This window comes from Corvus moneduloides, chromosome 13 (assembly GCF_009650955.1).
Source record: "Corvus moneduloides isolate bCorMon1 chromosome 13, bCorMon1.pri, whole genome shotgun sequence".
NCBI lineage: Eukaryota > Metazoa > Chordata > Aves > Passeriformes > Corvidae > Corvus > Corvus moneduloides.
Window position 1 is genome coordinate 11,956,519 of NC_045488.1, and position 137,880 is coordinate 12,094,398.

Sequence of the window (137,880 nt, forward strand, 5' to 3'; positions counted from 1 at the left end):
GGATTTGGGTTGGACATCAGGAGGAATTTCTCCATGGAAAGGGTGGCCAGGCCTTGGCAGGGGCTGCCCAGGGAGGTTTGGAGTTCCCGTGCCTGGAGGTGTCTTAGGAAGGCCTCACGTGGTACTCAGTGCTCTGGGCTGGTGACAAGGTGGGGATTGACACATTTTGGACTCAATGGCCTTGGAGGTCTTTTCCAACCTCAGTGATCGTGCAGTGGAAATGCGGATTAAAAGCTGAGGCGGTGACACGTGCGGCCTAGCAGTTGTCTGTGTTACTGTGTTTTATTGCTCGCTGTGGCGCTTGGGGACAGGCTCGGCGATGTCCTGGCGGTGCTGCCTTGGCCTCCATGCTCTGGAGCGCTTTTCCAGCCTCGTTATTTTTGGGATCCCGTCACCGCGAGCGCCGGAACGGCCGCGCTCGGCCGCTGTTGCCGGGCGGCCCCGTTGTGGGGGCGCGGCGCTGCGGAGCGGTTCCGGGGCGGAGCGCGGCGGTGCCGGCCGGGCCCGCGCTCCGGGCGGGGGGGGCCGCGCCTTCTGCCGGGCCGCGGCTGCGCTCCCGCCGGGGCCGGCGCGGCGCGGGGGGCGGCTGGCCCCGGGGCGGCCGCATGTGCGCCCCGCGGGGCGCCGCGCCAGGACGGAGCGGGCCGGGGCAGAGCCGGGCCGGCCCGAGCGGGGCCGTTGCGGGCGGCGGGGCCGCGCGGAGGCGGAGGCGGCCATGGAGGGGCTGGCGGGGTACGTGTACAAGGCGGCCAGCGAGGGCCGCGTGCTCACCTTGGCCGCGCTGCTGCTGAACCGCTCCGAGAGCGACATCAAGTACCTGCTGGGCTACGTGAGCCAGCACGGCGGGCAGCGCTCCACGCCGCTCATCATCGCCGCCCGCAACGGGCACGCCAAGGTGGTGCGGCTGCTGCTCGAGCACTACCGCGTCCACACGCAGCAGACCGGCACCGTCCGCTTCGACGGGTACGTGCGGCCCGGCCGGGACAGCCCCGGGCGCGGCCACGGCGGGGCGGGCAGGGCCTGGGCTGAGGGGAGCCCGCTCCGGGAGAGCGGGGCTGGGAGGGCCGTGCGGGCCTCTTGCGGCTCGCGCTGCTCTGGGGCTTGGTGCGGCTTGGGAGCCCTCTCCAGCTCCACGGAGTATTCCGTGACCTGGTGGTCCTTGCGGGGTCCTTCCAGCTCAGCGTTCTGGGACTTGGTGGTGCTTGTGTCCCTCTTTCAACTCGGGCTCTTCTGTGACTTGGTGGACCTTGTGCATCTCTTCCAACTCGGACTATTCCCTGACTTGATGGACCCTTGTGCGTTCTTCCCAACTCAGAGTATTCCGTGACCTGATGGTCCTTGTGGGTCCCTTCCAGCTCTGTATTCTGTGACTGGATGGTCTTTGTGGGTCCCTTCCAACCCCGGCTATTCCGTGATCTGTGACCACTTCCCTGCCCTCCCTGGGCCTCAGCAGATTTCCAGGAGGATCTGTTCCCTGATTTTCCCAGGCGCAGAGGGGAGGCCCTCCTTTCTGCTGTTTTTAGAAGTGAATTCGTTACATCCACACCTGAACATCATGTGGGTGTTGGAGACCATAATGAGGTCACAGTTTGGTGATTTTGTGATAAAAATGCCCATGTGGTTGGAGATCCCACCCGATGCTTTACGAGCCTTTTCCATTTAGGAATTCCCCACCTGAAGCTGTGGACAGGATAATATTCACCACAGCCCAGAGAGGCTCTGCTGGGCCAGAGTGGCTTTTCTGGGACGTTTTTGCTGCTGCAGGTGACAGTGGCATCGGGGAGGGGTTCTCACACATTTTTACATGCAGAACCCCTTCCCTGCGTGGTTTGATTTTTATTCCTTCCTTTTCCCTCCCAGCTGTTAATTTTTTTCCCGAGCAGAAGCGGGTTGAGAATTCCTGGGGTGAGCTTTGCCCTGAATGCAGCTGGAGGAAAGGCAGCACATGCTCTGCCGCTGGATTTTTGCCTGGCTGGGGTGGGGATGTGTTTTCCAGAGGCCGTGCCTGGCACAGATGAAAGGAGGAGTTGTCTGAGGCACAATGGATGCACTGGAGAGGAGGAGAGGAGAGCCCGTATGATCCCCAGGGATGGTTGTGCCTCAGATAAGGTGGCTCAGCAGCTCCTCACCTTTGGGCTTTTCGCTTGGAACCTCAGCACGCCAACGAATCACCTCATGCTCGTTAACAAATCCTCTCTCCTGACTTCCCGCTGCTTTAATACGGAAATATTGTAGTGGGATCATTTACAAAAATCAGGAACTTCTTACTGAGAGTTCTCTCCGCAATCTTAAAGAGCCTCTGGAGGTGCTGGATTTGCAAACAGCCACGGCTGTTGCTGATTTGGTACAAGAACTTCACCAATTGATTAAAAACCACTGTGAAAGTGAAATTTAAGGTGAACTTTTATGATATTTTAACTCTGGGGAATGTGGCTGTTTGGGCACATGGAAATATTTGTCCTTCCTGTGTGTTTGGGGCGTGCCTTGAGGGTGTATGACCACTGCCTGTTTCTTCATAAAATCCTTCAAAAAACAGGGAATGGGAAGGACAAATCCTTTATTTTGTGCACTGGGTTGGGGAATGAAATCAGCTGAAAAGGAGGGATCTGTCCCCTCATTTCCCCGTTGTCTGCGAGGCCGCCGTGTGACACAGATCTGTGGAACAGCCAGCTCTGAACTTCTGCTTTTCTAGGGTTTCTTTTCTTCCTGAGGTTCTGTTTGTGTCACCAGGCTGCCGGGCCGGTGCCCGGTGTGGGATCTCGAACACGTAAGCGCTGGCGGATCTGCAGCTCAGGGAGAGGGAACAGGGGAGGTGATCAGAAATTTTGAAGCCAGTTTTGCTGCCAGGGCTGTTGCTGGTGTCTAAATCTGGGGGTTTTTTGGTGTCAAAATACCCATTTTAAGCTTTCTGTTGGCCTTTAACATGTCACTTTGTGGCATTGAAGTGATAATTTTAGAACTCTTCTTCCCAGGCCTCCCTAAGCTGAGGCTGGAGTTTGTAAATGGGATCTTCAAGGTGGCCAAACCCTTTGGCTGCTTTGAAGCTCCAACTTCCAGCGCTCCTTCCCTCGGGAGCTCCGTGTGCTCCATCAGCCTCATTCCTTGGCCGTGCCGATCCCGGCGAGTTCCTTGAAATCCAGGAATGGGCAGGCTGTAAAATACCTGTTGGTGGCTGGGTGTGGGATGCTTTTGGAAGAGCAAAATTCCCTAATTCCCTGTCCTTGTTCTCCTGTTCCCAGCTTCGTCATCGACGGGGCCACCGCGCTGTGGTGCGCGGCCGGGGCCGGCCACTTCGAGGTGGTCAAGCTGCTGGTGAGCCATGGCGCCAACGTCAACCACACCACGGTGACCAACTCGACGCCGCTGCGGGCGGCCTGCTTCGATGGCCGGCTGGACATCGTGAAGTACCTGGTGGAGAACAACGCCAACATCAGCATCGCCAACAAGTACGACAACACCTGCCTGATGATCGCGGCCTACAAGGGCCACACGGACGTGGTGCGCTACCTCCTGGAGCAGCACGCCGACCCCAACGCCAAGGCCCACTGCGGGGCCACCGCCCTGCACTTTGCCGCCGAGGCCGGCCACCTGGAGATCGTCAGGGAGCTGGTCAAGTGGAAGGCGGCCATGATGGTCAACGGGCACGGCATGACGCCGCTCAAAGTGGCCGCCGAGAGCTGCAAGGCCGATGTGGTGGAGCTGCTGCTGGCTCACGCCGACTGCGACAGGAGGAGCAGGATCGAAGCTCTGGAGCTTCTGGGGGCCTCGTTTGCCAACGACAGGGAGAACTATGACATACTGAAGACTTACCACTATTTATATTTAGCCATGCTGGAGAGGTACCGCGACAGTGAGAACGTCATCGAGAAGGAGGTGCTTCCCCAGATCGAAGCTTACGGGAACAGGTCGGAGTGCAGGACCCCTCAGGAATTAGAGTCCATTAGGCAGGACAGGGATGCCCTTCACATGGAAGGCCTCATAGTGCGGGAGAGAATCCTGGGCTCGGACAATATCGACGTCTCCCACCCCATCATTTACCGCGGCGCGGTCTACGCGGACAACATGGAGTTCGAGCAGTGCATCAAGCTCTGGCTCCATGCGCTGCACCTGCGGCAGAAAGGCAACAGGAACACCCACAAGGACCTGCTGAGGTTCGCTCAGGTCTTCTCCCAGATGATCCACCTGAACGAGCCTGTGAAAGCCAAGGACATCGAGAGCGTCCTGCGCTGCAGCGTGCTGGAGATCGAGCAGGGCATGGCCCGCCTCAAAACCACCCCGGACGCCGACATCCACACGGCCACAGACAACTACGAGTGCAACATCTTCACCTTCCTCTACCTGGTGTGCATCTCCACCAAGACGCAGTGCAGCGAGGAGGACCAGTCGCGCATCAACAAGCAGATCTACAACCTGATCCACCTGGACCCGCGCACGCGCGACGGCTCCAGCCTGCTGCACCACGCCGTCAACTCTGGCACACCCGTGGACGACTTCCACACCAACGACGTGTGCAGCTTCCCCAACGCCCTGGTCACCAAGCTCCTGCTGGATTGCGGCGCCGACGTCAACGCCGTGGACAACGAGGGCAACAGCCCCCTGCACATCATCGTGCAGTATCACCGGCCCATCAGCGACTTCTTGACGTTGCACTCCATCATCATCAGCCTGGTGGAGGCCGGTGCCCACACGGACATGACCAACAAGCAGAAGAAGACCCCCCTGGATAAAAGTACCACCGGGGTGTCCGAAATCCTCCTTAAAACTCAAATGAAGCTGAGTCTCAAGTGCCTGGCTGCCCGCGCCGTGCGGATCTACAACATTAGCTACCAAAACCAGATCCCCAGGACTCTGGAAGAGTTTGTCCAGTTCCACTAGGCCGTGTCCAACCTTTTGTGGTGGTGCTATCCCGGGACGACAGCAGAATACACCCGTGTCCATGAAGTTGTTTTTCTCCATTCCTTTGGTTTTGGGTTCCTCTGGATTCCGTCTGCGGCCGCGGTTCTCGGGTGGAGATGGTGGAGGGCGGGGGCGGCAAAAGCCACGTCGTTGTCCTGTCGTTGAATCCGGTGTTTGAGATTCTGGTCCTTTCTTTTTCCGATTAAAAGAATTGCTTTTTAGCTCTTGGTTTTCTAAACAACACAAAAAGAATCCCCCAGGTAACTCCTGTCGAATGTTTCGTGTCCGATACTCACGAGTCGCAGATTGGATTGAAACTCCTCGCGGTGAGGTGGGGGAAAAAAAAAAATTGGGAATTCTGTGGGAGTTGGTTAAAAGTGGAGTTGTCCACACCCAGAACAGTGCGTTGCTCTCGTACCTCACCGTGCTTTTATGCCTTTCAGTTCGTGCTGAAGATGTTGGTAACGTTTTAAAAGTTGTGTTTGGATTCGGAATTCCCTTTTTGAGCAGCAGTTATCAGCAGCTACGGACGCGAGGGACGCTCCGTTAGGAAATGCAGGTGGAGATGCAGCTCTGAGGGGCTGAATTCAGTTCTTACCAAGCTCTTCACTGACACTGCTCCAGTAAGTATTGAATAGCCTATGGACAAAAAACTTCCACGCTGACCGAAAATAACCGGAATCATCGTTTGTTTTTCCGTAGCTCCGTCGCTCCTATCCACACATCATGCATGATCCCTAGAAACTGGGTAGGGAGTTGGTGTTTGTGTGTGTCCCAACATTTCAAACTGCTTTTAACTTGGGTTTTTTCTGTTGTTTCAACGCTCAACACGCACCTTTCTTTGACTCAAAGTCTGTCCAACTGCACTCTTGGATTCCAGATGCTGGATCTTCCTAACGGAGCAGTCTGTCGCCAAAGAGAGTCTTCCTTGAACCTGGCTTTTCCAAGAAGCATTGGAATCTGTGCCTCCCTGAATTGGACTCGAGGATTTTTCATGGTTTTTACTCCTTCCAGTAGGAAAATCTCTTCTTAAAACTGATTTTTATGAAATTCTCCTCTCATCAACCTCTTTGCTGATGAGCGAGTGATTGTACAGGAACGTTGTTGCTTGAGAACTTTGGGAGAAGTGGCAGATGCTCCGAGAGGAAAATGTCACTTGTTGGGACAGGCTCCTGAAACCTCTGTTCCTTTCCCACGCAGCTTTTTAACCGTCAGGATGAACGAATGTTCCGTAGGGGTTTTTTAAAAACAATCCGGGTAGAACTTTCAGGCGAGATTTGGGCACACGTTTCTGTTTGTATGACAAAGAAATAAACATTGAATGTGGAATTTGCTTGGAGTTCCTGATTCTTGTGCAGGGCTGAGCGCTGGGTGCTGTCTCCTTCGAGGGAAAAGCTTTAGGATCAGGTTTAGGATCAGGTTCTCCAGAGAAGCTGTGGCTGCCACATCCCTGGAGTTGTCCAGGGCCAGGTCGGAGCAGTTTGGGAGAGTGGGAGGTGTCATTTTCCTGAGGAGAGGATTCCAAAGCAGCTGTGAAATTCCTGGCAGTTGATTCCCAAGCACTTCCAAGAGGAAGTGCTGTGGGTGGAGCAGCTGATGGGAAAGGTGTGTCCCTCGTTGTTATCTGCTTCCCAATGAATTCCTGCTGCCTGGTGTCATGGAATGCTGTCCTGCCACCTTCCCTGTGCCACCAAAAGCTCTTGGCAAAAGAGAGGGAATACCTGTGGATGCAGCAAAGTCCATCCCAGCCTTTGGAATCCCAGGACCTTCTCCATGATCTGGAATTTTCTTTTCAAGCATTGGAGGTTGCCCTTGCTCACTGTTACTTAAAGCTCCTGATGAAATTCCTTGGAGCCTCCAGGTGCTGTTTTCCCTGGGAAAAGCAAGGAGCGAGGTCCCCGTGCCGGGAGGAGCCGGGTGGTGCCCGGGGTTGGGATGTTGTTGATGGAGTGGGATCAGTGCTGGGAGAGCTCCGGGAGAGGCAGAAATAAACCCGGCCCAGCTGAGCCCAGGCTGGGCTGGGAGCTGAGCCAGGCCTTGGAATCCCGATCCCGCTGTCCCGAGGGATCCAGAGGGGCAGAGCCACCCGGGGGCTGGGGACAGCCGTGCTCAAACCCCACCCTCGCTGCTGCCAGGACTCCCAAGGTCCTGAGGTGCCTGGAAATCCGGCATTCCCACTGCTTCCTTGGGAATATCTGAGCAGGCCAACGGGAGGTGGGGCAGCTGCATCCTGAGCTCCACAGAAATGTGGGAATTGTGTCCTGCAGTGATCCCAGGGATCCGTAGGGAGAGGTGCGGCCTCAGCATGGCGCGGGATGGGCGCCGGGCACTGGGAATGGGCAAGGAGGGTGGGAATTAAATATAGAAATCCATTTGTGTTCTATTATATATCACAGTATATACATTTATATTTAATATTTACATATAAAAATTATATATATATACATATATATTAAAAATACATAAAAGATATATATTTATGTATATATATACGCACACGTATTTTATATATATACACATATATGAGAGATATATATAAATGCATATATATACACATATAAAAATATAGAAATAAAATACAGAAAGATTTTATATTTTTATATTTTATATAAAATTTTACATAAAATATATATTATATAGATTTTATATAATATTTATATAATATATAATTTATAGAATATATGTATATTTATATAATATACATAATATATATATTATGTATAATATATATAATATATGTATTTTCTATATATAAATTTAGAAATATAAAATCTATATAAAATGTATATGCATATATGTGTGGGTGTAGACATATGTATATAAATATATACATATAAAATACATCTATGTGTGTGCACATATATATAAAACAGCTACAATTATATTTATTACAGGGAGTTATATATATATCACGTATATATAAAATATATATATATACACACACACATATATAAAAATACACAGAGTGCTCTCAGCACAGCATCTGCTGTGATCACTGGAAGGCTTGAAATGCTGGCTTTGACTCATATAAATATACATATACATAAAATATCTATAAATGTATATAAATATCTAAAAATATACATAAACGTATGTGTGCACATGTAGCACATTCACACACAAGCATATAGGCGCTCCACAAACCGTGTAATTGATATATATATAGATATATATTATAATTTTATAGGTATGTAAGAATTTTATGTGTATATATATATGTAGACACATGCATGTACTCACAACCTAATGCGTCATCTGATAAATGTATATATACACATATACACATAATATATACACAGATATATATATATATATATGTATGTAGTGTATCCATATATAAACACATGAATACACACCACATGTATAGAAAGCATATATAAATATATATTGTTGATATACATATATAGTACAAAATATATATATACATTTGTATCGTACATAAACATGTATATACACCAGTTATATATAGAACTATATGCTCTATATACTTATATATCTATATATGTGCACGAGATAGTGTATATAGGACTATATACTCTATCTATATCTCTATGTCTATATCTCTGTATCTATATATCTATATCTATATATCTATATACATCTTTATCTCTCTATATACTATATCTATAATATACTCGGTATAATATATAGAATATGTTATATACAGCACATAAATATACCTCTGTGTGTATATATGGTTATATATATGGATGTATATGCATGTATTTTTATATACAATATATAGTACAAAAATATATATGTACATTTATATCCTACATATATATATCTATATATATATATAGAACTCTGTATACTCTATATATTTATATATATGCACATGAGATGGTATATATAGGACTATATACTCCATGTATCTATAGATCTGCACACGAGATAGCACATATAGAACTGTGTGCTCTATGTATAGGTCTATATATCGATACCTATATCTATATATCTATATATCTATATATCTGTATATCTATATCTATACATATCTCACGATATACCGTAATATACTCTGTGTAATATATATAGAATATATTCTATAGAGCACATAAATATACCTCTGTGTGTATATGTGTTTATATGTATGGATGTAAATGCATATAGTTTTATATCTAATATATATAAAGATGTCATTATTAGTCTATTTCTTACCTGTATATGTATACATATACTCATATTTGTATATTTATGTGGTTTTATATATATTCTATATATATACATACAGTATGGGGTATTTGTTCTCTATATAGCATACAGTAGTAGTATCTATATTAAATATTATATATATTAAATATTTCCTATAGATAATATAAAGAAATAGGCATATAATTTAAATAAATAGATTACATCTATTATATTACAGATAATAGATACATAAACGATAATATATATAATATTTATTATATATTATAGATAATGTCGTGTGCATGTACATATAAAAATAAATATATATGTGTGTAAATATGCATGAAATATAAAGAATTATATATGAAATATAAAGATTCTATATATCTTAAAATATATATTCATAGATATATAACTCGTATATAAATATGAATATATATTTTGGTAAAAATATATGTTTAGTTATATCATATATAAAAATATATATAAAAAATAAATAAATAAATATATAATAGAATAGATAATACATATTTTATGTATAATATTATATTATATATTATATATATAATATATAAATATATAAGAATATATATTTATATATAATATGTATATCATATGTATATTATATGTGTATTTTATTATATGTATATTTTATTATATATATTATATATAGTATATAATATATATCCTATATATGTAGCATATATTATATATGTTATGTATAATATATATTTATATAAATATATATAAATATATAAAAATACATAACCACATATATTAAATATATATAAATATATATATTTATATATTTTAAGATATATAATATGTATATAATATATATTAAAAAAGATAATTTTTACATGTAAATGCACATCCATTAGAAAAGATCTATTTTTATGTACACATGTATTTAGGATTTCCCGGAGCATCCTGCCCATTCCTGGCTGCTCTCCAGCTCTTTCCCTCCATTGCAGGGATCCAAATCCTGGGAATGCAGGAAGGCAGGAGGGACGCTGTGCGATCCGCCAGGGCTGAGCTGGCACAGGAATCCCAGGATTTGGGCTCTCCGGGGTATCCCTGCACCCCAGCCGGACCCCTGAGCTCCCGATCCATCAGAAACTCGGACATGCAGAATTCCCACTCTGGCTGAGGATGGAAATCTGATTTTGGGAGGTTTTTCCCCACATTTTATACCAAGTTTGGGGCTCCCAAAGGCTTCATCCGACTTCTCATCACACCTGAGAGCATCCCTTCAAAACAGCCTGGAAAAGCTGCCCATGCCACAGAAATAAAGGATGGGAAAAGTCTGGGATCCATCCTCCTCCCCTGATCCCAGAGGGATGGGAGCAGCCCCGCCTCATACCCGTGGAAGGAAGGGAACAGACACCAGGAATTTTTAAAATACCGTATTTTTAATCCTTAAAAAATACCAGGACAGTATTTCCCGAACCTTATCCCGCATCCAGAAACATCTGCTTCCCTTTCCTCCATAAAATTAATATTAGCATAAATAATTCTGCTATGCCAGGGACACATTCCTGCCCTTAGATTCCCATGATTTCCATGGCTCCAGCTATGTACAGGTATGATACAGGTGGGGGCCCTCGCTGGCCACCAGCTCCCCAAACTGCTCTGCCGGGGCGAAACTCATCAAACTGCTTTTAATTAATTAATTAATTTTTTTCTAAACGATTTTTAATTTTTTTTTTCCCAGGAATTTTCTTGCCCCCCCCCCCCCCCCACCTCCTTTCCTTCCTATTTTTGGAATAATTATGTACAGCTGGACACCGGAGATTTGCATTAAGGTGCTTGAAATCCCAACAATTTCATTCAGTGCATTCAGACTAATTAAAGCCTCCTCTTAATTACTCCGCTTAACGAAGGCAGTTTGAGAGCCGTGGCCAGCAGAGCCCGGGATTTGCTGTGGCTGCGCCACGGGAAGGAGCAATCCATGGGGGTTTTTTTGGGATATTATTATTATTATTGTCAGGAGTTTTCCAGCCCCGCATCAGGGACGCCTCACGTCGGTGTCCCCTCGTCCCCGCTGCTGCCACCTCCGTGGAATCCCACTTGGAAGCTCCGAGGAGGAGATTTTGGGGAATTTCCCGTTGGTTTGAGGGGGTTTTGATGGCTTTTAGGTGCTGTCCCACAAGGGGTGTTTGCTCATCCCGCTGCAAAGCCAAGCTCAGCCCCCAAATCCCTCGGGATCCCGAGAATCCCGGGCTCCGGAGCTGGGAAGGGGCTCCTGGCCCCGGCAGTGTCACTCCATGCCTTGGGAATTCTGCTCCCGCTCCGCCTCTCGCCGGCGGCTCCCGCTCTTGAAAAACCCGAGCTGTGGGGAGGGAAGAGAAACACAACCCTGCTGTTATCCCAGGAGCTTGCCTTCAGTGGGAGAGCAGCTGGGAGTTGACCCTGGATATAATTGATATGGAAAAGGAGATTTCAGAGGAGTTTTGGGGGGCTTTGAGGGGCTCGTGAGGTGCTGGACATGGAGCTGGAGGGTCCCTCCAGGCATGGAGTCTCCAAAACTCCCCCAAAAGGTGCGGCCTAAGGGCTGCTCACCTTCCAGAGCGCCAGGACGAGCAGGGCCAGGAGCAGGAGACCTCCGAAGGTGCTTCCCAGGATGATCCAGATGGGAATCTGCGACTCCTCGGCCTTGGAGATCTCAAAAGTGATCTGAAGGAGAGAAAAAAGCACTGCAGATTCCAGGCAGGGATGGAGGGGAAAAGGGGACGGTGGGAATGCTGAGCACCCCTTCCTTTGGGAATGCTGCACCGAGGATTTGGCTCAGTTTTCCCTGCAGAATCCGGTGATTCCAGGATTGGAGCTCGGCTCTGGCCACGGCTGCCCCGCGTTTCTCCAGACCTTGATGCTCAGCCTGGGTCACTCCAGCCCTTCTGCTATCCACAGGGATTTTCCCAGTGGGATCAGGGCAGGGTGTGGCAGCATCCCAAAGCTCCGGATCCCACAGTCCGGGACTCACCTGGCGGCTGGGATCCTCCTCTCGGAAAATGAAGGGGCTCCGGAAGTGCCGCTGGAGAGCGGCGTTCATGGTGAGCTTCAGTGCCTTGAACTTCAGCTGCATGGAGAGGGCCAGGATGAGCATCCCACATGGAAACGGAGCCCCCATTCCCAATGGGATCCATCCCAATGACAGCAAAAAGGAGGTTTTAAATTAATTAAATTGGCATGGATTAATTAGTTACGGAATGCGATAATCCACGTCGAGGTGCTGTGTGGGATGCTGGATGCACAATCCCACACGTGGGATAAGTGGCTTTGGGAACAAAATCACCCCCCACACGCCTGGGCTTCCTGGGGGAGGGAAAATCCCCACACTTCCGGGGTGTGGGGGGGATTTCTCCTCCAAATCCCCGTTTTTTGTGGGAGCACTCACTGCTTTCAGAGACTTCATCCACAGATTTCCACGCAAGTGCAAGTTCAGCTCCTCGTTGGGCGCCAATTCCACGTCACAGTCGATGGAAACCACGTCGGAGTTGCTGTGGTTCTGCAGAGGGAAATGTGGGATCATTGCTGGAAAAGGAGGGAGAATCCCGCCGGGATCCATCCCTGGCACACACCGAGTGGGGGAGAATCCCACGTTCCCGTCCTCCTGCGTGGCCAAATCCCCACGTTCTTTAAAACTTTTTAAAACCTTTTTCAGCCCAAGCTTCCCAGACTTGCTGGGTTTTGTGCTGTTCTTTTCCTCCAAGCTTTCCCTTGGAAAAGAACGATCCCAATCTTTGGGAGCTGGAGGATCCCCTCGCTCCCCATCAACCCCGAGTATTAATGGGGTTTTATTTGCAGTGGCTGAGAGGAGAAATAAAAATCAAATCATGGAAGGGTTTCAAAATCCCCTAAAAAATTCCAGCATCCACCTGCCCCTCCCATGTCCATGGGCCATCCCTGTTCCAGGTTTTTCCCTGGTTTGGGATATCCTGGAGCCAGGACCAGCCCCGTGGGGGTGAATACCAGGTGTGGGGTGCGGGACAGGTCCTCCTCCGCCGGGGTTCTCCGGTAGTCAGTGGTGTTCCCCCAGATGCTGCAGGTTGTGTTTTCCTGTGGGAGAAGCTGATGGAATTCCAGCATGGACACAGGGATCATGGTGACCGCTTCCCTGTGCTCCCATCCCAATGGAATTGGGGATCCCCAGCATCCCCCAGGCTTTGCTGGGGCTGGGATTGAGCTGGGCTCGCTGTGGGATGTGGCTGGAGGAAGTCCTGGAATCCTACTTGAGATAATTCCTGAGTTTTGTGCCTCTTCCCAGCAAAACTCAGCCTGGCAGGGAGCCCCATCCCAGATTCCAGCCAGGTGTGCCAGGGTGGCACCGGTGACACGGGGACTCTGCCAGAGCTGCAGCAGAAACATTCCCAGCTGAGGCCAAACCCATCCATAAAAACCTCGTCCATAAAAATCCCATCCATAAAAATTCCAGGCTCCTTCCATGGGCTTGGGAAGCCCCGGGATCTGCTCCCAGCCCTCACAGTGCAGGCCCAAGCCTGGAGTTCATCCCAGGCCCAGCCGCTGCCTCCCAGACCCTCAGGAATTCACTGCACACTGGAGAGCGGTCGGGATTGGGGAATTCCTTGGACTAAACCATTTGGCCTCGGGGTTTTCCATGTTCCCAGCCAAGAGAATGCTGAAGGATCTCCAGGCACGAGCCAGGTGTGAGCACAGCAGTGTTCCCAAAAGATGGAGGGACATTCCATGGAATTCCTCCATTCCCATCCCTGTGCAGGAGGGATCAATCCATCCAAACCATGCTGGAATCCCATCCTAAAATGGGCTGGAATCCCATCCCAAACCATGCTGGAATCCCATCCCAAACCAGGCCAGAATCCCATCCCATACCCAAAACTGGGCTGGAATCCTGTCCTAAACCATGCTGGAATCCCATCCCAAACCATGCTGGAATCCCATCCTAAACAAAACCAGGCTGGAATCCCATCCCAAATCAGGCCGGAATCCCGTCCTACCTGGTCTGCCCGGAATTCCGTGGGCAGCAGGAGCCGGTTGCCCACGCGGGTGGCCACGGGCACGGTGAGCTTTAGGGTCACCCCTCGCACTGGGAAGAATCCCAGGTTCTGCAGCTGCCGGGAAAGAGCACTGGGATGTGCCGGGATCGCGGCATGGGGATCCTGGCTCCCAGGGCAGATCCCAAATCCCGGCAAATCCCTCAGGGATCCAATTCCTGCTCACCGTGAAGGTGCCGTGGAAGGGGGGCCCAGTGGGGTTGGATCCATCCAGGGAATTGTTGGATCGGATCTCGAAATAGTCCAGGCTCGACGTCCTGTGGGACAAGGGGTGACAAAAGGGTTTGTAGGGTTCTCCCCTCTCTTTCCAGGATTTTCTCTTTCTTTGTAGGATTTCCCCTTTCGTTGCAGGATTTCCCCTTCCTTTCCAGAATTCTCCCCTTTCTTCGTAGGATTTTCCCCTTCTTTGCAGGATTTTCCCTTTTGTTGCAGGATTTCCCCTTTCTTTGCAGGATTTTCCCCTTCTTTGCAGGATTTTCCCTTTCGTTGCAGGATTTCCCCTTTCTTTGCAGGATTTTCCCCTTTCTTTATAGGATTTTCCCCTTTCTTTGCAGGATTTTCCCCTTTCTTTATAGGATTTTCCCCTTTCTTTGCAGGATTTTCCCCTTTCTTTATAGGATTTTCCCCTTTCTTTGCAGGATTTTCCCTTTCTTTATAGGCTTTTCCCCTTTCTTTGCAGGATTTTCCCTTTCTTTGCAGGCTTTTCTCGCCTCTTTAATAAAGCAGAGCCACCCAAGGCCCTGGCTGAGGTTTGGATGTCACAGGAGGTAAATCAATCCCTTTCTTTGCAGCTGGAAAGGCGGGAAAAGAGCCAGGAATATCCTGTGGGAATCCATTCGGGAGCACCTGCGATGGCCTCAAATCCCCACATTCTTTAAAATTATCTCCCTCCTTTTGCACCCCAAAGTTCCCAAATTTGATATCTTCTGTGCTCTTCTTTCCCTCTGAGTTTTCCCTTCGTTCTGACCCAGAGAATCCCCCGGCTCCCCGTAAATCCCGAACATTAAAGGCGTTTTATTTGCAGTGTCGGAGTGAAAAATAGAAAATGGCCCAAGGGCTGAAAAACCTCCGAAAAATTCCAGCGAGCACTGCCAGGGAATGTGCTTTGGGATCCCTGATTTTCCCATCAGCACGTTCCTGAATCATCTCTGCCTTCATCCCTGGCTCTCCCAGACTCGAATTCCCGCTGCTTCCACGCTCAGCCCGCAGCTGAGCTTCCCTCCGATGCTTTTGTGGGATGGCAAGCGGCCCAGACACTGGGAGCACCTGTTAGGGCCATTACTACCTCCAAGAAATCCCTTTTTTTCCCATAAAAACTCGCCCTCACACCTCCTTAATAACTCTGTGCCTTTAAACATCTGGAGAATCCAGCTCTCCACAGCTCGGGAATTTTAGCAAAAGCTCTCCCTGATTTTATGGTTCCTCCAGCTCCTGCTTTCTCAAAAAATTCCCGAATGAAAGCTCTGTTTGAAGGCTGCTCCCGGCTGCTTTTCCCAAGGGATATTCCCCAATCCGTGACCTCCCCAGAGCCGCATCCCATTCCAAACCTCACCTGGTGAAGAGCAGGTCGGCCTCATACTTCAGCTGGAAGTCGAGGTGGACAAAGTTGTCCTCCTTGGTGCTCTCCTTCTCCTCGCTGTCACTGCAACAGCAGCAGGGCCCAGGGGTCAGGCAGGAGCCAAATCCCCTCAGAATTTTTTGGGGGAAGACTGGACTTTTTTTGCTTTTTGGTCAAAACAGGGTTTTATTCGGGGATTTTTATGAATCTCCCTGAAATGGTTCGGAGGGAGGCGTCACCAGCTTAAAGTGGTGCAGGGGAATCCTCCCCTGCTCTAACAATTAGAATTAAATTATTAGAATTTTTTTTTTAGATTAAAAATTAAAAAATTAAGATTAAAAAAATTAAAATTAAAAAAAACCTTTAAAAATAATAATCAATTAAAGAAACTTCGCTTCCCTGTGGGAAATCTCTACTGTGCAGGAATTGGGAGTAAGGAGAGTTTTGCAAAATTATCAGGAGATATTTTTCCCGGGAATTTTTTGCAGTGGGAATATGGATGGGAAAGCACCAGTGGCTGGAGATCCAGCTTCCACAGGCATGGAAAAATCATGGATCTAAATCCCCAGATAAATAAAAGCAGCCAGGTTTGGCAGCGCAGGGCTGGGATAACCCACAGCAACTGGCTCCCCATGGGGTTATTCCACAGAAAGCCTCTGGCTCTGGAGGAGGGAATCCCAAGGGAAGCTGGCAGCATGCCAGGGTGCCCAGAGAAGCTGTGGCTGCCCCATGATCCCTGGAAGTGCCCGAGGTTGGACAGCTTGGGATAGGGGAAGGTGTGGGAAAGGGCTGGGACTGGATGGCCCATAAGGTCCTTTCCAGCCTAACCCATTCCATGATTCTGTGATTCCAGAGGGAGAAAGCATCCCCACACCTGCTGGCAACCATGTAGATCTCCATGCTCTGCAGGAACACGGACTTGCTGAATTCAAAATCCAGGCGGAAAGCGACCTGTGGAGAAGGGAAAAATATCGGGAAAAACATCAGCGGGAATAAAACCCCGAGTGCTGAGCAGGGACCGTGCGGGACCCTGCGGGTGACACCGTTCCCGATCCCACCAGAGCCTTTCCAGGCAGAGAGGAGATTTGCAGGAATTGTTCTTCCCTGCCATCGGAGCAGCAGCGGCTCCCTTTGGAAGCAGATCCCTGCAGAGGCCCCAGATCGGCGGGAAGGGGAGGCAGCTGGAGAGAGCCAACAGCAATAAAATGGGATCAATGTGATAAATGTCACATCTGCGGTGACCTCAAACCGTCTGGGCCGCCACAGCTGACTGGAATATCAAAGCTCCCGCTGCTCCGGGGCCAAAATTCCATTTCCAGCTGGTCTTTGTCTTGGCAGGCCCAGCAGTACCTGATGGCCCAGGATGCATTCCCGGCCCCCGTAGGTCATGGGGAGCCGCGCTCCGCGTGCAGCCACAGGCATCCCGCTGGGATTTTTTGGGAGCTTTAAAGCCGAGCCTGCTGCCTGAGGCTCATCCATCATTATCCAGGAAAGGTTTCAGACGGATACGGGAGCTGGGGAGATTTTATCTGCGGATCCTGCTGGTGTTGGTCCCTTTTCCCATGGGAGTATGGGGTGGGGAGGGGGAATTCCATGTGGATCCTCAGTGGCTGCATCTCCCCATTTTTCCTTCCCCACTTTATCCCTGAATTTGATGTGTTCCAAGGGTTTATGGCTTATAAAAATGATAAACTGGATCTGGGCTCATCCCAAATACTGGGAACACCGGTTTGGAGGATGCCACCACCCAGGGGGGTTTGGACAGGCTCCCAGCAGGATCCAGAGGCACCTCAGAGCAAGGAAAACCTCTCAGGCAAGGAAGGAGCCTCATCCTGCAGGGAGCGAGCTCAGGGAAGTTCCCATCAGTGGTTTGAAGCCAACATTAAATTTTTCCAAAGGGCTGGAGGCAAATCCTGTCACCTGGAGGAGCTGGGTTGGATTTTGGGGCTCTCCCAAGCACCAGGGCAGGATCCCAAGCATCCCAGCTTCCCTAAGATGCCTTTCAGACTCCAAAAGGGAAGAAACCAAATGTTTATATTTAAAATCCTGTTCGGCGTCACCCAGCTGTGGCAGATGTGACCCCGGGGGCAGAGGGTCCGTGTCCCGTGGGTGAAGGAGCAGTCGGAAGCCAGGAATGTCCTACCTTGGCCTTGGCGCGGAAGAAGGGGTAGCTGACGTTGCACACCCTCCGCGTGGGGTGTCTGTTGTCACTGGCACAGTCGATGTTGATGTCTGTGTCGTCCTGAAACGAGACATGGAGTGTCCAGGACATCGGGAATGAGCACCGGGAGCCGGCGCTTCGGGAAACGGGAAACACCCAAGGGGCTCAACATGGGCCTTGGCTTTGGGGAGACAACCAACCAATGACCAACCAGTGACCAACCAACCAATGACCAACCAACCAATGACCAACCAATGACCAACCAACCAATGACCAACCAACCAACAACCAATGACCAACCAATGACCAACCAACCAACGACCAACCAACCGATGGCCAACCAATGACCAGCCAATGACCAACCAATGACCAACCAACCAACAACCAATGACCAACCAATGACCAACCAACCAACGACCAACCAACCGATGGCCAACCAATGACCAGCCAATGACCAACCAATGACCAACCAACCAACAACCAATGACCAACCAATGACCAACCAACCAACTGATGGCCAACCAATGACCAACCAATGACCAACCAATGACCAACCAATGACCAACCAACCAATGACCAACCAACTAATGACCAACCAACCAACAACCAATGAACAACCAACAACCAACCAACCAGTGGCCAACCAATGACCAACCAATGACCAATGACCAACCAACCAATGACCAACCAATGACCAACCAACCAACAACCAATGACCAGCCAATGACCAACCGATGACCAACCAACCAACAACCAACCAACGACCAACCAATGACCAACCAATGACCAACCAACCAATGACCAACCAACAACCAAAACCCAACCAATGGACCATCCAACCAATCAGCCTGCTCGCTGCAGCTGGGAATCCTTCCCATGCATTCACCGATGTTCCTGGAAAGGGGCATCTCTACCAAGCCATTTCCAGCTTCCTGGTTTAAATCCTCTTTCTGAATCTACAGCAGTGAATGGATTTAACTGCAGTGAAGGAATGAACCTGATTATTCCTGGCATTCCTGATTTTTCTGCTATGAGGAGTCTTTGGGAAGCACCGAAGGCCATTATCCTGCATGGCCACCAGCTAAGCCGGAACTCCCTCACCTCAACACCAACATTCCTGCTGCTGGAAAACTTTCCATCTCTCTAGCCAGGCTGGAGAAACTCCTGCCCATCGCAAAGCCCTGGTGAGATGGGATGGGATGGGATGGGATAGGATGGGATGGGATGGGATGGGATGGGATGGGAAGAGACACCAACCCTACTCTGCCTCCTCCACAGCCCTACCAGAGGTTGTAGCCTGGTTGTAAGCGGGTGTCCACCTCACCATGAGCTATTCCAGCTTTTATCCCTGTGTCAGACCTCACAAGAGTCTCAGTTTGCACCACCGCCTCCGGAAAAGTCCTACCCAGGAGCTGGAATATCCCAGCACCAGCCACCAGCAACAGCCTGGAGCTTCTCCCACTCATCTGCTGAAATTATGGACTTTTTGGGGCCCCCGCAACTTTTAATTTGTATGGCACCGATATCCATCCCCTCTGGATGTTCCTTTATAAGGAGCAGCAGCCAGGAGCCCGTTATCCGTGACTCTTCCAAAAGCAGCTGCAAATATTCCCTGCAGCCACTGCTGCCCAGCGCTTTCTGTTCCCCACCACATGGGGGATTTTCCCTGCTCCCCTCACTTCGTTTGGAATAATCTCCAAAAAATGCATTTTTCTTATTTTGTGGGCAACGAGCCCCACAATTTTCCCTTGGCATGGCTCGGAGGAAAACAAAGGAGATGGGATCTGCGGGCGGGGATGAAGTCATGGCGGGGTGAGGGAATGCTCAGCAGTATCAGCACATTCCCAAACCTCACTGGGAATAGGGAGGAGTTGCTCCAAGATCGAGTGAGCGTGGGGGGTGAAATTTTCAGGAGCAGATGGGACACTCTAGGATCATCCAGGGAAAGCCATGGAGAGGTGGCATCGCCCGGCTCAGTGCTGAGCTGTGGCCACATTCCCATGATCAGCCCCTACTTCCAGGAGTTATTTCTCAGCTGCAAAAACTCATTCCTGACAGGAACTTGGCCATGTGCAGGGAGCATTTTTAAACGACTGGAGGAGAAAAATAGAGGGAAATAATTTCCTCTGGGTTTGACCTTCGCTCAGGCTCTTAAAACTCAAACGTTTTTGTATTTCCAAAATAAAGAGCTGGAAGTGCTTAGAAACGGAGCCCATAAACAGCTCTGATTTATGAGGGATGGAGCCAGATTTGGGCTCTGCTCTAGGCTGCAGCTTTCTCATCGGGCTGGGATTAGCAGCTCCTCTGGAAAGGCCTGGATCTCCCCTGGGAGCCTCACCTTGGGGATCAGGCTGGCGAACTGGAGGTTCCTGGAGAAGGAGATGTTGAGGACGGTGCTGTAGGCGTTCTCGCCGCGGTTTTCCAGCGTCGCTTCCACAGCCACCCTTCTCCTGCTGCTCTCGATGACGAAGACGGAGGCGTCGAAGGAGAGGCTGAAGGCTGAGCAGTCCCCCCTCCGCAGCGCCCTCCGGCAGAATTCCCTGCAAGAAGGGGCATTCCCAGGATTTTACGTCCCTGGGTAGTGCATGGAAATCCCTGCTCTCCCTCTGTCCTGCCGTGCTGAAAGAGGAATTACAAATTCTTCCCATTGTCTATAATTTTGGGATTTTTGGCCAACGGTGTGAAGCTTTCTCAAACATTATTGGGAATGCTTGGGACAGCTGGGATGTAGGGAAAAAACAGATCCCATGCCATTAGCAAAGGTGGCTCCAAGCCCTGTCCAACCTGGCCTGGGACACTTCCAGGGATCCAGGGGCAGCCACAGCTGCTCCGGGAATTCTATCCCAGCCCCTCACACCCTCTCAGGGAACAATTCCTTCCCAATATCCCATCCATCCCTCTTTCAGCTTAAAGCCATTCCCTGTGTCCTGTCCCTCCATGCCTTGTCCCCAGTCCCTCTCCAGCTCTCCTGGAGCCCCTTTAGGCCCTGGAAGGGGCTCTGAGCTCTCCCTGGAGCCTTCTCTTCTCCAGGTGAACATTCCCAGCTCTCCCAGCCTGGCTCCAGGGGGGCTCCACCCTCAGAGCAGCTCTGGGGCCTCCTCTGGATTCAGGGACAACCTTTAATAGCTCCTTAACCACGGAGCTGCAGTGTGAAATTATTTCCATGAGTCAAGGCTGTAATTGCCAGGTGGGTAATGCCAGCCTTGCAGTTATTCCCTGTTATTTCCTGATTTGTATCCCTGGATCTCATCACCATGGCACCAAATATTAGTTGGTTTGTGGATTCCCTGAAAAACCACAGATTCATTCCAGACATGGAGAGGAAGAGGCTCAGAATGCCAAGGAGCACCTCATGGAGGGCTTGGATGAACCTTGTGGTGATGCTGGATGAACGACCGGTGATGACAGAATTTATGGAGCATGGATTGGGGCTGGATTTTGGAGCCTCCCCCAGCTGGTGACACTCTTGGAGGATCCTCTGGGTCACCCACTCACATGGCACTGGGAATGTCACTCCTGGCATCCAGCACCAGATCGGGGACACAGTGCTCATCCTCATTGCAGCCGTTCCAGAAAGGGACCTGAGGGGACAGCGAGAGCAGCTCGGTGACGATTCCCCCGGAGATAAATCTGCCCTGGTGCTCTGGGAGGTGGCACCTGGGAGGTGGCACCTGGGAGATGGCACCTGGGAGGTGGCACTTTGGGAGATGGCACTGTGGGAGATGGCACCTGGGAGGTGACACTTTGGGAGATGGCACCTGGGAGGTGGCACTGTGGGAGATGGCACCTGGGAGGTGACACTTTGGGAGGTGGCACCTGGGAGGTGGTCCTGTGGGAGATGGCACCTGGGAGGTGACACTTTGGGAGGTGGCACTGTGGGAGGTGGCACTGTGGGAGATGGCACCTGGGAGGTGACACTTTGGGAGGTGGCACCTGGGAGGTGACACTTTGGGAGGTGGCGCCTGGGAGGTGGCACTGTGGGAGATGACACTTTGGGAGGTGACACTTTGGGAGGTGGCAGCTGCTACCTACAGAGACCCTGAGCGAGGTGGGCCACCCATCATCCAGCATCGGGCCGTGCTCGGGATGCTCCAGCTCGTAGTCGATGGAGAACGTCACCGGCTTCACGTAGTCGGCTGTGTCCTGTGGCACATGGAAAACGTCGGAGAGGAGCCCAGGGCTGCTGCCTGGGGTGGGCAGCACCGCGGGGTGTCCCCCAAAGGTCACAGATCTGTCCTGCAGCCCCACCCTGGGCTGGCATGTAAGGACAAAACAGATCCCGTGCTCCAAGATTGCTCCGAGCCCCGTCCAGCCTGGCTTTGGACACTTCCAGGGATCCACAGCTTCTCTGGGAATTCCTGTGCCAGGGCCTCAGCACACTCCCAGCCAGGAATTCCTTCCCAATATCCCATCCATCCCTCCCCTCCGGAAGCCCCTAGGAGCTCTTCCTTTGCTTCGCAGAGGGATGCTCTGAAGGGAGATGTTTTTTAGGCTAAATCACGAGCTCGAGCTCCAGCTCCAGCTCCAACCTCAAATTTCCCAAAAGTTCATGGCAGTTCAGGCTGGGGCTTGGGGCTGGGCCAGTCTGGCAGCTCGGGCCTGCCTGGCCTGCTCAAGGCTCTCCTCATTCCCTGGGAATGTTTGGGTTTGGCCAGCTTTGTTCATCAGCTGTTCCCTGCGAGCGAGGGATTCACCAGCACTGCACCCAGGGGTGGGGCCCTGCTGGCTTAGAGGGGCACAGGGGGACACCACCAGGGACTGGCATGGGGACACTCGATTCCCCATGGAAAAAATGGGCATTCCTGGTTTTGGAGCAGGAAAAGCCACCTGAGCCCAGGATCGGGAGCGCACGCCCTGCCCAAGGACACAGCCCGTGGAACGGAGCACGTGGAAGCTGGGCCTGCGATGATGTCACTGCTTGGGGACCCAGCAGCCGCCCGTGCTGGCAGCTCCGTCCCTGACCACACCAAAGCAGCGGGAAGGAATCCAGCGGGAAGGAATCCAGCGGGATGAGGCTCATTCCCACCCCAGGAAGCCACCAAGGGATGCATCTCGGGGCTGGCTGAGGAGGACATGGCAGCCTCGTCCTGCTCCACACTCACCAGGACGTGGAAGGGGAGGGTGTGGCAGAGCTCCCGCCCGGCCGGCAGCTCCAGCGCCCTCTGTGCCGTCCTGTCCCCGCTGTCGTCCAGGTGTGCCCGGGGCGAGTAGCGGCGCTCGTCGATGGTCGTGTTGTACCTGAGCCCTGCGAGGACAGGCCCAGCTCAGGCCTTGGGGCCACACAGCCCAGTCCCAGGGCAAAGAGTGGCCCCAGTGCCCGTTCCCTGCTGAGGGGAATCCAGGGAAATCAGGTTATAGCCTGCTGCTGACAGCCCGTTCTGGGAAGAGCTTCCCCTCTCCAAACGAGGAGCTTAAGAGAGGAGTTATTTCAAGACCCTGTGGAAAATCTGTGCAGAGATGGAATTTTTTGCCTCTCATACGTTCACGTGCTGCTCTGGAGGTGTCAGAGCACACCTGGATGATTTATGGAGATCCTTTGCTTCCTGCACTTCTGTTGGAAAGAAACTGGAGATTCCCAGCCCAGCACCAAGCAGGGATTTCAGAGAACCACAGAATCCCAGAGTGGTTTGTTTTGGACACACCTTAAATCCCATCTCATTCCAGCCCCTGCCATGGGCAGGGACACCTTCCCCTATCCCAGCCTGCTCCAAGCCCTGTCCAGCCTGGCCTGGGACATTCCAGGGATCCAGGGGCAGCCACAGCTCCTCTGGGAATTCCAGCCCAGCCCCTCCCCACCTTCCCAGCCAGGAATTCCTTTCCAATATCCCATCCATCCCTGCCCTCTGGCAGTGGGAAGCCATTCCCTGTGTCCTGTCCCTCCATGCCTTGTCCCCAGTCCCTCTCCAGCTCTCCTGGAGCCCCTTTAGGTCCTGGAAGGGGCTCTGAGCTCTCCTTGGAGCCTTCTCTTTTCCTGCCTGGACACCCTCAGCTCTCCCAGCCTGGCTCCAGAGCCGAGGGGCTCATCCAGGGGGTGACTCTTCCAAGTGGAAAGAAAGGTAAAATCAAATAAATAAGGAAATCCCACTCAGTTTTTATCCCACAGGGACAGCAGGAGGGAGAAAAACACTGGATTTGACAGCACAAAACAAAACTCTTGTGCTGGGGGATGGGAATTTTCCCTTTGGCTTTGGATCCCAATTTTCCTTTGCCAGCGTTTCCTGCCGGACCGCAGGAGCTGAGCCACTATTGCTTCCCTTCGCTCTGCTGAGTCCCAGGAATCTGCCGGGTGGACTTGGGGTCACGGCACCATCCAAGGGTTTAACAGGAGAACCGGCCAGCTCCACAGAATCCCTGCGATATTAGGGCAACATGCACATCTGGCCAGCAGATGTGTCCCGCTGCTGCGGTGGGAGGGATGGATGAGCCCTGCGGAACGCGGGCCGGCCACGTTCCCTCCTGTCCCGCTGGGGTGACATTCCCGTCACATGGAGCACAGGAAGGGAAATCCTGGGAGAGCTCAGCCCAGGGAATAGGTGAGGGATGAGGTAGGATTTATCCCGGGGGTGTTTCTTTCGGCACAAAAGTCACCAGAACCCAGAGACTCGGCCGGGATAGGGACAAACGTGGGTGACACCAGAGGGATGTGGCAGAGAGACACGTGCGCTCCACCAAGCTCCGGGATGGTTTCCATCCCAAAAGCTCGGTGTTCCCACGGGGCTGGAGACCTGAGCAAGGCAGGAATTGGGATTTTGTCCTTACCCACGGTGGCAGTCTGGAAGTGGGCGGAGAGGAAGAGGGCGGTGAAGCAGACGAAGGCCCTCATGCAGGTGGCCTCCTTCCCGTTGCGCTTGCAGTCCTTGGTGAAGATGTTGATCTTGGAGGGCTCGAAGCGGAGGCTGGCGTTGATCTGCACCACACTGCGGGACCTGCGGGGTGGGGAGAGGGCATGAGATGGGATCCAGCATGGGATGGGACATCCCGGAGTCTCCCACAGCTCCAGGTTTGCCCTTTTCCCTCCTTTTCCCTCCTTTTCCCTCCTTTTCCCTCCTTTTCCCTCCTTTTCCCTCCTTTTCCCAGGAGGCTGAGGAAGACCAAAGGCCCTCTCCAAGCAGAGCCCAGGGTGACCCATCTCAGCTGGGCACAGCCACCCTCCGTCCCAACAGCTTCAAGGGACTCTCCAAACGTTAATTAATATTGGAAAATATTGCTCTAATTAAATCAGACCAGAGGGATCCCGGGCAAATCCCCACAAATCAGTTTGGAACTTCTGGAGAACTATGGATGAAACTCAACGGAAAACCAGCTCTGGCATCTTTTTAGGGCCCGAGGGCATTGAGATCCCACAGCCCCGCTGGACAAGGGGTGGTTATTCAGGAAAGATTGTTGGGAGATCAGTATTTCTGGAAAGACAGATTGGACTGCTGAGAGACCAGTTTTCCCTGGAAAAACGTCGGCATGATTTGGGCAGAGGAAATCAGGAGAGGGCACAAAGGATCCCTGGCTCACCACAGCACCACGGCGTTCCCCAGGGAGCCCACGGCCAAGTCCACGAGTCCATCCTCGTTCAGATCCAGCTGCCCGTGGATGCTGCATCCAAAATACATCAGGCCCGGAGCAAGGTCAGCGGCCGCGATCCGCTGGAAAGGAATGGGAACAATCCAGGCTGGATTCCAGCAGGAGCATCCGTGCCTGCCAAGGGTTTGCCAGGCTGACTCCACCTCACCGCTGAAAATTCCCCATTCCAAGTGGTTGTACTAAACATGATCTTCCAGGGAATGAGAGCAGTTTCCCTTTCGAGACACCATCCAAGATTTCTATTGGATTTACCCTGCGTATTTAATACTTATCAAAAGTGTAATAAATAAACAAATGATTTCTTTATTTATAATTAATTAATTAATTAATCTGTAGCGATCCCTTGCAATGCTAAACATTGCCTCAAATTCCAAGCCTTTTGCCTGCTATTCCATGGAATAATTTAAGTTGGAAAAGCCATCCAAGGCTGTTGAGTCCAACCATCCCCCGGCGCTGCCAAGGCCACCACAAATGTCCCCAAGTGCCACATCCACACATCTTAAATCCCAGCAGGGATGGGGACTCCACCACTGCTGTTCCAGTGCTTGAATTCCAACGTTTTGTCTTGGATGTCTCAAAAGAGGGAATATTCCATCCTGGGTGTGGATTTGTCCTGCTCCATCCCTCCTTAAAATGGGGACAAATTACATTTATTCCCATGAAGGCTGAGGAAAACTGAACACAGGGCAGCCCCACCTGCTTGTACTTCTTCAGGATGGTCTCCTGGAACCCAAGGAAAATGTAAATGGCTCCTTGGTGCTCGTCCTCCAGAGGGGCCCCGACCACCAGGTCATTGTAGGAGTCCTGGTTGAGGTCGGGAACGGCGGCGATGCAGGAGCCGAAACGGGAATTCTGGTAACTCTGGAGATCCGTGAGGGCTCCGCTGGGAACGAAGAGGTTCTGCCAGGGGAAAGGGAAAGAGAAAAGAAAGAAAAACAATTCCCAAAGCATCAGCAGCAAGACTGGAAAGAGGAGAAACCCTTATGCAAATGTGCAGTGATGTGGGAGGGGTTCTCCAAGGAAGGGGGTGGGAGCGCTCCCAGGGATGTGGGATTTTGGAGCCCCCAGCCAGCCCCACATCTGCTTTGCACCCTATGGAAGAAATTCCATGACTAATAAACAATCTTGCTTTAGGTGCAGGATTCCACGCTCCTGGCAGGCCCTACATCCTTGGATGTAGAGCACGACCTTCCCACGTGCCCCTGGATCCCGATGGATTTGGCTCAGGAGCTGCATTTTGAGCCAGATTTGGGGGTGGCCCAGCAGGAAAGCTGGGACAGGACAGGGGACAGGGGTGGCACATGCCCCATTCCCATGGTGGAGGGAGGGCACTTGCTGTCCCCAGAGCCCCGTGAGTGGCCAGCCCTCCCAGGGAACAATTCCTTCCCCATATCCCATCCATCCCTGCCCTCTGGCAGTGGGAAGCCATCCCCTGTGTCCTGTCTCTCCATGCCTTGTCCCCAGTCCCTCTCCAGCTCTCCTGGAGCCCCTTTAGGCCCTGGAAGGGGCTCTGAGCTCTCCCTGGAGGGAGCGAGTTTGGAGGAGGCCACGCGCCTGGAGATGGTTTCTCCAGAGGGACATCCGTGCTCCCACGCGGCAAAGATCCCATTGCGCACCTCCCCGGGAGCTGGGCGTGCCAGAGCCCGCAAGGGGACGCAGCTGCCACGGCAGCGCCCGAACGTCCCCGCCGTGTTCCCGGGCGCCACTCACCCCCTGCAGGGCGTACACGTAGACCTTGCCCCGCTCCCTGCCCTCGCTGAAGAACATGGGTGCTCCCACCAGCAGGACGTCGGTGACCCCGTCGCCGTTCACATCCAGGGAGTTGATCTCGCTGCCGTAGTAGGAGCCGATCTGCAGGAGACCGGATGGGATGGGAATGATGCCACCATTCCCTGGGATCCATAGGGATATTCCAAGCCCTCTCCCTGCTACAGCCACGCTGTGGATGCAGCGGCCACCAGGACATCCACGGCCGCGCGACGCTGCCGAGCCATTCCAACTTTGGAAAATCGAGGGAGAGGGTTGATTTTTCCGTGGGGGGAAATCAGCACAGCATTCCCGGCTGGAATTACCTGCTCTCCCTTGAGGGCCTGGTGGATGGTGAGGTTCCTGTTGCTGTGCATGTTGAACAGGATGACTTTGCCGGTGTGGTTGAACCGCGGCGCTCCCGCCACGTAAATGCGCTCGTGCTTGGTGGAGATGATGGAGGAGACGGTGTAACCTGGAAAGGGATGGACACGGAGTGAGAATTCCCTGCCTGCTCCCAGGATCTGCTTTCCATTAGCCCCTGGCTGCTGACACAGCTCTGGCCACTTCCCAGAGAGGGAAGCTAAAAATCCCAGATTTTTCCAAAGGTAGAGTCACTCAGATGGACCCCGGTGCCTCCGAGCCGCTGCTCTGGTGCTGCCACAGCTGGAGCTGTGCCGGGAGTTTTGGCACTGCTGGATTTGCACTTCCTGTGCAAATCCTTCTTTAATCGAAGGTGAATCCGATTCCTGCAATTCCCAGGCTTCCGAGCGTTTTATTTCATTCCTCACATCAAGTCGGACAAACACTCGTGAGGTGCTGAGTGCTGGGAAGTTGCAGCTCCCGCTGCTCCGCTCCTCCGGGAACACCGGGCAGGAAAAGCTTTGCCGGCGCTTGATGTCAACATTCCCAGTCCAATAGGAGCCATGAATCCATCAAAACCATTCCCCCTTCTGGAAATAATGCTGCCTAAGCGTAAGAGCAATCCCTCTTTCCTACTGGGATCACTCCCTGGGCTGCGGCACTTCCATGGCTGCAGACAGGATTTTGTAGGAATATAAAGCTGGGGCTCCTAAATCCCAGTTTTCAACACCAGGTCCAGGATCCTGAACCTTCAGGCTCAGGTTTAAATTCCACTTAAATTCTTAGAAGTGGAACAGGGTGCTCAGAGAAGCTGTGGCTGCTCCATCCCTGGAATGTTCCAGGCCAGGTTGGATGGGGCTTGGAGAAACCTGTGATAGGGGAAGGTGGAATGGGATGAGCTTTAAGGTCCCTTCCAACCCAAACCATTCCAGGATTCTGGGATTCTGTGAAACTCAAAGTTTAGCCAACCATGAAACTGAATCTCATTCCCTGGAAGCACATCCAGTTAAATGTTGAGTTTCTCCAGGGATTTTCAGACCCCTTTCCCTGCTCACCAGACTTACCTGGGCTCCCTCTTTCCCTAAAAATGCCCCCTCTGGAGGGATATTCCTAAACCAAGCGCCATCCCTGAGCCCCCCGGCTGCTGCTCAGCAGGATACACCAGCATTCCTCAATATTCCTGGATTTCTCACTCCAGGCAGTGGGAAAGAGAGCCCGGCTGAGCTCCCACACGGATTCCCGTGGGAGAGCCACAGCCATCCCTGCTCCGGGGACTCCCAGCCTGGGGAACACTCTGCTGTCACCCCAAGGATGAACCACGTATCCAGGGGCTCTCCACATTCCCGGGAAAGAGCCTGGACGTGCTGATCCCACAGAATCCCACCTCTCTCCCTGCCACATCTCCAAGGAGAGGCTCCATTTCACGATCCAGGCTGCTATTTTTATTTCAGAACTTCAGTGGCTGCACATGGAATGGATTAACCCAGCAGGTATTTCCTGCCTAGGCATGAAATTCCATCAGCGCTTTGAAACCATTCCAAGGAAAGCTGCGGATGACCCGCTGGCTCAGCCGCTCCTGAATTTAAATCCCGTTTGTGCTGCGCTCCGGGGTCGGAGCCGGGCTCTTCCCAGGTGAGGATGCTCCTGTGCTGCATCCCACAGGTCTCCCATGATCCCACTCCCACTGAGGAATATCCCGTGCTTCCTATTATTACGGATAAAATCCCAAACTCCCCTGTGGTCTCGTTCAGCTTTCCCACCTAAATACGCTCCGTGATTTTTCAGCTCCTCCGGGAATTCCTGCAGGTAAGATTCCCGCAAAGGAATGACCTTCCCGCTGCTGGTTTCCTTCAGGACGGCTCCATTCCAGTCGTAGGCTCCCACTGCTCCCAGCAGGATCCCATCCTGTGGGAAAATAGGAGGGGTTTGACGGGATTTCTTCCCCAGTGGAGGTGATTCCATCCCTCCGATCCCATACAGACCAGGAAACTGTTCTTCCAAGCACACCTGGAATGCTGGAGGGTTTTAAAAATGCTGGAATGACACTTGCACCCTATTCTTGTCTTCTCAGTGTGCTTTTCCTCCCCAGGAAATTCCCAAATGCTTTTTCCATGGATATCCCAGCTCGTCCTTCCCAAGGGGCTGTGGCATCAGGAGGAGCTGCTGCAGATCCCAAGGAATGCTCGGGTCTCCCAACACCTCCCCTTCCCATGGGATAATCCAGCAGCATTTCCTTGTCCTCACATCAGTGATTTAACTCCATAACTAATAACGTATCCCAAATCCCGATCTCCCACCTGGAGTGGGGTGTGATAAATAGGACAAGGCAAGGAGGAATAAAATCCCACATTTCCTCTCTTACTTCCACAACGTGGGATGAAAATCCAGTCTGGGACATTTCCAGTCCAAAGGAGATCTCGTTCTTGTTGGTTCCTTAAAAAAAAAAAAAAGAGGGAATTTGTGTTTAACGGAGTTTTGTTTTCCTGGAGGGGCTGAGCAGTGCCTTGGTGGGTTCCCATCCCATTCCAGCCCTTCCAAGGACAGAGACACCTTTCCCTATCCCAGGGTGCTCCAAGCCCCGCCAGCCTGGCCCTGGACACTTCCAGGGATCCAGGGACAGCCACAGCTTCTCCAGGAATTCCAGCCCAGCCCCTCCCCACCCTCTCAGGGAACAATTCCTTCCCAATATCCATCTAAATATCCCCTTTCCCAGTGGGAAGCCATTCCCTGTGTCCTGGCCCTCCATGCCTTGTCCCCAGTCCCTCTCCAGCTCTCCTGGAGCCCCTTTAGGCCCTGCAAGGGGCTCTGAGCTCTCCCTGGATCCTTCTCTTCTCCAGGTGAACATTCCCAGCTCTCCCAGGCTGGCTCCAGAGGGGCTCCAGCCCTCGGAGCAGCTCTGGGGCCTCCTCTGGAATTGCTCCGGCAGCTCCAGGTCCTGCCGATGATCCCATTTCTCCCTAAATCCCTCCTGTTCCACAACCTCATGCTGTTAACAGGTCTGGGAGCTGTGCTGGGGTGCAGCTCCTCCCCTTTCAGAGCTGCGGGATCACCAAAAACGGAGCTTCGGAAATTGCTCCTTCGTAATTCCAACTGTGGGAATCTCCTCATCCAGGGCAACTTCCACATGGAAGAGCCAGGCTGGATGGAGAAAACTGGGAACCTTGTGAGGAGTTTGCGAGCTGCTTTGAGCAAAAATGCCCCAAATCCAGGATGTTTAATTCCCAGCGCGAGCCCTCCATCTTCTGTTCCAATTGTTCATTCCAGGCTGCATTTTTCCTCTGAAATTCGGATAAATTTAGTTTGGGAGACGGACAAAGTTGTCACAAGAGCTGACATTTAAGACAGAAATATTTCCTGATATTTCACTTCAGCCAATAAAGCCAAAATTCCAACATTATTTCCATAATCTCCTGATGTCTGGCACCCCTGTGTGTGGGTTTTCCTGTTTGTAACCCTGGAATTTTGATGGATGAGGAAGACACTGGCACCCAAATTCCCCCCATACCAGATTTCCAAGGTTTTCTATAAAAAGAAAAATCAAAGCCACCAGAATTCCGGTGGCCGGAATGAGGTGTGTCCTTTGGAAAAGGCATCTCTGCTCCCGATATCCAAGGGATGCAACCACTCCAAATAAAGACATTTCCTCAAACCTGAAGATCTTCCAAGTGGGATTTTAGGCTCAGGACGGAAGCCACGTCCAAGTTGGGCAAACAAAGGATCAGCAGCGCATTCCCAGCCTGGGATGTGCCGGGTAGGAGCATCCCTCACCTTCCAGGCTGAAAATCCTTTCTCCCAGAGCATCCACGATGTCCTTGAGCGCCGCCTCGTCGGTGACGTTGAAGAAGTGTTTGTCGTCGGGGTCGCTGGCGATGAACTTGATCTCGTTCAGAAAGGCCTCAGGGTTGATTCCTCTCCTGTTGTAATAACCCAAGACCTGGTTGGGAGTAAAACACAAGGCTCAGGGGTTTTCATGGAATTAGAATTCCCAGATGGCTTGGGTAGGAAAGGAGCTTAAAGCTCATCCCATTCCATGGGCAGGGACACCTTCCTCTCTCCCAGGGTGCTCCAAGCCCTGTCCAACCTGGCCTTGGACACTTCCAGGGATGAGGGGTCAACAACTTCTCTGGGCAGTTCTTCCATGATGGATAAAACCATCCCAAAGCCTTTTGGGGTGTCCATATGGGAGAAGCCCCATCCTTGGATCTGCCCCCGCTTTGTGGGAACAAACAGAGGAACTGCTGCGATTTCTCCAGGCTGGACAATCCTTGTGGAATTTGGGGTCCTGCCTGTTCCTGGTCCCAGCACCTGCTCCGGCAGCCAAATCCCGAGCTGAGCATCCCAAAAGCAGCACCAGGCACAAGGAGCTCTTGGAATGCTCCAGGAGCAGTGGGGATGGGCTGTCCTGGTGTTTTGGGATTCCTGGAGCACCACCAAGCTCTGCAGGACTTCTTCCACCGCCCAGAGGTCCCCTCACTCACCGCCACGGCGTATCTGGTGACGTTGTCCCTCTCGCTGTCCTCGATCACCTTCTCCAGGTCTGGGCTGTCGTGGGATTCTCCATCTGTGATGACAATCATTACTCTCTTTGCCCCTTTCCGGCCACCTTTCCGAAACGCTTCCGAGCTGCAAGTGAAGAGATGCCCTGGGCTGCTCCGTGGGGGCTCCGCTGCCCCACCGAGCCCGCCCCGAGGGGTCTTTGGGGCTGCTGCCCCTTGGGGAGGTGCAGGAACCCTCGGGAAATGCTTGCGGATGTGGATGTTCCCACTTTTTGCAGGAAAGAGGCCCTAATTCTGCAAAATTGGACAAGGGAATGGATCTGGAGTTGGCCAGCGGAGTTTTGGCCGTGGCCTGTGGGCTCTTCCCCCGTGAGGGAAAACTTCTTCACCCAATCGTCCAAAATCCCACTATTTTGACAAAACATGGAGCCAAATTCCAGCATATTTATGGAAAAGGGACATTGAGCAGGGTCGGGGGACTCTGTGTGACACAAATCATCCAGGACCTTGCTTGGATCCAGCCAGGACCCATCTAAAACTTTCCCAAGCTGCCCACTAGGGCAGGGCTGGAATCCCCATTCCTGGAGGGATTTAAAAACCATATGGATGCAGCCCTTGGGGACACAGTCAGTGGTGGCCTTGGCGGTGCTGGAGTCGATCTTAGACCTCTTTTCCAACCTAAATGATTCCATGATCTGCAGCAGGAATATTGGTTGGGATGAAGGAGAAGTGCAGGAGCAGGGATTTGTCCTTGGAAAGGGAGGAGATGGAGCTGGACCTGTCCTGAGTTCCCGGGGACCCTCCAGGGATTTCCAGGAGAGCTCCAGTGCCTGGAGTGGAATTTGGGGGCTGGGAGCTCATCCCTGAGGGCTTCCGGGAAAAGGACACAATTCCAGAGTCTGCTCCAGCCGCAACCGAGGACGGAGAACTTTGGGAAGCACCATTTGCAAAGCTTCCCACAAACGGAAGTTTTCCCAAACCTTGGTGGTTCCCCCATTTTTAAGCAGCCGGGAAAACAAACGGAGAGGGAAGGAAGGGCAAAAAACCAGGGATTTGAAGGTTTTCCTGGGACTAGGACCAGGAATGGGAGGGGTTTTACCGAGCAAACTCAATGCCGTAGGCAGTCCTGGTCTCGGTGCCCCCTCGCTGCTCGATGTGGCTGGCGGCCGCCACCACGTCCTGCACGGACCTGTAGTCGTTCAGATGGAACTCATGGACCACGTCCTCTCCGTACTGGACAACTCCCACCTGGGAACGACAGGAATGTCACCAAAAATGCCAATGAAACGAGGTCCTGTCCGCAAGGAGCTTTGTCAACCACGGGAAGCACCAGCCACCAGGAAAATTTCATCTCTCATGGAATTTTCCTCCAGTTTTCCCTCCACCGCATCATTAATAATTCCCAATTTTACAGCTCTCCCCCCTGCCCTGCTCCCAAGTTTTGGGGTGATCCAGATGTGTCCCAGTTTGGACCCACAGCATCTCCAGGTGGGACCAAACTGGATTATATGGGAAAATTGGGGATATTCCTGCCCAAATCCCTGCCCAAATTCCTGCCTAAATCCAGCCATGATCTCTCGGAGCGAGAGGATGGAGAGCTCCTCACAGCTGCCTGTCTTTCCATAGGGTTTCATCCTCCCTGTTCCCACTGGGATGTGGGGTGTGCTCCCTCCATGGCTCACTTAGGGACATTAATGGCAGTGTTTTTTCCACGGAATGAGTTAAAAATCCCAATATTTGGACAAATTCCAGCAGATTGAGAGAAAAGGGATGTTGGGAATGGCCCCGGGATGACACAAACAGTTCAGCGCCTTACCTGGATCTGTCCGGGACCGATGTAAAACTTTTTCAGGATATTTATCAGGAAGTGCTGGACTTCAACCCATGGATAAATGCTGTTGGATCCATCCAGGACGATGATGATGTCCATGTAGGTCTGGCATCCTGTGGAAAATCCAGGGATTTAGTCAAAGTCCTCTTGCAAAGGGGCAGGTTTGTGGCTTCACTCCCAGCCAGCTACTTCCTCTTAGGATTTATCGGGAAAACAATGGGATTTCAATCATTTGGGGAAGAACTTTGGGCTCCAGCAAGGTGGGGAGAAGCCACAGGAATCCGCTCCGCTGAGAGAAGATGGGATCACTTCCTAGGAATAACACTCTGTGGCATCATTTGGGATTCAGCTTTGGAATCTGATCCCATCTGATACCATTCCACACTTCAAAGAGGAGCAGGATCCGGCTCTGTTCCTCCCGCAGAGCCGTTCCTGATCCCTGAGTCATTCCCAGCCCTGCCATGGAACACAAGGCGGGCATTTCCTCCCTTCCCATGAAATCCTCAGCTCCGAGGCAGCCAAAAACCCCAGAGGGGACCCCAGGGCTCGGCTCTGCAGCCGGAGCAGGAGGGATTTCAGGAGCTGCCTTTTTCCAGTGCGGAAAATTGCTCAGGATCGTCTCAGTCTGCTGATGTTTTATAACATTCCTTGGAAAAGTCATGGATGATCGTGGATTTCAGGGATTTACCAGCTGCTCTTCCATCCTCTAGGTCTTTATGGATCAAAGAATCCATGGACTGGAGTCACTCCTGGATCACTGGGATCCTCTGTGTGCCTCCATCTCCATCCCATCCTGGGAATCAGGGAGAGCAGCTGACCCTGCATCCCACTAAACGAACACTTCCTAAAATTCCCTAAAATCCCAAATGTCCTTTGCAGGAAGGGCTGGAACATAACGAGGGAAGCGACACTGGGAATTTGGTGATGCCTTTCCTGCCTTGATCCTGAAAATCCCATTTTCCCAAGGCCCTCCTTATGCCCTGGGAATTTGGTGATGGGCCCTGCCTTTCCTGCCTCAATCCCCCCAAAATCCCATTTTTCCAAGCCCATCTCTCTGCCCTGGGAATTAACCAACACCAGAGGGGTGCTGGAGCTGGGGAATCACATGCCATGGGATGAGGAGCTTCCAGGAGCAGGACAGGCTTCTGGCAATCCTTTCCAGCTCCAGGAAATCCAGGAAACTTCATTTAAACCCTCCAGAATAAAATCCTGGCTCCAAATTCCCAAATTCCAAGGTATTTAACTTGCAGTAAGTGAGGGCTTTGTTTCGTGCAGCCAAGCTCGGAATTCTTTCCCTATTTCCCTCCTTAGCTCTGCTGATAAAATATTCGGGATGTTGGATTCCAGGCTCGGGAAGAAGAAGGTGTTTTTGTCTTCCCGAGGTGTCAATCACAAGGAAAATCATTCCCAGATGTGTGGAACCCTTTGGAATCGCTTCCTCTGAGCACTGACAGCGCTTTGTGTTCTCCCTGGGGTTGGGAACAGAGATTCCCTCTGATTCCAGAGGTGGGATGGGAGCTGGGATCGGAGCTGGGATTGGAGCTGGGATTGGAGCAGGGATCTGAGCTGGGATTGGAGTCAGGATTGGAGCAGGGATCTGAGCTGGGATTGGAGTCAGGATTGGAGCTGGGATTGGAGCTGGGATTGGAGCTGGGATCTGAGCCGGGATTGGAGCAGGGATTGGAGCTGGGATTGGAGCTGGGATTGGAGCTGGGATCGGAGCCAGGATTGGAGCTGGGATTGGAGCAGGGACTGGAGCTGGGATTGGAGCAGGGATCGGAGCTGGGATTGGAGCTGGGATTGGAGCAGGGACTGGAGCTGGGATTGGAGCTGGGATCGGAGCAGGGATTGGAGCCGGGATTGGAGCTGGGATTGGAGCTGGGATCGGAGCAGGGATCGCAGCCAGGATTGGAGCAGGGATCGGAGCAGGGATCGCAGCCGGGATTGGAGCAGGGATCGGAGCTGGGATCGCAGCCGGGATTGGAGCAGGGATCGGAGCCAGGACTGGAGCTGGGATTGGAGCAGGGATTGCAGCCGGGATTGGAGTCAGGATTGGAGCAGGGATCAGAGTTGGGATTGGAGGCAGGATTGGAGCAGGGATCGGAGCCGGGGTTGGAGCTGGGATTGGAGCCGGGATTGGAGCTGGGATTGGAGCAGGGATTGGAGCCAGGATCGGAGCAGGGATCAGAGTCGGGATTGGAGCAGGGATTGGAGCTGGGATCAGAGTCGGGATTGGAGCCAGGATTGGAGCTGGGATTGGAGCAGGGATCAGAGTCGGGATTGGAGCCGGGATTGGAGCCGGCATCGGAGCTGGGATTGGAGCAGGGATCGCAGCCGGGATCGGAGCTGGGATCGGAGCCGGGATTGGAGCCGGGATGGGAGCAGGGATCAGAGTTGGGATTGGAGCTAGGATTGGAGCAGGGATCGGAGCTGGGATCGGAGCTGGGATTGGAGCAGGGATAGGAGCCGGGATTGGAGCCGGGATTGGAGCTGGGATTGGAGCTGGGATTGGAGCTGGGATTGGAGCTGGGATCGGAGCAGGGATCGCAGCCAGGATTGGAGCAGGGATCGGAGCAGGGATCGCAGCCGGGATTGGAGCAGGGATTGGAGCCAGGACTGGAGCTGGGATTGGAGCAGGGATTGCAGCCGGGATTGGAGTCAGGATTGGAGCAGGGATCAGAGTTGGGATTGGAGGCAGGATTGGAGCAGGGATCGGAGCCGGGGTTGGAGCTGGGATTGGAGCCGGGATTGGAGCTGGGATCGCAGCCAGGACTGGAGCCGGGATTGGAGCAGGGATTGCAGCCGGGATTGGAGCAGGGATCGGAGCCGGGGTTGGAGCTGGGATTGGAGCCGGGATTGGAGCTGGGATCGCAGCCAGGATTGGAGCTGGGATTGGAGCCAGGACTGGAGCCGGGATTGGAGCAGGGATTGCAGCCGGGATTGGAGCAGGGATCGCAGCCGGGATTGGAGCAGGGATCGGAGCTGGGATCATCGGTCCTCACTCTGCAGAGCCGGAGCCACGGTCCTGGAGAAGCGGAAGTTGGAGTTGACTCGGGAGCACATTCCCGTGGTGTAGTAGGAGCTGCCGCACTCGTGGGACCACAGGGGGCTGCAGGCCTGGCGGGGACGGGAAAAAGCAGGAATGGGATAAAACGACCCCTTTTCCATGGATGTGTTGGCAGCTTTTCCCCACGGAACGCGTGAGGCGGTGCGTGAAACAGGGAATCATGGAATTATGGAACGGGTTGGGTTGGAATGGAGCTGGAAGAACGCGTTCCAGCCCTGGCCAAGCGCAGGCAAACACTGCAGAGGTCGGGGTGTTCCGAGGGTCGCCCAAGCTGGTGCTGGACACTTCCAGGGATGGAGACTCCCCAGCAAACGAGCGACTGAGGGAATAAACGAGAAATGCTGTGCAAAGAAACGAAGGAAGGGCAAACGAGGCACTGCGAGGGGGTGTCCGTAATTCCCGGCGTTCCGACAGAGCCGGAGCCAGCCAGGAGCTGCTCCCGTAAGGGCTGCGATCGAGGAGCGCAGGGCGGCACCCATCGTGTGCTCTTGGAATCAGTGAAATCCATGTAATGGAAATATAACGAGGGAATCACCAATTGTCCTGAGCTGGAAAGGACCGACAGGATCATCAAAGCCCGACTTTTCTTTAATTTAATTTAATTTAATTTTATTTTATTTTATTTTATTTTATTTTCAATTTATTTTATTGTATTTTTTCTAATTTTTATTTGTATTTTATATTTATTTTATTTTATGTTTTTATTTTTTTATTTTCTATTTATTTTATTTTATTTATGTTTTATTTTAATTAATTGAATTTAATTTATTTTTATTTTCTTTTATATTTATTTTCTTTTATTCTACTTTCTATTTTATTTTATTTGATTTTACTTTAATTAATTTAACTTAATTTAATTTAATTTTTATTTTCTTTTTATTTTATTTTACATTTTCTTTTATTCTACTTTCTTTTTTATTTATTTTATTTTATTTTGCTTTATTTTACATTATTTTATTTTATTTCATTTCATTTTTTATTTTATTTCATTTCATTTGACTTTATTTTATTTTATTTTAATTTTTATTTATTTAATTTCATTTTACTTTACTTTATTTTATTTCATTTTACTTTATTTTATTTTATTTCGTTTTATGTAATTTTATTTCATTTTACTTTAGTTCATTTTACTTTATGTAATTTTACATAATTTTATTTCCTTTTACTTTATTCCATTCCATTCCATTCCATTCCATTCCATTCCATTTTTAATTTATTTTGGTTCTTTTACATTCTTTTACTTTATTTTTACTTCAGTTCATTTCGTCATAACTTACTCGATTTTATCGTGCCTCACCCTTAAATCCGCATCGATCTCCCTCCATCACACAAACAAAACCCCCAGAGAGGAGCCTCTCACCCCTTGACGTCCCGCTGCCCATTCCCGCTGCGCATTCCCACATTCCTGCTCCACATTCCCACATTCCCACATTCCCACATTCCCGCCCCGCATTCCCGCTGCTCACCAGGAAGCTGCTGTCCCGGGGGTTCGTGGCCAGGCTCAGGCCCAGGCGCATGTTGTCCTTGCGCTCCGAGACGTTGGACAGCGTCACCCGCCCTTGGGAGAGAGGGTGGCATCGGGCACAGCTCCCGGCAGATCGGGAGCGCTCCCTGGCATCTCCGGAGCGACCGGGAGTTGTGCCAGAGGAGCCTCTGCCGGTGGAACTCCGGGTTTGGGGCATTTTTGGAAGTGGTTGGTGAGGTGAGGATTGGGTTTTTTCCTAGATGAACAACTAAGGAAGGAAAATTGTTTGGGGAATGAGGCTGGGAGAGGAGGAAATCCCTTGGAGGGCTCAGCGCCTCATCCCGTATTCCCGGGCCGGTGGCTGATCCATCCCTGTGCATCCCTGTTTTCTCCGTGGCCCAGCCCAGAAAGCAGAAACAGCCCCCAGGGCAGCCCTGTCAATCCTAAATGTCACTGAGCCGCATCCCAAATCCCTGATCCGACCATTTCTCTGGGGAAAGCAGCTCCCCGTGAGCCAGAGCTCCCCCTTTGCTGTCTGCCTGGGAAGCAAACTGGGAATCATGGAATGATTTGGGATGGAAGGAACTCTAAAGCCCATCCCACCCCATTCCATGGGCAGGGACCCCTTCCACCATCCCAGGCTGCTCCAGCGTGGCCTTGGACACTTCCAGGGGCGGCCACAGCTTCTCTGGGAATTCCATTTGTCCTTCCCCACCCTCGCAGGGAGGAATTCCTTCCCGATACCCCATCCAGCACTTCCAGGGATCATTTGGGATTTGGGAAGGGGCCGTACCCAGGTTGAGCTTGGTGCAGTTGCTGTGGCCGTCACTCGGCACCGGACACTTGTAGACGTCTCCCGTCTTCTGCTGCCCATTGGATTCATACGGAGCTCCCACCACCAGCCTGCGGAAAACACGGATCCGTCAGCGCCTGGAGAACGGGAATCCCCCTGGGAAAAAGGATTCCTCGGCCCCAATTCCCTGCTTGTGGTTGGGAGTGGCAGGAGAGTGTCCCAACCTCAGTCATGGTCCCAAGGACAACTTCTCCTTCCCTTCCCGCTGGAGCAGCAAAAAGCTGGGAATGTGACTCCCTGCCGCCGGGAATTATGGAATTGGTGCCCATCAGCTGCAAGGAACAGATTCCTGGCAGGGAGGGAGGGCTCCGAGCCCGTCCGGAAGCACAGGGAGGAGCAGGGCACCAGCTCCAGGATGGCACCAAATCCCTCGGAATCAGCTGCGGTGCCCATGGATTGGCCCTTCTTCCGGCTGCCTGTGGAGGAGCCTTTCCATAGGATCATGGAATGGTTTGGGATGGAAGGGGCCTTAAGAATCATCTCATCCCAACCCCTTCCATGGGCACCTCCCACTTCATTCCGAGAGCGTCTCCAGGACATGGATGTGGATGCAGGGATCCAGCAGAACCAGAAGGAAAAGCAAGGAGCTGGTAGAGCACTTCCAGCAAATCCCCCTGGGATCCACAAGGAATTTTGCCCACCAAAAGCCTGGAAAAGGGCATTTGCTCCAACCTGGGATTGCTGTGAACAGCTCTGAGCCGAACATCGGGATCTCCAGTGGTGGGTGAGGACGTTGGGAAGGAATTTTTCCCAGGAAAACCCTGGAAAAGGGAATTCTCTCCAAGCCGGGGCTGTTCCAAACACCGGGAGCCGAACCTTGGGATCTCTGATGGACATCGGGAATTTCCCTGCTCTCCAAAAGAAGGGAGCTGCGAAATCCCATTCCCCCAGCAAGGATTCCAGCTTCCAGCCGGATACTTCTGGGACATCCAAACATTTTTCCCACTTTTCCATGACCACAACACTTCGACCCAGCAACCCAAAGCAGGAAGAGCGCAGGACCGGAGGAATCCGGCTCTTCCTTCCAGGCTATCCCAAAAATCCTCAGCGCCACGAGTTGTTGGCAAGTCCCGCTCCCAAAAGAAACGGGATTCTTTTTTTGGTAGCTTCCCAAAAATCCTATGGATGCAACCGTCCGAGTCTGGATCTCCGGATAAACAGGAGCTCTTTTGTTCCACAGGGCCCTTCCCAGCAGCTGGAAAAGCCACCAGCACAGATGTTCCCGGTTAGACCGGGAATGGTCATCCCTTAAAAATGCTGCTCCTCCAAGGACAAACATCGCATTCTTTGATCCCAGCGCTCCCAAGCGGAACCGCTCACCCAAGGAAAAGCTCCCGAATCCAAGGATTCTCATGGAAACGCTTCTTGTCTTATGGCTCGAGTGTTAATGTGGGGATTTGGGATGGGAAAATCGTCCCCAGCTGGAGCTGTCCTCGACAGCATCCAGGAGCTCAGGGAAATCTGGGATTTTCTGGGAATTTGCTGGTTTTCCTGAGGCTCTCCCACACTGTCCGTGTGGATGTGGAGAGGAGGGAAAAGCTGGAAGATGGGGAAGGGGGATGGAAAAACCTTGAGGATGAGGAGGAATAAAGGTGGAGGCACCTGGGAAAACGAGGCTCTCCTGGCGTAATTCCCAATTCCCAAAGAATTTCGGATAAATGGAATGTAATGAACGTCTCGGAGCAGCTCCACCTGGATGCGCCCCCCCTCCTGCAGAAATCCTCTTGGAGACTTTTCCATTAATTGATATTCCCGTATTAACACGATCACACCACCCACTCCTAAATATTCCCAAAAAACCAGCGGATTGGGGGTCGGATCATTCCTTCGGGATGACGAGGCAAACCCAGCCATTCCCCAATTCCGGGAGCTCAAAGGAAACCCAAACATTCCCAGCTTTTGCCACGAATCCGAAGGGGCTGTGGAGCTCCCGGAGCTGAAATTCTTGTCTCCCAAAAAACAATGGAATTGTTTTCCCTTTTCAGTTAACTGGGAATGATTCATCAGCTGGAGCTGGCAAATCCTCATGGAAACTTGGCAGCTCGGGAAAAGGCTTTTCCAGCTGTTTGGAAGGTGTTTTTAGGGATGCTGCTCCACTCTTCCTTTCCTTGGAAACTGCAGCTTGAAACCCTGGATTTCTCCTTTAAAAAAAATCAGGGATTTGGGATGGGTTATCCCAAATCACCCAGAATATCCAAATAATCCCGATCATCCCAAACCAACTGGAGCATCCCGCCATAGAAGGGAGACATTCCCGGCTTTTTCCAAGCTTTCCCCCTCCGGACACCTTGGGATGATCCCAAATTTCCCTATTTTTCCCTGGATTCCCAAGAGGGAAAAAATGAGGCTTTGGAAGAAAATCGGAACCGAACCATTCCTGCCTTGCCTTCCTTTCCTTTCCCTGCTCCCGGCAAAGCAAAAGGGGAATAAAACAGGGATGAAGCAGGAAAAGCTCAGGCTGCCCCGAGCCGTCTGAGGATGGATCCTTAACTTGCATCCCCAAAAAAAAAATCAGGAGAGGAAAAGTGAGAATATCCCAGGAGCTCCAGCAAAGCCCAGTGCTGGGTCCTGATTCCCAGTTTTCTCTCCAGCCTGGGAATGGGATGGTTGTGTCCACATCTGCAGGCTGGGAAAGGCTCAAATCCTACAAAATCAGGGAATTATGGAATGGTTTGGGTGGGAAAGACCTTAAAGCTCATCCCATTCCAGGCCTAGATCCTGGACTTGAGCCTTGTCCCGATCCCTGTCCTGATCCCTGTCCCGATCCCAATCCCTGTCCCTTGTCCCCATCCCAATCCCTGTCCCTGTCCCGATCCCTGTCCCAATCCCTTTCCCAATCCCTGTCCCTGTCCCCGTCTCTTTCCCGATCCCTGTCCCTGTCCCTGTCCCGATCCCTGTTCTGATCCCAATCCCGATCCCGATCCCTGTCCTGATCCCAATCCCTTCCTCAATCCCTGTCCCGATCCCTGTCCCAATCCCAATCCTGATCCCTATCCCAGTCTCTGTCCCGATCCCTGTCCCAATCCCGATCCCTATCCCGATCCCTATCCTGATCCCTGTCCCGATCCCTGTCCCCTCCTGCCATTCCCGTGCCCCAATCCCCCGGATCACCCCCGCTGTTGTTTTTCCAAGCCTTCCCAGGGTTTTCCCCTCTTCCCTTGAAAAACCAAACCTAAACGCTCCCAGCCTTTTCCAGCTGCTCCTCATCCAGCCGGGAATGGTTATTCTCAATTTCCTGGGCTATGAGGCCAGGCGGCGCTGCTGCAGCTCCAGCAGTGACAAATCCATGACCGGACCCCAAATCCATGGAAACAGCGGATTCTGGGAGCAAAGGCAGCCCGAGGAACCCTGGAATACCGTGGGCAGCAGGAATGCCACATTCCTGTTTTTCCCGGCGTCATTTTTTCCTGGTTTTCGGGATGTTAAAGAGGTGTTTACAGGTGACGCCTGCCCATGGTTCTTGGATCAGCCAGAATTTTCCATGGAGCCGTTCGGGATCCGCACGTATCCATAAGCTCTCGTGAGATCTCCAGCTCCCCTCTGGAGATTCCCAAGAAAACTGTGATCCCAGTTTTCTCCAGGCGACTCTTCCCGGTTTTCCATTTCCATCCCAAACAAACCCTTCCCTTTTGGAAGCACCATAGATTCCCAGATTTCTTGCCACCCCATCCCTGGAATGTTCAAATCCAGCTCGGAGCAACCTCTGGAAGCAGGGCTGGAATGACCCAAACCAAGCCAGGATTTTCTTGAAAACGAGGCCAAAAAGAGGGAAAATCCCCCAAAAAACCAGGGATAGGGTGGGATCCTGCACCCAGGGCTGGGAGGGAGAGCTGGGAGCAGACATTATGGAATTCTCTGCACTTCCTACCCTTCCACCCGAATATTCCGAGCGCTCGGGCGGCGGCCAAGCCACGGAGAATTCCAGCCAAGAAATCTCTGGCGGGAGTCGGGAGCAGCGATCCCTGGAAGTGTTTTTCCAGATCAGCACAACTCTGGCTTTCAATCCAGCCGCAGGATTTCTCCCTCTTTTTTTTCCCCTCTTTTTATTCCCCTCTCCAGCCGGGCTCCGACTGGGAATGTCACGTCTGTGCCCGGAGCAGCCGCGGGAATGGGGCTCTGGGTGCCCCTCGCCAGGATTCCTTGGAAAAGGAGTTTTGGGATCAGAACTTCCCTTTGGGATACGAGCTTGGGATAGGGAAAGAACTCCCCAGGAGCATCCAGCATCCCAAAAAATCTGGGAATGGGGCTCTGGGTGCTTCTCGCCAGGATTTCTTGGAAAAGGAGCTCTGGGGTGCTCCCAGGGAGAAGTTTTGGGATATAAGCTTGGGATAGGGAAAGAACTTCCCAGAAACATCCAGCATCCCAAAAACTCTGGGAACGGGGCTCTGGGTGCCCCTCGCCAGGATTCCACAGCTCCTGGAATGACGGGAAGCAACCGGGACATGCACTTGGAAGGGGGAGGTGAAAGATGAAGGGAATTTTTTCCCTTTTTTCCCTGCTCTTGGACCTCTAGGAATGTTTTTCCCCAAATTCCATGAGATTCCAGGTTGTGTTGGCTGCCAACATCCAGGAGCTCCATGGGAAGAGCTCCTGTTCCCATGGGAGCTTCCATGTTTTTTAGGGATACGAATCCCACATTTGTGGGAATTCTTTGCTACTTTTTCCCAAATAAATCCATCCACAGCGTCTAACCTGCCTGGATTTGGGATTCAACCTTAAATCCCCCCAAATCCCCTCCGTCCTCCCAGGAATTCCCTCTCCTTATCCCAAAATTCCTTCCAGGTCATTTTATCCTAAACACAGCAATGCAGGGAATTCCCATTTTTCCCAAAAATCCCCAGCTTGGACACTGGGAATGCTCTGATCCCACAGTTCCAGGTCTCCCTTTCCCTGCCTGCTCTGGGAGTGCTCCAGGCCTGGGAAGCTGGAATTCCACAGAGCTCCGGTGGTTTTTGGGATGAATTCCAGGCACCTGTCATCATCTTTTCCATTCCCACCTGGAGGAGGCACCTCCAGCTCCATGGAAAAGAGGGAAAAAAGTGCAGAGAAGGAGGCCTGGAAACCCCTCACAAGTCAAATCCCACATGGAGGAGCTTTTCCAGCCTTAAAAATTCACGTGGAATTTCCCCCCCACCCCCCCGGAGTTGAATAACCTGAATTCTTCCCTCATGGATTTGCTCCCGGATTTTCCGCTGCTCTCTGGGATGCAATTCCAGCCCCCACCTGTGAGGCTGGCTGGTTCCTTGAAAGGTTTGGAAAAGGGGGAACAATTCCCAGCTTTAAACAAACACCTGGAGAATCCGAACTGTTTGGATCCGCTCCAATATTCCTTTATAAATCTATGGAAAAAAATACCAACCCCACATCCTTGGAATCCATTCCCAAACAATTCCCAGCAGGCAAAAGCAGCACGGAAAGGCTCAGACTGAAGGAGAGGTGCCAAAATCCTGGGATTCCACGCTTGGAATTTGGCAGCTGGATCCCATCGCTGGGATTCTCAGAGAACCACGGAGTCTGCCGAATTCCAGTGGATTTGGGGGAATTCTTTGGGATGCAATTGGAAGATGCTCACCAGGAACTGGGGTCTCAAAACATTCCCGTTCCTTCCGTGTCCCGCCAGCTCCTGGAATTATTATCCAGCTCCGGGAATTGTTATCCAGCTCCTGGAATTATTATCCAGCTCCCTCTGCACATCCATGGTTTTTATTCCAGAGGTTTTGGTTGCTCCCACATTTCTCCTTTGAGTTGCTGCCTCCATTTTTTAGCTGCATCCGCGTTTTTCCTCGGAATTTTTTCCTGCTTAATCACAGATTCCAACGGCGCTGTCTGGAGTTTTTATGTCCGTGTCCATCCATAGGATCCCGCTGGAAAAATTCCATTTTTCCAAGCAGAGGGAACCAACAGAAGGACAAGCTAAAGGTGGATCCTGCGGATGGTGGTGGGAAAAGTTGGGAAAAGTTGGCGGGAAAAGTTGGGAAAATCAGCCAGAGTTGGTCTTTGCTCCAGTGTCTTGCTCAGGAAAGCAGGAAAAAATTCCCGTTTTCCAGGGAATCCAGCCCTTGGCCACCCCATCAGTAGTGAGGCATGGAAAAATGGGATAAGAGATCCCAAATATCCCAGGAATTGCAGCCCCTCTGCTGGGATGGAGCTGGGAACAGCTCCTAGGGATAAAACCGGGATGGGAATATTCCCAACATTGGGCTTTTCCAGTAGTTTCCCTCAGAGAGCTCGGAAATCCTGGGAAACACTGAATTCCCAACTTTTATGCAGAGCCGTTGATCCCAACGCATCACCCCTTGCATAGGATGCACAATTCCCGTTGGGAAAAAGCCCCGATCCTGGTGGAAAACAGGACTGGGAGCCATGGAAAGAGAGAACTCCCCAACTTCCATGGAACAGGAATGTCAGCTTTGGGATACGGCATGGGACCCCCAGCAGGGCGGAAAAGGTCGGATTCCGGAATTCCGGGAGTATCCATTGCGTTCATTATGGGATTAAGCCGGGCTTTGTCCCCCTGGGGGGCAGATCCGGAATTCCAGGGAATTCCAGGGGCTTTGGAGCATCCGGATGTGCTCCTGGAATGCACCAAAGGTCTTGGCCAACATCTGGGCAGGATTCCCTGGGATCAGCCCTGGGATCCCCTGGGATCAGCTCTGGGATCCCCCTGGGATCAGCTCTGGGATCAGCCCTGGGATCAGCCCTGGGATCAGCCCTGGGATCCCCCTGGGATCAGCTCTGGGATCAGCCCTGGGATCAGCCCTGGGATCAGCCCTGGGATCCCCCTGGGATCAGCTCTGGGATCAGCCCTGGGATCAGCCTCGGGATCAGCCCTGGGATCAGCTCTGGGATCCCCCAGGGATCAGCCTCGGGATCAGCCCTGGGATCAGCCCTGGGATCCCCCTGGGATCAGCTCTGGGATCAGCCCTGGGATCAGCCTCGGGATCAGCCCTGGGATCCCCTGGGATCAGCTCTGGGATCCCCCTGGGATCCCCCAGGGATCAGCCTCGGGATCAGCCCTGGGATCAGCCCTGGGATCAGCCCTGGGATCAGCTCTGGGATCAGCCTCGGGATCAGCCTCGGGATCAGCCCTGGGATCCCCTGGGATCAGCCAAACGCATCAAATCCCAGACCAGAGCCAATCCCAGGCTCATCCCACATTCCCCATGGATATTCCCCATGGATATTCCCCATGGATATTCCCCATGGAGCACTTCCCCAGGTCCCAGCTCCTCCACGGAAACTCTAAAAAACGGGATGGTCCCACCCAAATTCCAGATGGAATTGCAGCTCTTGCGGAGCCTGAGAGCTTCCAAGGAATCCTGATCCCGCCTGGAGCAGCCGCCAGGACACCCTGTCCATACCCGCCCTTCCCAAATTCCCAATATTCCATTCTCCCACCGGCAATTCCTCTTTTTGGAAGGAAAACCTTTCCATGCAGCACGTCCAAGATCAGCCTCATCCTGGCACAGCAATTCCCACCCCAAACTGGGAATTTTCTTGGAGATTGTCAGGTTTGGGGTGGATCTGTGCAATTCCTGCTGAAATTCCCATCAAAATTCCCGGTTTTCCGGAGCCCACTCACCATTTCTTCCCGCCGATGTCGTGCTGCTGCACCGTGTATCCAAAGAAAGCTTCCCTGGATCCCGGGATAATCTGGGGCCTCTTGGTGTCAATGTTGAAGGAATGCCCGAATCCTGGGAAAAAAGGCAAGGATTTGGCTGGAAACCCCAAATTCCACGTGGCCAGAGGATAAACCGGGAATGCAAGAACTTGGGAAGGCTCCAGCCATGGAATGATTCCAACCGCAGCCCCACTCCCGCTGCTCCCGCTTGGGGTCGGATTTGGAGATTCCAGAGGCGCTTCCAAGCTCGCCCATCCTGGGAAAGCTGCTCCCAGAATTGCTCCAGGAGCATCCGACATGGAGCAGGGATGGTTTGATCCCATTCCCACCCCAGCCAGGATGGAAATTCCAAAGTATTCCAGCCCCACCTCACCTGCAGCCTCCCAAAATTCCACTCTCCATCCCGGAATTCCTGAGGCTTTTCCCAAGGAGCTTTTCCCAAGGATGCAAAGCCTCCCAGCCCGGCCATTCCTGAGGCTTTTCCCAAGGATCCAAAGCCTCCCAGCCCGGCCATTCCCGAGGCTTTTTCCATGGATCCAAAGCCTCCCAGCCCAGCCATTCCCGAGGCTTTTTCCATGGATCCAAAGCCTCCCAGCCCGGCCATTCCCGAGGCTTTTTCCATGGATCCAAAGCCTCCCAGCCCGGCCATTCCCGAGGCTTTTTCCACGGATCCAAAGCCTTCCAGCCCGGAATTCCTGAGGCTTTTCCTTAGGATCCAAAGCCTCCCAGCCCGGAATTCCTGAGGCTTTTCCCAAGGATCCAAAGCTCCTCAGCCCAGCCATTCCTGAGGCTTTTCCTAAGGATCCAAAGCCTCCCAGCCCGGCCATTCCCGAGGCTTTTCCCACAGATCCAAAGCTGAGATTCCCATTCGCTGTTGGAGCAGGAGCTGAGGAGAGGCAGCTCCAGAAGGGGATCTCCCTAAGGATGGAATTCCAGCTGGGACAGGGCCATTTTTGGGCTTAGGACCGTAAGGATCCTGTGGAAAATTCCCATTCCCACAGAATTCCCTGCCCATGGCATCCTAATCCCGGGATCCTGGTGCTCACGTGGGACAAATTCCCGAGAAATTTCCTGGCCCTGGAGCAAATTTTGGGGAATTTTCTGGCAGCTCCTCCCTCTGCCTGGAAGCAGATCCAGGTGGGAAATTGGGAGATCAGGAATTCCTCAAGGATTGGATTTGAGAATGCTGTAGACGCCCCTTTGCTATCCATGGGAAGATCCAAATCCCAGGAGAGAGCGGCAGGATGGACACGGATAACCAGGATATCCCGGATTCGATTCCCTGCATCCTGCTGGATGCGTCATTCCAAGAAAAACCTTGGAATCCTCCTCCAGGGCAGGGACAAGAGGCTCGTGTTGGAATTTCTAGGGATAGAAAGGAGGAATTTACAGGGATCCGTCAGTAGGAAAGGTCGGCACCGCGGAAAAATCCAGGCTGGGAATGTTTGGATAGACGGGAATGCCCGAGCTAACGGGAACGTTCGCAGTGCTGGCAGCGGGGAATGGCGGAATCCGACCACAGAATCCAAGGTGAAGGAACTTCCGAGTGCTCCAAGAAGCAACGCAGGGAAGCAGGGATAAAAAAACCCTGGAGCAGGGAGGAGAGCCGAGAAGTTCTGCGGAGCGTTGACCTCGTTTCACATTCCCAAAGGAATGAAAAGCTTCTCCCGGTTCCCGGCTGCAGAGAGGGAAGCTGGGATTGGCTTGGAATGATGGGAAAGGGAAAGCAGGAAGGGCATGGAGAGCAGCCTGGAATCGGCGGGAATTTCGGGAAAGGGATTTGGTTTTCCCAACAATGAATTCCAAGATCTGGAAGTGTCGGAGAGGATGGGATGAGTTTTCCTCTTAATTTGCCTGGATTTTGCACCCAGGCAGAGGATTTTTGGGAATGGGAATGCCGGATAAATTGGAGAATCCCAGTCCATGGCTCCTTGGTTTAGGAACTGCAGCTTCCGGATGAAAACTCTGGAAAAGGAACAGAAACTCTCCAATGATGGGAAATATTCCATGGAATGGGAAATCTCTGGGAAAACAGGGAGAAGAGCTGGGAGTGGCTCCTGCTGGAGCATCCCAATCCCAGGCAACGGACCCAGGGAAGTGAAAAAATCTGGGCGAGAAGATTCCGAGCAATGGATAGAACCTCAAAATTCCAATGGAAAGAATGGGAAAAAAGAAATATTGGGAATTTTCCAAAATATTGGGAATTTTCCAACCGGCTCCAGCTTCCATGGGAACCTCAGGAGAGGTTCTCCAGGAGATTTAGGAGCCTGAGAGGTTTTCCTGCCGGGAATGATGTCACTGTCCCAAAGAAGGGACTACAAGATCCAGGTTTTCCTTGGAATTCCAAGGGCAACTTCCTTGGAATTTCCTTGGAATTCCAAGCCTCAGATTCCTCCTTTCCTTTGGAGCTTCTGGAGCATCCAAACTTTTGATTCTTGTCAGGAAAAATCTCGGGAAAACGAGAAAAACTTTGGGAAAGAAGAATGGGAATGAAATCAAGCCAGGAGAAAAACCAGGATAAAAAGAACTCCTTGGAAGGGAAATCTCCAGGATGGGGAGGATTCCAAAGGCTCCGGCAGCAGGGGGGGAAACTGGGGGAAAGAGGGGAAAAACTGGGGAAAAAAGGGGGAAAATCCGGGAAAAAAGGGGGGAAATCCGGGAAAAAAGGGGGGGAAATCTGGGAAAAAAGAAAGGAAAACTGGCGGAAAAAAAGGGGGAAAACTGGGGGGGGAAGGGGGAAAATCCGGGAAAAAAGGGGGGGAAAAACTTCCCTGCCTGAACCCTTTGGGATTCCCAGCTGGAAAAAGGAACTCTGGGAATGTTCCTGGCAGCTTTCCTGTGATTCCCAAGCCTGGCTCTACTTCCATGAAGATTTGGGGCTGGATTTTGCTACTTTTGCTCCAAAGTTTTCTGATTCCGGGAGCTGCCGGAAGAATATCCCAGTTTTTATTGGATTGGCAGGAAAATCCAGCTTTTTTCCTTGGGCTCTGGCACTGCCAGAGCTCGGGATGGAATTCCTGGAGAGGGAATATTCAGCTGAACAAGGAAAACTTTATAAAGGATAAGAATATTTGGGAAAAAACTCTGGGAATGGGCAGGGTGGGCTCGAATTCCCGGGAATCCCGCTTTGCCAAGGGAATGCTGGCAGCTCCCGGTTGCTCTCCCATCTCCAAGCCAGAGTTTGGCATCAGTTATTAGGGAAAATCCTGGGATTTGGAGCCCGGGAATGCTGGGGATGAACGGAGGCTCAGGCATTCCAGGATAACGCCAAGCGGGAATTAATAACGACAGCACTTCCCAGGAAAATTCCAGGAAATCCAGAAGCTGGGGGGAAGTGGTTGCTCAGAATTCCAAGGACCTTGGGGGGGTTTTATGGGATCTTTCCCGGTGAAATCCTGGATGGAGAAAGCCCCACCCACTGTGCAGCCGCCCACAAGGAAGTCCCCAGCATTCCCAAGGATTCCCAAGGATCCTTGGGAATTCCCAATTCCAGATGTTCCCCACAACCATTCCACTCTTCAGAAAGGCAAGGAGCCAATTCCTTCCCTGGAAAACCAACCCGGGAATTTATGGAATCTCAGCGCATCCTCCTGGAATTCCCAGATTTCCTGGGAAACGTCGGTGATCCCAGGGCCACCCATTCCCATGGGAAATGTTGATGGACAAGAGAGGCTCAGAATTCCTTGGATGGCCTCTCCCACTTTGGCTCCAGAGCCTCGGAGCTGCTCTGAAATTTCGGGATACCTTGGAACATCCCGGGATGGGATTTATGCTGGGAATGTCACTGGAAGGGGACAATCGCCAGGGACACCACGGAATTCCCAGCCCGTGCAACAATGGAAAAGCAGGAACAGAGCCCTGGAGGTTCTCCCGGGGCTATGGAGAGAGCCAGGAGCGGGATTTCCTTGGGAAAAGCAGCCAGGACAGGGAGCAGAGAGATCTTCCCATGGATTCACATCCCATCCCAACACCCTGAGCTCATCCCGGAGATCTGGGAGATCCCAAACATCCGCAAATTGCTGGGATCCAGATGGAAAACAGCAGGAAAAAGGAATCCACCAGGAGCTGAACACGTCCCGGTCCGGAGGCACCGCGGAGTGCCGGGAATGGGAACCATTCCCACCGGGATACGGCTCATTCCGGACACCCCACAGGCACAAAGCCCTGGGGGCAGAAATCCCTGGATACCGGGAAACCTGGATACCCCGGGAAACGTGGATACCCCGGGAAACGTGGATACCCCGGGACGCAGCCCGGGCAGGAAGATCCAGGGGCAGAAATGTTCCGGGGTGGGAATGGAAATTCCCATGGGGAGAAAGATCCAGGGGCAGAAACTGCCGGGAATGGAAATGCCTGTGAGCACCAAATCCCGTGGGCAGAAACCTCTGGATACAGGAAATTCCAGGGGCAGAAACGCTTCAGGATGGGAATGGAAATTCCAAATGGAAATGGGGAGAAATATCCAGGGATGGAAACATCCACGGATAGAAAGCGCCGAGATGGGAATTTCTGTGGGCATAAATCCCGGGATACAGAAACTTCCAGGGGCAAAAATGTTCCGGAATGGGAATGGGGATCCTTGTGGATAAAAAAATCCAGGGGCAGAAACATCCATGGATAGAAACTCTCGAGGATGGAAATCCCTGTGCGAACATCCATGGACAGAAATATCCATGGATAGAAACCCCCATGGATGGAAATCCCTGTGGACACAAATCCCGGGATACAGAAACTTCCAGGGGCAGAAAATCTTGGCTACAGGAAACACCGTGGGCAGAAATATCCAGGGACAGAAACTTCCAGAGGCAGAAACAGTCGGGAATGGGAATGGAAATTCCCATGGATAGAAATATCCATGGATGGAAATCCCTGGGGACACAAATCCTGGGATACAGAAACTTCCAGGGCCAGAACCGTTTGGGAATGGGAATGGAAATCCCTGGGGATAAAAACATCCACGGACAAAAACATCCATGGATGGAAGCCCCCGAGGCTGGAAATCGCTGGATACAGAAATATCCAGGGTCAGAAACTCTTGGGAATGAGAATCCCCACGGACAGAACCATCCACGGACAGACCCCTCGCAGGGATCATCCCACCCATCCCAATTCCCGCTGCGCCACATTCCCAAATCCCGCCACATTCCCAAATCCCGCCACATTCCCAAATCCCGCCACATTCCCAAATCCTCCTGCCACAATCCCCCCATTACGGACCAGCAGCGCGTCCATGGGGGAATTCCCCGGGGCTCCGCCGGCTCCCAGGATTTTTCCAGCATCCCATTCCAGAGCCGCGGCCACGCCGGCAGCCCCAATCCCTCCATCCCGGCACACATGTTCCCAATTAGCCCAGGAAAAGCAGCTCGGCCGCGGCTCCCTTGAAAGGATCCCCCAGCAGAAAGGGAAAAAATTCCCTAAAAGCGGCCAGAAAAACCCCAACCGTCCTGGCGCGTTTTCCAGCAGGAAGTTTGGGAATGTTTGCAGCTGGAGCAGGCGCGAGCCGGCGGCCGCGCTGCCGCGGCTGGGGAAAAGCTCTTTTTCCCCGTTTTTTTTCCCGGTTCCCCCCCTCCACTTTGGTGGCTCCCAGCGCGGGTCGATTCCAGCTGGGATTGAAACGGGAATGAGCGCTGCTGGGGAGGCTCGTTTTCCAAGGAAAAGCCCGAGCGAGCCGGGAAAAATCCTAAAAATCCATCCCAGCCCCCCCGGAGCAGAAGGGGAAAAGCCGCAGGCTCAGCTCCTGGAATTAAACTCCGCCTAAAGCCGCTCCTAACTCCTTTAACCCCGAGCATTCCCATTTTTCCAACGGGACAAACCTCAGAAAAGCTGGATTTAGGGAAAAGGGGATTTCATTTGGGGGGGGGGGTCTTCCCCCCCCCAACATCGGATCCTTCGGGAAAATCCCGATGCCGGGAATCCCATCCAAGATCTCCATCCTTTCCCAGCTCCCTCCCGCTCCCGGCAAAACTTTTCCAAAGAGCCGCATTAAGGTTTCTCCCTGGGCTTTTCCAAGCGATTCCCGCTTTTTGGGGATCGGGCTGAGCACTCACCGGGCAGGAGGCAGAGGGAACAGGCCAGGAGAATCCCGCTGGGAAAGGCCATGGAATCGCCGGCTGCCCCAATCCCCGCTCCCGAGCATCGGCGGGAGGCAGGACTGGCAGCTCCTATCCCAAATCCCTTCCCTTATCCCAAGCTTTTCCCGGCTCCCTGACAGCGGGCGAGCATTGGGAGGGAGTGGGAGGGACGAGGGAAACTGGGAGGAGGGACAGCGGGAAAGGTTGGGAATGGGAACAGCCTCCTCCGGCCGCGGCACCCTTTAGGGAGCGGCTTCCAGCCGGGAATTGCGACCGGGAATGCTGGGCCTCTCCCGGTGGGATCACACCTTGGTGGGGTTGGCTTCAAGGGGACACCGGTGGCACCGCCGGAGCTGGCACCTCCACCGGGATGGTGCCGCCCTCAGCTCGGGGCCACCTCTGCTGGGTGTCACCTCCACTGGGTGTCACCTCCACTGGGTGCCACCTCCACTGGGTGTCACCTCTCTTTGGGTGCCACCTCCACTGGGTGCCACCCCTGCCCAGGTGTCACCTCCATGTGGCTGCCAACCCCCAGCTTGGTGTCACCTCCACGTGGGTGCCACCACTTCCCAGGTGCCACCTCCCTGCAGTGCCATCTCCACTCGGATGCCACACCCAGCCAGGTGTCACCTCCTCTGGGTGCCACCTCTGCTTGGGTGTCACCCCCAGCTCGATGTCACCCCTGCCCAGGTGCCACCTCCTCTGGGTGTCACCGCTGATCTGGTGCCATCTCCACTTGGGTGCCGCCTCTGCTGCGTGCCACCTCCATGTGGCTGTCACCTCTCTTTGGGTGCCACCTCTCTTTGGGTGCCACCTCTCTTTGGGTGTCACCTCCATGTGGCTGTCACCTCTCTTTGGGTGCCACCTCTCTTTGGGTGCCACCTCTCTTTGGGTGTCACCTCTCTTTGGGTGTCACCTCCATGTGGCTGTCACCTCTCTTTGGGTGTCACCTCTCTTTGGGTGCCACCTCTCTTTGGGTGTCACCTCTCTTTGGGTGTCACCTCCATGTGGCTGTCACCTCTCTTTGGGTGTCACCTCTCTTTGGGTGTCACCTCTCTTTGGGTGTCACCTCCATGTGCCTGTCACCTCTCTTTGGGTGCCACCTCTCTTTGGGTGTCACCTCCATGTGCCTGTCACCTCTCTTTGGGTGCCACCTCTCTTTGGGTGCCACCTCTCTTTGGGTGTCACCTCTCTTTGGGTGTCACCTCTCTTTGGGTGCCACCTCCATGTGGCTGTCACCTCTCTTTGGGTGTCACCTCTCTTTGGGTGCCACCTCCATGTGGCTGTCACCTCTCTTTGGGTGTCACCTCTCTTTGGGTGTCACCTCCATGTGCCTGTCACCTCTCTGGGTGTCACCTCTCTTTGGGTGCCACCTCCATGTGGCTGTCACCTCTCTTTGGGTGCCACCTCTCTTTGGGTGCCACCTCTCTTTGGGTGCCACCTCTCTTTGGGTGTCACCTCTCTTTGGGTGCCACCTCCATGTGGCTGTCACCTCTCTTTGGGTGTCACCTCTCTTTGGGTGTCACCTCCATGTGGCTGTCACCTCTCTTTGGGTGCCACCTCTCTTTGGGTGCCACCTCCATGTGGCTGTCACCTCTCTTTGGGTGTCACCTCTCTTTGGGTGTCACCTCCATGTGGCTGTCACCTCTCTTTGGGTGCCACCTCTCTTTGGGTGCCACCTCTCTTTGGGTGTCACCTCTCTTTGGGTGCCACCTCTCTTTGGGTGTCACCTCCATGTGGCTGTCACCTCTCTTTGGGTGTCACCTCTCTTTGGGTGTCACCTCTCTTTGGGTGCCACCTCTCTCTGGGTGTCACCTCCATGTGGCTGTCACCTCTCTTTGGGTGTCACCTCTCTTTGGGTGCCACCTCTCTTTGGGTGCCACCTCTCTTTGGGTGTCACCTCCATGTGGCTGTCACCTCTCTTTGGGTGCCACCTCTCTTTGGGTGTCACCTCCATGTGGCTGTCACCTCTCTTTGGGTGTCACCTCTCTTTGGGTGTCACCTCTCTTTGGGTGCCACCTCCATGTGGCTGTCACCTCTCTTTGGGTGCCACCTCTCTTTGGGTGTCACCTCTCTTTGGGTGCCACCTCCATGTGGCTGTCACCTCTCTTTGGGTGTCACCTCTCTTTGGGTGCCACCTCCATGTGGCTGTCACCTCTCTTTGGGTGTCACCTCTCTTTGGGTGCCACCTCTCTTTGGGTGCCACCTCTCTTTGGGTGTCACCTCTCTTTGGGTGTCACCTCCATGTGGCTGTCACCTCTCTTTGGGTGTCACCTCTCTTTGGGTGCCACCTCTCTTTGGGTGCCACCTCTCTTTGGGTGTCACCTCCATGTGGCTGTCACCTCTCTTTGGGTGCCACCTCTCTTTGGGTGTCACCTCCATGTGGCTGTCACCTCTCTTTGGGTGCCACCTCTCTTTGGGTGCCACCTCCATGTGGCTGTCACCTCTCTTTGGGTGCCACCTCTCTTTGGGTGTCACCTCCATGTGGCTGTCACCTCTCTTTGGGTGTCACCTCTCTTTGGGTGTCACCTCTCTTTGGGTGCCACCTCCATGTGGCTGTCACCTCTCTTTGGGTGCCACCTCTCTTTGGGTGCCACCTCTCTTTGGGTGCCACCTCCATGTGGCTGTCACCTCTCTTTGGGTGTCACCTCTCTTTGGGTGCCACCTCCATGTGGCTGTCACCTCTCTTTGGGTGCCACCTCCATGTGGCTGTCACCTCTCTTTGGGTGCCACCTCTCTTTGGGTGCCACCTCCATGTGGCTGTCACCTCTCTTTGGGTGTCACCTCTCTTTGGGTGCCACCTCCATGTGGCTGTCACCTCCATGTGGCTGTCACCTCTCTTTGGGTGTCACCTCTCTTTGGGTGCCACCTCTCTTTGGGTGCCACCTCTCTTTGGGTGTCACCTCTCTTTGGGTGCCACCTCTCTTTGGGTGCCACCTCTCTTTGGGTGCCACCTCTCTTTGGGTGCCACCTCCATGTGGCTGTCACCTCTCTTTGGGTGTCACCTCTCTTTGGGTGCCACCTCCATGTGGCTGTCACCTCTCTTTGGGTGCCACCTCCATGTGGCTGTCACCTCTCTTTGGGTGCCACCTCTCTTTGGGTGCCACCTCCATGTGGCTGTCACCTCTCTTTGGGTGTCACCTCTCTTTGGGTGCCACCTCTCTTTGGGTGCCACCTCTCTTTGGGTGCCACCTCTCTTTGGGTGCCACCCCCCACTCGATGTCACCCCTGCCCAGGTGCCACCTCTGCTGGGAAACGAGGGGGAAAACGTGGGAGAGAGAGGGGAAAAACTGAGGGGGGGGGGGGGTGGAATCTGGGGGGAAAAGTGGGGAAAAAAAGGGGGAAAAACTGGGAAAAGAAGGGGGGAAAGATTGGGAAAAAAGGGGGAAAAACTGGGAAAAGAAGGGGGGAAAGATTGGGAAAAAAGGGGGGAAAAATCTCAGAGAGAGGGGGGTGAAAATCTGGCAGAGTGGGAGGGAAAACTGGGAATGTTTCATCCCAGGGAGCGAGTTCAGCTGGATGCGGATCTGGGAATTACATAAGCCATTCCCAAAGGGAAGATCCCGTGTCTTCCCCAAATGAAAATCCTTGAATGACTCCTGAAAAACCCTGGATAAGGAGGAGGCTGCTCTGGCCGTGCCCTCCCAGCTGGAGCGTGGCTGAGCCCTGGATCCAGGAAAAGCCCCTGATTGCCTGGAAAAACCTACGGATAACGGGAATTAGTCATGGAATCATGGAATGCTTTGGGCTGGGAGCTCATCCCATTCCAATCCCTCTCCATGGGCAGGAATGGCACCCACAAATCCCTGGATCCCAAGGCCAGCTCCTCCAAATCCCACAGGATTTTGTGCTTCCACCTCACCCCTTCCCGGCCTTCCTTCCCGACTTTTTGGGATCCATTCCCAGGAGGTTTTCCCACGTCCAGGCTCGGTTTTTCCAGGCTCCAGCTGCTCCCGCGGCAGCTCCTTGATCCTGACCTTTGGGAGGCGTCCGGCCTTGGATGCAGCTGCCTCGGGAGTTTGGGAAGAGCGAGGCTGGAAACCAGGAATGTAAACACAGGGCAGGAATGACAACAATTCCCGAATTCCCAGATTTCAGCGCAGGAAGAGCTGAGGGGGAGGGCAGGGATTTTATCCCGGTCTGGATGCTGCTCCCAGGGGGCTTTTCCAACTTTCCAGGGAAGGATGGATGCTCAGGAACACCAAAACCCACCCCAGACCTGGATTTGGGATTGGGATTTGTCCCTCTGGATACCAGGGAGCAGCTCCAAGCCAGAGCATGTGGATCCCTCATTCCCGATCCAGCGGCTCTGCTGAGCTCAGAGCTCCGGAGAACTGGTCCAAAAAAAAAGCTGGAAGCAGAATTCCAGCCTCTCCCACACTGGCAGCTCTTAAAGGAAAACTCACTGAACACAAGGAATTTCGGGATGAGTTTTCCATGGAATTCACTCCCTCACGTGACACCACAGGTGCCACCAGCAGGACAAACCTCCCCAGAATCCCACCTGGAATTCTCCACGGATCAGCCTGGATTGACTTTCCCCAGATGTAGAAAAATTCGGAGCTTTTCCAGGCTAAATTCCTGCTCCGGAGGATCTGTGGGATGCCCCAAATCCCTGGAACACCTGGGCCCACCTCCGACCCCTTTAATTAACGGCTCCTAATTAGCACTGGCAGCTTAATGAGCTCATTTGCATATGCAGCCACAGCTGCAGCTCCAAAGGGGCCCCAAAAACGGGGATGATCCCGAAAGATTCCTGGGAAAGGGATAGGGGGGAGCGGGAGGGGAGGAGGGGCCCGGGGGAACCCCTGGGATGGATCTTGGGTTCTGCTTCCCAAAATGTTGGGATGGATCTTGGGATCTGCTCTTGAAATTCTGAGATGGATCTTGGGATCTGGCCCAAAATTCTGGGATGAGTTCTGAGATCTGCTCCCAAAATTCGGGGATGGATCCTGGGATTATCCTCCCAAAATTCCGGGATGGATCCCAAATTCAGCCCCCCCCCAAATCTTCAGCGAGTTCTGGGATCAGCTCCCAAAATTCTGGGATGGATCTTGGGATCTGCCCCTAGAATTCTGGGACGGCTCCTGGCAGACAGGGGGTCCAAATTTTAGGAATACTGGCAGGGATGAGGAGCTCTGGGGGTCTCCCACCAGCTGCTCCTCCAACGCCCTTTCCAATCCCTGCTCCCACTCCTGGGAATCGTGGGAATCCTTGGCTCGCAGGGAGACACGGAGGCCACCTGGTGCCTCCGTCCCTGCTCCGTCACCCCACGGAAATCTGGGAATGCTCCTGGAGCGAGGGGAGAAGGAGCAGCCAGGCCAGAGGTGTCGGATTCCCCTTTAAAATTCCCGTTGGAGCCAAGTCCGAGCTCATCCATCAAACATCAGGGTCCAGGCATGGAAAACGCTCCTTCAATTCCCTGGGCTGGCTTCCCGCAGCCTGGGATTCCTGCCAGGAGCCCTTTTCCGTGCCCGACTCCCGCTGTTTTCCGAGCTGCCACCGGATCCCGCAGTTTCCAAACTCCGCTTTCCCCCGGCAGACGGGAATGGGGCAGCCGTAAATCCAGGCTCTGTTTCCATGGAATTCTAGATCCATCCCGGAGCCAGGCCAAGGAGGGATGGGGAACGAGCTTCCAGTGCAATTCCAGAGGCTCAGGTGGGATTCCTGCCGGATTCCAGCCCTCATTCCCGTTCCACTGGCCGCTGCTCCCTATGGGAGATTAATGATGGGATGGGAAAACTCTGGGAATTTCCTGGAAGCTCCCACAGCTCAGGGAGCTCATGGGATCCAAACGCTTGGGTTGGGAGCATCCCCTGTAACCCCGGATGTTGCCGCAGGGTTTTATCCCAAAATCCATCCCACTTTTCCCTCAATTCCTTGAGCTTTATCCATCAGCACTGGAAAGAGAGAGGAATTCGGCAGGAGAAATCCAGGCATCGCCATAACTCCGAGTCCGTGGAGGATGTTGGGAGAATTCTGGGAAAATGTTGGATTTGGGGAATGGCGATGGAGCAGAGCCACCCCCACGGGGAGATTCCCACCTCGGCCCACCTGCATCCCATGGGAATGCTGTAACCACCTTGGATTTTCCCGTTTATCCCTCATTTAAAGCTCTCCTGCCTGGCTTTCCCAGGATCCCACAGGCTCCTCCTCCGCCATCCCTCGGCTTTCCCACTTCACAATAAATCCGGATGGGCAGAAAAGAAGGAAGCTGGGATAGGCACCAAAACTTATGGAACCCTGGAATGCTTTGGTGGGAAGGGACCTTAAACCCATCCCATTCCATGGGCAGGGACAATTCCCACCATTCCAGGCTGTTCCAAGCCTCAGCCAGCCTGGTCTCTTCCCTGGCTCTCTTGCCTTGCTCCCTTCCCCCTCATCCTCTCCCAAGCTTTTCCCATCCGATGGAATCCACGCTTCATCCACGTCCCATTCCCAGGGATCCCCAATCCTGGTGCTCACCTGGGGATTGGAAGCCTCGGAGATGGGAGTTTCAGTTCCCATCTCTCTCTCTCCCAAGCCTTTGGAAGCGTTTTCCCATTGGGAAGACCTTTTCCCCCAAATCCCCACTTCCCAGGCATCCCAAATCCTGGTGGTCTCCTGGGGATTGGAAGCCAAGACACCACCTGGAGATGGGAATTTCAGCTCCCACTTCCATCTCCTGGGCCTTTGGAAGTGATTTTCCACTGGGAAAAGCTTCTCCCCCTGATCCACAGATTCCATTCCCAGGGATTCCCAATCCCGGTGGTCACCTGGGGATTGGAAGCCGAGGGCAGCAGCACTTGGAGATGGGAATTTCAGCTCCCAGCTCCCTCCCCCGAGCCTTTGGAAGTGCTTTCCCACCGGGAGGAGCTGCCTCATCCCGATCCCTTCTCCCGCCGGAATGTGCTCCACATTCACTTCATACTTGGAATGAGTAAAAGTGTCTCCGAATCCCCCTCCCTGCGAAAAGCGGGATCTTTTCCAGGGATAATGGGAAGCAGATGCCGGCGGCGGAGGGAAGCGGCAGCAGACGGAGCAGTTTGTTCCCGCTGCCGGCAGTTGGAAATGGAATCTTCTCCCTTTCAGTGCCGGGATTCGGGTTGTCCGTGCGCTCCCGGCGCCAGGTATTGTTATTCCAGAGGAGCTTTCATCCAAAGGGATGAACGCCCGGCCCTGACTTCTCCATAAATTATCCGCTCTGGAATCCAAACACGCTGCTCCCGGTAATTGGCGGCTGCGGCGGCTCCGGGATATTCCAGGACACTCCGGGTGCTGTATCCATGGCATTCCCGTTTCTCTGCAATTGTGGGCAGAGCCAGGGATGTGCCGGATTTGGCCACGCGGCTCCGGCAGCGACGGGAATGTCCCGGAACTGGAATCCCTGGCTGGGCCATGGCGGCAGCTCCAGGGGTTTTCCCTAAGGATCAGGTTTTGCCAAGGAGGATCGACAATCTGTAATTTCAGAGGGAATGCTGGCGCTGAGGAAAACCTGGAGCACCTGGAATGGTCCCACCTGTCCCTGGGGATTGGGATCGTGGGGGCTACGGGAACTCCACGAAAGATTGGGATCACCACGTCCGATGGAAAGATTGGGATCACCACGTCCAGTGGAAAGATTGGGATTGTATCTGAAAGACTGGGACAACCGTGTCCCATGGAAAGATTGGGAAAACTCTGTGTCATGGAAAGATTGGGATCACCATGTCCAACGGAAAGATTGGGATCACCACATCCAATGGCTGGGTGGGTCACGGTCAGTCCCTGCAGCGCTCCGGTGCTGACAGATCCCAGCCATTCCCAAACCTGGAGCATTCCCATCTCCCAGCCATTCCCAAACCTGGAGCGTTCCCATTCCCCAGCCATTCCCAAACCTGGAGCATTCCCATCTCCCAGCCATTCCCAAACCTGGAGCGTTCCCGCGTTCCCATCTCCCGGCCATTCCCAAACCTGGAGCGCTCCCATCTCCCGGCCATTCCCAAACCTGGAGCGTTCCCATTCCCCAGCCATTCCCAAACCTGGAGCGTTCCCATCTCCCAGCCAGTTTCCATCTCCCATCCATCTGGACACCCCTGGAGCCGGAGATTTGGGGCTGGAGCTGCATCCCTGGAGGGAATCCATCCCAGCCCTGCATCCCAGCTCCAGGATTTTCCAGGAATTCTGTGTCCCAGCAGCTTCTTCCATGTCCCCAAGCCCATCCCGGTGCCGTGGGTTGGGTCTTCCCAAGATTTTCATCCAAGGAAGCGTTAAGCTCATTCTTGGAGCTCGGGAAGCCAAGGAATGAGGAGGGAGCTGAGGAAGCCTCTCCATCCTTGGATTTGGGATGGGCTGGATGAGATTTTTCCCAGGAGATTTCCCTGAGCCGGGTGAAGTCCAGTGCTGATCCCAATCCCTGGCCGCGGCCGCTCCGCTCTTCCCGCATTTCCAGGCTCCAATTTCCCTATGATTTAATTGCTCGCATCCAGCCCGGCAGCGCCAGGAAAGGAAATTCCGGGATAAGCGCAGGGATGGGATGAGGAAGGATGGAAAATTGTCCACTCTGGGCTCCAGATGCGGCGATGGGGGGGGAGAACGGGAACCCCCAAAGCGGATTTTGGGAATGGTTTTGTTCCTTATCCCGGCTCAGATCCCTGATCCTGAATTTCCATGGAATTCCACTCACCCCAAGGGATGCGCGCTCTCCTCGTGCCACGCGCGCGCTCCCGTCACATTCCCATTCCCAAGGATTTCCGCAGCGATTCCCTCCCGGCAGAGCCAGGAGAGGGAGCCCGAGCTGCTGCCGCCTCCAGGAATTCTCCGCTCCAAGGATTCTCCGCTCCACGAGGCCGCATCCAGCGGGATCCGCTCTTCCCATATCCCGGGACACGCCGCGGGTGGGGAATTCCCACTCCTGGCAGCCGGGACTCTGCTCCACAGCTCTGGGAATGGGGCAGCCTGGGAATGGGGCAGCCTGGGAATGGGGCAGCCGGGATCCAGTCCCGCCGGAGCATTCCCGCCGGCCTTCCCGTGGGGATCGTCCTGGGCTGTGGGAGACACATTCCAGAGGGCACAGGGACCAATCCAGACCTCTGGTGCTGCTGGGAATTCCGGGATCTCTGATGCTGTGAGGGATGCAGGGATGCTGCTGGGAATTCAGGGATCTCTGGTGCTGCTGGGAATTCAGGGATGCTGCTGGGAATTCAGGGATGCTGTGGGCATTCAGGGATCTCTGGTGCTGCTGGGAATTCAGGGATCTCGGGTGCCGATGGAGAAGCAGCTCCAGCTGGAGGAGGCCGGGACACAGCTCCCGGATCCCGGTGCCAGCAGGAGATCGGAACTCTGGGAACTCTTTCCGGGTGCGGAGCACCCCATTTGCCGGGATCTGCAGCGGGATCATGGATGTTCTCCGTGCAGGTCTCCAACAAAGCTCTCTCCAGGAAAGCAAATCCAGTTGGGATCCCAGCAAAGATTCCAAGCTGAACCCGAGGCACAAAATCCCTGGGATCTGTCACTGCTTTCGTTTGGATCCCAAATGGAATCAAATCCTCCCCAGTCTTCCCAAAGCTGGGCTTTGGGATTGCTGGGCTGTCCTGGTGGAGCCAGAATTTTTTGAGGAATTCCCTCAGGGAAGGGAATTATCCCATGTTTGGCAGGACCAGCAGTGCTGCAAATTCCCCAAAATTCCGCAAAATTCCCACCCCATCCAGAGCTGAGCCCCCAGCATTCCTGCTTTTGGATGAGGGGCTCCCCCAGCTTTCCCCACTCCCAGCCCCTTTCCCAGCATTTCCAGGCTCCTCCTGAGCCGCACTTGGGATTTGGGAGATGCTGGGATTTACCACAGCACGGAAAATCCGGATCCAGCCATCAGCAGCGCCAGATTCTCGGGATCCTCCCAGCTCCAGGCACCTTCCCACAGCTTTCCCATCCAATCCCTACCTTTTCCAGCTCTCCCAGTTCAGCTCCCAGTGAGTTTTTCCAAGTTAATTGGGGCTAATTGATTCCAGCGGCTCCAGGAGGCTCCGGGCGCTGCCGCTTCCACCTCTGGAATGAGGCAGCTGGCACACGGAGATCCTCCAAGGCTTTGGAAAAACTGGGATTCTCCTCCTCCGGCTTATCCAGGCCTGGATATTCCCTGTCCTGAGTTCTGCTTCATTCCAGGCATCCTCTCGTTCCACACGGATCCTGCTGATCCAGCCCAGATCCCAGGAAAAGGGTTTTTTTTTCAGGAGAAGGTCACAGCTGGGTGGGCCGGGATTTAGAGCTTGGCTGATGTCATTAATTCCCGTTAATTGCATTAACCTTTCCCACATTTTCCAGCCCAGCCCACGTGGTTTATCCTTAAAAACAGTCGATTTTCATGGAATATCTGGGATTTTTATTCCCCTCATTCTCAGATCCATTGATTTTTTACAGGGAAGCTCGACCCTGGAATAAAACTCATCTTCCATCGGGTTCTTGGCTGGATAATCTCCTTAGGAAAAGGAAATCCTTGGTTTCTGGGCAGTGCTTTTCTTCCAGGAAAACTGGGAATGCCTTTGGAAGTGGCTTTGAAAGAAATAAAATTAACTGGGACAACACCTAATCCTGGAGAATTCCAGGCCTGGGCCGTATCCTGGTTTCATTCCCTGGAAACAAGGAGCTCAAAAGGTCTTTTTCCCCCCCTAAATATTTATTCCCTCATCTGCAATCCTGGGAATATTTCAATATGGGAGAAAATTCCTGGATTTGGGGCGTGGAGGTGATGCAGGGATAGGTGCCAGGGGCGCGCCTCAACTGATTTCATTCCTATTAGAATTCCCTAAATTACCTGGAATTGATTTGGAATCGGGGCCACCAGGAGCGGGATTTCCTTGGTGGGGAGACGGGAATCGGGATGCAATTCCCCAGGATTTATTCCGTTGCTGGCAGCTCTTTGGGGCCTGGATTTTGGGTTGTTTGGGAACACGAGGGGACATCGGCGTCCTAAATGACTCCGAGTGTCCCTTCCAGCTGGGCCTGGAGAACGGAGCTGCCAGCCCTGCCGGCGTCACCGTCGATAATAAAAAACAGGGAAAACATCTCCTTTTCCGTGCGGATGGATCCTTCTGGATGCTGGGATATACAGGAATATCTGAATATCGGCGGATTAGATCGATTTCTATGGAATATCCGTCCTCCTGGATCGCTGGAAGCGGCCGAGGCCGGCGCTGGGGCGGTGGAAGCGGCGCTGCCGTGGCAGGGGTGGGGTGGGATGGGCTTTAAGGTCCTTCCCAGCTCCGCATTCCAGGATTTTCTGGGAGCTATCGGGACATGTCACGACAGCGGAGAATCATTGCCGGCACCGCGCGTTCCTTTCTGGCGTTGCCGGCGGCAGAGCCGAGCCCTCCCCGCCCGGCCGCGCTGCGGGCCCGGGCTGCAAAGGGTTAAAGCGGCACCGGGACCGAACCGGGGCTGCAAAGGGTTAAAGCGGCACCGGGGCTGGAACCGAACCGGGGCTCTAAAGGGTTAAAGCGGCACCGGGGCCGGAACCGAACCGGGGCTCTAAAGGGTTAAAGCGGCACCGGGGCTGGAACCGAACCGGGGCTGCAAAGGGTTAAAGCGGCACCGGGGCTGGAACCGAACCGGGGCTCTAAAGGGTTAAAGCGGCACCGAGGCCGGAACCGAACCGGGGCTCTAAAGGGTTAAAGCGGCACCGGGGCTGGAACCGAACCGGGGCTCTAAAGGGTTAAAGCGGCACCGGGGCCGGAACCGAACCGGGGCTCTAAAGGGTTAAAGCGGCACCGGGGCCGGAACCGAACCGGGGCTCTAAAGGGTTAAAGCGGCCCGGGGAGCGGCCCGGGGCTCGCAAAGGGTTAAGGCCGCGGGCCGGGCCGGGCCGGGCCCCCCCGCGCGGGGCCGCTCCCCGGGGGCGGTGCGGGGCTGACATCACGGCCCCGCCGCGCCGAGCACCGGCCGAGCTGCGGGCAGCGCTCCCCGCTCGGCAGCGGGCACAGCCCGGCCTCCTCCTCCCTCTCCTCCGCCTCCTCCTCCTCCTCCTTCTCCTCCTCCTCTTCTGCTTCTCCTTCTCCTCCTTCTCCTTCTCCTCCTTCTCCTCCTTCTCCTTCTCCTTCTCCTTCTTTTCCGCCGCTCCGGTTCCAGCCCGCCCGCCGCCGCGCCAGCCGCATGACTGTCCCCAAGGTGAGGACCTGCCCTCCGCCGCCGCCGCCCCCACCCGGCCGCAGGTGCCGCGCAGCCCGGCCCGCCCCAGCCCTTCCCCGCTCCCGGCCGAGCCTCTCCCGCTTTTCCTCTCCCCGATTCCCGGGATTTGCTCGTGGCCGAGCCCCTCCCGCGGCCGCGGCCGCTCCGGCCCCGCAGCTCTGCTGCAGTTTTAACCCTTGGAGGGGGCGGCGGCGCGGGGGGAGCACCCGGGGGGGGAGTGGAGACCCCCTGACCCCAAATCGAGCGGCGCTGGGACCCCGAACCGCGCATCTCCCGAACCGCGCATCTCCCGAACCGCGCATCCCCCGGACCGCGCATCCCCCGGACCGCGCATCCCCCGGACCGCGCATCTCCCGAACCGCGCATCCCCCGGACCGAGCATCCCCCAAATCCCTCATCCCCCGGACCGCGCATCCCCCGGACCGAGCATCCCCCAAATCCCTCATCCCCCGGACCGCGCATTCCCCGGACCGCGCATCCCCCGGACCGCGCATCTCCCGAACCGCGCATCCCCCGGACCGCGCATCCCCCGGACCGCGCATCCCCCGGACCGCGCATCTCCCGGACCGCGCATCCCCCAAATCCCTCCTCCCCCGAACCGCGCATCTCCCGGGACCCCTCCCTGAGTCGCTTTCCAGCTTCCCGGACCTCCACAGGTGGCTGGAATGGCTTGGAAAACCTCGGGAATGGCGCTGGGGAGATTTGGGATTAAGGAGCCGAACGGGGGGAGCTCGGTGGGAGGGGGCGCGGGGGGTGCGGAGCCCCCAAATCCATCCGGGAGCATTCCCGGCACGGCTCTCCCGGATTCCTGTGGAGCAGGGAAGGTTGGGAAAAGGAAACCTGGGAAAAGCCTGGGTGGGGTCACCAACCTTTGGGATCGCTGGGGGTTGGGAACAGGGATAAGGAGCCGGTGGAATCTGGAAAGGGAAGATGCCTGTTCCAGTGCTGTTCCCATCCCGCGATCCCTCGGAGCTGATCCCGCTCTCCCATCCCACGGCCAAGGTTGTGCCCCTGGAGCCATCCAGAGGCTCCGGATCCTGCTGGATTTGGTGACGTGGAGCAAAGGGGGCGATTCCAGACCCTGGAGCTGTGGGATTTGGGAGCAGAGAGCTCCAAGCCTGGGCCAATTCCAGACAGGGAATCCATGGGATTTGGGAGCAGAGAGCTCCAAGCCTGTCCTATCCCGAGGGTGTGGCATAGCCACGGCTCTGGGGGTCACCAGACATTCCAGGGAAGCAGCCTTGGGAAAGGTCATGGAGCAGGGAAGGGTCTGGAATGGCCTCAGTGGGATCTGGGAATGATGATCCCGGGAAGCCCTGGGATGTGACAGGGATTGGGACAGGCCAGGATATTGGGAATAAGACTGGCTTGGGGCACTCGGAGTGGGAGCCAACGGGACTGGAGCTGATCCATCTCCAGATCCTGGAATGGGATGTAGGAATGTCCAGATAACCCCATGCTGGTGGCTCCCAGGGAAATCAGGGAGAATCCCTCTTTTCCCCATCTTTTTCCTTAAGGAAAAACTTGTGGGATGTGACCAGCGCTGCCTTGGGGGTTGGGTATTCCCAGAATTCCCAATCTGTGCCAGCATCCTGGGAAAAGTGTGTTCCCAGCAATTCCGGAGAGGGATGGATGAGCAGGCCGGGATTGGGATTATAAAAAACTGCAATTGGGATGAAATATTCCCAAATTCTCAGATATCCAGGGGCGTGGTTGGAAGCCAGGCTGGGAATTTGTAGCTCTCATTCCCAGGGTCTTTTTTGGAGCAGGAACGGACTTATCCAGGAAAAAGGCCCCAGGGAAAGCCCCTGCAGCAGGATGGGAATTCCTGGTTGATTTTCAGGGAAATCAAACGGAAAAGTTTTCCATCCTCTGTCCCAAAATTCCCTTGGTTAGATCCAAGCTCTCCCTCTGGATCTGATCTCCTGCAACCTGGATTGATGAAATCCAAAGAAATTCCACGTGCAGATTCCTGACCTGGCACAGCATCGATTCCAGGGCTTTTCCAGGCAAAACTGGGACATGGATCCCAGTGCCCCGACATTCCCAGGATGTGGAGAGGGCAAAGGGAAGCGGCACAAGGAGCTGGGGGAGAGGAGAGGCTTTTCCGGGAAGTGTTTGCCTCTCGGGAGTTTCTCAGGAAAAGCTGCTCCAAAGCTGTTGGAATGGTGGGATTTGGGGATGGGAATTGTTCCCACAGCCAGGCAGGAAAAGGGGGAGCCCCAGGGAATTCCGGGATCCGCATCCTGCCCCAGCTCCTGGCCTTATCCGGGACAGGCATTTGGGATTCTCCTCCCACGCTGGGGCCGCTTCCCAGGCAGAGCTGCAAATCATGGATAGGCTTTTCCAAACGTTGTAAATATTCCCGAGCAATTCATCCTTGGAGTAAAATCCAGCTGAAAATCGGGAGCAGGGAACGAAAGCCAGGCAAAAGCATCCCGAGGCACCGGAGAGGGAGCACAGAAAGCTTTTCCCGGGATGTGGGGGCTGGGAAAAGCCTTGGAGGGGGGCTGGAATATCTGCTGGATCCATCCCTTGTCCCAATCCACCCCCTCCCTTCCCACGGGAAGGAGCAGCCGGAGCCGCGGCTCGGCCCAGATCCCGCTCCTGGGGGAGTTTGGGAGCAGGGAATTAAAAATAGGATGGAGCTGGATCCATGGGAATGCTGGGAGAGCCCATGCCTCACCCAGAATTCTGGGATGGATCCTGGGATCTGCTCCCAAATTCTGGGATGGATCCTGGGATCTGCCGCCCAAATTCTGGGATGGATCCTGGGATCTGCTCCCCCAAAATGCTGCAGTGAGCTCTGGGAGCTGCCCGAATTCCCTGGAATCACGGCATGGATACCATGGCATGGCCACTCCAGCTTTTTTTCCCAGGGAAGATCTGTAGGAATCTGGGATAATTCATCCCTGCTGTGGAGTCCAGTTTGGTCTCTGTGCTTTGGGAAGGGAAACCATCCCAAATTTTGAGAATTCCTCCATGGAATTATCCCGGATAACTCTGCCGTGCCCCGGGAAGCAGCAGGAGCGGGAAGCTGATGGAAGCAGGATTTCAGGGAGAAGGGATGAGTCAGGATGGGGAACGGAAAGAGGGGAAAGAGATTCCTTTTGCCATGAAAATGGTACCGGGATTGTTGGGAATGTCCAAGTGGGAATGTCCAATGGGAATATCCAAGTGGGAATGTCTAAGTGGGAATTCTGCGGTCAGAGAGGGACCGGAGAATTCAACCTTGGGTTGGGGCAGGAGCCGTTGGTTCTCCCAACTTCCATTCCAAAGGCTGCTCCCAAATCCCAGAATAAATCAGTGGGATCTGGGGCTGCGGGAATTTTGGGAAGGGGGCTTTGAAATGAGTGGAATTTTTCCCGAAAAACGCTGTTGAAAGGAGGATTCCATGTGGGAATGATCCCACGGCTCCTCTGGCTTTAACTGGCAAAATCATGGAGCCGAAGGAACGGGAATGGCTCATCCTGGGAGCAGCAAGGAAACGGAGCCAACCCCAAATTCCAGAGAGGAAATTCCGACTATTCCCCGTTGGGATCAAACCAGTGCTGCCCCAAGGAAGTTCTCCACGGCTGGGAGGTCGGAACGCCGGGATATTCCCGGTGGGAAGTCCCGGTGTCCTCTGCCGCCTTGGAAGGGCAGATTTAGTGGCCGCAGCAAATGCTGATCCATGGAAAAGCTGATACCGGATCAATCCGTGGGAAGCTCGATGGAATCGCGGTGGTAGCAGGGAATTGGGAATTGGAGAACATGGATTGATTTCCTGGGAATGCAGGGGGAAAGCTTCTCCAGGGGGATGCTAAAAATGGATTTGATGGAGCAGCCTGGCCTTGAGAATTCCAGATATCCAAAGGGGCTCCAGGAGAGCTGGAGAGGGATGTGGGATAAGGGATGGAGGGATGGGAGCCAGGGAATGGCTTCCCACTGGGAAAGGGGAGATTCAGATGGATCTCGGGAAGGAATTCCTGGCTGGGCTGGAATTCCCAGAGAAGCTGTGGCTGCCCCTGGATCCCTGGCAGTGTCCAAGGCCAGGCTGGAGCAACCTGGGATAGTGATGGAGAGAATCCATGGAAAGTGGGAAGTGGGAATTTCCTGCCTCATTATCCCTTCCCTTCCCTTCCCTTCCCTTCCCTTCCCTTCCCTTCCCTTCCCTTCCCTTCCCTTCCCTTCCCTTCCCTTCCCTTCCCTTCCCTTCCCTTCCCTTCCCTTCCCTTCCCTTCCCTTCCCTTCCCTTCCCTTCCCTTCCCTTCCCTTCCCTTCCCTTCCCTTCCCTTCCCTCATTCCCAAATTGTCCATAAAGCCTGGGAAAAGCCCAGGTGGGATCGCTGAGGGTTGGAAACGGGGCTGTGGAGCCATTGGAGCCTGGAAAGGGAAGATCCCTGTTCCAAGGAATATTCCTCTCATCCAAGGCAACTCCGGCCCTCAGCTTTTTAATGAGTTTTAATTGGGATTCCGTGGAATTAATTGGCATTCAATGGAATTAATTGGGGTCGTTAATGGGGCCTGGCGGGATCTGTAACTCACACCCGGCCGGGCAGGCCCATTCATTCCCACCCCCCCCTTCCCGCTCCTTTCCATGGAATTTTATCCAATGATGAATAGTCCCATTCATCCCGCAGCTCTGAGGAGCCCAATCCCGGATTCCTATCTCCCGAGTCATTCCCTAAATCTGGCAGCGGAGGGGAGGGGGGGAAAGCTCCGGATGGAGGCAGCTGCTCTGGTGCCCCCCAAATCCACAGATCCCAGAGTTCCCGGAGCTGTGCCAAGCGCCGCTCCCAGAAATCCCGCGCTCCTTTGTTCATGGCAGAGCCGCTGGCAAAGGCTGCGGATCTCCGGCTGGAATGGGGCCGGGAGCCTCCGGCAGCGCCGAGAAAAGCTCCGGGAGTGGAACTCCTGGAAGAGGCCGTGCCAGGGAAGGGCTGGAAGCGGGCAAGGTGTTGTTGGAGCGGAAAAATCGGGATAAATCGGGATAAATAGAGATCAACCCTCAGGATCTGAGCCCAGATTGGGGCGTGGCCGCAGGAAATGCGGTTTGATGGGAAATGTGGGAATTCTGGGAATGGTACCAGCCCCATCCCTGCATCCATGAGGTTTTCCAGCTGGTTGCTCCAAGCTCACCTTAAAGGCAAGGAATTTCAGGATCGGGAATTTCAGGAGCTGTGCCTGCCCTCCCTACGGATATGGAATCATTCCCATGGATGAGCCCCTGGCTCGGTCGCGCTCATTCCGATGGGAAAAGCGACTTTTCCCCCTCTCTGACTTCCCGAAAACCCCCTCAAGTTGGGAGAAAGCCTGGAATATTCGTTCCCCTCAAGGAAACGTAATTCCGCGCAGCTCAGCCCCATCCTGACGGGATTCCCACCTGGAATTTCCCCTCTGGGAATGGTGGCTTCTCCCAGCAGCACCTGCCGTGCAAATCCCAGCAAACTGGGCCTTCTGGAAAAATCCTCCTGTCCCAAAATATTGGGAAGAGCCACACTCCAGCAAAATTCCCGAGAAGCTGCTGGGGACAGGGGTGGGGACAGGGACAGGGATCGTTGTCATGGAATTAATTCCGGTTGGATTTGGGAATGGGAATGGCCCCAAAGGCTGAGCCACATCCCTGGAATGTCCAAGGAAAGCTTGGATGGGGCTCGGAGCAGCCTGGGATAGTGGGAAGTGTCCCTGCCCATGGAATGGGAAGGGATTTAAGGTCCGTTCCCACCCAAAGCATTCCAGGATTCCAGAATTCCACGGTTTCCATGGATGCCGGTTGGTAAACCTGAACCATTGGGATGCCGGATGTGGATCCTTGTGGAGCCCAGCCCCTGGAATTCCGCTGGGGGCTGGAGTGAATCCCAACATCCTCCGGGTCATGATCCCTGTTCCCCGGTTTTGGTGACTCCGCAGTTCGGGATCGATCCCGGTTGGAAATCGGGACAGGCGGCAGCTCCCGTATCCAAAGGGTTTCCTTCTTTTCCAGGCTCCTGGAGCAGCCCCGATTCCCTGAGCTCCGTGTCCATCCCGGGGGATCCGGAGGCGCCGGAGCAGAGCAGGGCAGGTGAGGATTCCGAGGGACCCGGAGAGGGATGGGAACATTCCCGGGATGCGCTGCCGTGCCCAGGGTGGGAATCTCCCACCCGCAGCCTCTCCCATCCCGAATGTCTCTGCTGGGAGCTGGGAATGCGCTCCTGTGGCTGGAGGAGCGTTTTTGGTCCGTGCCTTTCCTCCCCGAATTTGACCCGTTATCCCAAAGAATCCCTGTGGATCAAATCCAGGGAACGCTCGGGAATGAGGGGGAAAGGAACGAATTACAGAAATGATCCAAAAGGCCTGGAAAAACTGATCAGGGATGAGCATTCCATGGCGGCTCATCCGAAGGGATCCCAGCTCCCGGTGGGATCACCCCGACCTCTGGAAAAGGGAATCGCTTGGGCCGCTCTGGTGTGAAGAGCGGAGAGCCCCGATTCCAGAGACATCCAAGGAAAACCTGGGAAAAAAGCGGCATTGGAGGCACATCCCGGGGCAGGGGAGGGACATCGCCGCCGCTGCTCCGGCAGCTCCTGGCTTTGCGCTGGAATAACAAGGAAAACAAGGATAACAGCAAGGAAAACAAGGAAAACAAGGAAAACAAGGCTCCCTTGCCTTTCTCCGGAGGGTTCCGCTCATCCCGGGAGTCGGAGCACAAGGAAAGGCTTGTCCAGGCTCGGATTCCCGAGGGTTGGGAAGGGGGGGTCGGTGCCTCCCGCATCCCGAGCCGGCCATCCCGTGACCTTCAGGCTCCTCCGGCGCTTCCCGGGAAACGGGAATGTGCAGCCTGGAATATTGACCGGATCCTGTTTGTTTTCCTTGCTCTTTTATTTCTGGATTTGGCCTTTCTTGTTCCGTCGCTTCTGCTGGAAAAGTTTCATCCCCAGCCGGGAGAAAGTTCCCGAGAAAAATCCTTGTGGTTTGGAAGGAGGCGGGATGGGAACGGAGCCGCCGGAGCTTCCTGTGGGATGCGGCACCGCGGGGTGCTCGTTGCCAGGAAGAGTTGGAATTTCGGAGGTGGAAAGGGAGAGCTGCTCCCTGGAGCGCTGGGCCCTGCTCTGGAAAAATCCCGGGATAAATAAATTCCCCTGGTTCGTGTCCCGTGCAAAGCTGGGGCTTGGGAAGGGATTTTTCCCAGGTTATCCCAGTGTTTCTGCTCCCGGTGGAGTTTTCCTGCAATTTTTTGATCCTCTCCCACCCAGCATCTCCTGAAGGAATTTTTTCTCCGTGGGATTCTTTTTCCCTGACAATTCCATCCCTTGAATTCCCTCTTTAACGTGGCTTTTCCCGCTTTTTCTGATCGAAAAGCTGACTTTGGGAAAGGTCGGATTGATGGGATCTTCCCACAGGATGCTTTTCCTTGGGATAGACCCGCCCTGCTTATCCTGCTCCGAACTGCTGGAAAATCCCGGCTGGAAAATCCCGTCGGATCCAAGGATCTGTCATGGGATGTGAAATCATTCCCACGGATGAGCCCCTGGCTCGGTTCCGCTCATTCCAATGGGAAAAGCGACTTTTCCCCCTCTCTGAATTCCCTAAAACCCCCTCGAGTTGGGAAAGAGCCTGGAATGTTCTTTTTCCTCAAGGAAATGCAATTCCAAGGAGCTGGAGGAGAGAAAATCCCGGGGGTGGTGCCCCGGGGCAGCTCCGGGGGCCGGGAATTCTTTGTGCTCCATCCAGAGCTTCCCGGGGTGGGAAGGACTCAGCAAACAGAGTGGGAGGAAAACTGGGCTCCTTTCCGGAATTTCTTCCAGAGGGGGAATTTTGGGATTGTTCCCGGCACGTGGGGTCTGGGAAAGCTTGGATTTCCTCCTCCAGGAGTTTTCCTGGAGGGAAAAGGATCCAAACTCGGCTCCCTGAGGGTGCCAGAGATGATTTCTGCCCCTTTCCAAGCATTCCATGATATCCGTGGGAATTCGGGAAGCAGCTCCATGGGTGGGGAGGGATGAGGATTCCTGGGAAGAGCTCAGCTCCGTCCGCCCTCACTTGGAGCTTTTTCCCAAAGTTTGAGGAGAGGAGAGGCCATTCCCAGGATTTCTAGGAAATGGAAATCCTTGGAAAGTCCAACTTCAGGGAAATCCCAGGCAATTCCAGGCTGGGAGAACCTCTGGGAATGTTCATCCGGCTTTGTGTTCATGGAATGAATCCTGAATATTTGGGCGGCCAATCTCCCGCTCTTTCCAAGCTGGAAAAACATGGATACCTCCTCCCTCTTCTTGTCCATACGGAAAAGTGGCTTTTCCCAAACCCCATCCATCCATTCCCAAACCCCATCCATCCATTCCCGCTGTCCCAGGCTGCTCTGAGCCACCCTTGGACATTCCAGGGATCCAGGGGCAGCCACAGCTGCTCCGGGAATTCCAGCCCAGCCCCTCCCCACCCTCCCAGTCAGGAATCCCTTCCCGATATCCCTGCTAAGGGAGCAGCTCGGCAGGAACCGGGATTGCTGGGATAACCAGAAAATCCTGGAATGCTTCGGGCTGGCATCTCCAAGCCGATCCCATTCCATGGGCAGGGACATTCCCGCTGTCCCGGGCTGCTCCGAATCCAAGTGAGGGAAACTCTTCCAGCTGCCCCCTCCCTGAATCCCAACCGAACCCAGATGGATTTGAAGGAATAACGAGGCCGGAGATGTCCCACGTCCCACATTCCATGGATTCCATGGATTCCGTCGCCATCCCAGGCTGCTCCAAGCCCCGTCCAACCTCACCTGGAACGTTCCAGGGATCCAGGGGCAGCTGCAGCTGCTCTGGGAATTCCAGCCCAGCCCCTCCCCCGCTTTCCTAGGGAGCAATTCCTTCCCAATATCCCATAATCCCACCTTTTCTTACCACAAATCCATGATTTTTATGGAATTACCTCGTCCTCTCGAAGAGCTTGAGCTGCCGCGTGGAATTATCCCAACCCTGGGAGGAGCAGACGGGCTCGGAGCCACCAAAAATTCCCTGCTGGGGGTCGGACCGCGGCCCTCGGGAACAGCAGGAAGGGAGCGGGGGTTTTCCCTGGAATTCCCGGGATTGTGAATGGAATGTTTTCCTTTCCCTCTCTGCACAGAGCTCTGGGCGAGTCCATGAGGGACCTGCACAAGTCTGAGGTGCTCGGGAGCAAGCGCAGCCTGGTGAGTGTCCCGAGCTGGGAATTCCCACACAGCCGGGACTAAATCCATGGAAAACACATCCCGAGCCAGCCCGGAGCCCCTGGCAGGGGCCAGCTCCGCTCTGGAGATCCCTCGGAAGGAAGGGAATTCGCGTCATTCCCACCGCTCATCCCGCGCTGCTTTGGGCTGGCCATCGGGGGGGCGAGGCGTCCATCCCGCGGCGAGGTTGGATCGGGAATTCTGGCCCCGTGGTGGGGATGGATCGGGAATTCCAGCCCCACAGTAAGGCTGGATTGGGAATTCCAGCCCCGCAGTGAGGTTGGATTGGGAATTCCAGCCTGTGGTGAGGATGGATCGGGAATTCTGGCCCCGTGGTGAGGTTGGATTGGGAATTCCTGCCTGTGGTGAGGATGGATTGGGAATTCCAACCCCATGGCCAGGCTGGATCAGGAATTCCAGCTCTGCAGTGAAGTTGGATTGGGAATTCCAGCCTGTGGTGAGGTTGGATCAGGAATTCCGGTCTGTGGTAAGGTTGGATCGGGAATTCCAGCCCTGCAGCCAGGCTGGATTGGGAATTCCAGCCCTGCAGTGAGGTTGGATTTGGAATTCCAGCCCTCCGGCCAGGCTGGACTGGGAATTCCAGCCTGTGGTGAGGATGGATTGGGAATTCCGGCCCCATGGTGAGGTTGGATTGGGAATTCCAGCCTGTGGTGAGGATGGATCGGGAATTCTGGCCCCACGGTGAGGCTGGATTGGGAATTCTGGTCTGTGGTGAGGTTTCCAGCCCTGTGGTGAGGTTGGATTGGGAATTCCAGCCTATGGTGAGGATGGATCAGGAATTCCAGTCTGTGGTGAGGTTGGGTCTGGAATTCCAACCCCATGGTGAGGTTGGATTGGGAATTCCAGCCTGTGGTGAGGATGGATCGGGAATTCTGGCCCCATGGTGAGGTTGGATTGGGAATTCTGGTCTGTGGTGAGGTTGTATCCGGAATTCCAGCCCTGCAGCCAGGCTGGATTGGGAATTCCAGCCCTGCAGTGAGGTTGGATTGGGAGTTCCGGCTGGCCAGGCTGGATTGGGAATTCCAACCTGTGGTGAGGATGGATCGGGAATTCCAGCCTGTGGTGAGGATGGATCGGGAATTCTGAGCCCACGGTGAGGCTGGATTGGGAATTCCAACCCCATGGCCAGGCTGGATTGGGAATTCCAGCCTACGGTGAGGTTGGATTGGGAATTCCAGCCTGTGGTGAGGTTGGATCAGGAATTCCACCCCTCTGGCCAGGCTGGATCAGGAATTCCAGCCTGTGGTGAGGCTGGATCAGGAATTCCACCCCTCTGGCCAGGCTGGATCAGGAATTCCAGCCTGTGGTGAGGATGGATCGGGAATTCCGGCCCCATGGTGAGGTTGGATTGGGAATTCCGGCCCCGCGGTGAGGTTGGATCGGGAATTCCGGCCCTGCTGCCAGGCTGGATCAGGAATTCCAGCCTGTGGTGAGGATGGATCGGGAATTCCGGCCCCATGGTGAGGTTGGATCGGGAATTCCGGCCCCGCTGCCAGGCTGGATCAGGAATTCCAGCCAGCTCCCGCTCCTGAGCTCTCCCCTCCCAATGGGAAGGATCCCTGCACTGGGATGCGGCTGCGGCTTTGCCGTCGCGTTCTGAGCCTTCCCAGCTGGATTTCGGCTCTGGATCTCAATCCCAAACCATCTCCTGCCTCCAGCTGGGCGGGATCTGGGATCAGCCCAAATCCATTCCCAAATGGACCAAATTCTCTGGGATTTGTTCCTTGAGGCTCCCAAATCCCCCAGTCCTGATGCTCCCAAGGTGCAGATTCCCTGCAGAATCCACCGGGAATTTGGGATCACGGCTCCATCCCGGGAATCCCCCCAGGAATGTGGCCCGACAGCGAGGCTGGGAGGGATTTTTCCCTCCAAAAAATCCCAAATTTCATATTTGTTCCCTGTTTTCTGCACCAGGGAACTGCGGGATCTCCGTGGGCTGGGATTGGGCAGCTCCAGCTCCTTCCCAGCGATTCCAGACCCTTGATTTTCCTCTGGAAAAGCGGCTCCCGTTTGTGCCCAGTTCACGAGCGATTGATGCTGGGAATGTCAAACTCCGGCGTTCCTGACCTTTCCCATGGAAAAGAACTTCCAGAGGCTCCCAGGGATGCGCAGGATCCCCACGGGGCTGCGATTGGCTTGGATTTGGGATTTCTCCCTCCAAAACTCAGCCTTGATTTGATCCGGAAAATCCCAGGCAGGGAATCCTTGTCGCAAGCTCGGAGGGAGGCAGGAAAATCGGGAATAATGGGATTTTGGAAAGCCTCAAAGCCTCCTCCTGAAAAGCCTGGAATTTTCAGCGTTGGATTCCCTTTTCCCAACGTGGTTTTCCAGGCAAATCCCTCTTTTTTTGTTTCCCGCCACTCAAGCGAATCCACGGAACAGCCAATCCCGAGGAAGGAGCCTTTTTTTCCCATGAAAAATCCATGGCAGATGGGATTTTTCCAAAAAGCGGGAAGGGCCCAATTCCAAGGAAAAAAAAACCACCAAAAAGATTGAGGGGCAGGAATTCTTCCTCCCAGAAATTCCAGGTTTTTTTTTTGTTCTCCGTGAGCTCCGACGCTCGGGGCGGGTTAACGGGAGCTATATTTAGGATATCCAGGTTTTTTCGGGATTAGGGCCGGGGCTCTGCCGTGTCCGGAGCTCCTTTCCCGAGCTTTCCCTTGCTCCCGCTGTTTCCAAGACTCCCGAGGGATGAAAGGATCCTTTGAAAAGCCAAACCCGCGGAGCCGAGAGCCGCTCCCGGGAAAGGCCGCGGCTGCCAGGAAAGCGGGAAAGCGTCCAAGCACGGCCGGGGGCTGCTCCTGGGATCTCTTCCCGGTTTTCCAGCATGGCTGTTCCCAAGGAATGAGGGCAGAGCTGCTGGGGGTCCTTCTCCCAGTTTTCCAGGCAGGGACATTCCCAGGGAATGAGGGCAGAGCTGCTGGGGGTCCTTTCCCAGTTTTCTGGGCAGGAATATTCCCAAGGAATGAGGGCAGAGCTGCTGGAATTTTGCTTTTCCCGGTTTTCCAGGCATTGCTGTTCCCAGGGAATGAGGGCAGAGCTGCTGGAATTTTGCTTTTCCCGGTTTTCCAGGCATTGCTGTTCCCAGGGAATGAGGGCAGAGCTGCTGGAATTTTGCTTTTCCTGGTTTTCCAGGCATTGCTGTTCCCAGGGAATGAGGGCAGAGCTGCTGGAATTTTGCTTTTCCCGGTTTTCCAGGAATTGCTGTTCCCAGGGAATGAGGGCAGAGCTGCCGGAATTTTGCTTTTCCCGGTTTTCCAGGAATTGCTGTTCCCAGGGAATGAGGGCAGAGCTGCTGGAATTTTGCTTTTCCCAGTTTTCCAGGAATTGCTGTTCCCAGGGAATGAGGGCAGAGCTGGCAGTTTGCTCCGGAGCCCCGGATTCCCTCCCCCCATTCCTGTTATCCGTGTCTTTGTTCCCGAGTAACGGATGCTCAGAGAGAGGAAAAAAATCAGGATAAAAACTGAGAGGTTCTGAGGCAACGAAATTTGGGAACAATTGGGTCAAATCATTGGGAAAGACCAAGGAAAGCGGGAAAAATATCCCAGGGGTTTGGAATGCTGCCGAGATGCTGGAAGGCAGTGGAAAGAGAGTTTAAATTCCAGCGGAAAATGGGGAATTCCATGTTTTCCTGAGGTTTTGGGAAGAGTTTTGTCCCCTTGGCCGGGTCACATCCAAAGCTTCCATGGGAAGTTCCCATTCCCAAAGCATTCCCGCCGGAGGAAGCTCCTGGCCAGTCCCGGTGTGGGGCCGCAGCTGCTCCCGTTCCCACCTTTTCCTCTCGCGCTTTGTCTCATTCCGTCGGGAAAGGAGCTCCATTCCTTCCCGCTGGGAATGTCAGCCCCGCCTGGAATGCTGCCGGTGCCGGAGCGGGATCCATCCCGCTGGAGAATCTCAAATCCATTGTCTCCGTCCAGGAAATCCATTGTTTTTCCAGCCCTGAATTCCAGGGATTCAAGAGCCCGGATGTGCGGAGGGGAAAGAAAGAAAGAAAGAAAGAAAGAAAGAAAGAAAGAAAGAAGGAAGGAAAGAAATTCCAAACCTTTTTCCTGCTTGGAATTCTCGCCTGGATTGTAAAAACTTTGGGATTTCCATCCTCTCCCCCGGCAAATTGGATTCTTTTCCCACAATTTTCCGCCGTAAATCCCAGAATCCTGGAATGCTTTGGATGGGAAGAGACCTTAAAGCCCATCCTGGGATTTCCATGGGCACTTCCCACTATTCCAGGCTGCTCCAAGTCCCATCCGAGCTCACATATTCCAGGGATTTGGCAGCCACAGCTTCTCTGTGCCAATGGAAAGTGGTGCTTGGGAATGCGGGGATCTTCCTGGGAAATATTCCCGAGTTTGCAGCGTCCCCCGTGGGATGCTGGAATTCCATTGGCTTTGCTCCCTGGCGTCCCTGGGGGGGCTTTGGCCACATCCTCTGGAAGCGGCTGCAGGGCGGGAAAATCTTTCCATGTGGGAGCCCTGGGATCCCTTTCCTTGGGATTTTTGGTTTGCCGGGATCACCCGGTGGATCCTTGCGATGCCTTTTCCACCAGGATCAGCTGATGGATCCTTAGGAAGCCTGAGCTTCCAGGATCAGGCAATGGATCCGTGGGATCCCTGATTCTTCAGGATCATCTCGTGGATCCTTGGGATCCCTCATCCACCAGGATCAGGCAATGGATCCTTGGGATCCCTGATTCTTCAGGATCATCTCGTGGATCCTTGGGATCCCTCATCCACCAGGATCAGGCAATGGATCCTTGGGATCCCTGATTCTTCAGGATCATCTCATGGATCCTTGGGATGCCTTTCCCACCAGGATCAGCTGATGGAGCCTTAGGATACCAGAGCTTCCAGGATCAGGCAATGGATCCTTGGGATCCCTGATTCTTCAGGATCATCTCGTGGATCCTTGGGATCCCTCATCCACCAGGATCAGCTGGTGGATCCTTAGGATACCAGAGCTTTCAGGATCTGCTGGTGGATCCTTGGGATCCCCGCTGGCTCCTGTGCTGCTCCGTGTGAAAAATGAACGTGGAATATTCCCGCTTCCCGACGCTCCCTAAGCGCTCCCATCCCGCTCCAATTCCCGCTCTCCCGCCATCCAGGCCAATCCATTTCCAAGCCGGCCCATTCCAAGCCCTAATTCCATTGTCGTGTGCAGCCGGCGCAGCCCAGCTGAGCATTCCCGCTCCAAAGGGGAGCAGCTGGAATTCTGCAGTGGCACCGAGGCTTTCGGAGCTTCTGGGAGCTGCTCCTCGCTCCAGGGGGATCCTTTAGATTTTCCAGGAATGTTCAGGGTGGGTCGGGGCCATCCCAACATTTCCATATCCCGCCAGGTTGAAATAGGAATGGGAGAGCAAGCAGGAATGGGTTTTTTGGGAATGCTGAGCCGTCTTTCCGAGCCTTTTGGGAGCCATTCCAGCACTGGGGGGCTGCTTAAATCCATCCGGAATGTTCCTGTTGGAATGGGGCCATCCCAACCCTTCCAGCAGCTAAAGACGGGAGAGCGGCCGGGCGCACGGCGTTTCCGTGGGAACGCTGATCCCTGCGCTTCCCCGCAGATGTCATGGCGGCCGCAGTACCGCAGCTCCAAGTTCCGGAATGTTTATGGGAAGGCGGCGAGCCGGGAGCACTGCTTCGACGGCGTTCCCATCACCAAGAACGTCCACGACAACCATTTCTGCGCCGTCAACGCGCGCTTCCTCGCCATCGTCACCGAGAGCGCCGGCGGCGGCTCCTTCCTCGTCATCCCGCTGGAGCAGGTGAGATTCCGGATGGGAATTCCCGCCCGGAGCCATCCCACGGTGTCCCAGTCCCTGCTGGTATTCCTGGGGTTTCCTCATCATCCCATGAGAGATTTGGGAAGGGAATTCCCAGCTGGAGCCATCCCAAAGTGTCCCAATCCCTGCTGCTTTTCCCGGGATTTTCTGTGGGGTGAATTGGTGAATTGGAGTTTTTTAGGAATTCTGGATTTGGGATAGGGCAGGGATGGATTTGGGATAGGATGGGGCGGGATTTGGGATGGGACAGGGATGGATTTGGGATGGGGAGGGATTTGGGATGGGATAAGGATGGGATTTGGGATAGGACGGGGCAGGATTTGGGATGGGGCGGGGCTGGATTTGGGATGGGACGGGGTGGGATTGGGGTGAATTGGGGTTTTTTAGGAAGAATTTAAGCATCCCATAAAAGCATTTTTGGAATCTCTCGGGGAGTTTTTCCGGCATTTCGGACACCGGGAATGTCTCCGCCCAGTCCCATCCCGGTGCCGCTCGGATCCCGGAATTCCGAGGACGCGGCTCCTTGTTGGAGCCTCTCATCCCTTTAGTTGGGCTTTCCACGAGCCGAGGGAACGGCTGGAGCCCTTCGGGATTTCAGGTTGGATATTTGGGAAAAATTCCTCATCCAGAGGGTGCTCGGGCACTGGAACAGCTCCTTTCCATGGGAAAAGCGGGATTGATCCCACTCATCCCTGATCCTGCCAGGATCTTCCTCCTTCTCCCGTTGTGCTTTTCCTTTTCCATCTCCATCCAAGATTCCCTTTGGCCTTTCCCAGGAATTCCCCCGGGATCTGCTCCATCTCAAGTTGAAATTCCCGTCAGTCCGGCGGCGGCGGCGACCTCGAGCCTGGAATTTACCTTGGATAGGGAAGGGGGAGGGTTTTGGCAGGAAGAGAATCCGTTAAAATCGGATCAAAGGAATTTTTCCAAGGAGGGAGGTGAGGCCCTGGCACAGATTCCCAGAGAATCCGTGCCTCCCCCATCCTTGGAATGTTCAAGGCCGGCTTGGAGCAAGCTGGGCCATTGGAATGGGATAAAATCCCTTCCCACCCGAATCCCAGGATTCTGGGATTCTTGGATTCTTTGCTTCGCTCCCAAAATTTGGGCACTGCCCTGGGATTCTCCTGCATTCCCAGCTGGAATGCACATCCCACCCTGGGCACCTGAAGGAGCTCCCAGGCTCATTCCCAGGAGGAATTTTGCCCTGGAAGAGCCGCATTCCCACGGAAGAGTGGCATTCCCTTCCCTACGGATGCACCGATCCCACATTCCATGAAGACACTCCACACATGGAGCGTCTCCCGTTCTCCCGGACACCAAATCCAGGGCCAAACCCAATTCCCAAATTCCCAAATCCCCAACTTCCAGCCGGGAAGGGAAGCTGGGAGAATGGAGGAGCTCTCCCTGTTTCTCCCCATCCCGTCATTCCTTTCCCTGTGCAGCATTCCCGCCTCTCCCGAATTCCTCTTTCATTCCGGGAGCCGCTCCAGATGGAAGGAATTCGAAGGAATTCCAATCAGGATTTAATTGCCGAGCACAGCTTGAGCCTCATTAATATTCCCAGAAAAAAATCCGCGGCAGCTTTGTCTGAGCACCCGGAGCGCTCCGGCTCCATCCCCATCCCTGCTCCTTCCGCACCCTCTGCATCCCGAATCCTGCGGAACGACCCCAAATTCCCAGCAAATCCCCATTTTCCCTGGCAAAATCCCAGTGGGATAAAAGCCGGGATGCCCTTTGCCACCTGTTCCAAAGGGATCCTTGGAAATCCTGGCATAGCCGGCCCATCAATCCCGGCTGGAGCGGCCCTGGATGCTCCGCGGCGAGAGGAGTTCATAAATTCTAGGGGGTTTTTATCTGGAGCCTGATTAGCTCATTAAGGAGAAACTCATTTTCCTTGGAATTCAGCAGCTCACGAATTAATTGGGATCCATAATTAGCAGCTAATGGAGGTAACCCGGATACCGGGCGCCACTCCGTGGATTTGCCGCCGTATTTTTGGATTCTTTCCCTGGATTTTGCCCTCAGTAAAGCTCCCGGGATCTGGGCCGGGCCAGCTGCTCCTCCCGCACATCCCGAATCCCAAATCCGGCTCCCGGCGTTTTCATGGAGCAATCCAAGGGGATGGGAGCCTTGGGAAGAGGGAGCTTGGCTCCTCCTTCTTCCCCCATTCCGGAGCCTTGGCCGTTGGGAATGAGGCTCTTCCCAGCTCCGGGGTGAAAATATCCCAAGGGAGCGGGGGAAGGAGAGCACCGGCATCGGGATCTGCGGGATTCGCTCCATAGTGATGGGAGAATCCCGGAATCCTGGAATGCTTTGAGTGGGAAAGGACCTGAAAGCTCATCCCATTGCATCCATGGACAGGGCGGGATTTGGGACAGGGCAGGGATGGATTTGGGATGGGGCAGGGAAGGATTTGGGATGGGGCAGGGATGGATTTGGGATAGGGCAGGGATGGATTTGGGATGGGGCAGGGAAGGATTTGGGATGGGGCAGGGAAGGATTTGGGATGGGACAGGGAAGGATTTGGGATAGGACAGGGATGGATTTGGGATGGGGCAGGGAAGGATTTGGGATGGGGCAGGGATGGATTTGGGATAGGACAGGGATGGATTTGGGATGGGGCAGGGAAGGATTTGGGATGGGGCAGGGATGGATTTGGGATGGGGCAGGGAAGGATTTGGGATGGGGCAGGGATGGATTTGGGATGGGAAAAAGGCTGGATTTGGGATGGGACAGCACATGGAATTCCCAAACTTCCCTGGATTCCCTTCCATGTTCTCTTCCCAAAGTTCCCGCCTTCCAAAGCAGCGGGAATTTTTCCTGCAGGAACAAAATCCAGGATTCTCTCCGGCCTCTGCTCCAATTCCCACGTCCTTGGAGCTTTTCCCCCTTAAACTCTGGATACGGGAGATTCCCTGAAGGAATTTCCTGGGATTTTCCTCTTCCTGTTTTAGTCTGTGGGAGAAAATTCCTTTAAACATCAGCAAAAGAATTCCTGAGGCTCCTAAAAAATCCCTGATTCTTCAGCATTGCTGCTCCAGCTGATATCCCAAAAATTCTCCGGGAATCCCAGCCCTGCCATCCGCCTGGCTTTAAACACCTGGATCGCTCCCAAGGGAAAAATCGGGATGAGATTTGAATGCTGGGAGCGGAGCAGAGCAGGAAAGGGTCGGGAATGAGGGATGTGGGACGGGAAATCGGGAATTCAGTCTGCGGCTAAGCCGGAGGTTGAGCCTAAGGAAGCGAGGTCGGGAATTGCGGCACTGTCCCAGCTTTTCCTGCCCCCTCTGCCGGCTGGAATCCACAGGAATCCCGGGAAAACAGGGCTGCTCATTCCTGAGATTTCTTTGGGATGTCCCTAATCCCATGGAATGGGAATTTATGGGGCTTTTTGGCTTTTTAATCAACAGCTTAAGCCCAGCTTTTCCTTTTCTGGGATAAACAAATCCTGGGAAGGGGGGGGAAATTAATCCCGAAATTTTATCCAGAAATCCTGGGGGTGTTTGGGAATTTTTAGGGAAATGGGGAAAACGCTTCCCATGGAGCCTTCAGAGCCTTTCCCAAGGTTTCTATCCCGGAATTTGGGAATAGAATTTCTGCAGAAATCTGGGCACGGCTCATCCAGGGAATCCCAGGAGCAGCTCCGGCATTTGGGAATGTCACTGGGAGCTCCCATTGTGGTGCCAAGGAGCAGATTCCCAAAATAATCCCGAGGGCCTGAGAACATTCCAGGGCCCGGGAGAACAAGGAATTCCTGAAAGGTCGGATCAGGACTATCCATGAACCACGAAAAGCAGGGATGAGCCAGGAAAAACCGCCCATCCCATTGGGATACCCCCATGGATCCAGAAGGATAAAGGGCCCCAGGAGGGGGGCCGGGATGCCTCTGGAATTCTGATTCCAGCCTCATCCATCTCCCAACTCTCATCCATCTCCCGCTGCCTCCGGAGGCTCCCGGGATGGGGATGGACCCAGGGAACAGAGGGAAAAGCTTTTGTTCCTGCTCCTGGCATGGCTTTGATCCCTAAAATCTGGGAGCTGGAGAGGAATCCCATCCCTAAATCCCATCCCTAAATCCCAACCCTAAATCCCAACCCTAAATCCCATCCCTAAATCCCATCCTTTTGGCTTTGTCGTGGAGCCCCAGAGCTCATCCCGTGCCGGGTTCCTGGGCTGGGATGAGATTCCAGCAGCCCCTGATCCCTTGGGAACGTGGCCCACGGCTCAGCCGTGCTGGGAGAGGCTCCTCCCACTCCCAGCTCATCCCAGCAGCTCCGTTTTCCATGGATACGAAGCTGGAGCTCCCATCCCAGGGCTCGATGCCCGTTCCCAGCATTCCCACACGGACACGGCCCTTGGAGCAGGGAAAAGCCGCTTTGGAGCCCCAAATGCCACGGGAGGCAGGAGAATTCCCGGGTTTCTCCCTCTGGATGCACCTGGCTGGAAAAGCCGAGGGAAAAGGTGCAAAAGGGAAACAGGGAAAAGAGGGAAAAGCCTCTTTTCCTGCTCCTGGCGTGGCTTTGATCCCGAAAATCTGGGATGCAGCTTTTGTGCTCCGGCAGCTCCTCGGGGTTGTTCCCAGTGGGATCCAGGGAGCTGATGGGATGTGATGGGATTTATCCTTAATTTAAGAGGGATTCTATTCCATGGATTTCAACCTTCATCCCAGGAAAAAGGGCGGATTTCTTCCCTGCTTTTTTGCCTGGGGATAATGGGAAAGAGGAACTAAATCCCGGGAAAAGTTTTGGTGCATTTTAGAGCAACTGAGCTGGAAAATCCGGGAATTCTGATCCCAAAGGATCCCAGAATGTGGAGTTCGTAGGGTGGGGTTTGGGGCCTCAGGACAAGGAAGGGCTGGAATTTGTCCAGGAAAGGGAACGGAGTTGGGAAATGGGCTGGAAAACCGGGATCCGGGGAGCTGGGAAAGTGGCTGGAGAAAAGGGGGATGAGGAATTTCCCCCTCTGGAATTCCCTGACAGGAGGGAGCAGCCAGCTGGGATCGGGATTTGCTCCCGGGGAACAACAGGAAAAGTGGGAATGAGCTCAGTTCCGTGGGATTTCCTCCTCTTTGGCTCCCAAGGAGGAGGGAGATCCTTGGAAAAGCCAGGGAATGGATTTATCCCGAATTCCAGCCCCTGGAGACTCCAGGATTTCCTGGGAAATGCCCCCCGGCTCTGGCAGCGCTTCCCCGATCCAGCTCCTGGAGCCGATCAGGGAGCAGCCGGAGAAGCCGCTGGAATGGGAAGAGCGGCCCTGGAGGGGTGGGGGCTGCTCCTCCCTTAACGGGATTTTCCATGCGGGAATGGGATTTTCCATGCGGGAATGGGATCCGGAGGCGCTGCCGGCTGGATGCTGCTTCCGTGGCTGAGGTTTTCCATGTGGGATTGAAGGATGGAGCGGAATACAGGGATTTTTTCCGCCTTTGTGGAGCTCTCCAGGGAATGGGAGGCTCCGGAAGCGCTGCCAGGTTGGGTTTTCCAAGGGGAAAGCAGATTTTGGGAATTGAGGATATTGGAATGATTTCTCCAAGGCTCCTGTGGGATGCATTTCTGGGAAAAGTGAGACTCAGCCGTGGCCGGAGCGGTTGTGCTGCTCCAAGGGATTCTTCCCAACACTTGGATCCGGTGCTGATGGATCCGACAGGGAAATTCCTGCTGGATTCCCATCACGGAGGAAAATTCCATCCCTCTCCATCCCAGACTCCGGAATGCAGGCAGTTTCCATCCCTCTGCCTGCTGCCATTCCGGCCATTCCCAGGGAAAGAATTCCCTCTCCGCCCCCAATCCCAAAATGAACAATTTATCCAAGGAATTCTCCCTTTTCCCAACGGAACCCCAATTCTTTTCCCTTTCCCAAGATTTCCTCCTTTCAGCCTTTTCCGTGGAAAACCTCGGAGCTGCCGGAGCCAGGAGAGTCCCTGCAGGGCCGGAATCTGGGTCACTGCGCTTCCCTCAACCGGGGATCAGGGATCCAGGGATTAGGATTCACCTTGGATTAACTCCCGGCTGCCGGCAAGGTCCCGCTGAAAAACGGGAAAACGCAGCCAGAATCCAGGAATATTTCCGGCTTTTTTCCCTTTTATTGCCTTTGGTTTTCCTTTCCCTTTTCCAGGCGCCCCGGGAATGGCACATTCCTTGTCCTTTTCCCACTGTGCTCAACCCATATGAATCGAAATTCCGGATTTCTTTGGAAGAAACGATCCCTAAAAATCAGACTCAGTGTTTTCCTCTTAAAATCCTGATCAGTTTTGGGGAAAATCCATTGAATCTTCTTTTCGAAGGAATTCGCTCGGCCCATTCCTCCAAATAGAAGTGGTGGGATTTTAATTTGTGCCGTTAAAAATTCCATCTGCCTGGAATTCCACAGGAATTCCTGTGGTAGCCAGGGGGTGAATAAAGTCACGGCAAAGCAAATCGGAAATTCGGGAAAAGGGGAATGAGCCAAGCCCTTGGATAAAACCGGGAATTGCATCCCAGGAATTCACTGGTGGTTCTGGGATGCAGAACTAAGGAATCACCAATATTCCCGGCTTTCCTGCTTCGGAAGGAATTTTTCCTTCCCAAATTCCTCCCTGCAGCTCGGGATGCTGCTTCCAAACGAGCAAATGAATCCTGAGAAACCTTGGGAGCAGCAGCTCCGGGGCTCTCCCTGGCCCTGATCCCAGTGCCCGGAGCTCTCCCGCTTTCCCCGAGCTGCCGAGGGCACAATTCCCGGCGCGTTCCATCGGCACATTCCTTTGTTCCCATTAAACAGAGCCAGGAAAGGTCGGCAGGGAAAATCCATGAAATATTCAGTGGCTGTGCCGAGCTGACCCAGTTATTCCACGCGCTCCAAGCGCGGATCCGGCACGGAGCCAGCACGGAGCAGGGAAGGACTCCGGGGCGGCATCCGGACCCGGAGCATTCCCGGGAAGGGAAAGGATTCCTATGGCCCATCCCGGTGGGAATCTTCCCAGGAGGCTCCACATAAGCTTGGGAAAGATTTCCATCCGCACGGAGGGATCCCATCCTGTGGGGTCACGGGTTTAGGATTAGCAGGAGTTGGTGATCCCGGAATCTGGGGTTTGTCCCGGGGAAGGAGCACCTTGGGAAAGGGCGCTTCCGAAATTTGGGAGGGAAATGCCAAAGGCTCCAAGGCCAGGTGAGGTTGGATGAGCTTGGAGCAAACTGGGATTAGGGAAGGGATCCCTGGCCATGGCAGGGATTGGGAACGGATCTCCTGGAAGGTCCCTTCCCACCCAAACTGTTCCAGAATTCTGGGATTCACGCGTGATCCCATGGCTGAGCTGACCTCAGGGGCTTTGGAGCCTCTGGAATCTCTTCCCATCCTTTCCCCATGGATTCGGACCATCGTGGAAGGAGAGCTTTGGATATCGGAAAAATTCCCTCATGGAAAGAAAGGGTTGTCCATGGCCAGGGGTGGAGGCCCCGTTCCCAGAGGGATTGTAAATCCCTGCGGATGCGGCCCTTGGGGACACGGATGAGTGCTGGGAATGGTTGGATTCCGGGATCTTGGAGCGCTTTTCCGACCCCAACAATTCCGTGATTCAGTGAATTCCCACCGAGCTCCACGGAGCTGTGTTTGGAGAAACCCCTGACCCCTGGATAGCTGGGAATACCGACGGGATAAACCCAATCCTTGCCTTGGCCCATCCCAGGCTGAGCCGGCTCTCCCTCCTCCAACGATTTCCCATCCCTGAAAACACCAACTTCTCCCTGACTTGGACGGTTTTCCCATCGTTTTCCTTGATTTTCCCTTCCAGACCGGCCGGATCGAGCCGAACTATCCCAAAGTTTGTGGTCACCAGGGAAACGTGCTGGACATCAAGTGGAACCCCTTCATTGAGAACATCATCGCCTCCTGCTCCGAGGACACCTCGGTGAGCCGGGATCCCGGGATGCGCTTCCCGGATCCATCCACCCTCCCGATGCCATGGATTCTCTATTCCCGGATTTCCATGGCATTTCTTTTGGGAATGCTGAGGGCCAGGAGATCAAAGCCAATCAATTCCCAACCTGTGCCCAACCTGGCTCCTGGGCCGGAATTCCCTCCCTTTCTTTTTTTTCCGGATACAAATCCGGATGGGAACGAAGCTGGGGAAAGGTCCAGAGGGTAATTCCCACAAGGAGCAGCTGAGAGAGCTGGGAAAGCTCAGCCTGGAGAAAAACGGGATCCGGGAGGAATTCCTGGCTCTCCACAAGTCCCTGACAGGAGGGAGCAGCCAGGGGTGGATCCCAGAGAAGGTTCAGGTTGGAATTTCTCCATGGAGATGGAAAAGAGGAGCTAAATCCTGGGAAAAATTGCTGGTGGTTTTTAGAGCAGCTCACCTGGAAAATCCGGGAGTTTTGATCCCAAAGGATCCCGAAATGTGGAGTTTGTAGGGTCAGGTTTGGGGTCTCGGGACAAGGAAGGGCTGGAATGTGTCCAGGGAAGGTTCAGCTTGGAATTTCTCCATGGAAAAGGCTCAAACATTGGAATGGGCTGCCCAGGGAGGTTTGGAGTCCCCATCCCGGGAGGTATCCAAGGAATTCCTGGATGTGGCGCTCAGCGCTCTGGGCTGGTTCAAACGATCACAGCTTGGACTCCATGATCCTGGAGAGCTTTTCCAACCCCAGTGATCCCGTGATCCATCCCAAAGGCTGCATCCTAAAGGAAAAATCCCATGTGCAAAGGGGAAAACCGGGATCCATCCCTGGTTTTGCAGGACAAGAGCCGGGGTTTGGGATGATCCAGTTTTTATCCCGTTCCGATCCTGCCTCTCCTGATCCTCCTCTTTTCATCCTCATCCGGATAAATCCGGCATTTTCTATTAGCTGGGAGCCTGGCAGGGAGCACACAGAGTGGGAAGAATTCCTGTCACGGCCGTGAGTCACAGGGAGCCGTCTCCCACTTCCCAGAAAAGCTTTTATTCACCATGGAGTAGAGGGCTGGGCGGGATCTGGGATACTGGGAAGAAGCCGGGAATTCGGGATGAGGATTTCAAATCCCTGCCTGGATAAGGCCATCTATCCGGGCTGGATTTTTCCCGAGGGATGCCGGCGCCGTTAATCCATTATTTATCCTTGAGGTACAATCCACACCAGGGCTGATCCCAAAATTCCTGAAATGCTGGGGAAGCTTTTTTTTTGGGGAAGGAGCTTTCAAGGACAGGAGTTGGGATGTTCCGAACCGCGTTCCAGGTGCGGATCTGGGAGATTCCGGAGGGCGGCCTGAAGCGGAACATGACGGAGGCGGTGCTGGAGCTGTACGGACACAGCCGCAGGGTCGGGATCGTGGAATGGCACCCGACCACCAACAACATCCTCCTCAGCGCCGGATACGACTACAAGGTCAGGCCTGCCGGGAATGCCGATCCAAAGGGTTTTCCCGCGCTTTTGGTGCTGCTGAGGGTCACCTGCGGATGGCCAGAGCGGCATCGTGGAATTCTGGAATGGTTTGGTTGGAGGGAGCTTAAAGCTCATCTCATTCCATGCCTTCCAGAGGGTGGGAGAGCTTCCATAGGGCAGGGAGAGCTTCCATAGGGTGGGAGAGCTTCCATAGGGTGGGAGAGCTTCCATAGGGCAGGGGCAGCTTCCATAGGGTGGGAGAGCTTCCATAGGGTGGGAGAGCTTCCATAGGGCAGGGAGAGCTTCCATAGGGTGGGAGAGCTTCCATAGGGTGGGAGAGCTTCCATAGGGCAGGGAGAGCTTCCATAGGGTGGGAGAGCTTCCATAGGGCAGGGAGAGCTTCCATAGGGTGGGAGAGCTTCCATAGGGTGGGAGAGCTTCCATAGGGCAGGGAGAGCTTCCATAGGGTGGGAGAGCTTCCATAGGGTGGGAGAGCTTCCATAGAGCAGGGAGAGCTTCCATAGGGTGGGAGAGCTCCATAGGGCAGGGAGAGCTTCCATAGGGTGGGAGAGCTTCCATAGGGTGGGAGAGCTTCCATAGGGCAGGGAGAGCTTCCATAGGGTGGGAGAGCTTCCATAGGGCAGGGAGAGCTTCTGTAGGGTGGGAGAGCTTCCATAGGGCAGGGAGAGCTTCCATAGGGTGGGAGAGCTTCCATAGGGTGGGAGAGCTTCCATAGGGCAGGAGAGCTTCCATAGGGTGGGAGAGCTTCCATAGGGCATGGAGAGCTTCCATAGGGCATGGAGAGCTTCCATAGGGCAGGGAGAGCTTCCATAGGGTGGGAGAGCTTCCATAGGGCAGGGAGAGCTTCCATAGGGTGGGAGAGCTTCCATAGGGCAGGGGCAGCTTCCATAGGGCAGGAACAGCTTCCACAGAGCAGGGGGACATTCCATAGGGCAGGAACAGCTTCCACAGAGCAGGAACACCTCCCCCCATCCCGGGTGGCTCCAAAGGCCCTTCCCGCAGGTGCTGATCTGGAACCTGGACGTGGGCGAGCCGGTGAAGATGATCGACTGCCACACGGACGTGATCCTGTGCATGTCCTTCAACGCCGACGGCAGCCTGCTGGCCACCACCTGCAAGGACAAGAAGCTGCGCGTGGTGGAGCCGCGCTCCGGGAGGGTCCTGCAGGTGCCGTGGAAGGAGGGGTTGGAATGAGGTTTTAGGGAAGAATCCTATGGAATGGCTGAAAATGTCCGTAAGGTGCTGGCGGGGCTCCTGGTGGGATGTTTTCCGTGCGGCGGGATCCAGTTCCCGGGCTGGGTGTGGAGAGGATGGGAAGGGCTTGGCCTCGTCCCGAGGAGAGGAGTTGGAGGCTTTGATTCCGTTGTTAATTAAGGATTTGTGGAAAATGGTGGGAATGAAAGGGGAAGGTGCAGGAGGAGGATGGTGGGTTCTTCCTGATATTCAGGAAAATGGGAATTTTTGGCCGAAGGAGAGAGCTGGAAAATGGGATGAGATGGGAGAGGCGAGGGGGGAGACGGAAGGGGCTTTCCTGGGATGAGAGCTGGATCCAAAGGGAATTCCAGAGCTCATTCCCGTCTTGCAGGAGGCCAGCTGCAAGAACCACCGCGTCAACCGCGTGGTTTTCCTGGGAAGCACGAAACGGCTCCTGACCACGGGAGTGTCCCGCTGGAACACCCGGCAGATCGCCCTCTGGGACCAGGTGGGTGCCAGGATCCCGCTCCATCCCCAATGGAATTCCTGCTCCATCCCCAATGGAATTCCCGCTCCATCCCTTCCAGGATCCTGCTCCATCCCCAATGGAATTCCCGCTCCATCCCCACCAGGATCCCACTCCATCCCTGCCCGACCCTGCTCCATCCCTGCCGGAATTCCCGCTCCATCCCTGCCAGATCCCTGTTCCATCCCCAATGGAATTCCTGCTCCATCCCTTCCAGATCCCTACTCCATCCCTGCTGGAATTCCCGCTCCATCCCTGCCAGGATCCTGCTCCATCCCCAATGGAATTCCTGCTCCATCCCTGCCAAATCCCCACTCCATCCCCACTGGAATTCCTGCTCAGCACCGCCATCGGGCCATGGCTAACACCGGGATTTTCCTGTTTTCCAGGAGGATTTATCCATGCCCCTGATCGAGGAGGAGATCGATGGGCTCTCGGGGCTCCTCTTCCCGTTCTATGATGCCGACACCCACATGCTGTACCTGGCTGGGAAGGTAGGGATGCGCAGAGCAGCGGGATGTGGCATTCCCAGAAAATCCCCCAGCATTGCCCAGGGATTGGGGCTGGAATTATATCATGGAAAGGTTTGGATTGGAAGGGAGCTTAAAATTCACCCAGTTCCATGGATGTCCCTGCCATGGGACAACTTTCCCTATCCCAGCCTGCTCCAGGCCCCAGCCAGCCTGGCCTTGGACACTTCCAGGGATCCCGGGGCAGCCACGGCTTCTCTGGGAATTCCAGCCCAGGCAGGAATTCCTTCCCTGTATCCCATCTATCCCTGCCCTCTAAATGCTCTTCATCCTGGTTTTTATCTGCCTTCTCATTTCCAAATCCATTCCCATCCCTCTTCCCTGCTGCTCCAGGGTGATGGCAACATCCGCTACTACGAGATCGGCTCGGAAAAGCCCTACCTGAGTTATCTCATGGAATTCCGCTCCCCGGCTCCGCAGAAAGGACTGGGTAAGGATGGACGTGCTGCTGCTCTGCTTCCCGGAGCGGGGAAAAGGTGCATGGGGAAGGTGCTGGATTACATGGCACCGGGAAGAGGGTTGGGATTAGGACTGGGATTGGGATTGGGTTTGGATTGGGACTGGATTGGGTTTGGACTGGGATTGGATTGGGATTGGACTGGGACTGGGTTGGGATTGGGTTAGGATTGGGTTGGGATTGGGTTGGGATTGGGCTGGGATCGGGTTGGGATTGGATTGGGTTTGGGTTTGGGATTGGGATGTGTTTGGATTGGGTTTGGATTGGGTTTGGATTGGGATTGGATCGGGATTGGGTTGGGTTTGAGTTGGGTTTGGGTTTGGGTTGGGATTGGATTTGGGTTGGGATTGGGTTGGGATTGGATTGGCTTGAATTTGGGTTGGGATTAGGATTGGGTTGGATTTGGGTTGGGATTGGGTTGGGTTTGGATTGAGATTAGGTTGGATTTGGATGGGATTAGGTTGGGGTTGGGTTGGATTGGGATTGGGTTGGGTTTGGATGGGATTAGGTTGGGTTTGAGTTGGAATTGGGCTGGGATTGGGTTGGATTTGGGTTGGGACTGGGTTGGGATTGGGTTGGGTTTGGATTGGGATTGGGATGGGTTTGGATGGGATTGGGTTGGGTTTGGGTTGGAATTGGGCTGGGTTTGGGTTGGATTTGGATTAGGATTGGGTTGGATTTGGTGGGCGCTATTCCGGCTCCGGAGCATCGGCTTCGGCTCCTGCAGGGCACCATTCCCATCCCTGTGGAGATTCCCACGCGGTGCTGCTGGATCCTGGCCGGGTCCATATCCAGGGACACCATTCCTGCTGTCCCACCTTGCCGTCAGTCCGGGATTCCCGGGATTATCCCAAATAAAAGCTGCTCATCCTTTTCCCACCGTCCCCGCTCTGCACCTCAGAGCCACGACAAGGATGGATCCAGTGGAGCCCCGCGTGTCCCAGTGGAGAGCAGGGATGGGTTGGGCTTTTCCATGGTGGGAATTCCATGCGGATGGCCGATCCCTGTCCCTCTCCGCAGGGGTGATGCCGAAGCACGGCCTGGACGTTTCCGCCTGCGAAGTTTTCCGTTTCTACAAACTCATCACCCTCAAGGGCCTCATCGAGCCCATCTCCATGATCGTCCCGAGGCGGGTGAGTCCTGGAATGCGGGAATGAGCCGGATCCAGAGGGTCTGGGGTGGCTCCGGAGCCGTGGAGATGCCCCACTTGGAGCAATCCCACGGATGGCTCCGTTCCCACCATCCTGGGACCTCTCCGTCCTTACACGTCCCAGGGAGCTTTCAGCCATGGTTTAGCGGGAATGATTTTAGGGAATGTTTCCCTGAGGGATCGGTCTCCCCTGGGGTTTGGGAGTTGTTTCCATGCAAATATTGCTCGGATCGGGGTTTTCCGGGAAGCAAATCCAGCTGTGCCGGCCAGGGCTGGGTGGAGGACGCAATCCCAGGTTCTCTGCTCCAGCCAGCACTTCCCAAATTTCCTCCCTGTGCCCCACGTTTCCCAACGATCCGGGTGTTCATCCCCTCCGTGGGGGAGGGAATTATTCCCATGTGCCCAGGGAGCGCATTCCCGGATGCCATTGCTCTTCTCTTGCCGTGTTCCCAGTCGGAGACGTACCAGGAGGACATTTATCCCATGACTCCGGGCACGGAGCCGGCCCTGACCCCAGACGAGTGGCTCAGTGGGGTCAACAGAGGTAAAGCCACCGGTGGGGGTATCCCAAAAATATCCGGGATGTAGGAGGGGGCCGCATCCCGCTGATCCGCCGGCTCTCCCTCAGATCCCATCCTGATGTCACTGAAGGAGGGATACAAGAGGAATTCCAAGATCGTCTTCAAGGCGCCGGCGAGGGAGAAGAAAAGCGTGGTGGTCAACGGGATCGACCTCCTGGAGAACGTCCCACCCCGCACGGAGAACGAGGTGGGGCAGCCCGGGAATGGGAATGGGAATGGGAATGGGATGGGATGGGATGGGATGAGCCTGGAAAGGCACTGCTCTGCCGATCTCTATCCCAATGGAGGTGGGAGTGTGAGATCCTTCTAGGGATGGGAGCCCAGGATCCATCCCAGGACCCTTTTCCATGGTAGAATCCCAGGATTCTTCCCAAGGTGGGAGCCTGGGACCTTTCCCACAGTGGGAGACCGGCATCCATCCCAAGACCCTTTCCCAGGGAGAAAAACCGGGATCCATCCTGCGACCCTTTTCCAGAGTGGGAGCCTGGGATCCATCCCATGACCCTCTCCCACGCTGGGATCCTGGGATCCAGGGGCAGCCACAGCTTCTTTGGGAATTCCATCCCAGCCTCTCCCTACCCTCCCAGGGAGGAATTCCTTCTCAAAATCCCATCAAAATCTCCCATCCTTCAGTTCAAATCCATCCCCTTGTCCCCAGAATCAGCCGAGTTATGGCTCATTCCCAAAAATCCTGGGATGAGTGGCTGGTGTGATCCCACCAGCTCCATCCCCTCATCTCCATCCTCCTTTTCCAGCTCCTCCGGATGTTCTTCCGGCAGCAGGATGAGATCCGGCGGCTGAAGGACGAGCTCTCGCAGAAGGACGTTCGGATCCGGCAGCTGCAGCTGGAATTAAAGAACTTCCGGAATATCCCGAAGAACAATTGACTCCAGGGACATTTTCTAAATCAATTCCTTTGTTTCTACTCCGCCCCTGAATTCCTTGGATCCACTCACCCACAACACAATTCCGGAATCCGCGGCTGCCGAGAGCCTGGAATCACGTCGTGCGCGTCTTGTCCGGCACTAATCCCGCTCTAACCCGATCCCTGGGAAAGCCCGGAGGCTTCCAGTAAGTCGGAGCCGTGTCCGTTCCGTCGGGATGAGCCAGCCCGGGCGGATTCCCGGGAAAGCGCGATGCTTCCTTGCTATTAATTTCTTTTCCTATGCAAAGATGTGACAGCGGGAGCGGAACTGGGAAAAGGGCGGGAAGTGGGAAGGGCTTGATCGTCAGAGGGGGTGTCCGTGTGGGAATCTGGGATCCTTCCCCTTGTGGGAATCTGGGATCCTTCCTGATGTGGGAGCTTGGGATCCTTCCCATGGTGGGAAACCAGGATCCTTCCCGTTGAGGTAAACTGGGATCCTTCCCATGGTGGGAAACCGGAATCCTTCCCGTTGAGGGAAACTGGGATCCTTCCCATGGTGGGAAACCTGGAGCTCTTCCCATGGTGGGAAACCGGGATCCTTCCCATGGTGGGAAACCGGGATTCTTCCCATGGTGGGAAACTGGAGCTCTTCCCATGGTGGAAAACTGGGATCCTCCCCACAGTGGGATCCTGGGATCCATCCCAGGACCCTTTCCCATGTTGGGATCCCAAGACTCTTCCCACGCTGGGATCCCGGGATCCTTCCCACGGTGCTGGGGCTGTGGCACGGCCGGGATGTGGCGGGAGCAGCCCATGGGAAGGGATCTGCTCCAAGATCCTTTAAAATAACAAAACCCGCCTGGAATTCCCGCCCAAAGAGGGATTTTTGCTCCCTCCGCCTGTGAAAAGCGGGATTTTCCCTCCTCCTGCCCGCCGGGAAGGGGCCACGGAGCAGGGGGAAGGATATTCCTGGGGGTGCTGCCCCAGGGATGGATCCCGACGGATGGATCTCGAGGGACACCCCCGGAGCGCTCGCTGGGCTCGGCACGTTGGACAATCCCGGGATTGATGGAATTTGCCCGGAGCACAGGGAACGACACCGGATCCTGCTGGTTTTTCCTGGAGATCCCTATTTCCACTCAATCCAAGTTGCTGAAATTCCCGGCGCTCCTGGTGCGGCTCCGTTCCGTCCGTGTCCCGCATTCCCGGTGTTCCCGGCGTTCCCTGCTGCGTTCCATGTGCTGTCATTCCCGATTATTTATGCTCCCACGGGATAGTGATGGAATAAAATCTTTTCAGGATACCACCGGCGCCTTCCTGCCTTTCCTTCTCCATCCAGGGGCTCCGGGGGATCTGCTCTCGCCTCAGGGTTGGGGGGATCCCAAGGGAAATTCTGGGATGAGCTCCTCTGGAAAAGGGATTCGCCGGTGGCCAGAGGGGGGAGCAGCCACAGATGGATCCTGGAATAATTTGGGATGGAAAGGAATTTAAATCCCATTCCACAGGCAGGGACGACTCCCGCTATCCCAGGACACTCCAACCTGGCCTTGGAAAATTCCAGGGATTGGGAATCCAGAACTTCTCTGGGAATCTGTGCCAGGGCTTTCCTATGCTCGCAGGCAGGAATTCCTTCCCGATATCCATGGAAACTCCCTCTCTTTCCGTTCTCCTCCCATCCCATTCCCACAGATCCTCCCAAAATTCCATCCCTGTTTTCTCCAGGCCCCAAATTCCCAGGTCAAAATTCCTCGTCATCCAGAGGGCAGCCAGCATGGAAACGGGGGTTGATTCGAAGCTTTATTCCCGTTTTTTTCCTGGTGTTGGGAATGCGTTCCCGGCTTTATCCTGCCTCAGGCCTGGAAGGAAAATCCAGGTCGGGATTTTTTAGGGATGCTTAGGGAGATCTTGGAATTCTCATGCGGATCCAGGTGAGATTCCTGATATCCCACAGCCTCCAAGGGATCCACTGGGATCTCCTGTGCTAATGATCCCCTGGAAGGGGAGATCCAACGTTTCTCCTTGGGTCCATGGAAACGAGGCCGATTCCGGCTGGGAGTGGGGCTGGTTAACGAGCTCCAGGAACATTCCCACCAATTCCGGCACGATCCGCATGGTCTCGGGAGGCCGGAGCAGGACGTGGCTCCAGGGATGCCTTTGGAACGTGGATTTCCTCCAAGGGCTCCCCGAAGGTTTGGGATTTGCCAGAATTCCCAGGAAAAGCCTTGCCCCAGGATCCGGCTGCTCCTCCTGTGGCTCCCCTCTGCCAGTGACAGCTCCGGCTCTTCCCAGCGTTTCCCCGTCTCCATCCGGCTGCTGTTCCAAGCAGGAATTCCCGTTTGAGGGACAGGATGGGATCCAGAGGCTGGGACGGAGCGGTGGCGCCACGTGCCGGGATCATTCCCAGCAGGAACGGCGGGATTATCCCAAATCTCCCGCTGTCCGAGGACCTGGAGCTGCCGGAGCAATTCCAGAGGAGGTCCCGGAGCTGCTCCGAGGGCTGGAGCCCCTCTGGAGCCAGGCTGGGAGAGCTGGGAATGTTCACCTGGAGAAGGGAAGGCTCCAGGGAGAGCTCAGAGCCCCTTCCAGGGCCTAAAGGGGCTCCAGGAGAGCTGGAGAGGGACTGCGGACAAGGCATGGAGGGATGGGACACAGGGAATGGCTTCCCAGTGCCAGAGGGCAGGGATATCGGGACATCGGGACATGGGGATAGGTGTGGATTTTCCGGGTATTTCTGGGTGGCTCCCTGGGTTTTCCAGGGTTTAATCCAAGCAGCGAATCCCTAATTCCCAGTTTTCTCCCTGCCATCCTTCTCCCTGGTTTCATTCCAAAGCCTCCCGCCCATTCCCTGGATTTCCAGTCCCCTCCAGGACCCTCAGGAATGCCCAAATTCCCATCGATCCGCAGCCTTTCCCAAGCTTTCCCCAGGCCTAAATCCAGGCTGGAATTGCACCTTTCCCACCCTCACACTTCCAGGGATTCCAGGATTTCAGGGAAAAGGCTCGGGGCGCTCCGGTGTCCGGCAGAATCTGCCCCGTCCCTCTCCAGGTCCCGTGGGATGATTCCTTTCCCGGTTTTTCCCTTTTCCCGGTTTTTCCCTTTCCCGGTTTCCCCTTCCCAGCCCTCCCTGCTCATCCCAAGGATCCTGACCTACTTTTGCTTCCCAGAGTTTTCCCTTTGTTCGAGGCTTCCCAGCCGCGGGTTTCTCGGGATGCTCCATTCTCCAGGATTTTGTGGGGCCCTGCTTAAAGTTAAAACCGGAATTGAGATTAAAATTCCCAGGAAAATCTGGGATCGGGAATGGGAATGAACAGGACGCAGAGGACCCGCTCCGGGCGGATTTGAATTGGGAATTTTCCAAGGATTTCCTGGGGCTGATCCCTCCTTTTCCCGATATCCTTAAAATCCAGGGAAGCTTTTCCTTCGGGTCCAGCCCCGCCGGATTCCGCAGCTCCAGCCCCGCATTCCGGGGCTCCACTGGAAGCACAATTCCCTCGGGGCAGATCCGGAGGAATTTTGATGGATTTAGTCTGGCTTTTAGGAATTTTGCACTGCAGCCTTTGGACCCGAGGGAGGATTCCCACATTCCCACTTCTCCATCCTCTAAATCCCACTTTTTCCACCCCTAAATTCCCACTTTTCCCTTCCAAAAATCCCACTTTCCCAGCCCCACATTCCCACTTTTTCCACCTCCAAAATCCCACTTTTCTCTCCCCACATTCCCACTTTTCCACCCTCAAATCCCACTGTTCCACCTCCACATTCCCACTCTTTCCTCCCCACATTCCCACTTTTTCCACCTCCCGATTCCCCCTTTCCCAGCCCCACATTCCCACTTTCCCAGCCCGCTCATCCCACCATTCCTTGTTTTCCGGCAGCCACACGTTTCGCAGCGATCCGGCCATTCCCGCTTTGCCATTCCGGGTGTTTTCCTGGAAGGAATTCCAGAGGCGGATTTTGTATCAAAAGCTTTTATTGAAATTCCTCAAAGCCAAACAGACAAAAAACTCCAAAGGTGGCTCTGCCGGGCCCCCAAATTCCCAAAAAACCCCGGGAGCCGCTGGATTCCCACAGCCGGCAGCTTTCCTGGGCAATAAAAGTCACTTCCAGAGGGATTTTTCCCGCGGGATCTGTACATTCCCCAAGGATTTTCCGTGTTTTTGCCTCCCACGAGGTAAGAAAATACAAATTTTCTGGAATTTCCATGGAATTCCCGGCGTCTCCTGGTATTCCTGGCTTTTTGGGTGGAGAATTTGGGATTTTCCAAGCGGTTTCTCCGGGATTAGGGGCGGATATTCCGGAGAAAGCTGCTTGGGAAGGGCAGGAGGAGTTGGGTTTATTCCAAGTCATGAATTGAGGTCGGGAAATTCGGGAATTTGGGATGGTTTTTTAGAGAGATTCCCGTTTGTTTTCCATGCCTGCCATTTCCAGGGATTTGGCTGCGCTCCAGCCATGAAAATTCCCCCCCAAAAATTCCCTCCAAACCCACCCCCCCTCCAAAAAATCCCCTGAAAATAATAAAAACAATTCCCAAAAAAGCCGAAAATTCCCTCCCAAAATTCCAGGAAAACTCACAACACACCGGGATTGCCAATGAGCAGCTCCGACCCCATCCCGAACAATCCAACATTCCCAAAAAACCAACGTTTGGTCGCTATTTACAACGAGGAAAAGCCCGGGGAATTCCCAACGCTGGGGAAAAGGGGCTGGAAATGGCGGCCATTCCCAAAAAACCACGGAGCGAGGCGCCGCTCCCACCCCAGGGGAGAGGCCTGGCTCACATTCCAGCAGCGTCTCCCAGAAAAAAGTGGGGATTTGGGGATCAGAGGTGGGAAAATCCCGGCTCATCCACGGATCTCAACTCGGTTCTCTCCTCGTTTCCGCTTCCGGGATGTCCGAGCTCCGCTTCCAAGAATTCCCAAACTCAGGTTCCTACTCAACTCTCGCAGCTCCAGGGACTCCGGGAAGGGATCCAAAGGAAGAAATTCCCAAAGAATTCCAGGAGGAGTGGCAGTAAAAATAGGATTTTATTCCCGTGCCCACCCTCGCTCGGTTCCCACAGCAACGTTACAATCCGGAAAAAAAAACCAACGAAAAAAAAAAAAAAAATCGGGAAAAGAAAAGGAATTCCAAAGGGTCGGGAGGTGGGAAAAGAGGGAATTCCGGGATAAAAACAGTCAAATCACAAGAGGGAATCTCCCGGGAAGGAAGGGGCGCCTCAGTCGTCCTCGTCGCCCTCGTCCTCCGGCTCTCGTTTCCTCTTCTGGCCCCGCTCTTCCTCTGGAAAACACAAACAATTCCCGTTATTCCCGGCCGCGGCGGCATTCCCGCTGGGCGGGGCCGGCGTTTGCCCTGGGAGCGAGGCGCTGCAGCCGCAGGAAAAGCGGGATCGGGACGGGCTCCGTACCGGCCTCCTCCTCGTCCTCCTCGTCGTCCACCTCGCCGTCGTTGTAGCCCTCCTCGTCCTCCTGCGAGGACAAGGAAAAGCGGGATGAGAAGCTCGGCATCGGCCCGGGATCCCTCCCGACAGCCCTTTTCCTGAGGCCTTGGAGCCGCTTCCCAGGGGGGCCGGTTCGGGATGGAACAGCAGGAATCCGGCACTGAACGGCCGGGAATTCCCGAGCTGCGCCTGGCAACGGGGCTGCCCTTCCCGACTCCGGGAAAACCGGGATTTATTGGAGCGCGCTCCTCCGGAGCCTCGGGGGTGGACTGGGCAGGCTGAGGAACATTCCAGAGGGGTGGGAGAGGGGGCGGGGCTGCAGGAGAGGGAAAACAGCTTCCCACAATCCCCTTTTCCTTCCTCAATCCCGTTCCCACCCTCCCAATCCCATTTTCTCCCTTCCCAATCCCATTTTCCCCCCTCAATCCCATTCTCCCTTCAAGCCCATTCCCACCCTCCCAATCCCAGTTTTTCCCTTCTCTCATCTCATTTTCCCTCCCTAATCCCATTTTCTTTCCTGCAATCCCATTTTCCCCCCTCCCAATCCCATTCTCCATTCAATCCCATTTTCCCTCCTCTGATCCTATTTTCCCCCCTCAATCCCATTTCTCTCCCTTCCATCCCATTTCCCCCCTTCCCAATCCCATTTTCCCCCTCCAGTTCCACTTCCCCTCCTTCCAGCCCTTTTCCCCTCCCTCAATCCCATCCCCCACCCCCCCAATCCCATTTTTCCCCCATCCCCATCCTAAAACTCCTCAAATCCCAGATTTGAGCCCTTTCCTGCCCAGCCCTTCCCGGTCGGATCCCGCTGATTCCTGCTGTGGAATTCCAAGCCTCACCTCCTCGTCTCCGCTCACATCCTCCTCTTCCCCTTCCTCCTCCTCCTCCTCATCCTCCTCGTCCTCCACTACCTGAGCGTCATCATCGTATTCCTCCTCTGGAAAAACAAAATCCATGGAAAACTTTTCCTCATTCCACCCCAAACCCTGGCAATCCAAGTGGAGAATTCCTTAGGGATAGCACGGGATTGGCGGCAGCTCTGGGAATGCAGGGTCAGAGTTGCTCACGGAGCCTCCGGCTGCTCCACTTCCCACTGTTCCCAAGGATTTGGGAGCTGGAGGATATCCTGGCTATTCCAGGAATCCGGAGCAGAACTTTCCCATTATCCAGCCAGAGCCCTCCCAGGGACACAAAATTCTGGCCTATTCGGGAATTCCTGAAAGCCCCCAAATCCCACCATTCCCAGCAGAAAAGCGGGAAGTGCGGAGCCCCCGGAGTGTTTTCCGTGTGTTTGGGAGCTTTTGGGAAGTGGCCCTTCCCAGAGCTCCCACTCAGCATTCCCGGGAAAAGTGCACATCCAGCTTTTCTGCTTTGCTGCGCCGCTGGGATGGGAGAATCCAGCAAATTCCCCGGGATCAGCCGGATCCGCAGCCAGGGATGGCTCCAGGGGCAGCCGGGGAAAGGCGGCACCTAAAGCACTGGGATCCCCCAGAATTCCCTGGAATTCTGGCGTGTTCCTTCCTCAGGGCCTGGCTCGGAACTGGGAATTCACTGGAGCTCCCCCCTGTTTTCCATGCACTTCCCTAATTCCTGCTTTTTTCCATGCCCAAGCTGCTTCTCCCCTCACCCTTTTCCATGAAGATTTCCACAATTCCAGGACATCCCCGTTCCTTCCATTCCTTCAGTCCCTTCCCTTGGTTCCTTCCTTATCCCACCCCTCCATTCCCAGATTGAGGAATGGGATTTTGCAGGCCCTGCCACCTCCTCCCCACATTCCTTTGGGATGCGGGAGCTGCCGGGAATCCCACGGAGCACATCCCACGTACCATCCTCATCCTCCTCCTCGTCATCCAGGCCCTCCACGTATCCCTCGGCGTCGGAATCCGGCGCTTCCTTGTCATCCCGGTCTTTCACTAGGGATAAAACTGAGGAAGTTGCTCCTTCAGGCCCTGCCAGGCTCCTTCCCGCCATTCCCTCATTCCTTTCCTGGCTCCTTCCCGCCATTCCTCCTTCCCGCCATTCCCTCATTCATTTCCTGGCTCCTTCCCGCCATTCCCTCATTCCTTCCCCTCATTCCTTTGGGACACTCAGCTCCTCTCCCTGATTCCTGTCCCTCATTCCCTCAGGACACTGAGATCCTTCCCCTCATTCCTTTGGGAAAATGAAGTTCTTTCCCTCATTCCTTTCCCTCATTCTTTCAGGACACCCAGGTCCTTGCCCTCATTCCTTCCCCTCATTCCCTCATTTCTTTCCCTCATTCCCTCAGGTCCTTCCCCTCATTCCCTCATTCCTTCATTTCTTTCCCTCATTCCCTCAGGTCCTTCCCCTCATTCCTTCCCCTCATTCTCTCATTCCTTCATTTCTTTCCCTCATTCCCTCAGGTCCTTCCCCTCATTCCTTCCCCTCATTCCCTCATTTCTTTCCCTCATTCCCTCATTTCTTTCCCTCATTCCCTCAGGTCCTTCCCCTCATTCCCTCATTTCTTTCCCTCATTCCTTCATTTCTTTCCCTCATTCCCTCAGGTCCTTGCCCTCATTCTTTCCCCTCATTCCCTCCCCTCATCCCCTCATTCCATTCCCGCATTCCCCCACCTCACTTCCTCAGGTCCTTCCCCTCATTCTTTCCCCTCATTCCCTCATTTCTTCTCCTCATTCCCTTCCCTCACTCTCTCAGGCACTTTCCCTCATTCCCTCATTCCATCCCCTCATTCCCTCATTCCCTTCCCTCATTCTCTCAGGTCCTTCCCCTCATTCCCTCATTCCATCCCCTCATTCCCTCATTCCCTCCCCTCCCTCCCTCATTCCATCCCCTCATTCCCTCATTTCTTTCCCTCATTCCCTCAGGTCCCTCCCCTCATTCCTTCCCCTCATTTCTTTCCCTCATTCCCTCAGGTCCTTGCCCTCATTCTTTCCCCTCATTCCCTCCCCTCATCCCCTCATTCCATTCCCTCATTCCATTCCCTCATTCCATTCCCTCATTCCCCCACCTCGCTTCCTCAGGTCCTTCCCCTCATTCTTTCCCCTCATTCCCTCATTTCTTCTCCTCATTCCCTCCCCTCACTCTCTCAGGCACTTTCCCTCATTCCATCCCCTCATTCCCTCATTCCCTTCCCTCACTCTCTCAGGTCCTTCCCCTCATTCCCTCATTCCATCCCCTCATTCCCTCATTCCATCCCCTCATTCCCTCATTCCATGCCCTCATTCCATTCCCTCATTCCCTCCCCTCCCTCTCTCAGGTCCCTCCCCTCCCTCCCTCAGGACCCTGAGCTCGCCGCTCCCGCCCTTCTCCTCCCCCAGCAGCTCCAGGAGCAGGTTGTGATCCCACCTCCTCCATCCCACGTACCATCCTCATCCTCCTCCTCGTCATCCAGGCCCTCCACGTATCCCTCGGCGTCGGAATCCGGCGCTTCCTTGTCATCCCGGTCGTATCCATCGAGGTACGTCAGCTGCGGCAGCAGCTTGAAGACGTTTTCTCTGTAGTCGTTCAAGTTGGTCACCTCACAGTTGAACAGGTCTAAGCTCTTCAGGTTTTCCAACTTTTTCTGGGAAAACAAAGGAATTCCAGAGGTTTGCTGGTGCAGGAATTCCCTCCGAAGGCAAGGATGCCACGGGGAATGTGCTCAAGGGATTCCCGGGGGTGTTTTGGGCTCTCCCAGTTGGGATCTGGGATGGGAAAGGCTCTCCCTGGAGTCCAGAACTTCCCAAAAGTTAAATTTGGGAAGAGCTCTGAACCGCTCTGGGAATAACTGATGTGCAGGGAGTTATCCCAAAGGAATTCTTGCAGATGGAAGCAGGAATGGAGCATTTGGACACAAGAATTTTGCCAAGAGAGCTTTAAAAAATGGAATGATTTTTCCTTAGCCTATGGAAAATGAAAAAACACATGGAAACAGAACAGGAATTCAGCTCCTGGGGTTTTGTGGGATTTCTTTTTGGGAAGAGGTCTGCAGTGCCCACAGCACTTGGGAATCCTAATAATAAAATCCCACGGAAATGAGGATTTGTATTAAGGCTTATCCATGGATAAGGAACAGCAACTCTTAGGGAATCTCTCCCTTCCCTTTAATGTGGAAAGCACTGGGGAAAAAAGGCTGGAACTGGGAAAACTGGGAGCACTGGGAGCAGCTCCAGGCCTCCCTGTGAGCTTAACAGTGCTGCAGGAAAGGAGATCCATGAAGGGAAGGGCTCCTGGAGGGGTTTTAATGGGAATTTTTGAGCCTGGAGATGGATCCAGAGCCCACAGAATCCTGGGAAGCTGCGGTGATTCCCGCCGGGAATGGGGGAGCCCGGCCCGGCAGCCACTAGAGGGAAGCAGCGGCTCACCGGGAACAGGGAGAGGGACTTGGGATGCGGGCCTGGATCCCTGGATTAGCCGGGATATTGGGAAGGAAGGAGAGGGAAAGGCCCTGGCACAGGTTCAAGGAGCCACATTCCCTGGAAGTGCCCAAGGACAGGCTTGGAGCAACCTGGGAGAGCTCGAGCTATTCCAAAGGGTTGGAATGGGATTAATCCCATTCCTTGGAGCAAAACCAACTCACCAGGACTTGGGATCTGTGCCTAGATCCACGGATAAGCGGGATTTTGGGAGGGAATGAGGAGGAAAGGCCCTGGCACAGGTTCAAGGAGCCACATTCCCTGGAAGTGCCCAAGGCCGGGCTTGGAGCAAGCTGGGATATTCCAAGGGCTGGTATTCCAAGCCCTGGTATTCCAAGGGCTTTGGAGCGGGATGAATGCCACTGCTTGGAGCAATCCCAACTCACCAGAGGTTCTATTGTCCCGAGATCTTTAATTTTGTTGCCGCTTAGGTTTAGGTGCGTGAGGTTCGGACACTTCTCTGCCAACACTTCCAGGCCTCCTGAGATTCTGTTGTCGCTCAGCTCGAGCTGCAAAGGGCCCAAAAACATCCTCAAAAATCCCATTTCAGCCCATTCCAGCCCCTTTTCCACAGGCGGGGAAGGGAAAAGGGACGGATTTGGCCCGGGGAGGTGGAATTTACCTTCTTGAGTTTGTTTAACTTTGGTAAATTTGCGACTGAGGTTAAGCCGACGTTGATTGTGCTGAGGAATTCCAGCTCCTCAAACTCATCCGTGAGGCCCTCGATTTTCCCTTCGAACGACCTGCAGTTGTCCAGAACGAGCTCTTTCACCTGGAAAGGGAAGAAATCGAGGAGAAATAGAAGGAATTCCAAGGAATTGGTAAGAATCGGGAGGTTTTCAACAGCGAAGCGCAGGAATTTGGGGGATGCGTTGAGAAGAAAGCCCGGATCAAGGCAGTGCTCCCACACAGCGTGGGAAGAAACCCCCAAATTCCCCAAATAAATTCCCAAATTACTCATTGGGCTGAAATTCAGGTGGAAAATACGTGGATCTTGTCCCTCAACTGTGTTTCATTATCAGGATTCTCCAGAGGATCCATGTGGGGATAAACAGAGGTTTTCCCCCCTCACGTTCTCCACACGTCCCCGGAGTTCCCATCAAAAACTATTCCGGCTCAAAATACCTTTTTAAAATTAAATAATGTTAGTTAAATGAATTATTTAATTGAAATAATATCATTGAAACTAATACTAAACCATTTAAACAGCTAATCCTGCCCATAAACTGATCTAGAATTAATTAATCATGGAAATCATTGTTATTCCGTTCTGTTACAAACGAATCCTTTGGCTCGGGAGAAGTCTGTGGTAAAGGTGACAGAGAATTCCTAAAAAAATACGGAAACCTGAGTAAAAGTATCCCAAAAGATGAATTTTTCGACTAAGAAGTATTAAATTCCACACAGCTCCTGGGATTTGACAAAACGCACAGAAAAGCTGCTGGATCTTTCCAACCCCTGGAAAGCGGGAGCACCCCTGGCCCTCATCAGCAGGGAGAGCGGATGTGGGATTTTAGGGAAGAGCTCCAAGGGTTTTCCTGGGGAGTTGGAGGGATGTGGTGAGGGATGAGGCAAGGGGAGGCTCCCAGTGTCACAGCACTGGCCCCTTATCTCCTGTGCCAGGTGCAGAGCGACAGGGGAGATAAAGGCCCCAAAAGGGGAGAGAATGGCCCCAAAAGGGGAGGGAATGGTCCCAGGGTGGAGAAAAAGGCCCCAAAAGGGGAGAGAATGGTCCCAAAAGGGGAGGGAATGGCCCCAGGGTGGAGAAAAAGGCCCCAGAAGGGGAGAGAATGGCCCCAAAAGGGGAGAGAATGGGTCCCAGGGTGGAGAAAATGGCCCCAAAAGGGGAGAGAATGGCCCCAAAAGGGGAGGGAATGATCCCAGGGTGGAGAAAATGGCCCCACAAGGCCAGGGAATGATCCCAGGGTGGAGAAAATGGCCCCAGAAGGGGAGAGAATGGCCCCAAAAGGGGAGGGAATGATCCCAGGGTGGAGAAAAAGTCCCCAAAAGGGGAGAGAATGGCCCCAAAAGGGGAGGGAATGATCCCAGGGTGGAGAAAATGGCCCCAGAAGGGGAGGGAATGATCCCAGGGTGGAGAAGAAGTCCCCAAAAGGGGAGGGAATGATCCCAGGGTGGAGAAAAAGTCCCCAAAAGGGGAGAGAATGGCCCCAAAAGGGGAGGGAATGATCCCAGGGTGGAGAAAATGGCCCCAAAAGGGGAGAGAATGGCCCCACAAGGGAAGGGAATGATCCCAGGGTGGAGAAAATGGCCCCACAAGGCCAGGGAATGATCCCAGGGGTGGAGAAAATGGCCCCAAAACGGGAGAGAATGATCCCAGGGTGGAGAAGAAGTCCCCAAAAGGGGAGAGAATGGCCCCAAAAGGGGAGGGAATGATCCCAGGGTGGAGAAAGTGGCCCCAGAAGGGGAGGGAATGATCCCAGGGTGGAGAAGAAGTCCCCAAAAGGGGAGGGAATGATCCCAGGGTGGAGAAAAAGTCCCCAAAAGGGGAGAGAATGGTCCCAAAAGGGGAGGGAATGGCCCCAAAAGGGGAGGGAATGGCCCCACGGTGGAGAAAAAGGCCCCAGAAGGGGAGAGAATGGCCCCAAAAGGGGAGAGAATGGGTCCCAGGGTGGAGAAAATGGCCCCAAAAGGGGAGAGAATGGCCCCAAAAGGGGAGGGAATGATCCCAGGGTGGAGAAAATGGCCCCACAAGGCCAGGGAATGATCCCAGGGTGGAGAAAATGGCCCCACAAGGCCAGGGAATGATTCCAGGGTGGAGAAGAAGTCCCCAAAAGGGGAGGGAATGATCCCAGGGTGGAGAAAATGGCCCCAAAAGGGGAGAGAATGGCCCCACAAGGGAAGGGAATGATCCCAGGGTGGAGAAAATGGCCCCACAAGGCCAGGGAATGATCCCAGGGTGGAGAAAATGGCCCCAGAAGGGGAGAGAATGGCCCCAAAAGGGGAGGGAATGATCCCAGGGTGGAGAAAAAGTCCCCAAAAGGGGAGAGAATGGCCCCAAAAGGGGAGGGAATGATCCCAGGGTGGAGAAAATGGCCCCAAAAGGGGAGAGAATGGCCCCACAAGGGAAGGGAATGATCCCAGGGTGGAGAAAATGGCCCCACAAGGCCAGGGAATGATCCCAGGGGTGGAGAAAATGGCCCCAAAACGGGAGAGAATGATCCCAGGGTGGAGAAGAAGTCCCCAAAAGGGGAGAGAATGGCCCCAAAAGGGGAGGGAATGATCCCAGGGTGGAGAAAGTGGCCCCAGAAGGGGAGGGAATGATCCCAGGGTGGAGAAGAAGTCCCCAAAAGGGGAGGGAATGATCCCAGGGTGGAGAAAAAGTCCCCAAAAGGGGAGAGAATGGCCCCAAAAGGGGAGGGAATGGTCCCAGAAGGGGAGGGAATGGTCCCAGAAGGGGAGGGAATGATCCCAAAAGGGGAGGGAATGATTCCAGGGTGGAGAAAGTGGCCCCAAAAGGGGAGGGAATGATCCCAGGGTGGAGAAAAAGTCCCCAAAAGGGGAGAGAATGGCCCCAAAAGGGGAGGGAATGATCCCAGGGTGGAGAAAATGGCCCCAAAAGGGGAGAGATTGGTCCCAGGGGTGGAGAAAATGGCCCCAAAACGGTGGGAGAAAACATCCCCAAAAGAAGAGAGAATGGCCCCAAAACGAGGGGAGAGAATGGCCCCAAAACGGGGGGAGGGGAAACATCCTCAGGTGTGGAGAAAATGGCCCCAAGGGCCTGGGTGTTGTTTTGGGGGTCCTTTCCCGGTGTTTTTTTTCATTGGATACACCATCACCAATCCCAGATTCCCGAAATGCACTCCAGCCTGGCTAGAAGTGCTCCTTTTTTACCTAAATTGCTCACTTTTATCCCAAACTTCCTGGCATTCACGTCCCTCTGCAGCCAGAGTGAGTTTTCCTGGGCTCTGTGGAATTCCATGGGAAGGGCCCACCCATCCCAGGAACAGCTCATTTTTCCCCTATAAACTTTTCCCCTAAATCCCAGGAAAAGCCCTTCCCCTGCACTGCACGGTGCACAGGGGTTGTTTCCATGTGGGAAAAATAATGCTGGGATTGGAATAAAGAACCCACAGGAATGTGAGCAGAAACACGGAATAACAGCTCAGCTCCCAGCAAGGACAATTAATATGCAAATATTTCATTTCCTTAATTTTTCTTCCTGCAATCCTGATGCACAGGGAAGAATCCGACGGAGTTTTCCAGCTCCAAACATCCTTGGATTTCTAATTAAATCCCTGGAGTGAAAAGGGAAAGGAGCCCAGAGCAATAGGAGAGCACAAGGGAATCGTGGAGAGGAGGAGGGGCAGTGTCAGACAGGAGAAATCCATGGTTTTCCTGGAATTAGGATAAGGAATGACTCCAAAGTTTTCCAGGGTGAAGAGTTCTCCTTCCCGAAGAATCCCAGGGTGGGGAGAGGAAACCCAAGATCAAGGCAGTGCTCCTGATCCCACAGAGATGAGGGAAAAACAAACCCCAAAATTCCCCACATAAAACTCCCAAACCACTCACTCACTGCCTTGAAATTTACATGGGGAAGAAAAACCAATCCAAGAAGTGAAGGAAAAACCGTGGATCTCTTCCCTGGGCACTATTTAATCATCAGGATTCTCCAGAGGATCCTTTCGGGGATAAACAAAGAGTTTTTCCCCTCATCTTCCCCACACGCGCCCCCGGAGTTCCCGCCAAAACAAAAAGGGCGGGAAAAGGGCAATGGAGGCGACTCCTCCGGATCCGGGTGTCCCTGCTCCGTCACCTCAGCCCAACAGCCACGGACACGGAGCCAGGACACCTCGGGATTCACACCGGGAAGAAGCTCAAGGTGTGGGTTTTGCCTCAGAGGAGTTTGGGAATTGCTCACGGGGAATTTTGGGGGCTGAGGGGAGTGGGAAGGGAGGGAAGGGGAGGGGAGGGAATGCGCCCAAAGCTCGCCCGCTGAGGGACAAAGAGCTCCTGCCCTGATCCAGGAGGGGGGATATCCATCCCTCCATCCTCCCTGAGCACGGAAAACAGGGAACTGGACAAAAAACCCCAGGGAACTGGACAAAAATTCCCTCAGGAGCAGAGCGGAGATTTAAGGAAGAGCTGGAAACAGCCTTGGATGCAAAGGAAAAGCCTTTAGCACGAAGGCAAATGATCCAAGTGCCTTTTTTTTTCCTTTTAGTTTGCATTTTTTGAGAATCTTGGAACGTTTTAGGTTGGAAGGGACTTTTAGGATCATCCCATTCCAACCCTGCCATGGAATTTTTTAGGGAAGGCTGTTTCCTCCCCACTTTTCAGGAAGTTTTGATGCACAAGTGCCACGTTCCCACCTTCCCTGTTGGCACAGCCAACAAATCCATGGAGAAACCTCCCAGAATCCTGCAATCCACGTTTGGAAAGCTCGGATGAGTTCCGAGGCTGTTTGGGAAGAGCAGAGCACATTCCCAACCCTTCCCAAAAGCAACACGGTGTCGGTGCTTATGGTGTTAACTCCCTGAATCCCTGGAAACAACAGCATTCCCAACAAAATTCCAGGAGGGCTCTATGTCCTAAGAATCCCCAAGGAAATCCAGGTGTGCCAAAGGACGAGGAACTGGGTTTGTGGGATTTTTCCCAACACCCCACAGCTCTCTGCCTCCAGCCCTGCACATCCCACTCCAGCTTTTCCACGGCACATTCCCTCTCCATAAAATCCCGGGAGTTTCAAGGAGGAGCAGCCGCGGCCCTCGGGAGAGGCCGTCGCTTTCTGCAGCCCCTCCGACAGGGAACTTTTCCAAGGATTTGGCTGCCACACAGAGATCCCTTCTCCGTGCTGAGCCCTCTGGAGGGACGCTGGATCTCATCCAGGCTCGCTGCATCCCGACAGGAGCACAGAGCTGGCAGTGTGTGCATAGGGAAGCGGGAATGCGACCACATTCCAGCTAAACCAGCTCCCCGGAGTCCAGCAGCACTGGAATCTCCTCCTCGTTTGTGTTTCAGGAGTTCTGGGAATATTGAGGAAAATTCCACCTCCTGAATCCCTCCAAAGAGCTGAATTTCCCTGGCAATGTGTAAAAGCGACAATTTTGCCGCCTTTTTCCTCGCTTTTTGTCACCGAAATACGGGATAAACCTTTCCGGACCCAGGAATCCTGGAGCACACCTGGATGAGGTGAGGGGGTGCAGGTGGATCCCACGGAAATCCCTGTGCCGCTCCAGGTGGACACATCTGGGATTAAGAATCCCCCGGGAATTTGTGTCCAAAAGCAGCACCAAAGATCTGGAAATCCAAGTCAGGTATCCTTAACTCTGTCCCTACACCACTGAGCAGGGATAAGCACTCATGGAGTATCAACCACAGGACCTGTACTTATCCCAAAAAACTGCTACCCGCTGGAAAAGCCACACCCACAGGCCCAAACTCCATGGGAACACTCCCTGGAATGCGCTCCCAAGGGAATGTTTGGGATAAAAGCCAGGCTGCAGGTGCCAGGTTGGTTGGTTCCCAGGGAGAATCCAGAATCCATTGGATTGGGATATCCCACCTGGAGCAGCTGCAGCTTCCCAGTGTTCCTCACCCAGCCTTTGTCCCAGATTCTGTTCCTGACATTCCCGGCTGCTTCCAGCTTCTGACATCCCGGCTGGGGATGCTCCCTCTGGATTGAACATTCCCTGGAGCTCCTGAGGGCTTTCCTACCATCGCTCCACACTGTTTGATAAGCAGGGCTCTTGTCTCTTCCCGGAATTCCCGGTTCCCAAAGGCACAGCCACGGGATCCACAGGGAGCATCCAACCTACTCCAAGGGCAGGAACAGGGAACTCTTTGGAAGCAGCCACTGGATTTCACCGAATTCCAAATGACATCCGAGACCTGGAGCTTCTCCAGAGGGGGCCTTATCACCACATCCCAAGTCATGGAATTGCTGAGCTTGGAAAAGCCCTCCGAGCTCACCGACTCCAAGCCGGGACTGAGTCCAGCCCCTCCAGAGCTCTGAGTGCCACATCCAGGAATTCCTCGGGAATCCCGAGCGATGGGGACTCCAAACCTCCCGGGGCAGTTCCAGTGTTTACAGCCCTTTCCAGGAGGGAATTTTCCCAATTTCCCACCTGGGCCTCCCCCAGCACAGCCGGAAGCCGTTCCCGCTCATCCCGTCCCTGTTCCCTGGGAGCAGATCCCGATCCCGCTGCCTGCGCCCTCCTGTCCAGGAGCTCTGCAGAGCCACAGGATTCCTTCCTCATCCTCCTTTTTTTCCAGGATAAACCGGGAAAAAAGCCAAAGTCTCTCCTTCAGGAAATCTCCACTCCACGGGCAGGGAGAGGCAGGAATTTGGGCCCAAATTCCCAAATCCCGGTGCGTCCTTAAAGGCGACAGAAGGACAGAGAGCAGCCACGCAAGCACCTGGAATTTGGGGAATTTCTTGCTCTCCCAAGCCTGTGGAGTCCAGGAAAAGCCTCGGCTCTCTCTCCAGTAAGGAATGACCTCGCTGCCTCCTGTGTCCTGCCCCGTATTCCCCATCGATCCTCACACGGATGCGGGAATCCTGAGCAGAAACGGATCTCCTCAGGTTCCCGCTCCGCTGGCTTTGTGCTGCAGCGTTGGAGGGAAGCCCGCCCGCCCTCCACAGGCACAACATTCCCGGTTTTTTGGGCAGGGCGTGGCAAGGCTCAGAAGTTGGGAAGAGCTGGGGCAGGGCTGGGATGGAATTCCCAGACAAGCTGTGGCTGCCCCATCCCTCTGGAGCGAGTCGGGCAAGGCTTGGAGCAGCCTGGGATAGTGGGAGGTTCCCTGCCCAGCTCAAGGATGAGCTTTAAGGTCCTTCCCACCCAAATTATTCCGTGGAATTCCATGGGATTCCACGATCCTGCAGCAGCCCATGTCCATGGCCAGCTCCGAGTGTGGACAAGGATTCCCCACACTGATGTTGGAAGCTTTCCCAAAATTCCAACTGGAGCTGACGAACTGCCTGAATTTCCCATTCCGATCCCACCTGGAATGTGACCAGGCCAACAAAAGCTTGGATGAGCATCCGACTCGATCCCTGGATTGACGGAGCTGCTCCCACGAGCCAATCCCTGCTCCAAGATCGTTCCTTGACCCCCAAATGTCCCCAAGCCGGAGAACCCAATTAAAATCATTAACTCATTCATTCATTAATGAAATCCAGCCTCCTTTTCCAGCTGCAATTCCAAGCCCTCCGTGACCCAACCCTGCGTGATCCCAGCCTGCGTACGGCTCCCACGGAAAACAGGCAAGGAGAGCATGGAATATCTCCAGCCCGGATCAGAGCAGCTGCTGGGCCGCCCCGTGTCCGCTCGGCCGCAGCTCCGGAGCTGCTGAGCTCTTCCCGATTTTCCAGAGCTGGAATTCTGCCCACAGCAGGGAGGGCAGCAGGTGCCATGGCCTGTGGCCACCGGGGATTCCCGTTCCATGGGATTCCCATTCCATGGGGGGAGCCTCAGCTGCTCCTGCTGCTCAGGAATGAGGATGTGACCTGGGGCAGGATTAGATTCCCCAGGGAAGGGGAAATTCCCGAGGTGTTCCATCCTTTTCCTGGGTGACATCGGGGGACAGCGGATGGATTTCCTTCCCCAAAGCCGCACAGGATTCAGGATTTTTTTCGGGAATAGCTGAGATGGGATCAATTGATTTCCAACCAGTTATCCATGACCATCTCCCAGCTGGGAATGTACTGGGAAGAGAATCCCAAGAAAATCCTGGGGCAAGGAGAGATGCTGCAGGAAAACGGCCACGGGACACAGCCCAATTCCCTGGAAATCCAGCAGCCGGAGGATTGAGAATCCCACAGGGAAGGGACTGGATGGGATTAACGTGGATCCCACGGATACCTGGGATTGGGAGCAGAATTCCATCAGCACCTCTACGGATGGAAGCGACACCGCGGCTCAATGCCAGCGCCTGCCAGGAATTCCCGGAATTTCATAGGATTTCTCTGCGCTCCAGTTCATGGGAATTCCCCCAGGGACACTCTCCCTATCCAAAAAACCCTGTTCCCTTCAGGAATTCCCTGCTGGGGCTGAGCAATCCACGACTGCCGAGCAAAACCGGCTTCCTCGGGAACACGCTCCATTCCCGCCTCAGCCCAGCCGGAATTCCGAACCAGAATCAGAGAATCCTCGGAAAACACCACGAAGCCATGGAGTGCAGCCCTCAACCCAAGGCCAGCACCTTTCCAGGATTCAGCCTGTCCTGGGAACACCGAATTCCCATCCCGTGAAACTCCAGCCGCACCTCAGAGCTCATCCCGGGGTGTCCAAAATCCCACCTCAAAATCCAGATTGGAATTCCTCCTCTGCTGCCACTTTCTTGGAACAATCCCAGGGATGATTTAAACTCCCAGCATCCCGGGATCCCTGAGCTTGGAAAAGACCTCCAAGATTGAGTCCAAGCTGTGCCCGATCCCCCCCAGAGCTCTGAGTGCCGCATCCAGGAATTCCTCGGATGCTTCCAGGGATGGGAATTCTACAAGCGCAGCCTTTTCCAATATTTAACCAGCTTTTCCATGAAAAAATTCCTGCTGATGTCCAACCTGGGCCTCCCCCAGCACAGCCGGAAGCCGTTCCCGCTCATCCCGTCCCTGTTCCCTGGGAGCAGATCCCGATCCCGCTGCCTGCCCCCTCCTGTCCGGGAGCTCTGCAGAGCCACAGGATTCCTTCCCCATCCTCCTTTTTTCCCAGGATAAACCGGGAAAAAAGCCAAAGTCTCTCCTTCAGGAAATCTCCACTCCACGGGCAGGGAGAGGCAGGAATTTGGGCCCAAATTCCCAAATCCCGGTGCGTCCTTAAAGGCGACAGAAGGACAGAGAGCAGCCACACAAGCACCCGGAATTTGGGGAATGCACTGACACCCGGATATCCCTGTGGATCCCCAGCCCAGGATTCCTAAATCCCTAAACAGGAGCTTAAAAGCACCTTTTAAACTCGGCTCACTCAAGCCGGGCTTATCCAGGCTCATCCCGCAAGGATCGGCCTCTTCCCGCCGGCACTCCGGAAAATCCCACATCACGCGCTGGGAAAAGGGACAGGAAAGTCCCAGAGTTTGGATAATTTGGGGATGGTTTTGAGGGATTCTTCCTTGAGTTCTTTTACCCCAAAGCCGCTCCGTGTTCGGAGACAGCTCCGGAAAAAAACCTGGCTCAATATCCGGAATTTTTCAGCAAGAGTTTGGATTTTCCAGCTCTAATCCCGACAAAAAAACCCCTCCCGGATGGCTCCAGTAATTTCACATCCCTTTGCTCCATTCTGGATCCACGGGAAATCCCTAAGTGGCAGAAAGGTGAAGAATCCTGGGAATTCTTGTGTCTAATTCTGGGGCATCTCCAATCCTGAAGAAATTCCAGGAGAGAAAATCCATCACTGACCCCCCAGGAAATTCCCCAAATCCCCTTTCCCGCATTTCCAAGATCCATAGTCACATCTATGAACAGACCAGGAACACACGGAGTTTTCCATGGAAAACTTTCACTGGGAATTCCTGGGGTTGTTCCTTCAACTCCATAAAAATTCCCGATATTCCAGACACGCTGTTCTTCCAAACCCGGGAATAAACAGCTCCATCCTTCTACGAAATTCCATTCCCTTTGAATATTCCCGTTATTTTCCAGCGGCTGGGATCACTTTGCTCCTGCCTGGAATTGCCCTGGATCGCTCCAGCTCCAGGGATTTTTCCTGGAGGAGCGGCGCTGCCACATTCCAAATGTTTTTCCTCCACCGCCAGCTCCCAAATCCAATAAAACGGAAGGAAAACCCAGGGCCGCAGTGCAGCTTTCCCTGGAAAACTCCGCAGGTTGGGATTGGGAGCCTTCGGATGTGGAGCTGGGCATTCCCGGGATGAGGCGGAGACGCAGAAAAAATCCCTGCCTTTAAACGAAGATTAATTAAGGACTAACGAGGAGAAATATTTGGGAAAGAAGAGCTTTTCCGGCTTTTCTCACGGCTTTGAAGGATCCAAGGGAATCCATGGATAACTTTCAGTGGAAAGGAAAACCGTGGATTTTTTTCCCTGCTTTTGGAAGTTTGTCAGGGATTGTGCTTCCCTAAATTTCGGGATTGACTGCAGCAATCCAGGGAAATCCCAATTTCCCAGTTGTTCTGTCTGCAGGACAGGGGAGAGGGGGAAAAAATTCCTGCAGGAAAAGTGCAGCAACGTCATGGAAAAAGCTGGGAATGTTGTCCATCATTCCCAAGGAATTCCAGCATTCCCAAGGACAACATTCCCACCCTCTGTTCCCAGCTGGCATTTGTGGATACAGAGCATTTGATCCACCTCAATCCAGACCCTTCTCCCTTCCCGTTATCCCAGGAAAATCCTGCGCCTTCCCGAGATCCCAGAAGCGCAATCCAGCAGCATTCCCAAATTCCCTGACTCTCCATCCTTTCCTGGACACCAGCCGGCTGTATTCCAGACATCCCAATCCTGAATTTCCAGGATTCTCCAGCACCCGGAGCAGCAGGAGGAGGGAGCAATCCAGGGAAGGGATGGAATGGGAATAACCACTCCACAGCCTCCCGGGATGGAAGGATTTAAGGAGAAGCAGTTTGACGGGATGTAAATATTTAGGGAAAGAGCCAGGGATTCTGGTGCCAATGGATATTCAGGATGGAAATATTTAAGGAAGCAGCCAGGGCTGCTTTTCCCAGCATTCCATGGATATTTCAGACGGCTCACCAATGGAAACAAAAGGATTTTTGAAACTCGGGGAAACGGACAAGAATTTAAAATTCCCAAATCCCTGAAAATGCCCACGGAATTCCCAGGTTTTGGGCCACGCTTGGAGCAGAGCAGCAGGAATGTGGATTTATTCCATGACAAATAACACAGAATTCCAGCAATTCCTGCTCCAGGGCCGGGTTAGGACAAGGTTTAATCCAGGAGAAGTCTGGACTGAGATTTTCCCACCAATTCGAGGGCAGGATGAGCTCGGTTCCTTCGGGAATTCCAAGAGCTGGAATCCCACACAATTCCATCAGTTCCACCCCAGCTTTTCCTCTTATTCCCATCCTTCCAGCTGGAATTTGGACACCCGAATCCCAGAGAACATTTGGAGCTTCCCCCCCAAAAAAAAGGGAATTCTCAGGAGGCCAAAACTAAATCCAGCGGCGTCCCAGAGAAACGGGAAAACGGGAAGAGCAAGGAAGAGGGAAAAAAGCCTTTTCAAATCCACTTCCACTTTCAGAGGGAATTTCCCACACGTTTTTCCACCGTTTCCCTCCGGAATGAAAACTTCCAGGGGAGGAAAAAAACCCCAGGAATGAGCCAGAACCGGGAGGAATAAACTCCAAGTTTTATCCCTGCTGCAGTTTGGAGCCGATAAAGGAATTCTTTCTCCCGATAAACCAAATTTTGGGCCTCATTTTGACCCCCCACCCGCACCTGCTTCCCAGTATTTGGATTTTACTCCGGATTTCCCCATGGGAATGATCAGGGAAATTCCTGGGAATTCATGACAATTATCAGGAGCTGATGAATTAGAATGAAAAGTTGTATTGATAAAAGAAACCAAGGGATAATTCTGCTGCGCCTCACGAATGGAACAGGAGAAAAAGTGGGAATATCTGGGAAAACACCTGCCTGAACAACAGCCAGAAATCCCAAATTTCCAGCAGTAAAATCCAGGTGGATACGGAAAATAATGGGAAAATGACAGGATTAAACAACAAAAATGAGATTAAGGAAGGAATATCTCCCACAGAATCCACCTGAGGACAGCCGGAGGATGTTTTCTTAATCAGGATGGCACTTGATGGGATGATTTGATGGGAAAGCACAGAATTCCATGGAAAACCAGGCGGCGCAGCAATAAAATCTCCCAAGCAGGCTCAGGAAGAAGCACCAAACCCCATCCGTGTCCCATTATTTGAGCCTGACTTATAAAAGGGCTGGTCCTGGCTGATTTCAGGATGAACTCTCTCAAAAAGCAGCACGGAATTTGAGGGAACTCCGAAATTCTGAGGGATTTTCCCAGGATTTCTGTCTATTCCACATCAAAACTGGGGAATAACGACAAGGACAAACACTGACCGCCCAAAACGAAGGAAAACAATTCCCAAACGCATCCTCCTCATACCCCAGAACTTCCTGAAATCCAGAAATAAATCACTTTGGCACAGCTATTCCTTCCCAATCCCACTTCCAGAGGGTGGATTTGGAAGGAATTTTCCTTAAATAATATTGCCGAGGAACAGAATTCACCCCCCACACTCCAACCCCTAAAAAACACGTGCACACAGCTGGAAGCAACTCGGAACACAACAACATTCCCAACTGGAATCTCTAGCCCTCTGCCTAAAAACCTGGAAAACTGGGGTTTAGGACACCTTGGGAACACCGAGACACCAAATTCCCGGACAGATTCCAAGGGTGCCAAGGAAAACCAAGCGTTTCCAGGTGAAATGATCCTGATTTTCCAGCTCTCTGCTGCCCATTCCCAGCCCTGAGGAGCAGGGAAGCCCCTCCTGCTCCGAGCTGTCCCAACTTTCTTTGGCGTGAGGCAAAACTGAGCAGAAACAGCACAAAATCCAAGCGTGGAAAGCGGGGGGGGGGGAGGGTGAAAGCCCGGTTTAAACCTTTAGAAGCTGCATTTAAAGCCTTAAGTCTGAGTTTAAACCGGGCAAGAAGCCTCCAGTTAGAAAGGCAGCGAAGCGAAATGGGAGCAAACAATGACCAAAAGATAGAAAACTATGAAAAAAAAAAAAAAGAAGAAAATCACGGAAAATTAATTTTAAAAAGAGGCTGAAAAGGAGAGAAACACTTCCCAAAGCCCAGCGCTGCCGCCCCGCAGGGCCCTGCCCAGGAAGGAGGCGGATTCCCGGCTCCGCGCTCGCTGCCCGGGGGGGCCGCGGGGCTCCCCCCGCTCTGGCGGCCCCGGCCCCGCTCCGGCGGCCGCTGCCTCGCCGTGCCCCGAATATTCAATAAAACCCGATTTTTCAAAAGCTTTTTATCCTTTTTTACCCCGGCGCGGCCGTCACGAGCCTCCTCCCGCCCCGCGGCCGGCGACAAAATGGCAGCGGCGGCGCTGCCCGTCATGTCGGGAGGGCGCCGGGCGGCCCCGCCGCAGCCTCCGCACCGCCTCAGCCCCGGCGGCAGCGGGGCTCCCTCACGGCCCCGCGGGGCCGCCCGCGGCCGAGGCAGCGGCAGGAGGAGGAGGAGGAGGCGGCGGCGCTGAGGGAAGGCGGGGGGGCAGCACAGAACATGGCGCCGCGCGTCCTACTTGCGGTGCGGCGCTGCCCCGCTCGCCTCACGGAGCCCCCGCGCTCCCCGCGCCGGGCAGCGCAGCGCCGGCCATGGCGGCTGTGGCGCGGGGCTCTGCGCTCCGTGCCCCCTCCGTGCCGTCCTCCTCCTCTTCCTCCTCCTCCTGCTCGCCCAGGAGTTTTTAAACTTTAAAGCGCAGCTTCCGCCGCCCCGCGCCCGCCTTTGTCCCCCGGACAACACCGCGCTCGGCCCGGCCGCGTCCCGCCGCGCTGCCCCGGGCGCTCCCCGCTGAGGTACGTTCGCCCCCCGCGCTCCCCTTCCCGCAGCCTCCGGCGGCCCGGGGGACGCGGCGGGGCCGGGGCCCGGCGAGCCCTGCCCGGTCACCGCCGAGGGCCCGGCGGGGCGGGGGGGGATGAGGGGAAGGGGCTTCCCCGCCGCGGGTTCGCGCCCCGCCTGCCCCCGGCCACCTCCCGCCCACTCTTTTGGGGTGGTTTTGCTATTTTTTCGCTTCCTTTCCCCCCCGCTATTTTCTTGCTTGTTTTGGGGTTTTGTTGGGTTTTTTTTGGTTGGGTTTTTTTTTGTTTGTTTGGCTTTTTTTTTTTTTTTTTTTTTTGCTGCCAAAGTTTTTCGCCGTCCCCCGTTTATTCCGCGAGACGCGGAACAACAACCTGAAGTCCGGCCCCGGGGGAAGGAAGGGGGGGAAAAGGGGGAAGAAGGAAAAACACGCACACATATCCAGCCTTTTTGTGCGTGTGTGGGGATGGAGGGGGTGGAGAGTGCGTTGATTTCTTTCCATTTTTTTTTTTTTTTATTATTATTCTTATGATTATTATTCTTATTATTCAACGCTCGCGCTACCGGCGGCGATGCCCCATCGCCCGCAAAATTAAAAAAAAAAAAAAAAAAAGAAAAAAAAAAAAAGCCCAAAGCAAACCCAACCAACGCTAAGCATTGGTTTCAAAATTCTTTCCTTTTATCTTCTCAGCATCTGGAGAGAGGGAGAGAGAGAGAGAGAGAGAAAGGGCGCGTTCATGAGGACTACAAAGTTACAAATATGGCTCCCCAGTCTCTCTTGCCTGATCACTGCAAAGAAATGAAGACGCACTTTAAACTAAACCATTCGCAACTCACTCGCAGTCCCTGTCTGCCTCTCCCTGCCCAGCACCCTGCACAAATATTTGCGAACTAAACACGCCGAGAGAGAGAGGAGCGAGCAACTTATTTTTATTTAATGCACGGCGAGCCCTCTCCGAGGCATCGCAGCCCGGCACGGGCAGGAGCAGCCCCGGGGACCCCCCCAAACCTCACCGCGAGCGCCCCGCGCCCCCCAAAGCGGGGGGCACGGCCCCCTACACACACAGGTAGGCACCTCAAGGGCAGCAGCGGCCCCGCCAACACCTGGCACGCTCCACCCCGCCAAAAAAAAAAAAAAAATAACCGTGGGATGCCTTTTTATTATTCTCATCATTAGCATTATTATCATTAATTTTTTTTTTTTTTTTTTTTTTTGGCATTGCATTGCTTACATCTGAGGGCGTCCTGTTCCGCAGCTCTAAGTGGATCCTTTTCTTCATGTCCATGTCCGTGGCTGGCGGGAGGCGCGGAGGGTGCCCGGCTCGGCTGGCGCAGTGACCCCTGTGCAGAGCCCCCCGATCGCGGGGCGCGGAGGGACTCGGGCTCGCCCAGCGCCGCTCGGAAGCCCGAGCGCAGCACCGCGGCGCGCACTAACCTGATAACCGCGGGGGCGGGCGCTCCGGGGGCTCCGACGAGATTGACAGCGCCGCCGGCCAATCAGAGCGCGCCGCCGCCGCGCCTCAGCCAACCGGCAGCGCGAGGCGCGGCGGAAGCCAATGGGGGAGCGGCTCGGCCGGGCAGGGGGACAGCCCGGCGCCGAGCCCAGGCTCATTCCGCGCTGCCGCCTGATGGAGACGGAGCGGCCGCGGCTTTGCCGCGCCGGGCACGGCGCTCGCTGCTCTCTCCGCCCGCCCGAGCCTGGGGGAGGCGCCGGGGCGGGGAGCGGTGGCCGAGCCGGAGCCGCCCGGCCCGGGGCGCGCAGCCAGGAGGGAGGGAAAGGTGCCGAACGGGGTACGGGAATGGCGCGGGTAATGGCGCGGGCCCCGGCGGCGGGGGGCGGGCGGAGCGTGAGCGGCGGGCGGAGCGCGGCCGGGGAGGGAAGGAGGGAGGGGCGGCGGCGCTGAGGGGAGGGGGAGCGCCCGGGCCGCCCTCAGCGGGGTCCCCGCGGCCGGGGCCGCCTCACGGGGCTGGGGAGCCGTTCCCGAGGCGAAGGGAAGGGCGGGAGTCGCTGCCCGTGCCCGGGAGTGCCGGGAGGGTCTCCCCGGGAATGGCCCCGGCGGGGCGGGGGCGGTGCTGAGGGGAGGGGAGCGGGCGGGCCGCCCTCAGCGGGGTCCCCGCGGCCGGGGCCGCCTCACCGGGCTGGGAGCGGCTCCGGGGCGGAACGGCGGGGTCCGGGATCCCTGGGAAGGATAGGGCAGGGCGGGAGGCTCGGGAGGATCCCCCCGAGAAGGGAAGGGCAGAGCGGGAGGCTCGGGAGGATCCCCCCGGGAAAAGCCCTGAGCAGGGCCATGGACGGGAATCCTTCGGTTCCCGGTGGGAGCCGCCAGGAAAGATTGGAAGGGATTTTTTTTCCTTGGAATGCCAGGGTAAGGGGGATGGATTCCGGCTGGAAGAGAGCACGGTTAGGTGGGATTTTGGGAAGGATTTTCTTCCTGGGAGGGTGGGGAGGGGCTGGAATTCCCGGAGAAGCTGTGGGTGCCCCTGGAATGTCCAAGGCCAGCTTGGGGCACGCTGGGACAGTGGAAGTTATCCCTGCCCATGGAATGGGATGGGCTTTAAGCTCCTTTCCATCCCAAAGCATTCCCTGCTCCTGCTCCTTTTCCAGGCGCTGCTGGCTGAGGTGGCAGCTGTTGGATGTAGGATCCAAGCCCACAGCTGCTCCTCTTCAGGGATTTGGGATTTCTGAACCCCGGGTACCGTTCCCATCAGCTGGAGCAGAACACAGGTAAGAAGTGCTTTTTTTTTCCTTCCAAAATTCCACTTTGTCCCTTCCTGCTGTTCCTGGAATGTGGCTGGGCTTGTCCAGCTTTCCCTGGAAAACACAGGGCTGGAAAATCCCTAAGAGCTGTTGGAAAGCATCGAGAGAATGCTGAAAATCCTTGGGAAACTTCTGTTTCATCCAAATATTTTGCAGCGCTGGATGGAGGTGAAGTCTCACCTGTGAGCGTGGATAAATCCCAGGAATGTGGGTGATGACAGCAGGAATTGTGTTGGCAATGGGACAAGAAAAGCTGCATCCAACTCCAGGTAAAAATTCCAATGAAAGCAAAATAAAAGTGATATTCTGCAAAAAGTTCATCTTTTTGGGATGTTTTAGGAGTTTATGATGGAATTTTGGGATTGGCTGATAAATCCTCGATTGGTGATTAATATTCCAAACTTTTCTAATCGCTTGGGATTTGGGAATGAAGCGGAATTTTCTTTCAGCTCTCTTTGAACTTCTCCTTCCCAGGTGCGACCAGAGGTGGCTCCTGGGCTGAATCTTCAGGAATTTTTGATGGAATTTGTGCTCCTGGCCCGGGAGGAGACCTTTGGAAAAGGACTTTTCTCCTGGAAGAGAATTTGCTGGGATAAGCTGTGATTGAAAAGGAATTTCTGGGGATCCAGAGCTGCTTTTTCCTTTGTTTTCTCCTGAGGAAAATCTGTGTTTCGAGTACTGAAAGGTGCAGAAAATTCCTGGTTTTTTGAATGACTGAGGGAATTTTTTCCAAGTTTAAAGCCCAAACTCCATGTTTAAAGCTGCTCCTTCCATGGTTCCTATTCCAGGAGTTTGGGAATGAAAAAGGAAAAGGAATGATAAATTGGGAATAAATTTTAAAGAATTTTTCTTTGCTTTTCCTTCTACAATTTTCCATTCGTGGGATTGGTTTTTCCTGGTTGGTTTCAGAGGAATTTGGAATTCGTGGGATTGGTTTTTTACAGGAATTTGAGGGGTTTTCCTGGTTTGTTTTCAGCAATTTGGAATTTGTGGGATTTTTCCTTGTTTATTTTTAACAGGAATTTGTGGGATTTTTCCCAGTTTATTTTCACCAGGAATTAGGAATTTGTGGGATTGGTTTTTACCAGGAATTTGAGGGTTTTTCCTGGTTTATTTTCACCAGGAATTAGGAATTCGTGGGATTGGTTTTTACCAGGAATTTAGCGTTTTTCCTGGTTTGTTTCTATCAGGAATTTTTAATTTCTGGGGTTTTTTTCCTTGTTTTTGATCAGAAATTTGGAATTCATGGGGATTGTTTTGATCAGGAATTTTGAATTGAATTTGTGGGATTTTTCCTGGTTGGTTTGAGAGGAATTTGGAATTTGTGGGATTGGTTTTTTACAGGAATTTGAGGGGGTTTCCCCCTTTTTTTTTAGATCAGGAATTTTTACTTTCTGGGTCCCCCCACCCCCTTTATTTTTTACCAGGAATTTGGGGCTTTCCCTTGTTCATTTTTAGAAGGGATTTTTAATTTGGGGGATTGGTTTTTTTACCAGGAATTTGAGGGTTTTTCCTGGTTTGTTTTCACCAGGAATTTGGAATTTGTGGGATTGGTTTTTACCAGGAATTTGAGGGTTTTTCCTGGTTTCTTTCTATCAGGAATTTGGACTTCATGGGGATTGTTTTGAACAGGAATTTTGAATTGGATTTGTGGGATTTTTCCTGGTTTATTTTTATCAGGAATTTGGAATTTCTGGGATTGTTTCTTTACAGGAATTGGAGGGTTTTTCCTGGTTTGTTTTCATCAGGAATTTGGAATTTATGGGATTTTCCCAGTTTATTTTCACCCAGAATTAGGAATTTGTGGGATTGGTTTTTACCAGGAATTTGAGGGTTTTCCCTTTTTTCTCTTAATCAGGAATTTTTAATTTCTGGGGTTTTTTCCCTGGTTATTTTTAACAGGAATTTGAGAGTTTTCCTTGTTTGTTTTTATCAGGAATTTGTGGGATTTTCCCGGTTTATTTTCACCAGGAATTTGTGGCATTCTTCCTTGTTTGTTTTCCGTGGGAATTTCGGGTTTTTCCCTTTGTTTTCCCGGGATTCCACCCCCTCCAGCTTCCATGGGAATCCTCCTGCTGCCCCACATTCCCACCCCGCTGAATTCCCCTTGGAAAATCCCTGGGAGTTGTTTGTTTATCCCAGAGAATGTCCCTTTGTTTTCCCACACAAAGAATTCCTTCTTTTCCTTGGGAGCAGCTCCCTGCTCTGCCTGCGGAGCTGGGAATGCCAACGGGAAAAAATTCCCGCTTTTCCCACCCTCAGCATTCCCAGCAGAGCTCCCTGAGGGGAGTTTGGGATCAAATCAACCCCTGGGATCCAGGAATTCCTATGGAAAAGAGCCTTGGGATTCCATAGGAATTTCCTGACCACCCCAATTTGTGGTTCAGCTCCTTAAAATCGGAATTTTTGCAGCATTCTGGGGAAAAAACGGGGAAAATCCCATAATAAAACGAGGAAAAGCTGATTTGAAGTTAAAAAATGAGAGAAAAAATCCCAGGATGGCTCCAAATCCCCCCCCAAAATTCCCTAAAATTGAGTGGAAAACGTTATTCCCGTTTTTTTGGTTTGTTTTAAATTCTATTTTCTTTCGTCCTGGTAAAAATTCCTGGTGGATAATTGGGATATTCCCAGTTTTCTAGTGGAATATTCCATGGTTTTCCTGCTTCCCTTGGCCTGGAGCGATGGGAGAACTCGGTCAAATCCCCTCCTCCCCCCAAAAAAATCGGGAATAATGAAAAATCCAAGGAATTCTGGGATAAACCTTCGGAATTTAGGGAAAAATGGGTGTAAAGCATGGAAAAGCTGGAATGACTCAGGAGTTAAAATCAAAGCTGGGAAATCCTGGATTTTGGGGGGATTTTTGCTGTTGGAAATCCATGAGGGGGATGAAAAAAAAGTGGGGAAAAAAACCCCTTCAGGGATGCTTGGAAAATTCCTGAGAAGATTCCTTGGGAAATTGGGGGGAAAAGGGGATTTTTGGGGCTAAAAACTTGCAGGAAATGGAAGGATACAAAAGGAAAATGGGAAAACTGGGAATGGGAATGGCGGAATTCCGGGTGTTCAAGGGATTTCCTTGAGGAAGCTTTGCAGGATTGATGGAGCTGTTCCCAAAAATACCGGCAGGATTCCAAGGAAACAGAAAATTTGGGAATTCTGCTCCAAGCCCAGCACATTGTGATGAATCCAGAGGTTGGTTTCCTGTTTTTCCAAGAGTTTTCACTCCAGGTTGTTCCTTTTGGGAATGTTTGCCCATTCCTGCCCTTTTCCAGGGACAAATCCCATGGGATTTCCGGGAGCAGGAGCTGCTTCCGTGGGGTTTTCCAGAGGCTCCTGCTGCGGGAAGAGCTGCTGGAATTCCTCAGGGCGAGCAAATCTCGCGGAATCCAAGGAAAACTTGGGAATGGGAAGTGGTTTCCTGTGAAAATCAGGGATGGAATTCCTCTGAGAATGAGGAAATCCTGTGGAATCCCAGGAAAATTTGGGACTTGAGGGTGGTTCCTGTAAAAATCAGGGATGGAAAGGGGTTGAATTCCTCAGAAAATGCGGAATCCAGGGAAAACTTGGGAATGGAGGGAGATTCCTGTAAAAACCAGCGATTGGATTCCTCAGGATGAGCAAATCCTGTGGAATTTGAGGAGAACTTGGGAATGGGAGGTGGTTTCCCATAAAAACCAGGGATTAAGCTCCTCGGAGAATGAGGAAATCCCGCAGAATCCCAGGAAAACTTTGGGATGAAAGTCCGGGAAAGCTGATCCGGAATGATCCCGCAGCCCTTCCTTCCATTTCCCCGGCATTCCTTGGATCCGTCGGCATTTCCCTGCTCCTCCCTTCCCTTCCCAAGCTGCCGGATTCCCTTTTCCCGCTGCTCTTTGTGTCCTGGGATGCCATTCCAGCATTCCCGCTGGCCAGACGGCAAACAGGGAATGGCTCCTGCTTCCAGAGCCCCGCGAGAGCGGCGAGGAATTCCTGCCGGGGCTGGAATTCCCGGAAAAACTGCCGGGATAACGGAAGTGTCCGTTCCCGTGGAATTCCATGAAATCCATCCCGTTTTTCCATCCCTCCAAACATTCCCACAATCCTGCGGGGTTTTTTTGGGGAATCAATCAACCCTGGAAATTTGGGAATACGCCAATGATTGGGTTATCCGCAGTTCCCGCTCCCAAAATCCCGGCGTTCCCAGGTTTCATTCCTCCCGCTTTGCCAAACGCGGCTCTGACAATTCCCAAGGGAAATCCATGGAGATCCCAGCTTGCATCGGGATTTCCGAGTTCACGGAATTAACTCCGGGAAAATTCCGCTGGGCCTCGACTGCCCTGCAATTCCAATGGAATTCCTGCGGCTTTCCCAGACTTTGAGGTGCCAGGGATTTCTCGGGAATGGCGGAGTTCGGGAGCTGCTTTTCCTGGAATTCAGGGAATTCCAAATCCGGGATGGATCCCCCCCCCCCCCCCCCAACGGGGAAATTTCCACCAGGATTTTCCCACCTGATCCCAGGAATTGTCCCAAGTATTTCCTCGGAGAAGCTGCTGGGGAAAAGAAAAGAGGGGGAAAAGTGGGAGAACGGGATAAAAATTCCATCAGTTGGGAAAGGGAGGGCACAGGGACGGCCAGAGCCCAGCGAATCCCAGCTTTTCCTGGAAAACACAGCATTCCCAAAGGGGCTTTTCCTGGAAAACAGCGGTGGTTCCAAAGGGCTTTTCCTGGAAAACATGGCATTCCCAAGGGAGCTTTTCCTGGAAAACAGCGGTGGTTCCAAAGGGCTTTTCCTGGAAAACACGGCATTCCCAAAGAGTTTTTCCTGGAGAATGTGGCATTCCCAAGGGGCTTTTCCTGGAAAACAGCGGTGGTTCCAAAGGGTTTTCCCTGGAAACGATGGTGGTTCCACATTCCTGAGGGGTTCTCCCTGGGAACCACGGCGGTTCCGCGTTCCCAAAGGGAAGGAGAACCCGGCAATTCCCTGGAATTTTACCATGCAGCCGGGAAAAGCAGCGGGATCTGCGATTCCAATCCCAGCTTTTCCAGAGGTTCTGCAGCATCCCGGGAATGGCGGGGCTGTCCCAGCAGCCGGGAAGCCGCCACCGTGCCAGGCTGTGGCTGGAGAAGCTTCGATGGGAACAATTCCGCCTTTTGGGGGAAAATCCCGGGATTTGGGATCCACGGGGAGGAGCAGGAGCTCCGGGCAAAGCTGGGAATACACCGGGAAAACTGGGAATAAAGGGCCCTGGTGGGGAGCGGGGCCGAGGGGGAATCCTGGGGGGAATCCTGGGGGGATCTTGGGAGGATCCTTGGGGGGAACCTTGGGGGGAATCTCGGGAGAATCTTGGGGGAATCTCGAATGGAACCTCAGGGGGAATCCTGGGGGAATCTCGGGGGAATCGTGGGAGGAATCTCGGGGGCATCCTTGGAGGGATCTTCGGGGGGAATCTCGGGGGAATCTCGGATGGAACCTCGGGAGGAACCTTGGGGGCATCTCGGGGGGAATCCTGGGGGAATCTCGGATGGAACCTCGGGAGGAACCTTGGGGGCATCTCGGGGGGAATCCTGGGGGAATCTCGGGGGGAATCTTGGGGGGATCCTCGGGGGGATCTTGGGGGAAACCTCAGGGGGAACGTCGGGGGGAATCTTGGGGGGATCCTTGGGGGGAATCTTGAGGGGAATCTCGGGGGGGAACCTTGAGGGAACCTTGGGGGAATCTTGGGAGGAACCTCGGAGGGAACCTTGGGGGGAATCTCGGGGGAATCTTGGGAGGCGCCTTCGCTGGAATCTCAGGGTGGAATCTTGGGGGAATCTTGGGAGGAACCTCGGGTGGAATCTCGGGGGAATCTCGGGGGGATCCTTGGGTGGAATCTCGGGAGGAATCTCGGGTGGAATCTCGGGAGGAATCTCGGGAGGATCCTCGGGTGGAATCTCGGGAGGAATCTCGGGAGGATCCTTGGGTGGAATCTCGGGTGGAATCTCGGGTGGAATCTCGGGAGGATCCTCGGGTGGAATCTCGGGGAGGAATCTCGGGAGGATCCTCGGGTGGAATCTCGGGGAGGAATCTCGGGAGGATCCTCGGGAGGATCCTCGGGAGGATCCTCGGGTGGAATCTCGGGTGGAATCTCGGGAGGATCCTCGGGTGGAATCTCGGGGAGGAATCTCGGGAGGATCCTTGAGGGAATCTTGGGAATTCTCGGCGGGATCAGCGCCGGGAAAAGCGGAGGGGTTGCGGGAGGTTGCCTCGTTTCTGCTGGAGCTGGAAGCAGCATTGTCCGGCTGCGGCTGGGGCTGAGCTGGTGTTAATGAACAGCTCGTGGGCATTAATTAATGACGTCATTGATTAATTCCTGGGGTTCAGAGCCTCGGGAGGGGCGGGAGAGTCCAACAGGGAGCCAGGAATGGAACGTGCTGTTCATGGATCAATGGATCAATGGATAGTGGGTGCAATGATCAATCAATGAACGGATACGCTGATAAACTATTGTATTGATAAAGTCATTAATTAATGGATAAGTCAATAGATTAATGAATTGAGAAATTGATAAGTTATTAAATTGATAAAGTAATAAATTAATTGATAAATTGATAAAAGAATCGATAAATTTATAAATTAAGAAATTGATAAACTAATGAATTGATAAATTGATAAAATAATCAATACATTTATAAATTAAGAAATTGGTAAACTAATGAATGGATAAATTGATAAATGAATTGATAAATTGATAAAATAATCGATAAATTTATAAATTAATTGATAAACTAATGAATTGATAAATTGATAATGAATTGATAAATTGATAAAAGAATCGATAAATTTATAAATTAAGAAATTGATAAACTAATGAATTGATAAATTGATAATGAATTGATAAATTGATAAAAGAATCGATAAATTTATAAATTAAGAAACTGATAAACTAATGAATTGATAAATTGATAAATTAATGAATTAATGAATTGATAAATAAATTGATAATATTACCAATGAAATAATAAATCAGTACTAATGAATGCAAATTAATAATGGGATCATAAAATAATGAATTGTTTTATTAATAAAAGAATAACTACGGTTAATAGGCTAATAAATAAGGTAATGATTTATTAATGAAATAAATACAGTTAATAATAAAATTAAAAAATATTAATAATAAAGGATAAACTAGTACTCATAACTACGAATTAATAAAAGAATAATGCATAAAATAACATATGAATGAAACAATAAATATCTTAATTAACACTAATAAATAGGAATTAATAATAGAATAATGCATTAAAGAGTCAATTGATTTATCAATACAGTAATAAATGCAGGTAATAAAATCCTAAAGAAATTTGTTAATAATTAACGCTAATAATCACGAATTAATAATAGAATAATGCATAAAATAATAATGTATTAATGAAAGAATAAATATATTAATAATAAATTAATGCTAATAAATACGACTTAATAATAGCATAATGCATAAAATAATATCTTAATTTATTAATGAAAGAATACATATCTTAATAATTAATATTAATCAACAGAAATTAATAATAAAATAATATGTAAAATAATATCTTAATGTGTTAATGAATGAATAAATATCTTAATAAATTAATGCTAATAAATATGAATTAATAATAGAATAATGTGTAAAATAATAATTTATTAATGAATGAATAAATATCTTATTAAATTAATGCCAATAAATATTAATTAATAGTAGAATAATGCGTAGAATAATACCTTTATTAATGAATGAATAAATATCTTAATGCTAATAAACACGAATTAATAATAGAATAATGCATAAAAGAATAATTAAAGGATAAATATCTTAATAATAATATTAATAAATACGAATTAATAATAGAATAATATACAAAATAATATCTTAATAAATTAATGAATGAATAAATATCTTAATAATTAACGCTAATAAACACGAATTAATAATAGAAGAATGCATAAATATTAATGAACTAATAAATATCTTAATAATACTAATAAACACGAATTAATAATAAAATCATGCATAAAATAGTATCTTAATTTATTAATGAAAGAATAAATAATATTAATAAATACAAATTAATAATAGAATAATGTGTAAAATAATATGTTAAAGTATTAATGAAAGAATAAATATCTTAATAATTAATACTAATAAACACGAATTAATAATAGAATGATGCATAAAATAGTAATTTGTTAATGAAAGAATAAATATCTTAATTAACGCTAATAAGCACAAATTAATAATAGAATGGTGCATAAAATAATAATGAAAGAATAAATAACAGTAAATTAACATTAATTAATACGAATTAATAACAGAATAATGCGTAAAATAACATCTTAATTCCCTAATAAACTCATTAATCAATTTCCTAATGAGGCATTAACGCCAATGAACACGGATCAATACCGGAACGATCGATGGGATCCTGGTGATCAATTCCTGGAGCCAATAACTGATCTATTGATAAGGAGTGCCTGGGGCTGGGCGCCGATTAGCAGCAGAGTGATCGATCGATTGATTGATCGATTGATTGATCGATTGATTGATTAATGATCGATCGGAGCAGCCCCGATGCGGCTGCCAATGGGGCAGGGCGGGGGCACAGGAACAACGGGTGGTGGGTATTGATCAGGGGGTATTGATTGGGGGGTATTGATCGGGGGGGATTGATCGGGGGGGATTGATCGGGGGGGGGATTGATCGGGGGGGATTGATCGGGGGGGATTGATCGGGGGAGGATTGATCGGGGGGGATTGATCGGGGGGGGATTGATCGGGGGAGATTGATTGGAGGGGATTGATCGGCGGGGATTGATCAGCAGGTATTGATCGGCCGCGCCAGAGCGGTCACTGATCGATTCACAGCGGCAGGAACGGCTCTGGTGAAAGGCAGGCGGTGGGAATCCCGGGAATGGAGGGAATGGGAATGGAGGGAATGGGAATGGAGGGAATGGGATTGGAGGGAATGGGAACCGGGGGAATGGGATTGTCCTCTCTGCCCGCTGGGGGAGGCCCCACCCGCGGAGCTGCTCCGGCTCCGCATCCCAAATTCCCGAGGACCTGGAGCTGCCGGAGCAATTCCAGAGGAGGCCCCGGAGCTGCTCCGAGGGCTGGAGCCCCTCTGGAGCCAGGCTGGGAGAGCTGGGAATGTTCACCTGGAGAAGGGAAGGATCCAGGGAGAGCTCAGAGCCCCTTCCAGGGCCTAAAGGGGCTCCAGGAGAGCTGGAGAGGGACTGGGGACAAGGGATGGAGGGACAGGACACAGGGAATGGCTTCCCACTGCCAGAGGGCAGGGATGGATGGGATATTGGGAAGGAATTGTTCCCTGGGAGGGTGTGAGGGGCTGGGCTGGAATTCCTGGAGCAGCTGTGGCTGCCCCTGGATCCCTGGAATTTCCAAGGACGGCTTGGAGCAGCCTGGGACAGCGGGAATGTCCCTGCCCATGGAATGGGATGATCCTCAAGGTCCCTTCCCACCAAAGCATTCCCTGATTTCCCAGCCCGGGTCAGTGTCCGACGACATCTCCATGGGAACCATCCCTGCCCTTCCCATGGATCCAGAGCGGGAATTTCCTCCAAAGCTCCGCCAGCTTCCCAATAAACATCTGGCCGAGTGAGGGATTTTCCCAGCTGGGATCAGGATCCCAACCCTCTCCTTCCTTCCCGCTTTTCCGTGCCCTGAGCAGCTGCTGGGAATCCGGGAAGCAGGGATGTTTTATACCTGGATCCTGCTGCTGACATTCCCATGGCAACCTCATCCCGGTTCGGAGCCGCGCGCGCCGGATGCGTTCCGGAGGGAATAAAGGACGCAGCCTGCAAAAGACACTTCCCAGTGTGTTCCTGACGGGCGGGAATTCGGGAATGCGGTGCCCGTGAATGCCAGCTCCGGCTGGATTTGGCAGGACACACAATTCCCAAGGGCTGGATGGGGCAGGGAGTGTCAGATCCAGGGCTTTGGAAGAGGGATAAACAACAGCTGGGAAAAGCAGGATGCACCACGGAGCTGGGCCGGGATTCTGGGATGGGAGGGACAACGGGAACGGGGTGGGAGCAGGGATTGGAGACTTATTCCAGTGACACATCCCAAACTGGATCCATCCCTGCCTGTTCTCCTCGGGAACACTGCAGCCTTTTCTGGGATCCTCTGGAGTCTCCCAGGATCCACTGGAGGTGAACAGGAGGGGTTGGGGAATGGGAAAAGGCTCCTGGAACTTGGATTTTCCTTTGGTTTCCCAAGATACCGGGATCCTGAGGGAATCTGGGATGCTGGGAAGTGCTGATGGATCTCATGGGAGCACGGGGGAATTGTGGAGGGCTGGAAAAGGGAATGGGATGGAGCAGGAATGGGAGACAGGACCAAGATTCCCATTCCCTGCTCGGGTTTTCTGGAGAGCAAGCAATTCCCAAGGGATGCTCCCACGGGCAGCTCGTGGAGGTCGGGTGAGCCCCGTGGTTATCCCAGGATCTGGGCTCGGCAGCTCCATGGAAATTCGGGATTCCGTGGGCAGCCAGTGCCGCCGGAACGCGGCTCATCCCTGCAGGATCCCGTTCCGGGACGCTCCGTGAGAGGAGCTCTCTGGGACGAGGAGGCTGCAAGTGCTGGAAGCACGGCAGGAGCTCCCGAGAAGGGGATTTTGCGGGATTTAGGGCCGGCTCCGTGTGCTGGGCAGGCTCCGGAGCCATGGGAGCGGCGGCGGACGCGGAGTGGCTGCGCTGGGTGACGAAACAATTCGGGAATATCGCCGGGAAGGACCGGGAAATCAGCCTGGAAGAGTTCAAATCCGCCCTGCAAGTGAAGGAGGTGAGGGATCCTTGGGAAGAGGTGAAGGATCCATGGGAAAAGGTGAGGGATCTGTGGGAAAGAGGGAATGGGATCCTTGGGAAGAGGTGAGGGATCCTGGGAATGGCTCCAGAGTTTTCTCTGCCGTCCCCCCCCACCCAGGTGAGGCCCTGCCTGTGGAGCTGCTCCAGCTCCGCATCCCAAATTCCCAAGGACCTGGAGCTGCCGGAGCAATTCCAGAGGAGGCCCCGCAGCTGCTCCAAGGGCTGGAGCCCCTCTGGAGCCAGGCTGGGAGAGCTGGGAATGTTCACCTGGAGAAGGGAAGGATCCAGGGAGAGCTCAGAGCCCCTTGCAGGGCCTAAAGGGGCTCCAGGAGAGCTGGAGAGGGACTGGGGACAAGGGATGGAGGGGCAGGACACAGGGAATGGGTTCCCGCTGGGAAAGGGGAGATTGGGGTGAGATATTGGGAAGGAATTCCCGGCTGGGAGGCTGGAATTCCCAGGGGAGCTGCAGCTGCCCCTGGATCCCTGGAATGTCCCAGGCCAGGCTGGATCCTGCTGGGATAGCGGGAGGTGTCCTGTGGGAATGGGCTGAGCTTTCCGATCCCTTCCCAGCGCGATTCCCGCCGTTCCCTGACTCCCTGCTCTGTGGGGAACGTTCCCGTTCCCGCAGTCCTTCTTTGCCGAGAGGTTTTTCGCGCTCTTCGACTCCGACGGGAGTGGCTCCCTGAGCCTGGAGGAGCTGCTGGGATCCCTGCGCCTGCTGCTCCACGGGAATTCCATGGAAAAGCTCCGCTTCCTCTTCCGCGTGTACGACGTGGACGGTGAGAGGAGGGAAAGCGGATCCGGTTGGGTTTTCTTGGATAAATTTGGGATTTGCTGCGCTCTGAGCATCCCGCTTTGGCCGGGATGAGGCCGCTGCCCTCGCTCCCTGGTGGGAGTGGCAAAATTCCATGTGGAAGCCCAGGACTCCATCGGTCACACTCCAGGATTTCCCTGGAAGCGCTTTTCCCAGGAAAAGGAGCGGGCTCTGCTCCAATCCCAACTCCCCATCCCAGTTTCCTGGAATTGTGGGATCGTTTGGGTTGGAAAAGCCCTCAGAGATCAAATCCAGGCATTCCCAGCACTGCCGGGGCCGCTGGGCCTGTCCCCAAGCGCCACATCCGGGATGGGGACTGCGCCCCTTCCAATGGCACCCTTTCCATGAAGGAACATTCCCAAATATCCAGCCTGAGCCTCCCCTTGGTGCCAGTTCCCGTTATCCAATCACTCATTCCTGGGAGCAGCTCCTGACCCACCCAGGATATTCCTCCCTGTGAGGAAAATTCCTGGATTAGAGGTGCAGGATGGAGACTCCATGGAATATTGGGATCCTCCTGCCTGTTCCAATGGCACCCTTTCCATGAAGGAACATTCCCAAATATCCAACCTGAGCCTTCCCTGGGTGCCAGTTCCCGTTATCCCGTCCCTTGCTCCTGGGAGCGGATCCTGACCCACCCTGACCCGCGAGGAAAATTCCTGGATTAGGACTGGAAAATTATGATGGAGCTGACTCCGTAGGGCCATGGAATATTGGGATGCTCCCGATTTCCCAGGGAGCGGCTCCATCGATGCGGAGGAGCTGCGGGTGGTGCTCCGGGAGTGTCTCCGGGAGAGCTCCATGGCCCTTCCCGAGGAGCGGCTGGGAGCGCTGAGCCAGGCCCTGCTCCAGGCGGCCGACCGGGATCACAGCGGCTCCATCACCTTCCCGGAGCTCCGGGAGCAGCTGGAAGCGTTCCCGGAAATCCTGGAGAACCTGAGCATCAGGTGAGGGGGAACTTGGGGATTTATGGGCGAGGATTCCATGGGGAGCCCACACTGGGCTTGGGAACAGCTGGAGAACCTTGGGATCGGATTGGGGGTGGGTTGGGATGGGGCAGGGTTTGGGATTTGGGGTGGATGCAGGGATGGAGCAGGGTTTGGGATTTGGGATGGGGCAGGGATGGATGCAGGGATGGGGCAGGGTTTGGGATTTGGGATGGGGCAGGGATGGATGCAGGGATGGGGCAGGGTTTGGGATTTGGGATGGGGCAGGGATGGATGCAGGGATGGGGCAGGGTTTGGGATTTGGGATGGGGCAGGGATGGATGCAGGGATGGGGCAGGGTTTGGGATTTGGGATGGATGCAGGGATGGGGCTGGCTGCCCTTTCCCATCCCGCCCCCCATTCCCATTTCCCAGCGCCGCGAGCTGGCTGAGGCCCCCCGCCCCCACCGAGCGCCGCCTGTGGCCGCGCTGCTTTTCCCGGGACTTCTGGAGGGAGCGGCTGTGCTGCTTTTCCCGGGAATTGCGGGGGGCCCGGCTGTGCTGCCTGGGCGCCTGGGCCGCTGTCACCGCGCTGCTGGTGGCCCTGGGGGCCCTGCGACACCGCGAGCGCGGCCCCGCCCTGGCGCTGGCCCGGGGCTGCGGCCACGGCCTCAACTTCAACTGCGCCCTGCTCGCCGTGAGTGCCCGGGGCGGGGGACACGGGGGGACACCGGGGGGACACCGGGGGGACACGGGGGGAGGGAGCCGGGAAGGGTCGCGGGACACCCAGGAGGGACGCTGCTCCTAAAGTTTCCCATTGTCCCCGACATCTCCCATTGTCCCCCAACGTTTTCCGTCGTCCCCGGTACCTCTGCTTGCTCTGGCCCCTGCCCTCACCTCCTGCCTGTGTCGCTGTCCTTGTCCCCGCGCTGTCCCCTGCCCTGCCCCGCTATTCCCCGCTATTCCCCGCTGTCCCCCCGCTGTTCCCCCGCTGTCCCCTGCCCTGCCCCGCTGTTCCCCCGCTGTCCCCTGCCCTGCCCCGCTGTTCCCCGCTGTCCCCCCGCTGTCCCCGCGCTGTTCCCGGCAGGCGCTGATGCTGCGGCGCTCCCTGACGCGGCTCCGCTCCACGCCGCTGGCGGAGCTGCTCCCGCTGGAGCTGCACGTGCGGGGCCACGAGCTCGTGGCGTACCTGGTGCTGGCGCTGGCGGCCGCGCACTCGGCAGCGCACCTGGCACACAGCGGTCAGTGCCGCCCAGTGGTGGCCCGGGAAAGGGGCTGGTGTTCCAGGGAAAGGGGCTGGTGTCCCAGGGAAAGGGGCTGGTGTCCCAGGGAAAGGGGCTGGTGTCCCCGGAAAGGGGCCGGTATCCCCGGGAAAGGGGCTGGTGTTCCAGGGAAAGGGGCTGGTGTCCCGGGAAAGGGGCTGGTGTCCCGGGGAAAGGGGCTGGTGTCCCGGGAAAGGGGCTGGTGTCCCAGGGAAAGGGGCTGGTGTCCCAGGGAAAGGGGCTGGTGTCCCGGGAAAGGGGCTGGTGTCCCGGGGAAAGGGGCTGGTGTCCCGGGAAAGGGGCTGGTGTCCCGGGAAAGGGGCTGGTGTCCCCGGAAAGGGGCCGGTATCCCCGGGAAAGGGGCTGGTGTCCCAGGGAAAGGGGCTGGTGTCCCGGGAAAGGGGCTGGTGTCCCGGGGAAAGGGGCTGGTGTCCCAGGGAAAGGGGCTGGTGTCCCGGGGGAAGGGGCGGTGTCCCGGGGGAAGGGGCGGTGTCCCGGGTGGGCATTCCCGGGTGGGCATTCCCGGGTGGGCATTCCCGGGTGGGCAGCGGGAGGGGGGCCCGGAAAGGGGCGCTGCGGCGCTGAGCTGTGCCCGCTGTCCCCAGGCCTGGCCCAGGGGCCCGGGCAGGTGGCCCTGGGCGAGTTCGTGCTGCGGCCCCGGCCGGGCTCCGGCGGCGTGGCGGGCACGGCCCCGCAGAGCGGGCTGGCGCTGCTGGCGCTGCTCCTGGCCATGCTCGTCTGCTCCCGGCCCTGCGTGCGGCGCGGCGGCCACTTCGAGGTGATTCCCGTGGGAATTCCCGCTTGGAACCGCGGCGGTGCCGTGCTGGAAAAGGGGGCGCCGGGGGCGGTCCGTGGGTGCCCATCCTGGGGCTGCCCCACGGGGAAGGGGAGCTGGGTGCCCCCGGGACCCCCTTGGATCCTCCGCAGTGTCCGTGTGGGATTCCTGGGATTTGCTTCCAACGGGACACAGGGAATGGGCGGAACGGGAATATCCCACTGCCAGAGGGATATCGGGAAGGGATTCCGGGCTGGGCTGGCATTCCCGGAGAAGCTGTGGCTGCCCCTGGATCCCTGGAATGTCCAAGGCTGGCTTGGAGCAGCCTGGGATAGCGGGAAGGTGATGGGTTTGAGGTGCTTTCCAAGCCAAATCCCGGAGATTCCAGGATTCCCTTGGGCTGCCTTTTCCCACGGGGACACCCGGACAGTCCCACTGGGAAGCACCCTTTGGCTCCAGCACTTCCCATTCCCGTTCCCGTTCCCATTCCCATTCCCATTCCCGTTCCCATCCCTCAGGTGTTCTACTGGAGCCACCTGTCCTACATCTCCGTGTGGCTCCTGCTGCTCCTGCACGGGCCCCACTTCTGGAAGTGGTTCCTGATTCCCGGCTCCCTGTTTTTCCTGGAGAAGCTGCTGGGCTGGGCGTGGTGCCGGGCAGGGGATCTGCACATCCTGGAGGCCAACCTGCTCCCCTCCAAGGTGGGAATCCATCCCAAATCCCAAACACCCCAAATCCCACATCCCAAAGATCACACATCCCATCCATATAAGCCATCCCACATCCCAAAGATCCCAAATCCCATCCATCCATCCACCCATCCACTCATCCCAAATCCCATCCACCCACTCATCCCAAATCCCATCCATCCACCCATCCCACATCTCACCCATCCCAAATCCCACCATCCCTGAGCCCATCCCACCTCTCCTGGGACGCTGGGAATGAAAGAACAAATGACCATGGAAAAGACAGGGATTGCAGTGGGAAGTGAAAGGAATTCCTTTATTTCCAAGCCTTTTTTCCTACTTTTTCCAAGTGAAAACTCACGGAACAACCAGAGCAGAACAAAACCTCCTGGAACTCTGAATTTTTTCCCAAAATCCCGCAGTTTGAGCCCAGTCTGAACTGGGATTCTGTGGAATCCCAACTGGGCAGGGAATGCGGAACAACCCCACCTTCAGCTCCCATCCCTGAGTGTTAAATCCGGAGCCAGAACGCGGAATTTCCGCTGCAATTCCCGGGCCGGAGAGCAGTGGAAGGTATCCTTTGGCTATACCCAGTTTTCCCGCTCCCGTTTGCCTGCAGGTGACCCACCTGGTGATCCAGAGGCCGAAATCCTTCCACTTCCAGCCGGGGGATTACGTCTTCCTGAACATCCCGGCCATCGCCGCCTACGAGTGGCATCCCTTCTCCATCAGCAGCGCTCCGGAGCAGCCGGGTCGGGCCATCCTTCCCTATTTTCCATCCTTGGAATGCTCTGCATTCCCTGGCATCTGTCTTGCATCCTCACGGTGATGTTTTTGCAGCTGGGATGGGGCTTGGAGCGATCCGAGGTGGTTCCATGGGATGAGGTGGGTTTGAAGTTGTTCCCGACCCAAACAATTCCAGGATTTTGGGTTTTATCCCACAGAAAC

At 53.9% G+C, this 137,880-nt stretch overlaps 5 protein-coding genes and 3 long non-coding RNA genes across 22 annotated transcripts in view; 5 read left to right on the plus strand and 3 right to left on the minus strand.

The window, feature by feature from the left end:
* The first annotated feature begins 667 nt into the window (after nucleotides 1–667).
* On the plus strand, nucleotides 668–6,229 carry FEM1B (fem-1 homolog B). Its single transcript, XM_032122787.1, has 2 exons — nucleotides 668–963; nucleotides 3,240–6,229. The coding sequence occupies exons 1-2, from the start codon at nucleotides 716–718 to the stop codon at nucleotides 4,873–4,875; spliced, it is 1,884 nt and encodes a 627-aa protein (XP_031978678.1). The 5' UTR covers nucleotides 668–715; the 3' UTR covers nucleotides 4,876–6,229.
* Nucleotides 6,230–10,758: 4,529 nt separating this feature from the next.
* On the minus strand, nucleotides 10,759–53,385 carry ITGA11 (integrin subunit alpha 11). Of its 2 annotated transcripts, none has more exons than XM_032122553.1 (30): nucleotides 52,847–53,385; nucleotides 46,761–46,872; nucleotides 39,119–39,228; nucleotides 38,327–38,418; nucleotides 36,796–36,910; nucleotides 33,779–33,906; nucleotides 33,062–33,210; nucleotides 31,945–32,089; nucleotides 31,235–31,400; nucleotides 29,829–29,899; nucleotides 29,227–29,371; nucleotides 27,430–27,578; nucleotides 27,068–27,208; nucleotides 26,054–26,257; nucleotides 25,289–25,419; nucleotides 24,542–24,708; nucleotides 22,885–23,027; nucleotides 21,815–21,925; nucleotides 21,278–21,363; nucleotides 20,121–20,322; nucleotides 17,765–17,863; nucleotides 16,496–16,572; nucleotides 15,616–15,705; nucleotides 14,230–14,320; nucleotides 14,007–14,120; nucleotides 13,003–13,101; nucleotides 12,428–12,538; nucleotides 12,014–12,109; nucleotides 11,593–11,706; nucleotides 10,759–11,362 (listed from the first exon to the last, which is right to left on the minus strand). In XM_032122553.1, exons 1-30 carry the CDS (start codon nucleotides 52,896–52,898, stop codon nucleotides 11,291–11,293), a joined length of 3,582 nt encoding a protein of 1,193 aa, XP_031978444.1. In that variant the 5' UTR covers nucleotides 52,899–53,385; the 3' UTR covers nucleotides 10,759–11,290. The 2 variants fall into 2 exon arrangements, with proteins under 2 accessions (XP_031978444.1, XP_031978446.1); XM_032122555.1 differs by having other exon boundaries at nucleotides 13,003–13,089; nucleotides 52,847–53,383.
* An 11,497-nt stretch (nucleotides 53,386–64,882) lies between these two features.
* CORO2B (coronin 2B) lies at nucleotides 64,883–95,906 on the plus strand. 3 transcript variants are annotated; one of them, XM_032122556.1, is made up of 13 exons: nucleotides 70,975–71,051; nucleotides 74,075–74,138; nucleotides 79,732–79,932; nucleotides 87,713–87,829; nucleotides 89,130–89,279; nucleotides 90,300–90,464; nucleotides 90,883–90,999; nucleotides 91,407–91,511; nucleotides 91,881–91,977; nucleotides 93,025–93,137; nucleotides 93,608–93,698; nucleotides 93,783–93,922; nucleotides 94,491–95,906. In XM_032122556.1, exons 2-13 carry the CDS (start codon nucleotides 74,091–74,093, stop codon nucleotides 94,620–94,622), a joined length of 1,476 nt encoding a protein of 491 aa, XP_031978447.1. In that variant the 5' UTR covers nucleotides 70,975–71,051; nucleotides 74,075–74,090; the 3' UTR covers nucleotides 94,623–95,906. The 3 variants fall into 3 exon arrangements, with proteins under 3 accessions (XP_031978448.1, XP_031978449.1, XP_031978447.1); XM_032122557.1 differs by lacking the exons at nucleotides 70,975–71,051; nucleotides 74,075–74,138 and adding an exon at nucleotides 64,883–64,987; XM_032122558.1 differs by lacking the exon at nucleotides 74,075–74,138 and having other exon boundaries at nucleotides 70,968–71,051.
* Nucleotides 95,907–99,593: 3,687 nt separating this feature from the next.
* On the minus strand, nucleotides 99,594–120,298 carry ANP32A (acidic nuclear phosphoprotein 32 family member A). 7 transcript variants are annotated; one of them, XM_032122639.1, is made up of 8 exons: nucleotides 118,358–118,483; nucleotides 105,033–105,182; nucleotides 104,797–104,919; nucleotides 103,447–103,578; nucleotides 101,864–101,930; nucleotides 100,877–100,974; nucleotides 100,005–100,315; nucleotides 99,594–99,877 (listed from the first exon to the last, which is right to left on the minus strand). In XM_032122639.1, exons 1-8 carry the CDS (start codon nucleotides 118,430–118,432, stop codon nucleotides 99,775–99,777), a joined length of 1,059 nt encoding a protein of 352 aa, XP_031978530.1. In that variant the 5' UTR covers nucleotides 118,433–118,483; the 3' UTR covers nucleotides 99,594–99,774. The 7 variants fall into 7 exon arrangements, with proteins under 7 accessions (XP_031978530.1, XP_031978528.1, XP_031978526.1 ...); XM_032122637.1 differs by having other exon boundaries at nucleotides 101,864–101,950; nucleotides 103,380–103,578; nucleotides 118,358–118,478; XM_032122635.1 differs by having other exon boundaries at nucleotides 101,864–101,962; nucleotides 103,380–103,578; nucleotides 118,358–118,475.
* Nucleotides 107,578–108,136, plus strand: LOC116450314. Its single transcript, XR_004242760.1, has 4 exons — nucleotides 107,578–107,667; nucleotides 107,709–107,794; nucleotides 107,919–108,033; nucleotides 108,081–108,136. It is a non-coding gene; the product is annotated as an uncharacterized LOC116450314 (long non-coding RNA).
* LOC116450315 lies at nucleotides 109,127–118,351 on the minus strand. The gene is made up of 2 exons (XR_004242761.1): nucleotides 113,937–118,351; nucleotides 109,127–111,495 (listed from the first exon to the last, which is right to left on the minus strand). It is a non-coding gene; the product is annotated as an uncharacterized LOC116450315 (long non-coding RNA).
* LOC116450313 lies at nucleotides 118,556–122,515 on the plus strand. 6 transcript variants are annotated; one of them, XR_004242754.1, is made up of 5 exons: nucleotides 118,556–118,890; nucleotides 119,583–119,958; nucleotides 121,497–121,616; nucleotides 121,806–121,918; nucleotides 122,124–122,506. It is a non-coding gene; the product is annotated as an uncharacterized LOC116450313 (long non-coding RNA). The 6 variants fall into 6 exon arrangements; XR_004242755.1 differs by lacking the exons at nucleotides 118,556–118,890; nucleotides 119,583–119,958 and adding an exon at nucleotides 120,586–120,670; XR_004242756.1 differs by lacking the exons at nucleotides 118,556–118,890; nucleotides 119,583–119,958 and adding an exon at nucleotides 120,588–120,682.
* A 9,177-nt stretch (nucleotides 122,516–131,692) lies between these two features.
* NOX5 (NADPH oxidase 5) overlaps nucleotides 131,693–137,880 on the plus strand; it is a 10,074-nt gene continuing 3,886 nt past the window's right edge. Inside the window, exons 1-9 of the mRNA XM_032122836.1 lie at nucleotides 131,693–132,444; nucleotides 133,096–133,246; nucleotides 134,018–134,228; nucleotides 134,642–134,903; nucleotides 135,294–135,447; nucleotides 136,074–136,246; nucleotides 136,762–136,944; nucleotides 137,552–137,684; nucleotides 137,877–137,880. The exon at nucleotides 137,877–137,880 is cut by the window's right edge and continues 172 nt beyond it. Of these exons, the coding sequence (XP_031978727.1) occupies nucleotides 132,325–132,444; nucleotides 133,096–133,246; nucleotides 134,018–134,228; nucleotides 134,642–134,903; nucleotides 135,294–135,447; nucleotides 136,074–136,246; nucleotides 136,762–136,944; nucleotides 137,552–137,684; nucleotides 137,877–137,880 (1,391 nt within the window). The 5' untranslated portion in view covers nucleotides 131,693–132,324. The remainder of the gene's footprint in view (nucleotides 132,445–133,095; nucleotides 133,247–134,017; nucleotides 134,229–134,641; nucleotides 134,904–135,293; nucleotides 135,448–136,073; nucleotides 136,247–136,761; nucleotides 136,945–137,551; nucleotides 137,685–137,876) is intronic.

Bases quoted from the DNA above. Each gene is read 5' to 3' on its own strand.
- FEM1B (XM_032122787.1), top strand. From the start codon at position 716: ATGGAGGGGCTGGCGGGGTACGTGTACAAGGCGGCCAGCGAGGGCCGC. The intron at 964-3,239 runs GTACGTGCGGCC...TCCTGTTCCCAG, and splicing joins GGCACCGTCCGCTTCGACGG to CTTCGTCATCGACGGGGCCA.
- ANP32A (XM_032122635.1), bottom strand. From the start codon at position 118,432: ATGACGGGCAGCGCCGCCGCTGCCATTTTGTCGCCGGCCGCGGGGCGG. The intron at 105,183-118,357 runs GTAAAAAAGGAT...TTCCCTTTCCAG, and splicing joins CTCGTGACGGCCGCGCCGGG to GTGAAAGAGCTCGTTCTGGA. The intron at 101,963-103,379 runs GTACGTGGGATG...CAACTTCCTCAG, and splicing joins CGAGGAGGAGGATGAGGATG to TTTTATCCCTAGTGAAAGAC.
- ITGA11 (XM_032122553.1), bottom strand. From the start codon at position 52,898: ATGGCCTTTCCCAGCGGGATTCTCCTGGCCTGTTCCCTCTGCCTCCTG. The intron at 33,907-36,795 runs GTGAGGACCGAT...GATTTTCCACAG, and splicing joins CGTGGCTCCGGCTCTGCAGA to GATGCCAGACCTACATGGAC. The intron at 21,364-21,814 runs GTAGGTAGCAGC...CTGTCCCCTCAG, and splicing joins CCACCTCGCTCAGGGTCTCT to GTCCCTTTCTGGAACGGCTG.
- CORO2B (XM_032122556.1), top strand. From the start codon at position 74,091: ATGAGGGACCTGCACAAGTCTGAGGTGCTCGGGAGCAAGCGCAGCCTG. The intron at 89,280-90,299 runs GTCAGGCCTGCC...CCCTTCCCGCAG, and splicing joins GCGCCGGATACGACTACAAG to GTGCTGATCTGGAACCTGGA. The intron at 90,465-90,882 runs GTGCCGTGGAAG...CCCGTCTTGCAG, and splicing joins GCTCCGGGAGGGTCCTGCAG to GAGGCCAGCTGCAAGAACCA.